The 144179-nt window shown below is 37.7% G+C and overlaps 9 protein-coding genes across 17 annotated transcripts in view; 4 read left to right on the forward strand and 5 right to left on the reverse strand.

Annotated features, from left to right (window-relative positions):
- dkk2 (dickkopf WNT signaling pathway inhibitor 2) overlaps window positions 1-1164 on the reverse strand; it is a 15857-nt gene extending 14693 nt beyond the window's left edge. For both annotated transcript variants that reach the window (XM_042485601.2, XM_042485600.2), the window contains exon 1: window positions 561-1164. In XM_042485601.2, coding sequence (XP_042341535.1) covers window positions 561-764 — 204 coding nt within the window. In that variant the 5' untranslated portion in view covers window positions 765-1164. The remainder of the gene's footprint in view (window positions 1-560) is intronic.
- Window positions 1165-38964: 37800 nt separating this feature from the next.
- papss1 (3'-phosphoadenosine 5'-phosphosulfate synthase 1) lies at window positions 38965-60883 on the reverse strand. The gene is made up of 12 exons (XM_042484706.2): window positions 60612-60883; window positions 58507-58621; window positions 58179-58414; window positions 57404-57542; window positions 55367-55485; window positions 54918-55031; window positions 54613-54724; window positions 50507-50712; window positions 46891-47026; window positions 46206-46474; window positions 44663-44892; window positions 38965-40220 (listed from the first exon to the last, which is right to left on the reverse strand). The coding sequence occupies exons 1-12, from the start codon at window positions 60669-60671 to the stop codon at window positions 40082-40084; spliced, it is 1875 nt and encodes a 624-aa protein (XP_042340640.1). The 5' UTR covers window positions 60672-60883; the 3' UTR covers window positions 38965-40081.
- Window positions 59674-73717, forward strand: sgms2a (sphingomyelin synthase 2a). 3 transcript variants are annotated; one of them, XM_042484709.2, is made up of 7 exons: window positions 59674-59990; window positions 61409-61650; window positions 67623-68119; window positions 69533-69650; window positions 70431-70584; window positions 71014-71180; window positions 72945-73717. In XM_042484709.2, exons 3-7 carry the CDS (start codon window positions 67677-67679, stop codon window positions 73128-73130), a joined length of 1068 nt encoding a protein of 355 aa, XP_042340643.1. In that variant the 5' UTR covers window positions 59674-59990; window positions 61409-61650; window positions 67623-67676; the 3' UTR covers window positions 73131-73717. The 3 variants fall into 3 exon arrangements, with proteins under 3 accessions (XP_042340643.1, XP_042340644.1, XP_042340642.1); XM_042484710.2 differs by having other exon boundaries at window positions 61430-61650; XM_042484708.2 differs by lacking the exon at window positions 61409-61650.
- Window positions 73718-75239: 1522 nt separating this feature from the next.
- Window positions 75240-82090, forward strand: LOC121942440 (claudin domain-containing protein 1-like). Its single transcript, XM_042485642.2, has 5 exons — window positions 75240-75367; window positions 76329-76845; window positions 77395-77502; window positions 78008-78145; window positions 79961-82090. The coding sequence occupies exons 2-5, from the start codon at window positions 76560-76562 to the stop codon at window positions 80179-80181; spliced, it is 753 nt and encodes a 250-aa protein (XP_042341576.1). The 5' UTR covers window positions 75240-75367; window positions 76329-76559; the 3' UTR covers window positions 80182-82090.
- Window positions 82091-82427: 337 nt separating this feature from the next.
- Window positions 82428-90619, reverse strand: LOC121942252 (N-acyl-aromatic-L-amino acid amidohydrolase (carboxylate-forming) B-like). The gene is made up of 7 exons (XM_042485398.2): window positions 89599-90619; window positions 86172-86398; window positions 85815-86007; window positions 85025-85118; window positions 84829-84936; window positions 84197-84309; window positions 82428-83007 (listed from the first exon to the last, which is right to left on the reverse strand). Exons 2-7 carry the CDS (start codon window positions 86396-86398, stop codon window positions 82813-82815), a joined length of 930 nt encoding a protein of 309 aa, XP_042341332.1. The 5' UTR covers window positions 89599-90619; the 3' UTR covers window positions 82428-82812.
- Window positions 90620-97669: 7050 nt separating this feature from the next.
- tacr3l (tachykinin receptor 3-like) lies at window positions 97670-105106 on the forward strand. The gene is made up of 5 exons (XM_042485700.2): window positions 97670-98121; window positions 99468-99656; window positions 99862-100012; window positions 103004-103200; window positions 103304-105106. The coding sequence occupies exons 1-5, from the start codon at window positions 97754-97756 to the stop codon at window positions 103524-103526; spliced, it is 1128 nt and encodes a 375-aa protein (XP_042341634.1). The 5' UTR covers window positions 97670-97753; the 3' UTR covers window positions 103527-105106.
- A 162-nt stretch (window positions 105107-105268) lies between these two features.
- On the reverse strand, window positions 105269-107743 carry LOC121942273 (ecto-ADP-ribosyltransferase 5). Of its 3 annotated transcripts, none has more exons than XM_042485431.2 (4): window positions 107600-107743; window positions 107293-107383; window positions 106490-107196; window positions 105269-106156 (listed from the first exon to the last, which is right to left on the reverse strand). In XM_042485431.2, exons 2-4 carry the CDS (start codon window positions 107350-107352, stop codon window positions 106081-106083), a joined length of 843 nt encoding a protein of 280 aa, XP_042341365.2. In that variant the 5' UTR covers window positions 107353-107383; window positions 107600-107743; the 3' UTR covers window positions 105269-106080. The 3 variants fall into 3 exon arrangements, with proteins under 3 accessions (XP_042341365.2, XP_042341366.2, XP_042341364.2); XM_042485432.2 differs by having other exon boundaries at window positions 107293-107386; window positions 107600-107698; XM_042485430.2 differs by lacking the exon at window positions 107600-107743 and having other exon boundaries at window positions 107293-107574.
- Window positions 107744-112415: 4672 nt separating this feature from the next.
- On the forward strand, window positions 112416-126041 carry primpol (primase and polymerase (DNA-directed)). Of its 2 annotated transcripts, XM_042484570.2 has the most exons (15): window positions 112419-112625; window positions 114553-114906; window positions 115012-115106; window positions 115212-115350; window positions 116375-116522; window positions 116603-116699; window positions 116785-116936; window positions 117035-117197; window positions 117282-117373; window positions 117526-117612; window positions 119679-119787; window positions 119873-119949; window positions 120078-120124; window positions 120250-120486; window positions 125903-126041. In XM_042484570.2, exons 2-14 carry the CDS (start codon window positions 114733-114735, stop codon window positions 120481-120483), a joined length of 1614 nt encoding a protein of 537 aa, XP_042340504.1. In that variant the 5' UTR covers window positions 112419-112625; window positions 114553-114732; the 3' UTR covers window positions 120484-120486; window positions 125903-126041. The 2 variants fall into 2 exon arrangements, with proteins under 2 accessions (XP_087932096.1, XP_042340504.1); XM_088075970.1 differs by lacking the exons at window positions 120078-120124; window positions 125903-126041 and having other exon boundaries at window positions 112416-112625; window positions 120250-120388.
- The window catches only part of acsl1a (acyl-CoA synthetase long chain family member 1a), a 55332-nt gene continuing 33194 nt past the window's right edge, over window positions 122042-144179 (reverse strand). For all 3 annotated transcript variants that reach the window (XM_042484569.2, XM_042484567.2, XM_042484568.2), the window contains 9 exons: window positions 127669-127803; window positions 127279-127374; window positions 127114-127186; window positions 126937-127025; window positions 125901-126017; window positions 125637-125780; window positions 125432-125533; window positions 124351-124422; window positions 122042-123378 (listed from right to left, as the gene is read on the reverse strand). In XM_042484569.2, coding sequence (XP_042340503.1) covers window positions 123238-123378; window positions 124351-124422; window positions 125432-125533; window positions 125637-125780; window positions 125901-126017; window positions 126937-127025; window positions 127114-127186; window positions 127279-127374; window positions 127669-127803 — 969 coding nt within the window. In that variant the 3' untranslated portion in view covers window positions 122042-123237. The remainder of the gene's footprint in view (window positions 123379-124350; window positions 124423-125431; window positions 125534-125636; window positions 125781-125900; window positions 126018-126936; window positions 127026-127113; window positions 127187-127278; window positions 127375-127668; window positions 127804-144179) is intronic.

Consider the following 144179-nt stretch of genomic DNA (forward strand, 5'->3'; position numbering starts at 1 on the left):
CCCAGTGGCCCCACAGTAAGAATCTCATAATCCCAGCAAGCGTCTGGACTACTTTAATGACACTAAGACCCAGACAGAAAATTACCCCAAGTGTTAACTTTTTCTCACATTTCTGCTGGCATTAATGATTTACTGTGAAAGTGTGCTGCACCCGACTGTGGCGTCAGGTCTGAAAGGCAATTAGGGTTTATGAGGGGTCCAATCCCTGAAATTTCCAATAACGATTCACACGTGAGAGAGTTCTTTCAAGACGTAGGGGCTATTTTAGTTGTTCACCTCAAGACACTCCACAGGCACAGCTCGGTATGGAGACGCACCGCACAATTACGCACGCTTATCTGTGTCAACCACACACTCATAAAGCAATTTAAATAAAGTAAATGTCTTCTTTCTTGCCAGGTTTATTAGAATAAGTGAGCACTACTTTTAGAATCTTAAAGTTATTATTACCACTAATTTCACTGGCTCTATAATCCCTCTACCCAATTTCAGGCTGTGCCTGATTGCGGGACTGGCACATCAATTTATATGCCCCCTCATTATTAAATAATTAAAATTACCTGTGCAAGGATGTTATATTTCTTGGTGATCCCGGTGTGCACAGTGGTTGAGTGGTTTGTAGCGGGTGTAGGTGTCTCTTCCAACAAAGCTGGTTTGATTGAGTTCGCCTTTGGGCGCGTCTCTGGTATCTGAGATGTCCCCGTCTTCATTGTGGCGACGAGAAACATCAAAACACAGCATCTATTCCAAGTTAAGACGCGCATCCTTGAGGAAAAAAATGTAAATGCCCCCCCCAAAAAAATACAAAAAAAAAAATAATAATAACTGAAATAACCTTAACTTTCAGCAACAAAAATTGAATTTCTTAGTAAGAAGTGTGCGCCCTGTCAGTGTCCATGCGTCACGCTTGCCCGTCTGCAATACAGAGAGTAGTGATGAGGCCAAAATCAGATATTCAGAAGAATGACTGCCATCGACACAGTTATCTGAGGAAGGAGAAAAAGCCACAGAGAGCCCAGTGTAGAAGGAAAACAACGAAGAAATAAATCTGTTAAAACCCTGATGCTCTGCAGGGTCACAGTGAAACTTGACAAGAGGGTTCCTTTCTGTCTCTGTCTGGCTGTGAGTGAACACTTAGTCCTGCTGCCGGGTGTTTTATGATCTCGGATACTTTCTTTTTATAGGATCCTAATGAGTTTGCTTCCTCCGCCCCTATTCACAACTGACAAAGAATGAAACTGATCTGTGTGCGGCACTGCTGCTTGCACATTGTTGTCTCGGCACCGGCACCAGGAGCCCCGTTGGGGAAAAGCTATTAAATTATACACTGTGTGTTTTAACTGGGCGCTTGACCCTTTTTACTGCGAGGCGGTTGGGCGCGTAGGAAACGGAAAAAAAGTCAGAGCTGCTTTAAAGAGCGTATGCAGGGAGCGTTTTCCGTGATCATATGAAAGGTTTTTTAAGGGAATTCTTACCTGTATGCGTAAAAATGAAAAATGTATAGTTTTACACTCAAGCTATCTCAAAAGCAAAAGCCTCTCTATTTAGCTTGACACTGAAATTATGTCCTGGCTAATTTGAAATATAAATAACCAGGAGGCGGTTCAGGGTCCATTTAACCAGCATTCCGGAATAACTTAACTAAAAAAAAAAAAACAACTATCTGATAACCATTGTTTTCCCTCTGTGGGAAAGGCATCCCTCATGATGCAAGGAATGCCAATGGTGATAAAGTTAGTGATATAAGTATTATAGAGACTCCTTTGTTTGATTCTTGGAGTCTTGGATCAGGATAACTCATAACTTATATTCATGTTGGTTAGATAATAACATGTGGAGGTACAATGAACTCTTTCAGTTTCAGGCAGGTAAAGTATGATTTTGGAGGAATTATGCCTGGAGATAATTCATTTTCACTCCACATTTTTGTAAAACTTCATCTTCTTTTGATGTTGTGAAAGGTGTTAAATCAAATTTTGCATAAACATCCATCAAATCATCTTCTCATTGCATTAGTGTCATGAATCCGATCACCCTGAAAGTGGAAAATATGATGCACAAATAGAAACCACAGTGCATGCAAGTCAAGTACAAAGCCATCTTATCAATTTGAAAAAAATAAACAGCCAGTCACCAAAACCATCTTTCCCACAATGGCTCTATGACTCTACGCCTAATAATGCTTTAGTCTTCACACGAGTTGGAAGTATCTATTCAAGCCGGGAAGCTCGGCTGGGCTGGGATGAAACCAGTATACCGGTAAAGGCTTCTGACCTCAAAAGCGATCCATCACAGGCTCCAATTCAAAGTGTCAAGTTCTTTTGTTGGAGACAATGAACAACCAACTGAACTGGGGAGTGGGAGGAAGTATTGGACTTGTTTGATGTAACTGTAGATGCTTAGGGGTGATACTTTTTTAGCCACCTTTGTCACCCGAGTACACAGTGATTTAGCTTGAAAGACTGCCATCAGACAGTTGCTTTACGTTGAAATACATTTTTTTTTAAATAAATCATCCATTTTCACAGGAAAAGTAACCTGCAGGACATAAAGTTTTGACATGTCAGAAAACAGCATATCCACATACAACCATTTCATGATATCCCATGAGAATGCACACAATGCGGTTCATGTGATATTTAATTAACTAGCACCCCACAAATGACATTATGTAACATAAAGTTACATACATTACATAGGTTAGGTTTAGGAGAAGAGCACACTGTTCTCAAGTACTGTTCATATACCTTTGAAAAGTAATGCATCACAATTCCTTCATAACTCACATAATCATGAGCCAGCAATTTGTGTATAAAACATGTAATCAGGAAGGCTATGGTCAAGTGACCAATGCATAGACATGAGTTAAGAGGGAAGTAGTATAAAGCGTTAAAGTCTGCATCATTATGCATGTTGGGGTGGTGGATTGGTCAAACAAACACAGAACTTTACCACAAGAGATCTGTGTCTGTGTCTTGTGGAAGACCATGTGAACTTAAAGTTATTTTAAGGTTCATCGTCATCTTTTCTTTCCAAAATATCCCCATGCGACAGTTCATATGATGGTATGATGAGTTCACGTAGCTTAATTTGGTTAGGTTAAGTAAAGTAAAGTTACATAGCTAAGGCTTAAGTAAATAACAGGCTGTTCTCATGTACTGTTCATACATATACCTATGAAAAGTAATGCACCACGTTTCTTATATCCATGTGTAACCCAGTTAAAAAAATATGTAAATATTTAAGATTTGACTAAATAAGAAGAGTTCCTAATTATTACAGGAAATTAATTTAATTTTTTCATGTTCATTTCATCGTGGTTCATACTGGTTAAAAGTTGATGCATTAAGAAAAGAGAAAAAAAATGAAGCCGGTTTCTTTAATTTGCTTTGACATGATTATATGATGATATGATGATGATACTCTGATGATCACGCAGTGACTGTGTGATTGAGGGACAATGCTGGCATCTGTCTGGTTAGGTCGATCAGTCCAGAAGGGCTGGAGAAGAGAGTGATAAAGAGAGCAGAGCAGAAAGGTCATGCAGAGACCAGACAGAGAAAAAAGTCATTTTAGCTTAAGTATAAAGTAAGTTAATTAAGTTGTCAGAAGGAGAGCTGCAAAGGATTTAACTATGTACAGGAAACGCAAACCCCGGGACTGTTAACAAAAGGTGTGGAAAGTGTCGCGCATTGTATGTTAGCTCGCCATTTGTTAGCATGGCACATGGACGTAAGCTTGGGCTTTTGGATTCGCTGAAACAGTGAGACTGAGTAGAGCCAAAGCTAACGGAGCGGGAGTAATGTTTGGACGGACTGGACTTGAGATAGCGCTCTGAGTCTCCAGTGCATGGCTCAGGGTTCCTCCGACACTGAGGGAGAGACCCTTCACGACTGACTCACCTGAAGTCTTCCATATAGGAGGTGGTTGGTGCGGTGACCTTGTTGGACCCTTTTATCACAGACAATTAAAGCTCAAGGTAACTTTTGATGTTTATTTTTGCTCTTTCATTTAGTTTTGGGCCTCAACACCCCAGCATCGAATCAAGCCTGCATTTTTTTATATATATATTTTGTTGGTTAATATTGCTGGCTCAGGGTTAGAGAGTGTGTGCCCACATCTAGTAACTGGTTACACCGAGTTATGTGTGTTTATGGTATACTTACCTACCTGCTATGTTGGGCTGTTTATCTGATAAGTACGTTTTCACCATGTTTTACCGTATTCTCATACAAGGGTTTGTATATCTAATGAAAATGCACATGCAGCACTTTGTATATCTAACGAGTTAGTGCCTCACAAATGACATTGCATGCTCAATGTAAAGTTAGCATGAAGTTACACAAGTTAGATTTAGTCAAAAAAGTATGGTTTACACCAGTCTCCTGGGGTTAAGTCCGGCTTTGTTAGCTTCGTCCACCACCACAACCTGCCTAATTCTTCAGACTTTTACTGTTTAAGTTTATGTATTTACTCCTGATTACATGGGTTATGCACGAATTACAGGCTTTTGATCAAATGAGATATATACGAATTGTTGTGCATTAATTTCATAGGTATACGTACAAACAGTGCATGAGAAAAGTCTGCAGAAAAGAGTGCGACTGCTCAACTGATTACTGCCAGTGTGAATGTTTTATTAATGTGTTCTTTGGGGATAAATGAAAGGTTATGTTCAAATAACCAAGCAAAACAAAAACAATGCCTCACAGGGAAAACTTTGATTTATTCCATAGACGCCGTGTGATGCCCAGCTGGGTTTTGTCTGGCTTCAATGCTGCTGATTAGACAGTTAAAAAAGGCCTCGACAAGAAGGGGAAAGTGAACCAGAGGACCAAAGCAAAGAGGGATGGGGCTGGTTTGGAGCATCTATGGCATTTCAAACACATTCATCAGTTTAATACATGCAAACAGAAAAGAGGAGACACTTAAAATGACATACTGCTGAAACCCTGGAGGACAAAAAGCAGCATGTTGATGCTCTGGTGCTGACAGGTGCGGAGATGTCCAGAGGAACCATAGCAGATGAAATGTGACAGGCCTGAGTAACAGATGATAAAGTATCCTGATGGAGGGAAGGTGATGTGAATGTTTTGGACAGCAAAGCTTCTGGTGCTGTAGATAAAGGTTCTGCATCTGGTGACTCAATGCGGACGGTGTGAGGCTACGCCCTTGGTGCTTTGTCACTTTTTTCAGCAGTACAGATTAACAAAGAGCTTTTAGGATGTCACCAATTAGTGTCAAAAAGAGGATCACTGGGAAAAAAAGAGTGGAAGCAGGCTCAGTTTCTTCACAGCTTGGCTTCACAGACATACAGACAAGAGCACCCGGGCCAAGATCTGTGATTGTTTTCTTGGCTCACTCAGTTGGAAAGAGTTTACCATGGGATTATCGTGTGTTCTGACATGCTATCATCACCCCGGCCTCCACACGGTAATCACATTTTGACCACTACTCTGCAGCGTTAATGCTCTGACGATACAACCATTGCTGTCTCAGATGTTGAAAAATCTAAACCATGTGTAACACAATATTTGAGGACGTATCAATATCAGTTCACCTGACAACAAGGAAAGCAAAGCACTGCTGATTTGCAATCTGTTTTGTGGTAAAATAAAAGTCATATCATGGCAGATAGACTCCTTTGACACCAACTGGATAACTCTGGCATGACTTGCAGGTGAATCATAACTGGTAAATGTCTCAGTTGAATAATATTAAGGTTAATGCTCACAGAGGCAGTCTTGTGATGAGATGGTCATCTGCCAGGCGCCACAGTCTCAATCTTTGGCTGAATGTTTTGGGCTATTGCATCAGTATAGTTTAAGACTGGTCACAGCCTTGGACGGGTCTTAAATTGATAGACTAGAGAGAGTTTATTTCATAAAAATATTAAAACGGATTTACTTCAACTTTTTTACTACCCTCCTCAATTTGTCTTTGTTAAAGTTGCTGTAATGAATATGTTTTATATTAACAATGGTTGAAATGACTAAGTGAAATGTGAGAGGGGTTTCTTGTAGTGACAAACCCGCATGAATATCACTTCACAGTTACCCTCAGGTTCACAAAGCCCTTTGGCAGCTTTTAGCTCATTGTTTTGATTTTACGAACTATAACTTCTGACTTATTTTTGCCTCTATCACCATTGACTCCCCATTCAGCAGGCTGTTATTTTGAGCAAAACATTTCTAACAAACCTACTGTATGTTACCTGCCTAGCACCAGACAACAGATGGACAAAGTTAGCCACTCACTGCTGAAAATAGTGGAGTATTTATCAACTAAGGAGCAAAAGAAGATGAGAAAAGATTGGACTAAAATTCATCAAGTGGTCATAAAACTGTTGTCAACACATTTATACTATGAACTTAATAAAGTGATAATGTATCACCATTGTGTTTACCACCTCTTGCAGTGCCCCCATGTGGCCAAAAAGAAGAAAAATAAATTAAAAACAATTGATGCAGTCACATTATTAAATATTTTTACAGTTTCGACTATACTTCATAATATGAAAATTATACATATGTAAAGAAAGAAGAGTACTTTCATGGACAATTTTTAAAACATAAAGTTTTTTCAAAACTAGCAAGCAGAGTGCACTCCGACTCCATTGTTTACACTACTCTTAGCACTCTGAAGCACATGTAGCAGAGAGCATTGCAGCGGAGCAGACGGTGGTGCAGGTTGTTTTCACGGTAAGCCACATTGAAATACATACTGAGTTAATAAATAATGGCCCCATCATTCTGCAAACAAACAAGATGATCTAAGGTCCCCGGGTGGGAGAGGAGAGGACTACTAATGTGCCGCTATTTAGCAGCTTTTTGGACCCTCTCGGTGGCGTTATATTTAAAAAGCAACAAGAGACACATTTAGTGACTTATTTAGATCATCTGGGAACAAGGATGTAATATTCTGTCATTTATTTCCATGCTTGCTGCTCTTAGTAACTGCGGAACATTGCTGACAGCGGCAGTCAGGCTAGCCTCTCCCCGCTCTCTCCTCCTGCGCAAGGTGTGTGTGTGACGTGATAGGCGAGAGGACACGCTGCTCGCAGTGTGTTCTACTACTACCGCTGCTACTACCAGCAAACTGGTAGTAGTAGTAGTAGTTCTGCTATTATGACTTCTACTACCACTACTATTACTACTAGTACAACTACTTATACTACTAATGCTGGCACTACTATTGTATTACTACTACACCTTCTACTACTACCATTTCTACTACAACTACTGCCACTACGATTACTACTAATACTAGTACTAGGACAACTAATTATACTCCTGGTGCTGCTATAACTACTACTACTACTTCTAACACTACTATTGTTACTACTATTTCTTCTTCTACCATTACTAGAACAAAAAAACTACTACTGCTACTTCTAATACTTCTATTTCTATTACAACTACTGCTACTACTGTTAGTACTAGATTAGTTCTCCAACAACTAATTCTATTCCTGCTACTGTGATTACTCATACTACCACTGTTACTACTACCATTACTGCTAATACTAGTAGTTGTATACTGGAACTATTGCTACTATTAATACACCTACTTCTGCTACCACTTCTGCAATCGTTATTGTGGCTACTACTGCTACTACTGCTTCTTATACTATTACTATTCCTTGTAGTGATAGATGTACTGCTATTTCTTATACTGCCATGACTGCAACTACAACTATTGCTATTATTAATACTAGTAGTACTTCTCCTGGCCTTTTTTTCTGTCAACTGCATATTTTTGCTACAGAAACCATTAAAACGTTGACATGTTATGCTCTTGAAGGACATTTATGGCCCTCAATTCTTTTCTACATTTTATGCCTCATATTAAACATTTATTATTTTAAACTTTTCAGTAAACATCAACTTCTTCCTTTGGCACTCTTCCAGTTCACCTCGCAGTTTCCTCAGTTTAAAGCAGTTCAGCTTTAATTTCTGCCATTTTTTTTCCAGATATTTACAGCAATTCTTAATATATTTCTGCATTTTCAGCTATATATTTCTGCATTTTCGGCTATATATTTCTGCACCTTTTTTTTTTGCTGACTCGAGCCCATCAGTCAATCAAATCACTCTAATGGGCAGTTCAGCTCAGCAATGAGAAGAGAAACAGAGGTGAGGAAAGCAAATAAATGGCTAAAGGCGAGAGGGTGTGAGATGGAAACAAACTTGTTATATTAGGTTACAATGGGGTTTTTTTAGCCATTGAGTAAATATTGTGCTATTGTTAGCTAGCACACAGTAAATATTATTTGTTCTTTTAACTTCAGGTTGCGCTGTTAATGAGCCATCAGGCTAACTAGCATCTTGAATCTGTCCCGACAGCCTTCAAGTTTGCCTTTTTGAATAAATACAGACTACCGCCACCTGCTGGCATGGACAGTTATCTCTACTCACACAGGTCTTTGTGGAGTTTTCAAGTGCAACATTTAGACCCAAGACGCGTGCGACATGCGGCGTCACAACAGCTGGCCCTCGTCGCCAGTAGTTCTTTGATGTTGGTTTATTGTGTCTGAGCCTTTAAAGTGTCTTATCAAATGCATTGCGCGCTTGCCTGTTTAAGCCAAGTCATTCTAGCCACCAGGCAATGAAAGAAAGGTTTATTTGTATAGCACATTTCAGACACAGAGGGAATTCAAAGACAAAGAAATGCATCACAACATTTAGAAATATATTGGCTACATGAGGTTTATGCTACAGGCTAATTTCAGTGTCCCTAACGTAGAGTTCAAGTCTGAGGTTTTTCCTCATGAACTCAGTTTTCTTTTCGTTGATATCCGCTTATTGAGTTGGCATTGTTTAATACACAATAAAGCATGTGTTAAATAGTTATGCCACCATGTAAAAACCAATAATGTGACATTCATGAAAGCAGTAGTCGATAGGCACAACATCTTACATGTTGTTTGATGTCCAAACTTCAGATTAAAATTCTTGGCCTGGGGTTAAAGTGATTGTGGGTTGATTCTTTCATGTTACTGAAAACAGTGTAAACTAGTCTCACTGTGGGACACTGAGACTGGTTCTTATTAATGGATCACACGGTCCAGGACTGGTTTCACCCTCCTGGTTGACCACCCGCAGCCACGCATCAGTACAACACATCAGTCAGCCCACCCTGAGTCTGCCTTTGATTCAGGGGTTGTTCAGAAATGTGTGTGTTTATGCTCTGTGCAGAATATGGGGTTCCCCACAGTTGTGACCCAGCAACATGTCTGTAAATCATGCTTTGTTAGTGCGGCGGAGCTCAGTGAAAGGCTGTCTTGCTGACTTTGATGTGACTCACACAGAACATGCATATGGACTACACCCACACTAGATGATAAACAAATGATCCAAGAGACGGTCTCTTTCTCCTTTAGCAGATCACCACCTCTGTGGCCTGCAGATGTAACTGGCGGCCTGATGACGCGGGCCGTGCAGCAGGTGGCTAAACATTAGTGTGACGCGCCAAGAGGAAGCAGGTCTGGTTCCAGAAATCGAAGCCTGTGTACGTCACAAGAAAAAACACATTTGTTGGGAGTTGTTTTGATTTTGAATGCAGATGACTGTTCTTACTTTTATTACTGGAAGTCTTCAGGATGACATTGATGATGGATTATCCGGAAATCTCTTCTCATTAAGAGCTGTTTCCGTACAGGATTTCAGATGGCTTATTCCACTAGTCAACAGTTTTTTGGGTTTTTTTTCCTCCTAACAAAATCCTAGATAAGAACTATCAATTGTAAAGATGAGTACATATCTGGACAGTTTTCTTTCAACACTTGCTCAAGTCCTCTCAACTCTTTCCAAATAAAACTAAAAACACATATGTCTATGATAAAGGGTGAGCTTTGTGACAGATGCAAGAACTAGCCAGGAATTAAGAAATTTGGGATCAAAGGGTTTGTTCGAACTTGACTGTACTGGGGGACAAACACTTGTGCTTTGCAGAGATAAAGAATGCTTTTCATTGGATACAGTGTTTCACCTTTTAAAAGCATGAAAGTCTGCTCACGTGGGTGGAAGTGGAGTTGGATCGGTCCAACAAACACTGGACTTTGACATAGAAGAGCAGTGTTCAAGTCAATAAAAATCGGTTGTGGCGTTTGGCACTTGAAGCGGGTTGTTTTTTTGGCAAGATGCTATTGCCTCTCTGTCTTCACTCAAAGCTAACCCTACGCCATGAGCCCCTAACCCCAGCCCCTCAGCCACAACCCTGACCCTAACTCTAACTGTTTTTGGGTGACATTCAAGGTCTTTTCCTAACCACAATTACGTAGTTTTTATTGCCTCAACCTAACCGCTGACCTTTTCTTTGTCAAGATACAAGATAAAAGGCTCCCCTAGTGTCATTTTAGTAATGCCTAGGCCTTCTGCCCAAGTGGCAGAGATGAGATCACGCTGGAAATTTCTTCTTCCTTTTTTACAAGTTGGAAATTGCATTTTATGCATTGCATTGGCCCTTAAAAGTTATTTACATGGGTATGACTGGAGTGGTTACAATTAGTCAAATACAACCCCCAGTAATTAAATCTGGCCATTTTAAGGCTGAAACAACCTTTCTATAACAAGATAGCAGCTGCAATCACTTTTTGGCAGGTAGAAAATTGCATTTTATGCATTGCATTGGCCCATGTGAAGGTATTAACTCAGGTAAAAAGGGGCTGAGTGGGCTATGATCTGTCAAATATATTCACTCTGAATGAAATCAAGTGGTTATGAAGCAAAAACAACTTTTCAGTGACAAGATAGGTGCTGCAATCACTTTATTGTCTAGAACTGCATAAATGGCATGCCTGATCAAAGTGTAAATCGCAAACACGTGAAAACTGGGTTTCAAGAAACATTAAAGTTTCTCATGACATGCTCTTACCACGGACATAAAGTTATATGTATTTACATGCTACAACTGTTTGATCCATGTGAGAGCAGCTGAAGACGTGAATAAAGAGCAATACAGCTTTAACAGGCTGCACACGCTCCCATGGACAGCAACCAGTTTCTGGCCAACGATCACTTTTTGTCATGATATGGGCAAAATGTTTGAATCTATGTAGGTCTATCCATATCGAGTAAAAATGACCATAGCTTATCATTGTTATCGACGCACTTTTTATTGTGATCCCATTACGAGATAGTTTTATGGCCCAGCCCTAGTTCATGTTCATTTTCCTTAGTTTTGCTTGCAGGTAGATTTCTTTTGCAGTAGACAGATGAGACATTTGCAGATATTACAAAACAAAACAACACAGACAATAGACTGATGTGATAAAAGTTAATAATTCAAAATATCAAAGGTTTCAGTGCTTTCAGACACGTCACTTTTATTTGTATACCACATTTGATTAAGTAAACATTACAACAAATACAGTAACAAATGTTTTTCAGGTAAGGAGCATAAGAACACCATATTTAAGTGCAGAAAACCTCCAGCTGAAAACCTGAGAGATCTGACTGTTTTGTAGTCAGTGGTAATAAATGTACTGAAAAGCCAAGCCATTAGATGCTTTAAAGATTATTAGCAGAATAAATACATGCATACAATACATCAAACATATTGTATGAATGTTTACTTTCGAGTTGTAATCTCAATGACACAAAAACCATTCAAAGTGCTTAATTACATCAATGGTACTTGGACAAAGGTAATTATTTTGTCATTAGTGTCGTATCAGACCTGATTAGGTAATCTCTGCCATATGTGTATGTTCATTAGTCAATGAATGAAAGTCACTTGTAAGACTTACAAGCATACAGGAGTGTAGAAAAGCTCTAGATGTTCACTCTGAGCCAGAGGAACTAAAACCACTGAATAACTTCCTCCAAATCAAGTGATTCATTGTCCAGCAGGGCCCAGCCTACAGACAGTACACGTCCTGCAGCTCTGATCTGGATCGTTAACAACATCACTTTAATCAAAAGTCCAACAGTGCTTTCATAACTTTTTTCAACCGCACATTCCAAGAAGATGAACTGGAGGCGGCAGTGAGCGGTGGGCAAGACTCTGTTAAAAAAAGAGGACATGTTGCTTGGCAGATAATTGTTCCTATCCTCTCATTTCCCAGAGAAGATGGATTAGGCCATTTCCGAAGAGTCGGGCCTTCAGTTGGGAACATGAATGCTCCCTGTTTCTGCCTTTAACTGACTCAGATTATTTAATCGATAACAGTGACCCTTCTCTGGCAGAATGCTGACCACATGAAAGCATGCAGGGTTCTGGTAATCAAGGGCCCAGAAGGCCATTCCTGCTGACTCTAAATCAAACGATGCCCTCTTTGCCTCTGGCTGTGGGAAGTGGCAACACACAGAGGCGCACTGTCACTGCTGCCGCTGTTATTTGAAGTCTTCTTTAAAGATGCGGCTGCCTGTCCTCCTGAAGTTTCACTACAGACAACTGATATGAGAGAAAAGGCAGCTTTGGCATTCCACCATAGTGTCTCATGGCAAATGCAAAGTATTACAGAGACACTATACCAAAAAACAGGTATCACGCAGAACAATAGTGTGCATACATACTAGGCTTTTGTTCATTCTTTAATGCCGAGGCAGCTGTGATTTTACGTGGGAGGAGGGACGATTAAATATAGTTGTCTTTGCTGAGGTTGACATATTTGAAAAGAAAATTTCAGCCTGTGGTTCGGACCAGCATGAACCATGAATAACAGGCACCAGGTACGTATTCAGCAGAGCAGTGTGCACTGGGGCCAGAGTCTGGCAGCTTGTGGCCGACTCTCCAAATGAGATTTATGATGTGCCTGACCAATATGGGCTATAAATACCATGTTCTCATGATAAACTGTGATTTTCCAAATATTCCACTGAATCAATATGGTAAACCAGAAAATTAGATAATACCATCTGTGGGATTTTAATAGCACACTTAGAGCCCAGCAGTGCAAGGACAGCACAGATAAATGTAAGCTTAATTATTCCTGCTGAGATCCCCATGAGGAGTGTTGATTAGTTTTGACAGTAATTGTGTTTTAATTGAAGCCAGCCCCAGCCAAATCCATGTGAGCCCTGTGGTATACATGCTATGTCTGGCTCACGCATGTACTCGGCAGTTTACCCTAAAGTGCTGCTTTAAAATGTCTGCAGTAATTACTATAGCATACAATTTTTGGTCTATAACACGCAGACCTGTGTGTGTTCAGTGTTTTCAGGTTCTATAGGTAGTGTAGCCAATAGCTGTATCAGCAACTTCAATTTTATTAAAGGAGTTGTACAATGTGCACTGTAGGTGGAAGAGCTGTACACTGACATGTTGTACAGAGTAATTACATGTGTTAAGAATCTGAGAATTAGTTCTTGCGCTTATTGTGACTTTACTGTCATACATTTCAAAACTAATATGCTGTCTTTTTCCCTCTGCTACAGTGGTGTACTACAGATGAAAAAATATGCAAAGATTTTAGATGGGACACAGGGGACATGTCCTCCTCAATACTGAGAACACATGCAACTGGCAGCCTCAAAAGCAATGGTGGCATTTTGCCATAAAACATAAAGAAGATGAAGCAACTTTGCACCGTTAAAGCATGAAGTAACATGACATTTCCGCCATAAACTGGTGAAAAAAAATTCACCAGAATGCAGGTGCAGAATGATGCTTAAAATTTCAGCCTTCTTTTCACTCATTGAATCAGTTGATGGAGCCTGCGACTTTACAGTTTTGCTGCTTGTTAAACTGAAAATAATACCAGTAAAAGAAAAGACTCAAGCAAAACTCTGATAGACCAACTGAATGCTACCTAGCCAACATTAAACTCGCAGACAGACAAAGGCATATTCGTACCAGAGGAACTTTTCACAGTTCTACGAATCACATTCTTAGAACCTCCCTTTTTGTTTGAAGAACTTCCATCAAAGTACTTACAACGCCATTTTGAGGGAATCTTTTAGGTCCTACTTCAGAGAAGGTACTCTCCCAGCACAGGAGAAATCATATGTGACTGACTGTACGATATTTGGTCCAGACAGAAGTTTACTTGAATGGTCAAACACAGTCAATGCATCACCAGCAAGCACCATTTTAAAAACCTGTTAGCCGTCTAAACAACAGACAACACTAAACACAAACAACAGCTTGTGATGAAAAAATGTAAGGAAATATAAACAAATGGACTGACTGTAAAGTCTGAGCTTTACTGAGCATATATGCAATGGTGGAATTGCAACACAATTTTGACTTGTCAAAGCAAATGTGATCTTGCTGTGCCAGCCATCGTCCAGCTTTAAGTACCTCACTTTATTACTCCTATTGCAGTGCAAATGCTAACAGAAGAAAAAAACCCGTTTGGTCCAAAAACAACTTAAGTTAGCAACTATCTGGTTAACACTTTAAGGCTTTTAGAAGCTTAAGAGACAAATACTTTCTTTTGCAACAAAACAAGCTGTTTTATATCACTGTTCCTTTAACTGTCAGTCTTTTCCTTTTTCCTTTATTCTTTAAATTATTGGAAGCTGCATCTGAATTTTTAGATAAACAGCTTAATGAGAAATTAACAGGAATTCAAATTTGTAAAGTAGCTTCTATGCTCAAAATGCTTTAAACCCCAGACCCAGGTTACAGTTCACATCTTCTGAGAAATTCACCCAACAGTGACATGTAATCAATGTCTGTTTGTGTGTTATTTGGGGACTCTGAGTTCCCTTCTGGCTTTAATCTGACTTCAGATCTGCCCGTCCAAAAAGGTACTTCTTTGTTGTTCCTGCAAGCAGCTGTGGTGACATCATTTTTCTGTGATCACTCGCTATCACTGTTACTGCGTAGTAGTGGATTAAATGACTGCCACACAATGCTTCATTGTCCCCAAACTTGTGATGTCGGTGCACAGGAAAGTCACGGAGGTGGACCTCTTTGTACATTCCAAGCGTAGGCTTCTATCAGAGGGATTCCCTCTTAGATCTTTCCATCCCTTAACATTTGTGACCACTCAGTCTGTTCAGCACTATATACTATAAAAAATTCAGTGCATTGCCTCCCTGGCTTTTTTTTAAAGGGTGGGCTATAGATTCACTGCATGCAATGCATACCATTCTTGTGGAGGTGCTATATAGGTTCTATATAGGTTCTAAATAGCTTCCAAGCCAAATCTTTCTCTGCACTTACTGTGTTGTGGAGATAATAGTGTAACAGTACAGAGGTGTTGGACGTCAAAGGACCACCAGTGTGTTTGCAATTAGCTCCTTAACCACAAACCATATGTATTTTACATTTTTGCTGAATATTTAAAAATGCATGCATATTTTAGATTTTTGGATATGATTTTACCGGCGTTCTAGACCACCATTGTTTTTCATTCATTTCACAGTAACAAAAGCATCAGCAGACTCTGCTTGAGTTGTGTAATCCATCACAGTGAACGTTTGAACTTTTGTTTATTCAGTGGAGCTCTCTGTCTCAGAAAACCCCAGTTCACTCATACTCATACATTTTCATCTGCAGGTTGAAGGTCTCTATCAAAGACCCAACTTGCTCCAAGCAGCTGTGATCACCTGATAGTTCATAGTAATTGCAGGGAAAGAATGGTTTGTCTTTTAATTTTGACATGGAGAGTGTGAACTGTGGAGTGCTGGAAAACTGTCATGCATTGCTTCTGTTTTTCTGATGGAAGCTGCTTGATAATAGATATTTCATCTGGTGAAAAAATAAACAGATTTTAATCCCTCTTTCAAGCTATCAAGTTATCAAGATTTTATTCTTTAAACAACTCTTTCTGTGTGTTTGTTTGTTCAGCACTATGAATGCCTTCCAGGAAAGCTCGTCCAATACTGAGCGCCATCATGCCATGTTCATGTCGTATTGGACTTTTGTAAATTCAACTTGTAAATCAAAAGAAATCAACTTTCACGTCATATTAACAACTGGAAAACCAAACTGTTCTGATTGCCAGGTCATCAATTACAGGTGCTTTGTCACGCCCCTTAGCATCTCATAGCTACACATAGGGCAACCTTTAGTGTATATGTGATGCACCACTAAAACACATTGTAACACACAGTTAATGTTGTGAAAGAGTAAGGGTTAGGTGTAGGCAACAAAACCACCTGGTTATGTTTAGAAAAAACCACAATGTCTTGGGTTAAAATAAATATTTGTTGTGTAATGTAATCTAGCAACGTGACGTCAGTTTGTGGGGACCTTATATAAATTGTGTATCACGTTAAAACTTTAACTTTTGGTTTCACACAGGATATAGGTAAGCAAGTGACATAACACTACGTTAAAACAACACATTTGGTTTCACATGGGGGACACACTGGATAAGAGTCCAGTTTTGTTTGACCCATTTACTTCCCCTCCCAGTCTTACCCTAGGTAGAGTTTCTCACTCTTTATACTACATTAGTGGTTCTCAACTGCCAAAAAAGGGCTGTGAATGGGTTTACATTGGAGTTACTTGAACGCCTGGTGCATTTCATAAAATAAAAGGGTGAAAGGGTGCCTTTGGTATTGATATCATATGCCAAGGGATGTGTGACACAGCAACAGTATATAACGCCCTGCGATTAAAAGTGGGTTAGGCAAACTAAGATTTTTCTGAAAGTTAGGATGTATCTAACTTGGCCACATACTATTACAGAAGTGCCTGAAACCTAAGCAAAAATGGACATCTCTCATCAGCTAAAGCCCATTGTTCAATACATTTCAGTCATTCACACCATCAACTGTGTAATCATACAACAATCCCAGTGACTTGAACAATGGCAAGATGTTAACATGGGAATCTTTACTATCCATCCCCTATGTAGCGGACATGTCGTAACCCCATAGCCTTTGTTGTACAAACTATTTCCCATGTCTATTAAACCAAGTCCAAAAAAATTAATAAATACATTTTTAAACTCTGATCCATTTCCAGTCGATTGAAGATCCATAGACATTTACCCGAAAGCTGACTAGTACAAACACAATCCTACCTGGTAACCACTGAGGAGTTCCTGTGAATCACATAGAGGTTTTAGGCCTTGCTCAATGGCTCGACATCAATGTTAATAAGGGAGAGACAAGTGCTCTTTCGGGAGAGAAAAAAACAGTATTTTAAATCAATATTCCCAATACCACCACTCACCACATGACCAGAAACATCTCCTTTTAATTTCAGATGTTTTCCAGTTCAGTCACAGGATACACAGATGTGTTGGTCAGCATCGGAATATTTCTGGTTTGGACAAGTGTGAAGATATTGTTAAGTCTCAGCCCAAACTCCCTGACCCTCCCATCATAAGAGCTCACTCATCTCTGGATGTCCAGGCTTCTTCAGAGATGGAGAGACGGACAAACTTCTCTGCCAGCATTCAGTGAACACCAACAACCACTCATCCACAGAGGAAAACAGTTTTACACACACTTATTCTGGCCACAGCATCCTGCTTTCAAACACGTTTTAGAAACAGAAGTCCTAAATTACTGAAGTCCTGACATGCAGTGGACCTTGAAAACCTTGTCACTCCCACTCACGGCAGCTGGAAGATGTAATTGTTTAATTGACTTGTTACCAAACATTGTTAAGGGATAATTCCAGTTTATGACAATTTTGGATTTTCCCTCAAGGTAGTTTTGGCCATCTTCTCTTTTAGTTACAATGAAAGTAATTGCTGAGATACAGGAACACAGCAATGTCACTACAAAGTAATCTGATAAATTTAAGTGGTTAGATGATCATAAAGCTGGTGAAACAGTTTGTCCAAAGATCCAGAAACAATAATTTGATTTTCGACCATGGACAAAAATCCCAATCATAATAGAAACATAGTGAAATCGTTGATCATAATAAACGCACAGAGACACATCCACCAGCAACTGATTTTAGTTATTTGGGGACCAAGGAAAGCTGCATCGGATTTCTGAAAATGTCGGAAACTGAGAACCAAATTCCCACAATGTGACTTTCCCAATGATTAGTGTCTATAGAGCAATTGGAATAGAGCACAAAATGACACAGAATAACTAAGTATATGTATACACAGGAGTGTCATAGTTGGGGGAAATGTGGGACTGCCCCAAGGCAAAGGGGGCCTTCAAAAAGCCTGGAATGAAAAGTGTGGTTTTGCGTGCTCTTTCTTCACTTGAGGAGTTAACTAAATTCAAATTGGCTGAATAAATTGGTTGAAAGACCAAACTTTGCATTTAAAAAAAACAGAGCCAACTTTCTGAGGCGCTAGAATCATATGTTTAAATAAGTGTGACTAACCTGGGTATTTGTTTACAATCTGTATAACTATCTGACTGCTCCTGTTATTTTAGCATCACTGCCAAAAATCTCACCAGTTAACTTGTTAAGTAAAAAAAGTATGGCTGAAACTATGAAAATAAGAAGTTTAATAAAGCACAAGGTAACAGTGAATTGTTGGAGGAAGAATGACATTGCAATCCTCAAATTTAAACTTTTAGTTTTAAAATAAGGAAGGTGAAGTCTCCTCATTCCCTCTGTGTTCCTTCTTTTATATGAGAAAAGGTGAGAGAGGAGGACACAAATCTGTGTTTTCTTGGTCTCCGAGCCTGGTTCAGTGCATCTGTGTAGCCATGAATTATAGGCCCCCTGAAGGACTATTATCTCACTGGACACCTACTTCTCTTAATAAAATAATCCCACTGGAATTTCCTCCAGCAGTGGGCCTCTCGAATTGTCACAACCTTTCACCCTTCTAGCGACAGCAATATCTCAGAGGCGCAGGACTTAACCCCCTGGACAAAGTCCGGACGTCTTCTTAACTGCCGCAACGTGTCAACATCCATACATCACAGAACAACTGAGAACAAAATGTCTGGACATTTTTTATTACTGTCATCCGTCCTGGTCCTTAGTGTTTTCATTGGTTTGATGTGATGGGACCATATGTCTGTAGGTGTTAACTTTGACCTGGTAAATCTTGTTTTGTCTTTTTCCCACAAGGAAAAAAAAAAAAACTTAAAAAGTGGAGCAAAGATGAAACATATTCCTGTGGTATGTTTTCAATTTCTCTACAGCACAGTTTAACTGAAGCAATTTGTATGCACTAACAGTGATAAGTCAAACCTGGCAACTTTTGAAAGAGCATCTTTGATGGAAAGGCTTCCTTTCATGTGTCCTCAACCAATTATTGTACACTAAGCACTCCAAGACATTTCCGGGACAACAAGAGAATAAGGACAGCAGTCTTGTTTCGAAGCCACTTATTCAATTAGCCGAGTGCTTATCTTGGCAGCGCATGATCTCATCACTGAAAAATGACACTTTATGACCATGTGGCGAGGTGCACCTTCTCTTGACTTGCAACTTTTAATCGCTGGATCCTTTGTGCTGCTGTACATCTTAACGACGCTTCTCTGCTCATCTCTCTGTTATCTAAGGCTGGGCATACACCTTAAGGCTACGATTTTAGCCTGTTTCTTCCTGGATTTTTTTTAGCCCCATAACTCATTTTAGTGTGGGACTGAATTTCAGCTTCTTTGGATGTTGACTGCTATGCAAACAACAGGGGAGAGCAAAGATCGATGAGACCATGGGGTGTTTGGATGTATGTCTGACATCAGAATTCATGGACAGTACCTTTTTTTCTCATTGTGCATTTACAAAGTGACTAACAGTGCATCTGAATCAGGCCTAAGGAAGTGCAGCTAATTTGACATAGTGGCCAAACTACGTAGCTGCAGATGCCACGTTCATGACATCACACTTGTACGCGAAATGCACTGACAGAGCAGCACCATATGACGAGTTCAGAGTGAGAATTGGCTGGGTAATATTTGGGTGATATTATAACCGGGGAGTTGAACTTTTTTGCTTTCATGGGCCAATGAACAATTTCCATAAAAATGAACAGGGTCCCACCTTTGATGCCATATCCAGTTTTCTTGATACATCCAGGCTCTGACAATGTCATGGTGACATGACATGTCATAGGCAAAATGTGGGCTTTGGGTTTACATCGCAGACTGTTTACTTGTATAGTATAGTAACATTTATGGATCGCACAGTGTATAGCCTATCCAGCTTACTAAGCCTGGCAACAGTAAAATAATATGAGCAGTGACTACAGAAGCACTTTCCTCTTCTATTCTATTTTTTTCAAATTTGTGTTTAAACAATTTCTTCTAGAAATTCTATAAAATACTTCTGATTTGCAACAGTGAATGCACTGTGGTAGGGACTTAATGCCACATTTGGATTACTGAATGTTAAGTGACAACATGTTTTATTTCTTTTCCACTAAAGTATACAGTCTTGCAAAATAATATTTGACCATAGCAACTACAGCAATGTTAAGCATTTTTTAATGGTTACGTTTAGGCAACAGGGGTTAAGGTCAGGGAAGTTTGGATTAATACAGAAAGTCCGCAATGACTTGAATCAGAAGACAATTAATATTTACTGTGCTAACAATTTGCCACAATCATTGTCCTGATGATTTTTGGGAAGATTGGAGAAGTATTGCAAGAAGTATTGGTTAAAGACTCATTTAAGTTCTCTATATTAGGTAATCTGTCTGTGTTTTCACTTGGTATGTTTATTATTAGGAAGACTGTGTTATTTTTGTTTTTTATTTTTGACTGTGTTGTTTTTTTGGGGTTTCTGTTCATTGTGTTGGCCTCGCCTGTGTTCCTATGCTGCCTTTCATTCATTTGCCCATCTATACAGCTGCCCTGCATCAGCCTAATAAGTCCTCCTTGCTGCACAGATTTCCTCAGCTAATCAGCACCCTACCTGTTTTCCTGCCTAATCGCCTTCATTCCCCTCACCTGAGCTTCTCTGCTCTTTTCTCCGCCTGCACTTCATCCCCTCGTCAAACTAGTTTGTATTTAAGTCCTGGTTTTCAGTTTGCTTTCTGTTTGCCTTTTGACTTAGCTGTGTGGTTCTCAGTTGGCTGATTTCCTGATCCAACCTGAAATAAGAGTGAACTTTTTTGCATTTAGGTCCACCTGCTTCACCCCACATTACACATTTAACCAGCAACACAATATTTAATCAGTGTTAACCAAAGTACTTTGGGGCATTCATGGTACATAAATTAATCACTTAATTTGTTCAGAAACAAAATGTTGCCCGTGATAATCCAACATGTTTGTGATCACAATTTCATTTAGAAAGTAGTATCAAATGCAGTTTTATAGTGGACAGGGTTGGACTAAAATGGTATTATGAAAAGGGAATTTAGTCAAAATCATACTTATTTTACAGCTATTGGACTTCAGTGAATTTCATAATCAGAATAAGTTTTAATGGACAAGTAACTGAGAACACGTACATGGACTTTGACTCCCTTTTCTGTGCTCTCTTTGATCAGCTGTGAACGTATCAACAGATCAATTATCCACTTCACCAGTGACATTCAGCTGCAAAGAAGATTTAAAAAAAAAAATCTGCCTGCGGTGCTGCATTCACAGACCCGCAAAAACATCGGATATTAGAGTGAGACCACAGATTAGCGGTGTAAGACCCCCCACCAATCTGTGGGAAACACTGCTTATTCAGCTACAATAGTTAATCCCCATTACTCCAGGCCAATTTCCGTGTCTACTTGAGGTCAGATTTAGAGACACGTGTTTTGAATTATTTATGTAAAATGTAACTTTATTTTGAACACTTTAGGAGACTTGTTCTGCTTGCTTTGTTGATATACATTGTTTTTACAGATTCAGAAATGTCATGTTTTTTTTCAATTCTTAACAACATAGGGAGTGTAAAGTTTGCAAGACCTATAGTCAGAGTGGCTAAAGTTATGAGCACAAGATTAAAAAACATGCGAATATTCCTTTAAGTTGGTGAGTCTCTGAGTATAAATTGAGTGCATTGATTTTTCTGTTTTCACTTGTGAAAGTCAGAGCCAAAGCACTTGTTGCTTCCAGCAGCGCCACTGGTTTCAAACAATGTGTCACTGACACTAAAAGGCCTAACTAAAAAAATCAAAGCTAAGATAAAAGATGAAAAGGGCTGTTGACTCTGGCTTTACAAATAAGATCCATGTGCAAGCAGGGACGCTATGACAACTATGATAACACAAAATCTGTGATTCAGTGTGTTTACCTCTGTGTCTTCGTACATGTGCGAATCCAATGTGTGCTGTAATAGATGCCAGGTGCTCAGCCATTCTCACGTAGAGTAACAATAAAGTGTAAAAGACCTGATAGTTGTCCTCGACAAATGTGAAAATGCGCTGCCGGTGGACTAGTGATGCCGCAGTGATGCAAAGTTGGTTAAAACTACATGAGACAGCTTCTGCATGAAATGACACCACAACATGATAAGTGATGTGACGCGGGGCTGTTGGGCAAGCGTATTTACATAGCAGATGTTAGACTTCGTGGAGGTCTGCCACTTGAAAAGACCATTGATTTACACTGACTGTCTCAAAAACATTAGAAAAAGCTCAGAGTCAAACCAAATTAAATGATAATGGTTGGGTGAGCAGTGGAAGAAACAAAGCCCAGTCAAAGAAAGTTAATTTAAATTCTCATTTTTAGAAAGCATGTCATAAATGCAATTTAGTCTTCTTGCAATATTTGGTAAAATTTCAGTTGGCCCTCATTGTGGTTCAGAACCGCATTTCTCATGGTGGTTTTGACAGCACTCAAATGCTAAAGGGGTCTTGGGAATCTCATGTTGACCCATCGCCCCCCTGGGAGTTGTTGGGAGCAGATGTGATGCATGTTGGGCATGTTTTGCTCCTCAGTCACCATGCAGATGCCGTGGACGTTGGTTGGATCTCTGCCTTGGGAAAGTGGACAAAGTGATTGTGGTCAGTGGGGGAAACCACAGCATAAAGAGAAGATCCATTCCTCAGGCAGCAGTAAGGAACAAAATGTCCCTCTTCTTGCATGTAGATGACACTCAAAACATTTCCCAGAATTTTTTTTTTTTCATAACCTCATAGCTCCAGGCCGTGTGAAATTGGAACCCTTTACCTCATACATTAAACCCTTAAGCAAAAAGCATCTTGGACAGTGAGAAGTAGTGGATAACTTAGGTTTAAAATAAGAAATAACTAATAAACGTAGTATTATTTCACACAGCTAAACTGAATTAAAGTGTGTATTTATATCATAAAATACCATTAAGTGTCAAAAAGTCCTGTGTAATTGTGATAGATTTTCATGTTCAAAGTTTGCCAGTAGAAGCAGATTGCAGGTCTAATTTATTAATATCCTTTTATAAAAAATAAAAAAAAACTGAGATTCAAATAATAAATGCAATGCCATCAAAATATTAATATGGTTCAGTCTAGGATTTCCAAAAAACTGTGGTGCAAGTAGGTTTCCTCTTCTAGTTGAGTATATTTACTTGAATGAGCTGCTGTTATTTAATCATGAATTTTGAATTTGTTGTAATATATGGTCCATTTAGGTTTTAAGCACAGTCATAGGGTTCGTTTCAACACAAAAAACACTTAATTTCCTGAACTCTGGTGAATTTATATGCACCTTGGTGCCTTTTCTTCGTCAATTTAAAGTGGGAATGTATTTAATTACATTAAGAAAAGTAATTTGCCACTTTAATATATTTTTTGGGGGGACAAATGCACATGATAAATTTGTAAATCTTGAGGGGATGTATCACCTGCGCTCTCCCTGAAATCTACGACTATGGTTTCAAGTAACCACAACCAATGAAGCAAGATTAATCTGCCTGTTTAACTCTGACAGGATCAGAAAGCTGTAAATCATTTTGCCTGGATTGCTTTTCCTCATGTGAGTAAATGTTAAGCCATAATCTAATCAGTCTTCATGAGTACATTTCCTCCACAGCAGTGTAATTCAGTCGGGTGCTGATTAAATACAGGCAAAGCACAAGAATCAAATATGACAAAAACAGCTTGCCACACACTAAAAACTTGTTTCTGGACCAACATAAAAGAGTTCCTTCTTCCTGTGTGTTATTGCATGTTGCTGTTGTCATGCTATAACCTCATAAATCACCATGTTTTTACATCAAATTGGAGTTTTAAATGTTTGGGTAGGAGAAATGTTCTTAACCCTTGTCCTTAAAAGTCCTTTTAAAACCCACGGCTTAAGCTTGAAGATGTACAACTATTAAGTTAAAAACAAAGCTATTATTATTAGTTTATGGAAAGCTGACATTTTGGAAAACCAGTCTTTCATCATCATTCATCAGCAGTGTATGGTTACTCTGCTCACTGAATGTCTTCACATAGAGCCCATAATTTATTACACATTTATACAATAGATCCCCTTTGGTTTGTGTCACTTTGTGTTTTGACGCAAAATACAAATAAATCAACTTTTGGTATGTATTTTTATTAAGTAACCTCAAAGTCTTACTTTTTGTTCACCAGACACTGGCTGTATTTGGACCTGGTGGTGAGATTTGATAGTTTATTTGTAGTGAAAGTAGAAAAATTAGTTGAGCTACAGTCTCTATAATACAAATTGTTATTTTACAAAAGAAAAAAAATTAACTAAAGGTCTGAGTACTAGCTGTTAACAATAACAACAATAATAATGATTAACTTTATTTGTAGAGCACTTACCAAACCAAAGTGCTTCCAGAGAGAACAATGAAATAAAAGACCAAAATAAATGATAAAATAGGGAAAAAGGAAAGAAAATATTAAAAAAGAAATCACAGGAAATCAAAGGAAAGAGTTCAGGTGAAATTATTACATGTTTTTCAGTAACTTTTCTAGAAGATTCTTAAAATAAGACACTGACTCAGATAGCATTATTTCCTCAGAGCCTTGTGGCCCTTACTGCAAAGGCTTGGTCCCCTTTAGTTTTCAGCTTCGCCTCTGGAACAGACAAAACACCTCTGCCTCATGATCTTAAAATATACAAAAGTTTACAAGGGATTAACATTTCTAAAATATAATCTGGAGCCAGTAGAGCCTGAAAAGTAATCAATGAGATCTTTAAATAAATTTTAAAACAAACAGGGAGCCAATGTTTCCAGAGCTTTCCACCACAACTCAACAAACGGACCTCACTCAGTTGGCATAGCATAATATTTACCACAAACATAAATAACATATTTATCAGAAACAAACAGGCTCACCCTGAAAGAGATACTTTTACACGTACAGGATACATGTTCATTTGCTTGCTCACTGAGAGCTAGGGGGAAAATTGGTAACAACTTACCTCTGGTCATTGAATTTAAAGCTGCAGCCAGCAGTAGATTATTATAAAGACTGAAAACTGTATCATTAGACACTCAGAACAACTGACCTATAGTGTGAAAGACCACTAAGGGTGGACGGAGGGGAGCAGGATGGATCCAACAAACACCAGACTTTGGCCCAGGAGAACTATGTTTGGGACCCACAAACCACAACATCAGTTGTGGCGTTCATGCCACTCAACACTAGGTGTTTTTTATCCCCACACCACATTTTTTTCTTAACCATGACCAAATAGTTGTGTTGCCTAAAACAAACCAGTAGCCCCTTCTGCGTTAAGATAGACTACAATGCAAAAGGTTTTAATGATGCCAGGGCCCTCTGCCCAGAGAATATCCATTGGTTTCAATGGCTCAGATGATTTAGGAGAAGAATAGAGGGTGAAGAATGTACATTCATGCTAACCTTTGTGTCCTATTTCAATGTTTTATATAAACCTTTTTTGTTTTTGATAAGGTAAAACATAATACTTGAATGGGCTGTATGACGTCTGCTGTTCATTCTTTTGTTCTCATGCATGACTCATGCAGTGACTTTATGAACATTATCTATTACCGTTAAACCCTCTTGATTACCCAGATACAATATCACGAGGCTTAGGATTAAATCTGAGACAAGACTGAACACTGCTTTGGTCAGAATTGTGCCAGAAAACAGGCCAAATTTAAGTTCAGATAAGATGGTGAAGGCAAAACAAGAAGCATTTTGAATGGGTCCTAACAGTAGGTTAGTTAACAAACTGGGTTCACAAACTCTAAACATCTGTTGACACTCTGTATGATATTACCACTTATATGAACTTAAGGTATGGAAACCAGCACAGAGGGTGTTCACATACTGGAGGTCCTTATCCTCAGGCTACTGCAGGCTAATATTATATTTTGAGGTTCAGGCTGTGACACAAATGATGACTGGAGCGATCTGAGCTTCAGGCAAAAAAAACTTCAACCACACAGAGCTGGATAAATGCTCCCCTTTATGGGGAATAATAAACAAAATAATATAACTTCACCTTGATGTTCAGCTAAATTACTTTGGAGGAATTTCATTACAACAGAGTTTGTTTGATTTTTAGAAGCCACAGATAAAATTGGAAAAACGCAACTGTTTGGAGTTAGGATTCATTTCATCCAGGGAGTTTAATGTGTTTGCATATAGTGAAACGTTTAAGTATTTTGTGTTTTAATGTGTTCATTTGTCCTCATTTAGGGTCCTTGTGACCTGAGAGTATAAGCTTTTCCTGAGCCTCTTAGTGCTGGCCTGGTGTAACCAGTACCTTCTTTCTGGCCGCCAACAGGGAGAAAGCCAGTTATCCAGGCAGTTGGGATCTTTAATGATTCTTCTGGTCCTATATTTGCAACACCTGTTTTAAACATCCTGGCCCTGTTCAGAGCTGTTTCCTTACTGGGCTGTAATGTTCCCTGAAGTAGAAATTCCTCACTATGTAAGGGAAGGGAATACCTGGGATTTTCTCAGGTTTCTAAGATGAAATAATGCCTTCCTTGCCTTTCTCACCACCAAAATAATTATTCATTTATTTAATAAATCATCTACCATGGTTTCACATCAGCTCAGTGGAAGTGCCCATGCCATCAAGGTCTTGACATCAGAAGGAATGACATCAGCAACAAGGTCATTTCCAGATCATTTGCAAGTCAGGTCCGCAGAGATATCGACACTAAGATTCACCCTACCCACTGTGGACCCTATATAAAGGGGGTCGTTGTTCTTTTACTGCTTCTTCCAACTATCATCTCATTAGTTTTGCTGACATTCAGAAGTAGGTTGTTGCCCCAAAATCAGCAGCTCAGGTTCCCGCTTCCCTCAGGTAGGCCTTTTCATTGTTATCTGTGATCAGGAACCACAACAGCTGGGTTGTCAGCAAACTTGATGATGGTGTTAGACTTTAAAGTGGTTGCACAGTCATGTGTGTACAGGGAGTACAGTAGGGAACCCAAAACACAGCCCTGGGGTGCCCCAGTGTTAAAGTTAAGGGTGAAAAGGAGGTGTCCGCTTACCCTCACCACCAGGGGTCAAGGATACACATTCACAGTGAGAATGTGACTCACAGTGACTTAAAGTCATATGTTGTCATTGTTGTCTAATATTTTATCACAAAAAGTGCAGCTGATATTGGTGAAAAAGAAGCAAAGAGCATAAATTAGCATACATTTTACAGAGCTGATCGAGAGGTGTCTGGCAGGTGATTTCAGTGATATCATCATTTTTGTGAGTGAAAAAAAATTCAGGTTGCGATCTGCTGGCATAGATGCAATGATTTTTGTGATAACAATATATTCAGGTAGTATGATCATCAGAGCCAAGTGCATCACCTGGATGTATGCCTGGGTGTAAAGTCCGACATAGAGCTAAGAGTTACGACCAACTTATGATCTGACTTATGATCAGTTCACCAGTTAGATTTGATGTTTGTATGTGTTGCACCTGGGTGTAACTTTTATACCTAGTATGGTCAAGAAATCATGTCCTCACTAAAATGAGAACATGATTTTTTCCTCTTTGGTACTCATGTGGTAACAGACCAAGGGAGAATTGATCTGTATGAATAATATTAAATCTTGGCTCTGGAAATGTCAAGAGTATTTATGTAAAACAGCAGTATTGACTTGCAAAAGACAGTGAACAAACCGTCTTGAGGTGGATTATTACATGTTGGCATCTGAACATACCACATCATAGAGTAATGACCTCCCCCGGGATACACATATGATACTGTTGGTGGGTGCATATTTCCCTCACTGCTTACCGAGGAGGTTTTCCTGTTAGAAATGTTGTGGAAATACGCAAAGCCCAAGTGTTGCACAATTCACTGCAAAGCTGGAGCTGATTCTGAAATCACATTTTTGGTCAAGATAAGTTCCTTTAAAGGCACTGGCAAAGATTTGCTCTATTAACAGTTGTTTTATTTCGAAAGGCTGCTTTTCATCAGGGTTTAGAGTTCCAGTAAACTTTATTAGATACTCTAATAGCCCCAAAAAGCAGTGTTCTGTCCTGAATACACATTGAACATTTTATCTCAAACTAATGCACTTGGAATTTGGTTTTTAAATTCCTGTAAGTATGACATTCCCTCGATCACTATCATAGAATTTTGGCCTGAATCCCAAGAAAGATGGTTAAATTCCAGTCATATTTTTGACATTAGATCAGTGTATGTCTCAGCTTGCGGCTTTCGAGTAACTGAATGAAAATGTGTGTGAATATAAAAGGGCAGATAATATTGCTTGGCACCAGAAAACTTTAAAAAGGATGCTGAAGAAGCAGGTTGATAGGCAGGAATAAAATAAATGACACAAAGTCAAGCTTTAGTATAGAAGAACAAACAAACTACTGAAAGCTGTGGCCTTACAGCAAGCTGCTGCTTCCTCCCTTCCCCCATTAGTCCAGTGAATGCCATTTTATCTTCTCAGCTTCACCTAACTGGAACCTCTCACCTGCCCAGATGAGCTCAACAGACAGCAAGCATCAAAATCAAACAAAGTAATTACCAAAACATTAATGTAAGACTTCTGAGTTGTTGCTGACATCACAGTTTATCTGTGGAAAGCAATTCACACTGATAAATATACCAAATGTAATAGAATGTCATATACTGCAAAGCTCTTTTTCCTTTCTTCTCACATTTTAACAGTGTCCTCCCTACTCTCTGCTTTGAGGACATAATGACGCAAACCTGTTTTTACTATCCCTGACTGAGCAGCTGATCTACCCTCAGGCTGAACAACAACCAGAAAAAATACACAAAGACAATAGATCCCTTTCAACAGTTCACAAATCTTATGAAAAAACAATGAAACAGATTGTACAAGCTTGTGTTGTTTATATAACCAGACTGGTAATTTATCAAATTAACTGAAACATTGGACTTAAATTAATAATCAAAGGTTCTGTAGGTAACTTTTCATCAGTATGAATTGTTTTTAAAGGCCAATGGGTGAACAGGTTGTAACATAGCTTAAAAACAGAGACTTTCCTAGACTTTTTCGATTGCCTCTATGACCCTGTGGGTTGACTTCTACATGAAGGACTTGTTGTCATCAATAATATTTGATTAAGGTTCGGGGACGACTGTGGTTTGACCCATTCAATCATTTCTACCTACTACCAACACAGACTTTTTTACTCTTTAATAACGCTGTTTTGAAGCACTTGCTGAAATCTTATTTTAAACATTACAGTCAATAATATACCATTTATACCCTGATGTAGTTCAGCTCCAGTAAGTCTCTTTTTCAAATGTAAAACAGGAACCATTTAAGATCATCAGCTCTGTCACAACCTCTTTGGCTCAAAAAAAAGTGTCCTAATACCACAGGAAGTTAGATCTCACATCATTAAAGGTTTTATGGTTATAAATAGAGGATTTTTGGAATTTCTGTCACCATATTTTTGGATAACCACACTGAGGTTCCACCGCGGCCTGGTGTTTAATTCCCAGAGACAGAGGTTCATGATATTCCAGGAAGTTACAGTGCAGTATGACAGGAATTCTAATTACAAAATGTTATCATGGTATGCACGCAGCACTTGGTATTCAAACATGTTTGTTTCCTGTTGAGGGGAGGCTACAAAAGACACAATTTTTGTGTGAAGCAGATGAAAGGCAATGTGGCAAGTGGGGGGTTAATTGTGTGGCCCCTGTACTATTCAAGGACCAAAATGAGTCACAGAGGTTGTTGTTAGTCCTGATTGCTGCTGTTTTCCAGAGTCCATAATGAACAATTCCCTGTAGTCTCGTCTCAGGTTCTGCTCATTTATTTATTTGTGCTCAGAGACGTACGGATAAAAGGAGAGGGAAGGCAGGGGAGGAGGCAGAAAGAGATCTGGTTCAATTACAGAACACCCTGTTTCGTTAGCACATCCGGACTTACGTGATCTGCTGCTAAGTGGCTGCACACTGGTAGCTGAGCTGTGAAGTGCATTGTGGATGAAAAACATAAAGGCTGCATTTAATCAGGCTATTTATCCTCTCAGCGGTGCTCCCACACACTGTACGCCTCTGTGTCAGTTCTTAGGTACGCACTGGCTTCTCCTGTTCCATGCATTGTTTCCAGAGGGAAGGATAAGGCCCCGAGTAATTACTGCAATTCATGATCAAAGCTAGAACAATGTCCAAGACAAATACAATCGTGGCATCGGGTAGCAGTACATCTGATGATATGGGGGAACTTGAGACTGCCTGAGTGAGCTGTGCCAGGAAGACGCTGAAAACACATCACAGTTTTCTTTTTTTTGAGCAGGCAAAAGCAGCTGTAAGTCAATCACAGGTACTCATTATGTCTTCATGTATAAGTCGACCTTGTGAACTCAGAGTGAACTGGAGCATGTGATTTATCATTCACAGAATATGATAGGAGTTAACAGAATATGGATGCTGGGTTATATCAAACCAGCTGCCATTTAGTGTTTATAGTATAGAAAATATGAGGTACTGTGGTACTGATCTGTGCTATGACAAATTCTTTTCAGTTCTGTGTTTGTTGTATTACTTTTAAAATTGCAAATCACATACTTCCTAATCTAGGCAAAACACTTTTAGAAGTATTTTATTATTTTATAAATACTGAGCAACTTGTTGACCTATATTCATATAGAATAACCCAGCATTTTAATCTTGTATTATAGAGTCAAAAGTAGAGAGTTGACAAGAACGGAACATCACATATATAAACTAACACATACAGGAGACGTATGAGTGAGTGAGATTAAGATTGGGGTCGAATCATTGATGTATAAAGGGAACTGGATACAGTGTTGGAGGTAGGACCCTGTTTATTAAAAAATCTGCGTCTTCTGCATCATTGGGCCCCTAAAGCAAGTGCACCCAAGAGGACAGCCTAGCAGCTAACCTCTGGGTTAGCACTCTGCTAACTTGAATGTGGATAAAATAATTTCATTTGCAGTTCCTCTGGATTTCAAAATGTTATCAGACTGAAAAGATCATATCTTTCAAAAGTCATTTTGCTTGCTTCGTGCTCTCTTTCACAATGTAAGTCTATGACAGGTGTCAGCAACTTTGAGTTGTTACACTAAAGCTTAACCAATGGCAGACAGCAATAAATATGATAAAAAGTAAAAATATTAGAGTGCAGCAGACAGTTGACTTTAAAGAAGCCACAGTATTTAATAATGTACTTGATGAGCTGGTGATGGAGAAATATTTTTTACCAGGTTGTCTATGTTTATGTCATGAAAAAACATGATACGAATGTAAAGGGCAAAGTATTTCTGTAGCCAAGAAGAAAAAATGGGACAAAAAAAAAAAAAAATTACAAATTGGTGGGAAGTGACGAATATATTTCCAAAATAGAGATGGCAGTATGTTTTGATTTGGCCGTATGCTCCCTTTCGTGACATAAAAACATGGAATACATAACAACAACATCAACAACAAACAGGGAGCATGTAAATCTAGACATAAACACAGTCTAAGGTTTATGCAACCGAGAAAAACAAAAGCAGGTGGAGGCTGTGGTGAGGGAGGCTCCTGCCAACAGCAACAAGCAAACATCAATCGAGTGAGTGACAGTGTGTGGGCCTTTAACTGGATGGGTGTGGCAGGACAGCTGTCAGCTGACTCAGCACAGGGTGATGCTTCAATTTATGTTCTGCCAGATCAAATTTATTAAGTGCTGATTCATGTAATGTAGGTTAATAAAATTTAGCAAAAATAAATGGCTTATTACAGGGTATACAAGTTAAAATGTTATACTAAAGCTGGGGTATGCAGAAATCTAAAAAACGAGAACTAACCTGTAGAATCTGAAAATACACCCTCCTCCTGCAGCCCCTCCCTTTCTGCAGTTTGGCACTTTAATCCTATTGTAATGCTAATACTTGTGTACTTTTATTTTGGTACAGTTTTTAATTGTAAAACATTGTTTTATTTCACTGTAATATTGTTGCTTTAAGTTAAAAAATTCTGCATATCTCTTCCACAACTGATTCAATTTTTATTTCCCCAATGGTCTGACCTCCTCATGCCCCTCTGCCTTGAACTATGTTCAAGCCATTTATTATTCTTACTCTAATATCTTTTTGGATCAAATTCTTTATTAGTTTCTCCTTTTACTTTACAGGTTCATTTTACTCAGCCACAAACTCAGTTATTTAATTGTTCAGAATCATTTTGATATGAGCTCCTGAAGAAGTTAAGGTAGTCTCCCACAGCCCTGCTGGGTAGGAGGTGCAGACCTCCCTGTAGCTTTTCAGGAAAACATGCGCCGACTTCCAGATGCCGCCATGCAATAGTCCCTTCAGCTATAGTGAAGTACATCTGAATAACATTGTATATTGTAGTTCATCTGCTCAGCAGCTCACTCTCATCTCACTTGTTTTCAACAGGACAAACAACTACACTTTAAATTTTATCTGTTGCCTCCCAAATTCGGGCGGTTATTTTAAGTTTGCTGTCGCCCACATGAATCAGACAAAAGTAATGATCTCAACATTATAATTAAACTTTTTTTATTGTGTGGAAAATATTTGTCCATGTGCTATGTGAAGAGACTGTTTTGATGCACAGGATGAAACTGTAAAACAACAGCTCACCCACACTCTTTTCCTGTCAGGCAAAGCTTCACTGTAAGCTGAAACACAGAGCAGGATAGCCTGAGTCCTACTGTCAGATTGATGCGAAGAGGTTTTGAAGGGACATTAAATTTCCACCAGATTTTTTTTCACATGACTGAGGCTCAACTTGTGAAATGTCCATCACTGCATCATGTTAACTGTGTGTTTGTTGACCACAACATACACATGGGTGCCGTCATATGTAGGGGACAATGAGACCCTGTAGGACACCTCTGTGACTGTTGAGGTTCCTTGTTATCCATATGATAATTACAATGATTATGATAATAAATGGCTCATCTCATAGAAACACATGATATTGACACAAAGTCTTAACATCGCATTTGGTGGTGGTGGGCATGAAATGTGTTAAAATTACATGATGGCAGCATGATAACAATACCGATACAAAGTCAATGAGAATCATTCATCATGGTGAAGACACAAATTAAGTTTATAGAGTGAGAAAAGCCCACTCAGGGCAGGTGGGGTTGTGCTGGGTTGGGTCAAACAAACATAGGCTTTCAACAAGGAGACAGTTGTTTGTGTCCTGTGTGAAACCAAAACTCAGCATTGCCTTAGCGACCTTACATAGCTACGCGAGTTTGTATCACTCATACTTTGTATTCTGTTTTAACTGAAATCAAGGTCTTTCCTCAACTTAACCAATTATTCGTTGTTTGTTTGTTTGTTGTTTTATAAATCGTTTTTTCTTTCTGTTTAGTCTTTGCTTTGAAATTGTTGTCTTGTTGCCAGCACGTGATTTTAACACATTTCATGCCCACTACCATGTAATGTGTTAAGAAGTTATGTTAATTTCACATTTTTCTGTGTGACTGTGTTGGAAACTGTGACTTGCACAGGTTTTCCAGAAATCCCACAAAACTACATTGACTATGATTTTGGGGGATAGAAACAACAGATAAAACACATCTTTTGAGGTAAAATGTCCTATAATTGTACTGTTAAATGTACTTCAGTAATCTGCACAACAACGTGCTAATAATTTTGTTATATTATTTGTTATTCAATAAAGTTAACAAAACATTGACTCTACTATACATTTATACTCAGTAAGGCATTTTTTGTCAATATCAATGCAACTTTTAATGCTGTCACTAAGTAATGATAATGTGATCCTCAGCAGCATTTTTTCCTCCTTTTATTTTAGTGTGTCTGTAGTGGATTCATGCAGTGTTTTTCCCAAATTTCATTTACTTTTAGACATTACAGGCTCACAGCATTTCTCATACAGCGCATCTCCTTCCTCCATGCATTGGATTCACAAATCTGTTATATCTCTGCTCTGCTACCTTGTACTTCTGGCAGTGTCAGGGTTACATACTCCAGCAACATGAGAGGACTTTGCAGTCTTGATTCAGGAAATACTCTGCTGCAATCAAACAGCTGTCTACAATGTGATCTGCTGAGTGCAGTGTTTTATGCCAGCTGTGCTCTCCTTCCAGTAAATTGCACCTGTGAACACACATATTGCAGAACATTCGTTGGAAAAGAAAAAGACTGTAGAAACATGCTGACTGCTATAAACTTTCCAGGTTCAATAAACCACTGAATTCCAAAACGCAATTGGCATGATTAACTAAATAAAAAAGGCCTTTCAGAGATTAGTCAGTTAAACATATATCCAAAAAGCCACCTAAAATGGAAAGTTACTCCAAGTCAGATCCAATGTTTGTTAAAAGTTAAACACGGTCCCAAAGATAGAAACCAGAGTAGCTGAGATGACAGTCTGTGACACAGTCAAGAGACAAAACCTTGAATTGCCTCAGAATTTAGGACACAGATTGAAAAGTCTGAATACACAGATATAAAAATAAGTGCCCATAACAGTGACCCTGATGCAAAGTTAATTGATTGCTGTATCATTACAAAAGCTTTAAAGTGAATCTGCCATTACTGAACCATGAAGCAGGCTGTGACTGTCTGCTAATGTTTGTCCAAGCTGCCCTGTCACATGGATGCTCTGCACATTGTAATAACATGTTTACAGAAAGCTTGTTTTGATTTAGTGATATGAAAATAAAGTTTGACTCTGAGAAAAAAGAGGGTGTTCTTCATTTGCAAAAAAAAATACTTTGACAGAAATTAGGGAAATCTGAAGGAAATGTACAACGTTTTTTATTACTTATATAGATGTGTTCATATAGAGATAAATACATGGGAACAGATGCATTCTACTTGGATTATGTATGTATTCGTTTTGCTGTCCATGCACAGTCATCTATGTGACTATCTGATGATTTCATAAAAAATAACTTCTGCCAGGGCTTCTGGTGGCTCAGTGGCTAGAGCAGGCACCCCATGTACAGAGGCTGTATCCTCGACGCAGTGACTGAGGGTACGATTCCGGCCTCAGGCCTTTGCTGCATGTTGCCCCCTCTCTCTCCCTCTTTCACACTAAACCTTTCCTATCCATTAAAAGGCAAAAAAGCCCCCAAAAATAAATAAATAAACATTATTTCTACCTCTCACACCCTTTCTCCTGATTGGCCAGGTTGCTGTTTGTCTGATAGCTTACTGGTATTTAAGTCTTGGTTAGTTGGGCTGACGATGATCCTGCGACCAAAACATTCACTTTTTTTGTCATATTTGTCACATTTTTTCAACTTTTGCATTTTCTTTTTTGCATCTTTGCACTACATTAAAAATAAATAATGAACCACTGTCAGCTGTCAAAAAACTTACAACAGCTCTTTTAAAATTTTCTTAAAGCTTTAGATTATATAGACCTTTGTCAGTTTGAAAAGTAACGGAGTACATTTGCTCAAGTTTACTTAAGTTCAGTTTTAAGATATTTGTACTATACTGACATTTTTAGCTTCTGTACGACTCTATATTTAAACTCCACTACATTTTTGAGGTAAATATTGTACTCCACTTCATGTATTATAGTTACTTAGCAGATTAAAATAATAAACCCAGTACATGGGTTAATAGGAAACTCTTCTTTTTCAACACAGATTAGCCTACTTGCAGTGTTCCTCAATGTTGATTAGATCCCCTTCTGTTTTCCATTTACATGCCTCCAGCTAGATAAATACTTAAGCCACGTTTAAATGGTGCCTCAGTAATATTTCAGATATACAACTTGTTCACATCAATTCAGTTCTGGCTCCTCTGGCACCAAATTTCCCACTAAGTCCATTGTTCTTTTAGCATTTACTTATTACTTCCTCATGGTAAAACAACAACATTTAAAAAAAAGCATCATTTCATGCCCACTCAAGCCCTCTGCAATTTATATCTGTTGACAGTGTACATATCTATCCACTGTGCTGTTGACAGGTACAGATATACTGTTTCCTCTTTCTCAGATGTTGCCTGTACTGTAGGTGGGACCCTCACTGATGAGGGTCATGCAAGCTGCGGAGGATACTTACAGCCCACCTTTTGTGCCTGACAGTGTGTCTGTTAAATAAGAGCCTGACATTTTTCTCTCCAGACCCCTCCAAGGTTATGAAACAGATGCTTCTCCTTTGATGTGCTCCCGAATCATCATTTGATGCATGATCTCTCTCTGTCTGTAGGATCTCTTTATATCGAGCCTCTGGCTCCTGAAGAAATGTTCCCGAGGCTGTCTAGCCTCAAACTGACATGGTGCGTTGACAAGAGAATCATAAAGCAGAGGGATTTATCAGGCTCTGGTAATCTTTTAGTAATGAGAGTCTCCTGAATCCCATATCAAAGGCATGTGCGATTATAAAGTGCAACATATATGATGGTGGCATGACTGATGATATTCTCTGGCTACCATCATGTACTGTATGTAAACATCAAAGGACAGTGTTTGGTATACATGTATTTGTCTGTTCCACTGTGCTCCGGGCTGTCTGTTGATTTCAACATGAGCCAATGATATTTCCAGGTTAATACATTTTAACCTGTACCTCAATTTAACCTCATACATTGTCATATTATGTAAATCAGTAAATGGTAAAACTTAATAAATGCATATTTCCATGCAGCTAAAACAATATCTTATGTGATGAAGATAAAGATAAATGTCCTTTTGTCTGTGTAGGATTCACTCACCAGATGGGAACCAAATAAACATTAAATTTTTGATGCATTTTTATTACATCTTTATCTGTCCAATCTAACATACCCAGACAGTAGCTGAATTTCTTTTTTGTGGGAGCAGCGTATCAAACTGCCCCTTACAGTACATTAGGTTAACCATATGTCAAAACCTCTTAAAATCCAGATGAGTTTCTAAAAGAACCTCATGAAACAATATTTGGAATAGCTTTCCACACTGTTATCATGAAGTTCCAGATGATCACACAAAATCATTACTGCTGATGCACACCAACTCTGCCCCGCACACACACCTCAGAGCTATCACTGAGGGACAAAGTTTTCCTTGAATTTTAACCATGTCCCCGTATCGCTGTATTGAGTTTTGCAGAGTAAAGCCTGTTTTTATCATGACTGGCTTTGAGTGGAACTCAAACCAGATGGAAGGAAATTGGAGATAAATGCGGCTGGAGTCCATGTCAGAGCAGAACCTTTTGGTGGTATGGGATGAGACAGCGGTGATATCGTCATTGGCGACGTTGCATGCATGTTAAAGAGTGTATGTGTAGAGGAGAACTGCTTCACTGGTGATATTCAGTTTACTCTCTACTTTAATTACTTCTGAAATTTACAGCTGCCCAGTAAGATATATTTTACTTACACTGATTAAGAGACTCTAGCAATTCATTGGAATTATGACTGTCAACATTTATGCAACAGATCTTTAATAATTAAAGTTAAACTGTTTATCAAATTGTAACAAATACAAAGCATTTATGAACTGTTTGTACACATGTACAATCATTTTAAACCTTCCATAAACAGGTGCGTGTTATGGGTATACTAAAAACTACTGAATACAAGATTAAATATTCATTAGCTGTTTATTCATGTTATGAATGTTTTACAGGATGAGTCATTGTATATTGTGGTATGGGCCTAATGTATTACTTTGTTTTTTTTACACATAAACAGAAGCAGTTTCTAAAAACAAAGTCAAGTCACTGGAAGTTCTTCTAATAAGGGACACCAGCAAGAGTCATGTCATATCTGCTAGTAACATCCTAATAACTAAGTAACATTTAACAACACTGTTGCACTTCGGTTGCAAACTGCAGAGTCTGGCATTAAACTCAATATCCTGTTAAAAAATCTATTGCAAAAACATCTCCAGTTCCATCACCTGTGATCAAAGTTGTTTTTTGAGTGAAGGCACAAGTCATGTAAACAGTAGTCAACAATCTCTTCTGGTATGGTCAACTTTTTTCCTCTGGCAGGGTGCCACACCGCAATAACACCCTCAGGCGGGTAAAAACTTTCAGATCGAGATCTGATCATCAGGCGAACAAGCTAGAAAATGGACCCAGAACTAAAAAGACACTGTGCATGCAATAAATGAGATAACATCAAGAAGTTAAGAATACACATAGTAACATACACCTGCATTACCCAGAGAGCATCTGATCTCCTCCAGACAGTTTAAAGAACGACAAAAATCATGAGGAAACCTCTGCAAACTCATTTGATCATTTTCTGTGTTAAAAAATAAAAACAGCTCTTCTTTTGAAGTCCAACTGATGACCAGGCTTGATTACCATTTGAGATTGTACAAGATCTGGTAAAAGGTAGAAAGAATTACTGTTGGCAGGTCTCTTCATTACATCTTGGAGTTGGATAGGATGATGTATCCAGGGTATTTCTGACAGAGCCACTTTACTGGGTCTGAATTTAACCCTGTGTGTTCCACTTTTCGGTGCACTGCTGCATCTGGGAGCCAGCTGCGGCTCTTTGTATACAGTGTGCGAGTGCGTCTGAGTCTGATTGGGGTCACTAGAGGGTCTGTTTCATTCAATATGCAGCTGATTGACCGACTGGAAGGTCACAAAAGTTCAAACAGGCAGGGCCTACGAGATCATAAAAATGAAACTTTAAAGAGGGCGCTGCTCATGTAGATGACAAAGTGCACTTGAAACAAGTTAGTCAGAAAGACATGAAGAGATTTAAAGCTATTTAGCTGTCATAGGCAGCTAAAAGTTGATGACATATCATCATTGTGAGTTAGTTTCTAAAATACATGAAATTCATTGCTGTCATTTAACATTAAGTGGATTTTTTGGGAGAATATGTTATCTATTTAAAACTCTTTTGTGTGCTGCAAAAGAAAACATACCGTGAGTAACAAACCAAAGATCACAGAAAGGAAAAGTAAACAAACTGTTCTCTTTTTTTTTGGTAAAAATGCTTTATTGGACAAGGAAGATTACAAATCTGATCCCTTGATGGTAACCGTCACCCATCTGATTATACAGGCCAGCTCTTAAAAATGAATTACCACATGGAAAATATTAGCAACCCAAGAGAGGAAAAAAAAAATACAAATGATGAAAACGTAACAAAATATCAAGCCTGTTGAGAGTTTAAAGCACTGAAAACTACATACACAACACAGTTAAAAAGAGAAAATGTTAAGTTAGGACAGAATAAATAGACTTAATAAGACAAAAATGTTAAAAATGTTTCCTAGACGTTCAGGAAGGTTAGGGTTGCATATTCCAATAAAAACATCTCTAATGCTGATCTGTTTTGCAAACCATAGTACTGGACTGTTTCAGTGTAACAAAGACAAGAGAGACAAGAAGCAAGTGTGTGTGTGTGTGTGTGTGTGTGTGTGTGTGTGTGTGTGTGTGTGTGTGTTGTGTGTGTGTGTTTGCGCGCGTGTCCTCATTTAAACAAGACATCACGTGAATTCATTTTCTGAAGACCAAGGCACTCAACTTTCACATCAAATACTTGTGTACACCAAATTTTGAGCAATTGCCACTGCCACATACAGTAAAAAGTAACTTGTTTGGGTTTCAGTCGTGAGTAACTCTTGTAGGTGCAGTAACTGTTTAAATTTAGACGTCACGACTACTCAACATTCATCCCCGTTATTTCAAGCACTGGTCAACAGCACTTTCTGTACAGGTCATCACGAGTCATGATCTTTTAATTTTTTACACAATACTTTTGTAACCATCTGAATATACAGTCATAAAGTTAGTGAGAAATACAAACATCTACTTAGGAGTGTTTTTGTTCATTCTCTTGAAATACCAGTTCAACAGTGTACCTATCTCTTCACAATCAGAGTGAGTTGAGTAAAGTACAAACAGTTATAACACTAACGCGATAAGTATGAAATCAACTGACACCAGTTTCATGACTAATAATTGTGCGTGAAAGTGACACAGACAGAAGCCTGAGCGTGGTTTTTAACAGTAAATGAGTGGTCCCCACATTAATCCTCTTAGACATCTCTGTTACCATGATTGTTGGATCTGAGATGCAACCTTTAAGCCTTCTCCAGTGACTTATAGTACTCCTTCAGCACGGCCCAAGCCTTTGGCGCCATGAAGCCGTCAGGAGGATTCTCTCCCTCGCGAGCCATTTTACGCATACGTGTGCCTGAGATGAAATCGTAATCTTGATGGCTGCAGTTTAAAAAAAGAGAGAGGAAAAGGAGTTTTGAGTAACAGACATATTTCAATCAATGAAAAGATGCTTATCAGCAGCACGGGAAACGTGAGCCAACAATAACTGCACCGAGGCGTAGGAGCCGGCCAGTAAGCAAACACAATCCAAAGTCCCAAAACAAAGAAGCTGTTGTAAGATTATACATCCCACTAGGATTGTCCTCATTAAGTTATTTTAACCTAAATGTTTGTTAAACATTTATCTGAAATATTGAAATAACGGCTGTAGACTACTAAATTTGGCAAGCCTTAATTTTCACAAATACTGATACTTGATACTTGCCTGGTCCAAATACTGCAGTAGTACAATATAAATAAAAGTTTAACTGAGGGGAATGCGATTCCTGAAATTGATTTGACATGATCAGGAAGACAGAAGACACATCACTGTTGAAACTGATGAAACTACACTTACAATTGTGCAGGACTGTTACAGAGAGGAGCTTCTTTCCTCATATATGACCATTAGTTGAGTGCAGAGAACACACAAACTTGTCAGACAAGTTTGATTTTTCCCTGTCATCTAGTAAGTCACAGAATAAAATGAATTGGCGATCGTAATGGAAAGTAGCGCTACATCACTGGCAGGCTAAAAAAACAGTAAAATTTATTGCATCACTGATATCAAACACATCACAAACAAACCAAAAAAGCCAGCCTTTCAAACTTTTTGAAATGGCATCCCTCCTTCTTTCGAAATGAAATATGTCAGTCCTTAATAAAGTCCTCTTGCATGTTGTAAGGTTGGTGCATATGCTGCCTGTTTTTGTAGAGTCTCTTTTATTGTTGATTTTTCAGCAGTCTCTTTGGGTGCTGCTGGACACAACGGTCACAATTATCTCCATAATGGAAATTCATCACAATCAACTTATTGTGTTTTCTATCACAATTTGCAATCAAAGCTGTGATGCCCCTGGGACACCTGTCACTTCCTGTTTATCCTGCCTGTGCTCCTTGTTTCAGGATCTCCCTCCCTGCTCGGCTCCTCAAACCTCGTTGTTGAGATTCACCTCATCTGTCACAAGTCTATTTAAGCCTGGCCATTTTCAAGATGGATCCCTCTCTCCCTGGTGCCTCTCAGGTACCCAACATGGTTTTGTTTGGTTTATTTGGTTAGAACACCTCACCACTGACTACTGACCTACATCTTGGTTTGCTTTTGTTGTGTTACCTTTAATACATTTATTGTTAATTTAAATGGTTACCGTGTGATCCTCCCTTTTTTGTTACGCTCTTGAACGCACTGGGCATAACAAAGCGTTTATCAATTCATCCCTTGCACAAGCGTGCTACTGCAATACTAGCTGCAACATTTATTGAGTTTTTTAAGTTTGGCGTGTTGGAGTAGAAGTGTAATTTATATGCCAGTGTTTAAGATACTTCATGGGTCTTTACTACTCACTGTCTGCCACAGAATCATTTTTATTACTGCCACTATGAGCTGCCAAAGTCACAATTTTTTTAATCCCACATGCAGAGACTTGAAGTTAAACACATGTAATTAATGTGTTAAAAACACATACCCTCACTTGAGTTTTGTTTTTAATTTTAACCCAGAATGTTTTCTTGCAATTCTGGTGGACAGTGGGTGATAAAACTAACAACAAATATGTTAGACAGTCAATTTACTATGAAAAAAAAAAAATGACACACAGGGGCGCTTTTAGTGTCCCCTACATTCACTGGTGCTCCTGGAGGAGGAAAGAAGTCATTTAAAAAAGAGCAGTTATTATAACATAAGCCCACATTCATTAGAGGTGTTTTAATTTTAATGATCCATGTGAGTGCCAGGAATTCACACATTTGCGCCACACTCTACCTGCAGAATAAGGCATATTTTTTCCCTCCCTAAAAAAAAAATTTCTTATTCTCTGTCAAAGAAAACATCTAACATTGCTATTTAGTGATTAATGAAACACTGACAGAAAACCTGTATCAACACTTTTGGGTATCACATACTATTGTGACACATCACTAAACTTCTGTCTGCATGAAGGAATGCAGCTGTGATGCACTTCAAACACTGAGCGGAAAACCAAATGCTGTCAGAAAGCTTCTTTCCGATAATCGGATTGTAGGTTTCCCTTATTCAAACATTTTTCAAATATTTTGATGTCTTCTCAATCCTCCTTCTATGACAAACGGCTTCTCGCTGCATGTTTGGTTCAGAAAAGAAATGAACGACTTTGTTTGAAGCGAGCAGCCAAGGACAGTCTTCATCTCAGACTGGTGCTGAGCGGAGCACTGGCACAGGTTCATCACATCTTCACTAGCCTCATCTATAAATTACTGTCAGGGATAATCAAGACAGTTTCAGACATCTTGTAAGCAGACATTTACACTTATCTGCTCTGAACTGACATTCAGAGAGGGTCCTGCTGTTTATGAAGTCACTTTTCTAATTGCTATCACATGACAGAGCACATCGCTTTGCTCTGAAGCTGTGAAGAAGACCTAGCAGTTCACATGGCGTGAGGTAGAAGAGCTTCAGGCGAATTCCTCAGAGAACATTTTTATACAGTGTCCAATTAAAAACAGCTTGCTGTGATCCGAGCCATTACGCTGAGGAGGAAGATTGAGGGGTATTGCTGGTGATTAGGAGAAGCATCCATATTCCTCCTGAAATTTGGCAAGGCGCTGTCAGTGTGCATGAGAGAATGGAATGCCATAAATCTAACTGAGTGACGACAACAGACTTTGGAAATCCAGTAACCATCTTGCATTTCTCATTCCAGCTTTAGCCTTAGGATGATACCGAGACACTGGATCAATAAGATTCCATTAAACATATACAGTGCAGTGTGCTTTATTGGAGGGAGTGATTTACTGATTTCACCTGACATTCAGAAATGGGTTTAGAAGTTCCTTGAAGGGGTGATTGACGAGCTACAAAGCAAATAATACATTATATTTGCATACTTTTGTATTGCACTCAAACATGTACAACATTATTGTATAGTTTGCCTACAATTGTAAAATGTAAACAGTTTGCATATATTGATAGGGCTTTTTGTTTTGTATTCTTTCTATTTTTGAATTTGTATTCTTTCTATTTTTTTTCTGGATTTATATTACCTTCTGCCTATTTATGGCATCACAGGTTTAACGACTGGGTGAAGCTGTTTTAGTGTAGGTGTGAGTTAGTCAGGACTGTGGAATGACTTGGTGTTGGATGGTAGCTGCCGCTGCTGTGTCAGCTCATGCTAAGTGGGCTGACGTTTAACAGAACCCAGAGGAGAGCAGCTGTGGTGACAGCAGCAACAGAAAGTTTGCTTATCCAGCAGGGACTCGGGGCAGTTTAGGATGAGACCCATGGTGCAAAAAAGATCAAATGCAGGTATTGCTTAAATGGAGACATTGCAATACTACCTGGTGCTGGATTGTTTCAGTACCCAGCCCTAATTTTTAATTTCTTATTTTTCACGCTAACCACACTGTATTTCATTACACAGTTGCTTGTGTATGAGACAAATAAAAGCTTGAAATCCCTCAATTTAGGACTGATGATAACAAACTTATTTATTTCAATGTGTCCTCTCTACTTTAGTCATTAACTTAGACTGACTGTTACTGGTATTGATACAGAATATAACCCCATAAACAAGTCTTGATCATCCCTCCCCCCTTTCCGATACATGAGAGGTTTTCTCTCCTAAACTGATGAAAGTGTTTCAAACTCAGAGCAGGAAACAGTTTTTGTTGTTGTTGTTGTTGTTTTGCATCTGCTCATGTCACAATTTCAAAGTGGAGGAAAGCTAAACATATGTTTGGTCATATTTAAAGTAGCACTAAAAGGAATAGATGTTCCCAGTCAACAGTTTGGTTGGACCCAACGTCATGAATATGCATCATGGAAAACAAAGCAAATCTTGTGATTAGTTTGGCCATATTTAGTTTTAACATTCCTGGTTAGCACAGCTGAAGTTGCATCAAATCCGGACAAGAGGCGGTGAAACTGCATGATTTTTGTTAGTCATCATGAGCAGTGTTCGTACACAGACTTTAATTAATGGCAGGTCTCTGTAATTTTTGAGCAACATCAAAGCTCAAACTAATTCGCAAAACCTTTTAACTCAATAAGAAAGAAAAACAATTCCTGTTATTCTTGGCTTTGTGTTCTGCCGTAGATGGAGGAGAAGAAGGAAAGAAAATGGATGAAAGGGCTTTTTTAAAAAACAAGACAGGCCTAATGAGTAATTAATTTAGAGAATGTAATTTCTGTTTAGGCTGCTTGTTCTAAATCAACAAATAGACTATTTAATGTAATGTGAGTGAGCACTGAGGCTCTACACTAAAACTATTTCTGGATTCCAAACCTTAATTCACTTTAAGACTATGGGAACCAGGGTGGTATACAGGCTTTACAAAAAATAAGAGTATAACCATAAACAAGTACTCACTTTTTGGGGTCATAAAAGTCCATTGCCCTTTTGACCTTGTTGTAAGCGGCAACCTTAAATGGTACAATCTCCAGGGTGATAAGGCCAGGAGCCATGGTGAGGACCTTGGCGCCGTGAGTGGGTTCGTACAGGTCCTTTCCTGTATCAGGGTGTGGCATGCCTGCAGGGTCACGGCCCACAATGTAGAAGTTGGCTCCGGCCACCATTCGTGCTCTGCAATGCCACTGAACCTGTGGACAAGAAAAAAGGAAAGAAAACTGTGAATGCTGTTGGAAAAAGTGATTTTTGTAGGGCTAAAAAGAGGAATAGCATTTTTTTTTATTCTACATTATATTTTTAAAAATTGTTACTCTTAATAGACTTGGGCAGGATCTATTTTTTTCATATTTTCAAGCCGTCCTGAAATTTCCCCAGAGTACATCGTGAAAGATGGTATTTGTTTAAAAATTGTAACCGTGTGTATGACATTGTCTTGACTACAATACTGTGTATGTGAGTCTGAGCCTAATTTGACAACTCCCCTCCATTTACAGTCGCCATCTTTTCTTATTTCAGTTGCGTGTTTCACTAGTAGTGTCTAACCTCTAGTGGTGCGTGCTGTGCACTACATCATCTCAATACAACATCTCTGTATCAGTTTAATAGAAAGAGGAGTGTACCATAACACTGTGATACTGCCCAAGCCTAATTCTTAATGGGATGGTTTGTCCAAATTGTGTTTATGTTTAATAGTTTGGCATCAGCTGTCTTAGGCTACCTGGTCATGGGTGCTACTAAATTTCACTTCAACTCAAAATAGTTATCCATATCCAGCCAGTGTCCAGCCTTTAGGAATTTACATTCACTACAGACACTGATGTTTTATATTTCTCCTTACCAGTAACCACTAAATCTCCACTTTACTCCTTGACACTAAAACTGCTGCCATTGGGTTCTTGCCATGCAGTTTGTAAATTTTAGGAGACACAATTTTCAGGTTGGGCTTAAAAAACAAGGGGTATCAGTTTTCAGTGTGTTGCTACAGAATATTCTGGTCGGATGAACACTGGATAGATAGTTTGAGTAGTTTTTGGCAGGCAGACTAAGGGTACATGTTATTTTTAATGGTTAAACAAGGTCAGAGCAATGATACTAAAGCTGGAGCTGAGTCTGGTTTTCCTAACCTCCCATTCAGAAGTAAATTCACTGTCTGACATCCACCAGCCTCCAATCTCCTCTCAATAATTTGCACTGTAGTTTTCCAATTATCCTAAGTGAATGATTAAAAGATTCCCAGCTACACAGCCACGCTCAGTCACACGAAGAGGTTCGTGTATGGCAAGGAAACACTTAACAGGCCGCCTCAAGACAATTGCAAATCCCCTTTCCTGCCATTTTTCACTCCAAAAAAATCTGCAGACACCAAGTAGATGACAGCCACACTCCCTGCGTCTGTTATCATTTCCCAGAGCTGTAGCCACATTGTTGCCTGTCAATTTTTGAAGAAAATGTTCAAAATAAACCGAAGGCATGTAACTGCAAATACAACATTCTTGATATTTACCTCAGTTGGCCCAGCGTACATCATGGGTGAGGGGAAGATAGCCACGATAGTAGAGTCTGGATTCAGGATGCCCTCCTCCAGCACAGCGGCGTGCTGCTTCATCCGCCAAGGCAACGGCACATCGTCGTCCTTGGTCCAACCTCCCAGTGGGTGGAGCAGCAGAACGGGCCGACGGTAACCTCGCTCAATGAGACGCTTGTGGGTGTCCTGCATCAGAAGAGCATGGCCGTTGTGGACTGGGTTGCGGAGCTGGAAGGCAAATACAGCATCTAAACAGAGAGAAAAAAAACAAGGTGAGAAGGGTTTGTTAAACTGCGACCAAACTCATCTGAACACATCTGTACAAAACAAACAAAAGGCCACAGTGTACCCAGAGATAATCAAGCAGCTCAGTGCCCGACCACTGAAACCACAAACAATGAAGTACTGAATCACACCAGAGCATTCTCTGCCACAACTTCCCTACCCTGTGTCCCTTACTCCTTTCACAAAGACTAAACAAAGAATAAAAGCAAAGAAATGAGCAGATTACCCAGTGTGTCTTCTCCTTTATAAGAAAATAAAAGCAGTTTATAAATATTGTGACACTTCTGTCTCAGTAAAAGACCTTGATTCAAGATTTTGTCACTGTTTTAATTTACTTCTGGCAGAAAATGAACAAGAACTAACGGAACTTGGCCCATACCTGCATTCATTTCTTTAAACTTCTGTTTGAGCTCAGTGGGTGTCAGTCGGTACTGATCCAGTTCGTCGTTCCAGTAGATCTTATCCAGAACCTGCAGGTCTCCGCCGACAAGCCAGTCCCCACTTTCCATCACCATCTGAAATAGGAGTCACAGTGATTATGACAGGGAACACAACTCAAACACAATCCAGACTACAAGACACTGTGGTCCATTTAAAAAAAAAAATCCAGTGTGCTGGAAACAGGCCAGCGTGACTCCTAATAAAACTCCCAAGTTATTACCCAGTTGCAATGGGGACACGCCAGCATAAATCAAAGTCTCCGTGTGTCGTTAAATAGTCAACAAAAATCTGCGCTCTCCTGCACTTGGCCACGTCTGCTACCTTAATTTCAAGAGCAGAGTGGAGGCAAAATCAGATTGTTTTCCACAATAAAACCTGGTGATGAGCTTCATGACCACGCTGGAAAGAAATTTTCCTCTCAAGAGATTAATCTAACAATATCACCGAAGTGCTCAGGATCCAGGAAAAAGCTGCTATTGTTTCAGGCAGTAACATTCGCCTGCCTCTTGCAGCATTTATGAGACTGTAGATAGAGTTACTGAAAAGACTGGCCTGTGGGATGTTAATGTGATACAAAGTGACAATTCTCTATAGGCAATAAAATAAATACAGAAAGAACAAAAAAAAAGGCCACAAGTGAAACATGAAGTGTGTAAACCTTGCAAAAAATACATTTTGGAAGGGGCTAAAAAAAGACATCGCTTATTTTATTAACATGTAATTTATCATGTAAAATAATACGAAAATACTGATATCCATACTTTGCAAACGAACTGATTTCAGTTTGATCTGGCAAGCTACACATAAAAATCAGAAAGTTGTCAGCAGCAGGGGTGTCTATGTGATATGATCAATAACCGCTTGGCTCCATTGCAAGAAGTTTTCAGGATCGTATTGTGATTTGTTTTCCACACTCAATTAATCCAACCTGTCTGCCGCTGGCCTGGGAAGAGTCATGAATGATGCTTAACAGTCTTTTTCTTTGGGGAGATCAACAGCAAAGACAAATCACAATTTATTCCCTAACATAAGTGAATGGAAAATATAATGTCTGTGTGTGAATACATCAAAGGAGCTGGTCTACACGTACACATGTGCTCTGTTTAACTGTTGTAAGAGCCCCAGGACTTTTCATGTGAAAAGGACCCTGGCCAAATAAACACACTACACCGTGGTTTCCGATGAGAGGGGCTCCTGTCTGACTGACGGACAGGTAAACAGGAAAAAGTGGATTAAGTACATGTAATATGGAGCAGGTCGTGTCTAGTTGAAAAGAGACGGGATAAAAAAAAGTTGTAGCGACCCGCACAGAGGTGTGCTGACAGACTGGCTCCGGCACAGGGAGTTAAACATACACTTGTGTATACATACACACACTCTTTAATGAGTGACACCTTAATCACGGCAAGCTGAACACACATGTTCAGCTGTGGCAAGTTAAGGGTGGATAAAGAATGGCAGTTGTGGAAATACAGAGTTTAAAGCCAGCTCTGAAGCATCAGGTGTTGACACTGGAGAGTTGTGGTACCAATTTATGAATCTGGCAGCCTCTTGTATCCTAAAACACATTAGCGAGCCAGATTTAATCATGAACAAGGTGAGATAAAAAAGATATCTGCTGAGAGGAAAAATGATTACAAAGTAGGCTGAAATATTAAGACAGCTGCAGTCTAGATCTCAAGTTAATCCCCATCTAGAATTTGTAGCCGCATGAAATCACTAAATACCAGGTGGATTACTATTAGTTCTTCTGGCTCTTTTGCAAATATACAAGTAGCCGTAAAACAGCAATAATCCCAGTATTTTTGCTGGTATTCATAGGGGGCCACCATGGTAAAATCTCTGCCATGATAACACAATAACGATAATAATTACTTGATGTAACTCTGGTTTATGAGTGCAAGATCGCAAGATCTACAAAACAAGGAAGAGGGAGGGAGATGGCTCCTAGAGATGCAAAATAGATGTGATCCATGACCAGATTATCATAGTTTATAAAAACACGATATGTACAGCCTATACCACAGACCTGCCAATGTGAGTCAGCTGTATTGCGTCCCTGTAGCTGTTAATAGAGAATCCAGTCTGCAATGTAGCTAATACATCACTTCTGATCAACCAGATAATTGTACAAATAATATATACTATACTGTATTATCAAATAAAGTTTTTGAATTATGTCTACCCTTCTGTCCATATTTGAGGCTCCCTCTCACACACACAATATGTCTTTCTCTCTCCCCCAATATATTTCCATTATATTTAGGGATAATTAAATTAAAAGGCCTTCAAATTTTGACATTTTAGAGCAAGTTCTAAGTGCCAAATCTAATCTAAAATCAAGACCTAAAACCAACTCACATATCCTATTTTACAAATTGCTTAGAGGTCTCACTGTACACCAGCAGCAATAGTTGATAAGTTATGTACTCTGTAGCTGACTGGACTGAACTCTCTCCAGAGGTCTGTCTGTATTCAGTGGGACATTTGACAAACTTCCTCTAAGACACCTCAGTGTGTTTGTCACGATAGAGTCTCAAGGAATTCAGACTAATACATATGATAATAAACAAACTGAAAACAAAGAAAATCCTCTTTCCCATTACTTTATCTGAGTAAGAAAAGGGAATCCACAACAGTTATAAGACAGTTTTTTTGTATTATCAATTGAGGGTTTTGTAATAATACCTGATTTTAGAAGGTGCCTACTTCGTGATCCATGCTATGGGCATAAATAGTGATGAATAAATACATATATCTAAAATAATACCTGCAGTTTAGAAAACTAAATTTCTATAAAAGGTAATGGAAAATGACTCCCCCCACTGTTGTGTCCGAACATTACCCCCACAGTAATCTTTCTGTTCCACAGGAAACACTGAATCCTGAGAGCAATGGTACTTAAAATTAGCTAGACAGATTAGCAACTTTTAAATGAGACAAACTATCTTTGTAACACCAGACCGCTGCGTTCTTTTCCTGCTACAAGCCAGTGCCACTTTCCACGGGGTGTGTAGGATCATTTCAGGACGTTATCTCGCCACTGAGTCTACCTGAGCCCGCAGCAGTCGATAGGACACAGATGGAAACAATTCCCGGGTATATTTGGAAAAGGGTTGGGTGAGCGGAAAGGTGGAAGCTGGCAGCCTGTTGAGCTGAGCAGCACAATCTCAAAACGTATTTGGTGGAGGCTGAGCAAGAGGCTCAGCATCCAAATATAACACCTGCAAAATGAGGGTGGACCAAAAAAGATCAAGTGATTATACTGGGCGTCCTGACAGATTGCGAGAAAAGCTCTACTCCTCCACCTATTCAGTCTTTCCATAAGCAATGTGAAGAGGCCAGCTCGGATCTGTGTTCTATCAGTGCCGAAGCCAGGGAGGCAGTTTGCTTTTGCATGCAGAGTGTTTATCACATAGCGCACTGAAACAGACCGCCTGCAGCTCTGCGATGCTGCTTAGTGCTTTCACCACAGTTGAACTTTGGGGTTTTTCATAGCATTTCCAACACATTAGCTCACATAATAAATTCAGTTTTAAGAGAATGAAATCAACCTTGATGTAAGGGTGGTCCTTGCATGTGGTGCCCCACTGGCGTGCACATCGCTCTTCTTTGCGGTGTTCATAAAACTCGGGGTTACGAAGGATGGCCACTCGTCTGCCCTCGTAGACCAAGGCCATAGCTGTCACGCCATCTAAACGGTCTTTGTCTGCAGTGGACACTGGCAGCACCACAGGCACCGACAGGTTGATGACGCCGCCTAGGATAAAGAAAAAACAAGAACATATTTATGAGGGAAAAAAGGCATATTTATGCAGAGAAAAATAAAAATAAAATAAAATAAAATAAAATTATTATTGACATAATAATAATAATTTATTATCATTAATTATTATTACAAAAGGTGACATATAAATGGCTTGTTTTGTCTGACCAACAAATCAACAAAGATACTCAGTTTACTATCAAGTACAGTTTAGGCATTTAAGACTGAATTAAAAATTCATTTGCTGTAAGTATGAAAAATACATGCATAAAATCATCACTTTTTGAAGGTAATACAATTTTGACATTTTTGCTTGAAAATTACTGACACTGAGTTATTGTTGTTGACCAACCAATCTAAAATTTGTTTCTGCTCTAAAATACATAAGAGTGTACTGCTCATCCTTTTGTTATCCAATGAGTTAAAATCCTATTTGGCCACGTTTATGACCACTAGTAGAACACTTTTCAAGTATTAGTGATCCAGCCACTGACCTCCTTATAAGTGGATGACCACTCTACTACCGAAGCAACTGCTGTGAAGTGACATTTTTTGAGTAGTCCTGTCTTTCACTTAAATTGTGCTTGACTGGGGCAACATGATACACAGTTTTGTCGCTATTTCCATGCTATTCCACTAACTGCAGTTGTTGGCAGTAACACACCAAGACGTAAAGAACAAGACAAGAATGTCACGAAAATGAAAAGAAATGTATTCAACACAGTTTTTAGCCTCAAGGATGGACACAATGTGCTTTGATGGGAAACATGAAATGTGACCATAACTTTTCTTGTTTACAAGAAAACTCCACAGGGTGCCTTTAATATTGGATAAACGATCCAAGAAAAATAATGTAAAGGACCCCAATGCAAAGCACCAGGGCACTCAAAGCAGACAGCCTACAAAAGGCAGGTTAAAACGTTCAAAGGTTACTCAACAAAACCGCTCAACCTTTCTGATCAAGTTTCCATTCTGTACCCCTTCAGGCTAAATGTGGGATATACAGCTAAACCACAGGCTACAGTGAGTCTTCAAGGCTGCAATTTAAGAAACTAGAGGAGAAAAATCCCCTCTTAAGCTAAGCTAGGGCTTGACCCTCCGTGCAGTGACAGCGTTCTGCTGGCGGGTTCATTTTTGCCGTCCAGGTTGATGAAAACATTTGGACCGGCATGGTTTTCACATCAGATCAATTGCAGAGTAAACCAGAAGGGACGCTGACTAGTTCTGCCCCCACCTACCCCTAGACCCTCTTCTCGTCCCTCTGTCACAGTGTAGAGCTTCCAGATGGTTCCAATAAAACACACACACACACACACACACACACACACACACACACACACACACACACACACACACACACACACACACACACACACACCCACACACACCCACACACACACACACACACACACACACACACACACACACAAGACTGCCAAATGTCCAGGCGAGAGATACACAAGCTAGGGTTTGGGTCTCTGTTTATTTCTGCAGACTATCTGATTAGCCAAACATGCACTTTTCTGCTTCCCAACCAGTTTTAGAGTTATAGTGTGATCCATCTTTTCACAGTGATATCATTCTTTCACTGTCAAATCCCTGGAAGGAAGCGAAAATGGACAAATGGTGGTGTGTGGTGTCAATCAATACAGAAGCCTCTTCCTCTGCATCCCTTTCCCTCCGGACGGACAGGAAAAGAGGAATCAAGATTTTTCACATCAATATATATATTTTTGCCTCCAGACAGCTCAGTTTCTAGCTATCTTTCTCAGGAAAGAACTTAAATTGTTAAGTTGTAAGAACTTGATGGTTTTATCCTTCAGCAAGGACAGAAGTTGTAATATACACTTGTCAAAATCTGAAAATGAAATACAGTCTTTTTAACTGTAACTTTCAATTTATTTTATGTATTTTTCCTTTTACTGCGAGTGAAGCAAAATATTTGGCATCACAACACACAACTGGGGTCTGAGTGGTCATATGGGCAATAAAAGAAAATTGACTTGCTCTTGGAATTTCAAACAATACATGAAAAATTGCTGTAATTAAACCAAGAGTCTCTACACCCAATGTGATAGTCGCTTTCTGAAAAGTGCCGAAAAAGCCAAGGCATGCCTGAGACTTGATTTTCAACTGGACCTATTACTTCACCAACATGATTTACAACATCATCATTCTTAAAACTCTGCATTAAATCATTCCTGAGTATATCAATGTGTCATTCTGCCACCTGGCTTAGCTGTACATCATTGCTGTGTAATGGAGCACTACTTCAGCATGTCAGTCTGCAGGAAAAAAAACAACTAATTTAAGCCTCTAAGCACATCCAACAGTATGAAATATGTACTGCTGTTTGTAGGGACACATGCAGAGTATTTGTTAATCTAATTTAACACCCCATTTAATCAGTGCTCAACTTTTATTGGAATATTAAGTTTTAAAAAAAATGTAAGAGGGGAACACAGAGAACTTCAGCCAGGGTTCCCACAACTTTTTAGCTATGATTTTTCAAAACTTTGCCATAATATTTTCCCACATTTCTATGACTTGATTTAAGTGGTTTAAAATAGGCAGGGCTATATCGCAATACGGACATATTTTATTAAAAATGCACTTTCCAGCAACTTACAGATAAGCAAACTAAGCAACTTTTCTCACCTGTTTAATATATTACATATTTATGTTATATATATTATTATATTCCCACCACCAACTACATGCATATGCCAATAGACCAGATCGGCACATATGGGTTCTTTGCAAAATGTCACGGCTGCACCCCTTTCTGGGGGATAGAAAGCCAAAGATCAGATAGATGTCAATGAAATTTGAGGTGTGTTTAGTTAATAAATAGACATGTTTTATAATTGTTTTGTGACCTCACCTGAACCTGAGCACCTGTGTTACCTTATTAACGTTGGTTCAATGCTGTCATGTCCTGTCAGTCTTCCCCCTTAAAAGTGGATCAGTGACCCAAACAGATATTGCTTATTTGGACACCTATACGTGTATAGCTGTCCTGATCACTATACTTTTGTTTTAATAAACGACTACTGTTAAGCTAAGTGTTGTCTGTGAATAAGCCACCTGCTAATAAACCAATAGATAACTGTTTCATCTTTAGACTGAGATGTAAACTCATCTTTGTGCCTCAAGTCTGAGTGTGAAAGCCTTGGTTTACCCACGACACACTTGCTTTTTGGCATTTTCCTGTTTCTGTCTGTATGTGACAGGACCTTTCTTTCCCCAAAAGGGGCGCAGCACTAGATTTTAATTTTGTAATAAAAAAGAACATATTTACGGTAATGTTAGACATATTGGAATTGTTATGAATTGTTATTTTAATTCAGCTAAAACACAAGAAACTTGTGCTCCAGAATATATGAACATATTTTAAACTATAGTCAAAACTATGTATTTTCGAAACTTTTCCAAAACATTCTGTCTATTCAAAACCATTTCTAAGTATGGAAACAGATTTTGGAATGTCATGATTTTTAAGGAATTTTATAACTGTGGAAACCCTTTACAGCTGACAGACATCTCAGGTTCAACTGGCAAAAATAATAATAAAATTATTCAGAGTCAAATGATAGACACAAATCAATTAACCCTTTGTCTATCAGCTAAGAGAAAAACTAAAAGGACAAATAGACCAAGAGCACATGTTGGGGCACACAGTGCTCAGTTTCTAGTGTATAAGGAGGTACAATATGGTATGGGTGTAAAAGACATGTACTGATATCCCGACAATGCTATCCGCTATTTCTCAGCAATCCATTTTATAAGCACTCATCTCCATCTAGTGCCTTTTCTCAAGTACAGCAACAGCAAACCACATTTTACGATGAAATATCAAAATTTTCTTCACCTTAAAAACACATGACATCTTACCATCCAAGAGACAGTCAAAATGGAGACATTGCAAATACTCTCTCTCTCTCATGAAGCCATTCAGAGGAGTGGCCCAGCCTTCAGCCAGCACCTGCACCCACTGCATGTCCACCTGAGGATCACATACAGTCATATACAGTGAGTTACTTATTGTCCATCAACTATTTATACGCAGTTTATATGAAATAATATGGGCACATGTATTGGTGGGGAGATAAATGACAAATTACTACTATTGATACAGTATATACAAAGGGTGTCAATAGTAATTTAGTTGCATTTATTTATTAGAGTATCAGAAGCACCTTCCCAATCTGTACAGCAGGTAGAGTCTCTGCATCAGCCTTGGCCAGGTCCAGTTTATTCTCCTGAACGTACAGCTCTTTCACTTCATAAGATGCATCAACAGGGACTATATCCTGAAAAAAAGTGAAATCATCACAAAAACATCTTACATAAGCAGGACTCTGGTAAAGGTTTACTATTTACTAAAGAAATATTGATATTAATAATACACTGCAGATGCAGTCACACCAACATTCATACAAATATGAGGTTTCACTGCCCCCTTGTGGCCAATAGAGAAATGAGGGCACAGTTTAAAGTTAGAGTTAAAACTCCCAGCCTTTATGTGTCTCCATAATGACGGTCACATAAATATCAATTAAATGGGAATAGAAACCAATAGTAGTTGTTTCTAAACACGATAAACATATTTTAAACATGTCAAAGTGGGATTTTTCTTCCCCCTTACCCTCTCCTGAAGCAGGTCAACAAGCTGTTGTATGCATTCGTTCACGCTGCAGGAGTCAGTCTTCAGCACCAGCTCTGGGGCCTCTGGCTTCTCGTACTCTGAGTCAATCCCAGTGAAACCTGATCAAATAGAGGGAAATAAAAATGCAGTCTGAACTTTCTCTTAAATAAACATCACCTAACCAACATGAAAAGCTTGTTTTTGTTCTACTTCCATAATTGTATGGGTTTAATATGCACACTATTTATAAAAAGGTATCCTATTGCAATACTTTAATAATAGCCCTTGTGAATCCTTTTTTCTTGAAATGCCATTTTATCAATAATCATAATTAATAACTATTCTATCCAGACTCTAGAATCAAGAATTATTACATAAGAGGGTCTTGTAGAGTTGCAGCCGGAAAACAGTGATTTAAGTTCAAATTATTCATGTTTCTGGGGGACTAAAGCAGAGCTTTAGAGAACAAGTCACGACTGAATTCCATCTCAATCACAAACAAATGTCTCAACATCCGAAGACCAAAAAGGGGCCTCTAAGGCCAATCCACTCTACAAATATGACACGAAATCCAGGAGACTGGGTTGATAGTACAGCGCATAAGCTCTCATATTATCACAATTATGTATTTTATGAGAAAAGCATTGACTGTCTAACATGATTGGTATATACCATACAATTTATTTTCAGATATGGGGGAAAGTCAGATTTTACCTCTGAGGACCATGAGTGGTCAAATCCGAGATGACCTCCAGCCATCCGGACTTAATGTTCAATGGTCTAATTTTGGAACTAAACAGTGTAGGAAAATAATCATTTCCAGCTGAATTGGGGATAACCATTCATTGGTGAGACTGCCAGAATTTAAGGAAAACCATTTAGGGTAAGGTAAAAAAAAATTACTAAAAAATGAGAAATCAATTGAAATTTGCACGTGGCCACCGAGTGGTGTCACTGTGGTGAATTTAGTTGCATATTTTTACTATATCTCCAGGAACCATACTTACATTACCAAACAGGAAAAAATCACCAATTTGTTTGTTTTGCCTTCATCTAAAATGAATATATGCCATCAGTTTATGATCAACCATGGATATGTCATTACCTATTAAAATGAGCAGATTACTGTATTTGGCACACAAAGTATTTATCTTTTCCCGACCCAAAGGTGTGTACATTCATTTCATGTATGTGGCATTGCTTAATGTATTATGAAAAGCTGAAGCATGTAAATTGTGTGTAAAAAAAAAACAAACAGTCACAGCAGTTAACAATACACAAATGACTAATGACACAATGTCAATAGTAACCTCTTGTCTCATACTGTAGCGCTCTAAATAAATTGCTCCTGTTCTTTGTGCAACCTGTTATAAAAACCGAAAACAGGTCAGATTTTCAGCACAAATCTTGTCTCATTTGATTTTATTGAGCTCAGAGGCATCTGAAAATGAATGGTCATCCCAAAATTAGATGGAAATGACAGGTTCGATGTTTTTCTACACTTTGTTTCCAGAGTAAAATGCATCTGAAAATTAGATGCAGTTGACTGACATCTTGGATTTGACCTCTCATTGTCTTCAGATGTCAGAACCCCCCACACACACACACACACACACACACACACATCTGGAAATACACATTATGGTATGCACTATCTATGTCAGAAATTTCCATGCTTTTCACATAACTGAACTATATTAGAGCGCACCCCTGCAAAAAGACAACATGCTGCACCACAATGTGAAAAGAAAAACTTCTAACAGTGATGCATCGGTTTTATTGTCATCGTGTCACTTCTGTGAAATTTGACATGATAAGCAAAGTCTATGGAATTATGATATTACATATAACAGCATGAGTCTCTCTGATGAAAATGTAAATGTACTGTAGATTTGTCAGTTAAGCTACATAATACTTGTGTGCATTCACTTTCACAACAAAGTATCAATTAAGTAAAGTTTGACCGGATCTCTGGAATGTCACAGGCCTTGTTTGTACTAAATGGATACATATTAGCAGTATTTAACTATACTCCACCTCTTATCTCCCCTGCTCTGGCTCTCTTGTACAGCCCCTTCACGTCCCTCTGCTCACAGACATCCAGTGGAGCATCCACAAACACCTCAAAAAAAGGCAGCCCTGCAGCCTCATGGATCTTCCTGGCATTGAGGCGATCCTAATAGACAATAATCAAATACACAGTGAGGTACATGCATCATTCAGTCAAAGAGTTACTGAAAGATAGCATGTTATTAAGGCTCATCTAGTTTGGTTACCTAACAATGATATTTGTTTTCTGCTGCAAGAGGACACCATTCACAGCAGTGTGCACAAAATTAGGTCCTACTACAGCAGGCAAAGCTCAGAATTGGTTTCCAATTACGGAAAGTAAAGGGGAAAACAAATATGCTGCTAATCATGCATCACAGTACTACTTTGTATTACTTACGTTACAAGGTTATTTTTTTCATTTAAAATTTACTTTGATAAAGTCACTTTTTTAAATAATAACTCAAAATAATTAGTTCAGTGTGTTAAAAAAAATCAGGGCAAGAACATTTAATTTGCCCTCTAAGGCTCTACTTTAAATCTAACTGCCATCAATTTCAGCAGGATAATGATGATGAACACTGACATCTATAAGTAAGCCAAAAATAGATGTTAAACTTACGATGCTGTAAAAATTAAAGAGTATTTAAATATGGTTAAAGATAGACTGAATAACAGAATGAGAGACAATTTTATTAGCGTATTAGTGAAGTCCAGCCACATTTATCCCTGCGGTCATTGTGCTTTCTTTGGAGTCACTCACCCTGCTGTAGGGAGAGATGAAGCTGGCAATGCAGACCAGACCAGCATCAGCAAAAAGCCGGGCCACCTCAGCAATGCGTCTAATGTTCTCTTCACGGTCCTCTGGGCTGAAGCCTAGGTTTTTGTTAAGCCCCTGACGGATGTTATCCCCATCCAGGGTGTAGCAAGGGATACCGTGACACACCAGGTACTCCTCCAGAGCCATGCTCACTGTGGTCTTCCCTGCACCAGACAGACCTTTGGCACAAAGGAAATTAAATACATTTACAAAACACCTATGAGATGTTATACAGGTGCAGAAAGGACACCTTGAAGATAACACAACCTACCACTCAGCCAAACGGTGCATCCCCTGAACCCGCCTCTTGTACCCACAACCTGCCCACGCTTGTTTCGGCTGACGTGATGAGCTTGATAGGTGACATTAGTTGCACGTTGCATTCCCTGAAACAATCCAGATTGGTCAATTCAGCCCACTTGCAGTCTGATTATACAAAATCACATAGCAGACTCTACAGAAAGGGACCTGCTCTGTATGTAGATATAAACAGCTCATTCTAAGATAATGAAAACACAACAATTCTTATTTCAGGAGATCATAAACGTATTTAAATGCAGTTGTTAATATTACTGCTAATAGATGGCCCTAAATCCTACACACTGGATCTCTGCAATAGGTGATAACTAAATAACTGCCATAGTTACTTTCATTAAACCATTACTATACTGATTATGATTACAGAAAATAGTGGGAAAATGCCCTTTATATTTTACCAAAGCCAAATAATCTGACACATGAAATTTATTATTACATACTGTGATAAGGCTTCAGATCCTAACATTTCAAAATGCTAACTAGTTATCAACTAACTGTTTCAGCTCTATAGGTCTGAGATTATTGTTTGATGTATGTTGGCAGCTGTGTAATGTAATTATGACTATGTTCCAGTACTTAAGTATTTTCAGGGAGTATCCTACTAAAGTTTTTTTTATGTCAACTTTTACATTTACTCCACTATATTTCCTAAATGAAATGTATACTTTTACTCCTATTAATTTTTTTATTTCCCTGAAATATCTTTGTTACTTTCTACATAATAGGTAAGAAAGGGAGGATGGGACGGATGAAGGAATGAAGAAATGGGAGGAAAAGTTTTAATACTTTAAGTTGTAAACACCTTGTTGTTCTCAAAGTGTAATGTAGGCTCCATTTTTAAGGTCAAATACATGTTACAAAAACATACTCTTCATAATCCTCACAATTCTGACCGCTTACTTTTATTACCAGCATTTACTTGTACTTTTATTTTCAATAGGCTTTATTTTCAATAGGCTACTTAAGTGCATTTATTATACAGTAAATATCAGATATAGTAAGACTTTTGTTCAAGTAAATTCTTGTTAGAGGCACTTTTAGCAAGGCCTTATAATTTCCCATTTTTGGAGGGCAACTTGAACGCATCGCCTGGCATCTCGGGATCCTCTCATTCAAGGCAGGTGTGTGAAATTAGTCAGTAGAAAAGACGCCGAAGTGGATATAGTCTTCAACCGCCGTGATTTTTGCAAAAATATATATATATATATATACTTTAACTGTTTGGTAAATTGTTTTTTGTTTAGGTTTTTATGTTTGTTGTTGTTTTCGCCTCATTGATTTGAACTTTGTTTTTGAAAAGGACTGTTTTATTTGGGGATATTTTGATTTTGTTTGGACGCAGCACTCCGAAAAGTCCGTTCAGCATCACACAGCAACTCTCCAAACATCCTGCAATCAACCGACACCCGAAGAAACCAGGAACATCCAGCAAAACCGGTGAGTAACCACATACAGGGACTTATATCCCATATGTTGCTATTGCAAGCTTATTTAGAAGCCGCAGTAATTCTAATGGGTGACTTTAACTTTCACCAAAGTCATTTTCTCGTAAGAAACCTGTATTTTTACTCAAGTGTGGCTTTCAGGTAATACATCCATCACTGGTTGGAGGACCACGATGTATGAATGTTACACTTTTATCTTTGACGGGTGTAAATACTGCAGTTCAGAATTAGCATTACAGTGTACTTTTTAATCATTAAACAGGAGTTTGTGCGTGCAGCACTCTATTATTTGGCAAAAGCAAACAGTATTTTGCTGACACTGTCACAGGGACCGACAAAGACAACATTATCACAGCTTTAAACAAACAGTTCATGCCTTAGCCTGAACTGTGTTTAGCACTGATTAGCTTCTTTTCAGTATCGGCGCTGCTAGCAACCAGGGCTTTAAATGTAGAGCTAGCATTACAGGAACTATAATAGCGGTGTAATGCTAAGCAAGCTAATTAGCTAGTTGCCCGACCATTTATCCCGTTAGCTGCTGGTATTTTGGAGGCAGACAGACGTGATGAATCGATGTGTTGAATCAACACAACCTGGCAAAAGAAAAACTCACCCAGTTTTCAGTAGCGTTGCCTAGCTTCTGTTTCTTGTGCGAGTTGCCAGACGTCTCCATGGCTGGCAGCAGTTAGCGGCTGCTGATTCAACCGTCTACCTCTTTAAAAACAATGACACAAAACAAAACGGCAAACCGTTAGGCTCTTTGTCTAATATCAATCGATCTATTGATTATCAAAGGCACAGGTATTTCCAGTGAATGGAGGAGACCGGAGGAGCTTGGCACAGCAACCGGGAAGCGTTTCCCAGCAGCCACGTCACCGGCGACAGAGTGACGCATATCCTCAGTCAGTGACGGGCAGGGGGGCACAAAACTGATCTGATGTCAGTTTTGCTCCGTTATCGTGTCTCAGCACTGTAACTAACTGAATGACTCAGCTGATCTGACACCAGTACATAGAAAGCGAATGTTTCGTAGTTACAAGAGGGGGAAACAGTTATAAATGAGATTTAAGAATTTAAAATATTTATATTTTGAAAGTGATAACTATATTATTACTGACGGGGCTGGAAATATGTTAAATTATTTTGAAAAATTGAAAAAAAATTCATTCCGTTTTTTTAAAGATCTAAATGGCATTTTATCTTACGTTTACATTTTATAAAACGGTAAAATTGAATTAAAGATATTACTATTAAAATTAAAATAAATATCGTTTGCCTCTGTAATAAAAGTACACAAACTTCTATTTATAAACACCGTGAAATTCAGCCTAACTGCTTTAAGATGTGAATCTTGCAGTGCACCTATCTTACAAGGACAGAGTTACAGGGCGATGCTTGTGCTGATTATAGGACCGTCACTCTGAATTAAAGGGGCTGCGAGCAAGGCAGGAGGTCGGGTACACAGAGGCTGGATGGATGTGAGAACATGCGGAGCTGCGGGGAGGAGCGCTCCCTCAAAAGCAAGCGGCACAGTCGGGTTATGTAGCAGTCCAGCCTGAGCAGAGCAGCGACCGGAGCAGGCAGGGCGCAGCATCAGAGATTCAGGCAGCTGCAACTACAGGAAGAGGCGCTAGGAGGCCCGAGCAAGGCAGGTAGGATGCTAAAAACTGTGCAACATGTGAATGTAAACACAGATTTTCATTAATCAGTCGGGATATGTTGGGTTTCATACACTGATGTGTTTTCAATAGGATGGTAGCCTATTAGACTGGATTTTTATATTCCTGGCTTTTAACTTTTTAATATTAATCTTGAGACATCCAATGTGGATATGAATTCTAAGACATAATCAATGTCTGAATTTTCATTTGTGGTATAAACATCATGTTTTTGCAAAAAATCATGCAAAAAGTTTCATACAGTGGCTCAGCAGACGTATGCTGACGTGTTTATGGTGATGATGTCAGATCTACAGAGCATTTTATCAGGATATAGCATCACGTGAGGCACAGAGATACGCAAGTTCTCACATAAGCTTAAAAACATTATTTCTGCATGACAGACCCAGCACACACACAGTGCATGCTTGTAATACATCTGCTTTAATCTAATCAGATTAATTCAGTTGTCAGTTCCCAACTGCTTCTGCTTTGACTGAAAACGAGAGGGCGTAATTATAGGATGTGCAATGACCTGTTGCCCCACCCAGTAGCCTCATGGAACATGGTGTTTAAGATCACAGTGTGTGGGGCCACTGTGCTACACCCCAAAAGTAAACTTCAAAACCGGCCATGCTGCACGCATCACATGTGACAGATTGCTGCCCTGTAATATATGGGAGGAGGCGCCCAGTCCTGAACCTAACATTACTGTCAGGATCCACCCCGCATGTGGTTATGGCACCCAGAAAATAAGGGGTGAATCTATGCTCAGTGTGACCATTTTGGCTTGTATGCCATAAAAGTGGATGTCTTTTGAGAAATACAGCAAAATTTATTTATTCTGTCAACAAATAGTGTGTTTCATCAACAGCTTTGCACAGTGAACTAATGTTAAACAGTAGGCCTGTTCAAGAAGTGAACGTCATTGTGGTAAAACCAAGGACTTTAAATATTTGCTTTCTGTCATTCATTTTATTACTATAACAAATTGTACTACTATTTTAACAGCAATTACCATGAATATGCAAGATGAAAAAAACTGTGTTAATGTCACTGCTACTGTGATGTCAACATCTACCTTTAGCCTACTAGTATTCTGCTTCTACTAATACTATCACCATCTACCACTGCTTCTACTACAACTTTTAATCAGTGAAAGAAAGTAACTAAGTACATTTACTCATCTACCCGCTTAGACATATCCATACTAGACACATCATTTTGGAGGGTAACATTGTCAGTGCAGTACATTTAGTTGATAGCTATAAATACTTACGAGTAGCTTTTACAATATAAGTAGTTAGAATTGGCTCAATCTCAGACATTGGTAATATAATACATAATATAAAACTCAGCAGATTCTTATGCATTAAATTTACTTTTACTTTTTTGCTTTAAAGGAATACTGCAACCACAAGTGATCATTTGTAAATCAATTTGTCATGCCATCTTATTTAGAAGACCTGGAATAAACTGTGTGAAGCATCTGTTTGCAACTCATGCATTAGTCCTATTACAGACCTGATGCAGGTCTCATGTAGTCAGTTGTATGTTCAGTACTTTCCAAACACGTGTTTTCTTGAAAAAAAAAACCAAAACCCTGAAGTATTTGAGTTTGCCTTTGATAGATGAATTTCACTTTCGGTTCTGTTTTAAATAATCGTTTTAAATGGCATGTAATTGATATACAAATGGTCATTTTGTGGTTGATGTATTCCTTTAAGTACACTTTTGTCATAAATACATATACTGCTTACTTAACATTTTCAAAGCTGAGCTTTTACTTTAAATTGAATATTTTTATTTTTTTATTGTACAGTTTTTACTGAAGTAAATCTTCTTACACCACTGCTACTGCTGCTAATTATTTTTTTTAAAAAGCATGTTCGCTCTGTGATTTCTCAAAGCACAGACATCTTTTTTTTTAAAATCACAAAGCCACTGAAGAGATTTTTTGTCTTTGTGTTCCAGATCCTCAACCAAAAAACATGTGAAATACTTTAATAACATCCCCTCTAGAGAGACTTTTAAGCTATACTTTTAAAATATGAGTTTCTAAAATAGAATTAATATGTGGGAAGATGACGCTTTAATCTGAATATGCTGAACATACAGTTTCCAGGCCTGATTTACAGCGAGTTCATTTTAGAACATATATGTTGTCCTCTCTGTAATGTTACTAGGTCCTACAGGGCTGGGCCACCTCTGACTTATTTTTAACCCTCCCTTTGATGAAAACAATCTACAAGATGTGAAGGAGAAAATGAGTGGACGGCAATAGTAGTGTGTTATTACGAAGGTCCCAAAATGGAGACGCAGCCTTGGTTCCTCTGGAGTAAAATACAGCCTTCAAGGCAACTGGGTGGCTTCTCTTGAAATAGCTTGAGCAAGTGGAGGCGGCCAAGTTATCCATTACGGCCTGTGACCATGTGGAATAGGTTTTTCTGCCAGTTTTCCATCACCACCCATCCCTTCAGAGTGCTGGGTGCTCCGGCTGGTGGGAAAACACTGTGTAGTGTACACTGGGGAGGAGGGGACCAGTGGAAAACTAGCCTAATGGAGACACTCTGCTGACCTCCTATGTACATTACACATGTGCACTCTCACAGTGAACACATAAATATCTCCCATCCCCATTGTACTAAATGTCAAACTAATACGTCACAGAGTATGCACAAATAGGCTGCAAGAAAATATAGGACATAAACTTTTGGGGGTTTATAAAAGGCATGTCACCCCCAACACAGAAAGTACAGAGGAGTTTTGTGCCTATTCAACAATTTTGGGCAGTAAAGTCAATATTTAAAACAGCTACTCCCTACACAAGCTGAAAATCAGAGCATCAAGACCTAAAGAGACTGTCCTCACCAAAGACAGGACGGCATTGCCTGTTTATATAAAAACTTGTTTAGGGACAACCTAAAATATGTTTGTTCTCCTAACATGTGGCCTCATGTACCCCAGCTGTGTGAATAATCACTGAATTAGTACAAAGTGACTGAGTGGCACCAGGGACTGCTTTATCTCCCATTTCAGTCACCGGGAAAAATGTTGGCATTGTACATTTCTGCAAACCACAAATGCGATACATTTGCACATGTAGTGGGTACATTGAAATTTTCTGTTTTTATAATGCTGTGGTTTAAGTTTAGTTTGGTTAAGGCACAAAAATGACTAAATTACCTGGTTTTGGAGGCACAATCTCTGTGCCTCCGAAACCATGCAGTGATGTCTTGGTAGGGAATAAAACACTTTTTTGTGGCACTATTCAAGCGGGAAATGCAGCAATTACTCAGTAAAACGACCACTTTTTTTGCACTATCCCCACTGGAAAAACTGCGACTGAACTGAACTGTTTTGTTCTTTGTTGGTGTCAAAAATGGTTTGCAGTGGTCTGCAGCTTGGCAGGCATCACACCAAGTTGTCACGGCCTCCACCATCTCTTCCACCTCCCTGTGACAAAATCAGCTCATAACGTTGATGTACCGTACATATAAAACATTGTAACATTTGTGGCTTGCAGAAATGTGCATTTTCTTCTGGCAAATGAGCTGTGTCTCCTACCAACAATCAAAGTTGACTCCAAACTGGACTTGAACGCAGTATGCCTTCATGAGAATGTTCAAATTCAGCATCATAGTTGTGCTCGTGAGTCACATTCATCATAGCCCACACCAAGCATGATTGGTAGGAAAGAGGCCATGTGACGAGAGATACATAAACACATATGTAGGATCCATATTTTGCTATCCTTATCATTTAGAGAAATTAATTCAAATGAGTCAACGCCGACTATAAGTAACTAGCCTAAAATTGTAAGTCACAGTTGTCAAATTATTGTATATTACATCATACACAGGGTAAAATTATCCTACAAATCAGATAATTACGGTACATCTGGCAATGCTGGACACAGATGTCCTGCCCTGTCATAGTGTTTCAAATAATTACAGTCTATGAAGTAGCACCAGGATCTGTCTCTAGATTACATTGTCCCCACAGTCTCACTCTCTGATGTTTATCGGAAGGACAGACATCCTCATATTCACAAGTTGAAACAGAGCTGGTCAGTGTTAGAAAAGTAAATGATGTGAATTGTTTTATTCCACAAGCTAAAAGGACACATTCACAATTTCTCAAATTTTTGATGTAAACACTCTGCTACACCAGCAACTGCATTTATGTCCTTGGCATAAAGTATTACAATTTGCAATATAACTGACCACAGAGTTGCAACATAATCTCCCTAATAACGTAAGGGACATGGCTTTGTAATTGGCTTATATTGTTTGTCTGCTCTTGTTGATCTTATTTGCTGTCTTGGTCAGTATTGATATACCTTATGAGCCCCTCAAAGTCTGTCAGACTTTGTGTTCTGTAGCCATCCATCAGTTGCATAACACAGGCTGAATCTCCTATGGGTTAGTCAGAGGGCATTCTACAATAAGCCACTCACCACTGTAATAATATTTTCCCAAAAATTGATTCTGAGGAAACTGATACTTTCAGCAGCTCTCTTGTATCCAGCAATATTCCTTTTCTATCCCCTCTTTTATCCCAGTCCCAGGTTTGTCTCAATGTAAACATACAATTCTGTGTATGTCCCAGGTGACATTTATTGTGATGTATTTCAAAGCTGATTGCAGAATCCTCAAATCCATTAATGGGGCTGTTAAACTGACTAAGAAGCCTTTTAGACATGAAAGAATGAAAATGTTCATTGCTGTAGAGCTTTTGCTCAAGTCATTATCTGAAAATGGATCCACAACAAACACTACACAAGCTTGTCTCCTTTTTCGTTTGTCTTCTGGGTGTCATTACTAATTTTTCGCCTCCCAAAAATCCATTATTTTATTTTATTCTACTTTATCTTATTTTACCTTAGCTTTGCTTAGTTCAACTAAACAATGTCACCACAAAGTAATTTAAAGGAATACTTTGCAGATTTTGAACCAGCTCTATATCATAACAGTGTGGGTAGTATGTGTAAATGAATTGTGGTAATTTCCACTTCCTTACGAGCACCCAGATCTCCCTGCTCATCTATCTGCCTAATAGTTTTGTGTGGAAAAATGGCTAAGTTTGCATTACGTCACCCACCAGCCAACCAATCTTTCAGGCAATGAAATACTACTATAAGTATCTAGAGCTTTCATGTATTTCTCATGATCTTCATCAGGTGGAGTTTGCTCAGTTGTCATTGAGTTTTAAGCCACCGAGAACATAAAGTCCTTAAATATTCCCTGACAACTCAGCAAACTACATCTGCAGATACATGTGGTTCGATATGATCCAAAGCTCCAGAACAGCTACTCAATGAACCATGGGGGAGGTGAGGTGATTTTGTCAACTACTTTTTCGAAGGTTAATAATGAACTTTAAATCTTAACATATGTAGTTTAATTTAGGTTAATTGCATTTTCATTCATACAGCTTGAAACTTTTATAATGAGCAAGCAAATTCCTCTTTTGTAATTAATGATGTCTGACCATGAAAACCGCTGACGTGACCATAGCAGCTGCTTGTTGAGGACAAGATCAGAAAGCCAAAATAGTGTGGCGGAAAGACTTTGTAAGGCCCAAAACTTGAGTCTGACTGATCATCCAAACAGAATACTGTCACGGTGGTTCTGGTAAATGTCCAGGGAAAGGAAAATGTAACACACAGCATTAACTCATCTGGAATATTTGGCTGTTATAAACTTGAAAACAGTTATTCAGTCTAAAATAGACTTTTTAGCTGGTGGAATCAAGAACTGTTAAAGCCCCATCTCTTGTTTCGCTAATCCCAAGGATAAGAAAGAGTGGAAATAAAAGTAAACGAGAGTCCATCTCCTCCCTGTTTCTCATCATGGGGATTTGACATCCCTAACCGAGGAGTATCTTTTACCTTTGTGCTGTTCTCTCATGTGTAAATAACTGTGCTTTCTCAGTCTCTACCCATTTCTTTTCTCTCATGGCAGCTACAAGCCTCATCCTAGAGGAGCGGTGCCTGTGGATGGACAGTGCAGGCACCCATGGCGTCGCAGGAGCTTGTGGATGCGAGAGACTCTGCCAATGATAAACCAGGAATGGAGGGTGGGGCTGCGCCCAGCAATGGTAAAATCTGTCCTGTCCACAAACCTGGTGGAGAGGATACAAAGAGAGGCTTTCGGAAAGGTATAGGAAGGCACAATGACTATGTCAAGATTTCTGTGCCAGAGTCCAAGGTCAATCGTCTGCCCATGGAGTGGTGGAAGACCATAATGGCCTTCTTTTATGCTGGTTTTAACTTGGTCCTGACAACAGTAGTCATCACTATCGTGCACGAGAGGGTCCCACCCAAAGAAAGCAGCCCACCTCTTCCTGATAAGTTTTTTGACTATATTGACAGGGTCAAATGGGCTTTTACAGTGACAGAGATCAACGGCATGGTGCTGCTGGCCATTTGGATAATCCAGTTATTCTTTTTCAGATACAGGTAAGACATTTCAGTACCACCTGCTGTACAAGTTGTTTTCTTTCAAATTTAGTCTGGGAATATTCTATATTTTTTTGCCTCTGCACTAGCAATTGCCATCTCCTGAAGTTTCCACTATACATATTGTATTAGTCTGGACAAAGATGTGTGTGAAGCATCCATGTTTTGGTATTTTTAGCTTCCTTGCAGCAACATCTATATTTGAAGCACTGTGTGCTGTCATGGCTACATATGAGTCTGGACATAAAAAGATGTAAAGTACTGGAAATATTTGGTAGCATTGCTTGTATTTTGTGCCTCTGATTTTAGAATTTATTGTTCATTATTTTTCATAATTTATATTTGTGTCCTTATTTAAATGCATGTTAAGTTTTTATTTTCTTTTAGCTAGTATGCAACACTGAGGATGACAAAGTTGCAATTCCATTATGCTTGTATAATGGAAATAAAGTCCTTGAATACTTGCATACTTAAATAAAATGCAACTTGACTGTTTGGTGGTGGAATAAACCCATGATTATTGTCAATACATCCCATAATCCAAAAGACTAAGTCAAACGGTTACCAGATCATAATAATAAGTACTGTTTGTGTGGCAAAAGTCTTGAGATAGATTTGTTTAGATGTGTCTCTCTTATTGTCAACAAATGTTGTTAAAAACTTTTTTTTCAAAACACGATTAGTTTTTGTCTTTTCACAAGACTTGTTGGCAATAAGAAAACTTCAGAATAAAACCAGGCAAGTGCAAATTCAAAGAGGAAAATGTCACTTTACTGCTGGAGAGATTATGTACAATAGACTAGAGTGTCTGTTTGCTCAATGAAATAGTTAACTGTTTTGTGGTTAGGTATCATAACATATCAATGCTCTGTATGCCTCTTACTGTTACTCAGGAAATGCACATTATGGTCTATTGACACTGCCATTAGTGATGAATTGTATTTCTGCTTTTCTATAGTGTAAATTTCCCTGTAAGTTTAACATGAATAGAAAGTGGCCTTTACTTTTTACAGCAGACACCGAAAGCAGACCTGCACCACCAAATTTTACAGATAGCTGAAAATGTTTGATTAGTTTAACTTTATAAATCAAGTCATTTACGTTTAGTCATTTTTTTCCCATTAATTTTCGGATAATTTTCTTGTACTTTTTACAAATTTCTTGTTTAATTTTGGGCTATTTTTTTCTTTCATTGGTCATTGCAGTCTTCACATGTTTTTCAAAAAGAAATCTAGCCATTTGCTCAGGTTTCAAAGAGTGAAGGGCCTGAGTCTTTGCATTTGACACCTTGACTCATCACACTGTGCAAGATTTTATTTTATTTTTTACATCTAAGATGTTTGCAAAAATAAAGAAAAATCCACAGTATTTCTGCACTTACTTTACTTTGGCTATCATGTTGTCTGTTTGCAGGTCAATAGCCTGCAGGCGGTATTTCTTCCTCATTGGCACCCTGTACTTGTACCGCTGTGTCACTATGTACATCACCACCCTGCCTGTGCCCGGCATGCACATGACTTGTGCTCCTAAGGTGAGTAGCGTGCAAACATCAGAGCGGGCATCAGCTGTCGTTGCTCAACTGTGTACTCACATGCACCCTCTGGGACTCATTTTGCACAGCCACACAAGAGAGGCAGCTATAAAAAAAGCCATTTTGAGTTTTTACCGCCTCAGGGCACTGACAATATTGAGGTGCATCAGTGTTTGATCAGAAACATGTGCTCCAGGCTGTTGTTTGATGGGTTGCGTTGAGCGAAAAGATCAGAGGTTGGACAGTGTAGGAGTTGTTTTGTTCCCAGATATTTGAAATGTTTTGGACAGTGTATAAAAGCCTTTCGCTTCTTGAAAGAAGTGACTTATTATCAGTAATTTGAGCAGCAGGAGCACAAGATCTGATTAAGTGGAGCTGATACTGTTTAACTATCTCAGTTTTTATTTACTCTATTCCTCTTCATTATGACCTAACATTTCTCTGCCCTGCCAATTACCAGTTCCAATTATGCTGCTTAGAGTTGAAAAGATCAACAGACATTTTTGGAAATACACTTTTTCCTGCCCAGAGTTAAATGAGAAGATACCACTGTGGTGTCTGTATGATAAATATGGAGTGAAGCTTAACATGATATAAATACTGGAAACAGAGGAAAGCAGCTAACCTGCTTCTGTCCCAGTGCAGTTTAAAGTTTTTGTTTGTTTTTTTTTCTGACTATTTCTTTTCCATGTGCAGTAAAGTTAAGTAGCTGAATTGCTTAACAGTGATAATAATCATTAATTGCAGACAGTCCAAATGTTACTTTCTGTTCTCCATCAGCTCCACGGAGACTCCCAGGCAAAAATCCAGCGAATTCTGCGGCTGATTTCGGGCGGAGGTCTGTCCATTACAAACTCCCACCTCTTATGTGGAGACTTCCTCTACAGCGGACACACTGTGATGCTCACTCTCACTTACCTATTCATCAAGGAGTGTGAGTACTCCAAGCATCACTTGTTTGCTTTGTTTTGAATAATTTATGGGATTATCCAATGAATAATATATGAATATATTGTCTGGTTCCATTCTCATCCCCTATAGCTCCATTGTATTTTATTATACAACTACACCTGGACCTTCTAGGAACTAAGATACTGGCTTGTGTTGAAACTGTTACTGTTTTTTTTAACATTCAATTCCTCAAAGTTGGATAGTAGAGATTTACTGATATGATGTATATCTTAAAAAGCTGTATATTGTTGGAGTTATTAAAATGTTGAATTAAAAAAGGACCAAAGTGCACATGCCTTATATATAACATGCCCACACTGCCTTTTTTGAAAGTGAAAACATGAAAGAACAGACCATAAATGGATGTTGTCATACATTTTACCAACAATCTTTCATTCTCCTTTCTGTGTAGACTCGCCTCGGTCGTTTTGGTGGTACCACCTCATGTGCTGGCTGCTGAGTGCCGTGGGTGTGGTGTGCATCTTGGTGGCACATGAGCATTACAGTGTGGATGTGGTTGTGGCCTATTTCATCACCTCCCGCCTGTTCTGGTGGTACCACACCATGGCCAATTTACAGGTCTGTATATAAAACTGAACACTGGGTGGCTGTCTGTGTGTGTGTCACAGTCTAAGAGTGCACAAAAGCTTTCAGAGTGGATGCTTCTCCTCTGATTTCACCCTGTTACACATGAATCTTTATACATGGAGGAGAGTTTACCTCAAACATAACAGCATTAAGAGTTCCGTGCTAACATAAGAATTTATTACAGTTTATGTTTAAAGAAGCTGATCTATGTATCACATGTAATTATATAGTTAGAGTAAGCAAAGTAGCCTATATTTTAAGTCTGAGTGTCAGAACTGGACTTCTTTCCCATCAGTTAGCATATGGCTTCTGAGCATGATGAATTACACCCTCTACTGGCCAAAAAATAAACAGACATGGGGTGTTTCAAAGCAAAATTATTTTTCAAATTACATTTAAATCTTAATCACATGTTCAACATGTTAAACACATTGACCATCAAGGCTGAGTCCTTGGCAGTGGCCTGGTTTAAAATCCAACCCATAGCTTTTTGCTGCACGTCATTCTCCATCTCTCTGCCTATCCTATTACTCTTTAGTTGCTCTATCATAAAGGCACTAAAGGCCCGAAAACTGTTCAAAACAACAACACATTTTTACCATAATTTTGCCATAAAATAATACCATAAAATACCATAAAATAATAGAGTTGACCAATATAGTCAAAAATAAAAAATCACAACCTTGGCTGCTGATTTCATTTTAAATACAGTGTTGTTTTCTAATTCCTCTTTTCAGATTATTTTAGTTAAAAAGAGGGGTATTTTAAAGATTTATATGCTGTCCCATCTATTAAAGGGAGTTGTTTTTTACTGACACAACTTTTTTACTCTTAGGCCACTAAGACAATTACAGGAACACAGGGTTCACATGTTTTTTCCTTGTGATATGGCTATAAAAAATATCTCACTTGCACCTGTACCAAAAGCAACTTTTAAAAGTCCAGTGTGAAAGATTTAAGGGGATGTATTGGCATAACTGGGAGATAATGACCTTTAATAGATATATTTTCTTAGTGTATAATCACTTAAAAGAATCATCATATTTTTTTAACCCTAGAATGAGCCATTTATATCTACAGTAGCCCAGAAAGGACAAACCAAACACTGGCTTTAGATAAGGTTATTCATGTTTTCATGTTTTCACATTTTCACATCAGCCAGAGTAATTAGCAGCCTCTCTGCAACAAACAGCGTCAGAAAAACACTTTTAAAAAAAAAAAACATTTATCTATTTTCTTCAGTGTTTTACTGGTTTAAATCGCTGGTTTTATTTGTTTTGGAGAGAAAGAGTCATCTGTAGATAAGTCGACCCCTGCTTAAAACCTTCTGAATGTTTAGCTTTCAAGTTATCACAGAAAAAAGGCAAACACACATTAGCAGGTGCTGGGCTAGCAGACCATCTGCAATGACCTGAACAACATTGGAGAAACACTGATTATGTTACAAATCAGAAACTGCTTTATTCAGTGTTTGTACCAGTTTTAATAATCCAGTTTGTTTGCTTTGGAGAAGCAGAGACCTCTGTGGATAATTCAGCTCTGCTAAAAACCTCATGAACAATTAACACTGAAGGAATCCTGACTGAGAGTTTCATGTGGTCGCAGTCTGCAATCCTAACTGCTAGATGCCACTAAATCCGACACAGTTCCTTTAAATTACATACACAAGTCACACTATGATAAAAGATGGCAGCAGCCTTTTGAGCTTCTTTCTTATTATTGATATTATTCTAACAGTTTTTATTTTCATGACAGACTCTGAAATGCTCGCCCAACAACTACCTCACCAACACCTGGTGGAACCCACTCTTCAACTTCATGGAGAGAAACGTCCAGACCTCCATCCCGTGCTCCTACAGCTGGCCCTTCAGCTGGCCTCCTGCCTGCCTTAAGAATCCCTGCAAGAAATACTCCATGGTGCAGAGCTCACGAGAGGAGTGACACGACCTTCATGCCCCTGTCTCCTGCACAGGAACATAATGATACCAAATGCATCGCTGTTAAAGAAATGCTTCTCCAAATATGACGAATAATCATCTTGTCTCTGAGTGTTCTTTGTAGGTGTAATTTATTTATGAGATTAAGTCCAGCAAAATCATCAATGTTTTTGTAACTCAGCTCCTCATGATATTCATAAATGAACAGAGCATTTGTTGCAACAGAGGTTTGTTGCACTATTTACAAAACTTGATTATAGATATGCTACTGTAACTCTTTCATACTGTTTGTGTTGATGGGGTTTATTTACCTCAGTATGATATTAATGTGCTCAAGTCACAAGGTGCCTTAGTGTGTTTAATGTCAGTAGGTGTACCAAAACTGCCATTACAAGTCCTTGCATATCTGTTGTGTTTTTTATGATCCTTTTATTATTATTATTATTATTATTATTATTATTATTATTATTATTATTATTATTATTATTATTATTATTATTATTGATTTTGTATTCATTTTAGTAGCCTTGAGTGTATATCCAGCTGTAGTCTCAACATTGTACTATTGTATTAAAGTTTAACCACACTTAGGCTGCAGTGTTTTGTCTTTTTCTCATAAAAGACAGGAAAACTAACTCCTATACTACACGAATGTAAAGGCTTAGCCACATGCCTATCTTTATTTTAAACTGGCATTACCCACTTTTAAAAGCAGTAATGTAGGCATCTGTATAATACTGCATTATACAGTATGGATTCAACTTTTTATTATGCATTTATACATTTTAATTAAAATAATAAAATCAGAGGAAAAGCCTTAAACTTACATCTTACTTCATACAAACTTACTTCATACATACATACAATTAAACCAGAAACCATCAACATAGGAAAAACGGACTCAATTAACTTTCAAATGTTCACATTTCAGTGTAATTGCAACATAACGATTACTTTGTAAATCACTCTTAGTCTGATCTTCGCAAAAAGGGGAAAAAGGGAAAACTATTTTAAGCGTATCATTCATATAAATAAATATACCATATATAAATGATTACATTGTGCAAAGGCCTGAGTATTTAAATGACCATGTTAAAACATTATGTTAAAATAATACGAATTCAAATAAAAGTATAAAGTGTTTAAAATAAGATTACTAAATTGAATCAAAAATGTTTCTGTTCATTTATAAATACATTTTAACTGAAATCATAAAGTCAGAAGAAAAAAACCGTTAACGTTTGTTTAATCTGTAATCCCGCCGATGTCCGCAGGAGGACGCACACCAGAAACCATCGTCTGACACGAAAATTTCACTCGATTAACTTTTAAATATGTATATTTTAGGTTAATTGCAAGATATAGATCATTTAAATTATTATTCAAAATATATTAAATTATTATTAGCATAAGCAAAACAACAGCAAAAATAACACCGAGAAAAAAAGGGGCATACAGTACAAAGGCTTTATTATTTATAATGAACATATACAAATAATGTAATAAAATAAATATAAATTCAAATAAATTATTAACAGTAAAAAAATAAATTAAAAATGGTAAGTTGATTTGTTATTTTATGAATATATTTCAACTGAAATAACAAAACTGGAGGAAAGCCCCGTAAACTGTTTAATCAGTATATTTGTGCCTGCAGCTTTGCTTGTAATTCACACTGGTTTCCACAGGGGGCGCACTTTTACCAGAAACCATCAGCTGTCCATCAACAGGAAAACATTGACTCTAATGTGGTAAAATTATAATATTCCCCTCTGAGATATGGTGAAGGACCCTATTCTTTAATTTTTAATTAGTTGTTTGTTTGTTTGTTTTTTAAAATAAGAACTTGCTTAAACCCCCCTTACTGCTGCTTGCTTATTTGATTTTTGCAGTTAAGTTGCATCCTTCTGTCAGACTAAGGAAGGGCTTGAGTCCGTAATTACCGCTTTACAGCTGTATTTATTTATTTTTTCTTTAATGCACATTAATAAACAGGATTAATGAGCAGAGTTTGCAATGTATTTTACACTCCGAAGCGCAAGGCGGCAGTAGTTTTGCTAACTAGCTGGTTATCAACATGCCGTTTCCAGGATCCAGCGGTATCCAGCCGCCTATCAAAGTCAAAAAGGGAAGAAGAAGAAGAGGAACTTAGAAACGTAGAAGAAGAGGGCGGAGGCCAGCTGGATATGCAACGAGCAGAAGAAATAACACGAATATTTGGAAATATTATCCAACCATGAGGTAAAACATTAATAAATAATCAAAAAGAAAAACATTGATTGAAGCATGTAACGTTTAGTTGTCCGTTAAAAGTCTCGAAACTCACGTTTCCAGCTGTAACTAACGATAACTAGTGTTAGCTAGCTTGTTAGATGCTAACTTGTTTGCACAGTTGGGGAAGCTAACGTGACATTTGTTTATTTGTTTGAAACAGCTGTAAAAAGCCAAAAACACCTTACTGGTGTCATTTATAGCTTTCCAGCTAACCGACCACGCAAACAGGATGCAATACAGCATTTGACACTTTACACAGGGCTCCTGTGGATCCTTAAAAAGTCTTGAAAGGCATAAAATTCATTAATCTACAAATAAGGCCTTAATAGGTGATAAAATGTCACAAAGCAGGCTTTCAAAACTCTTAAAATGCCCAGACAGTGGTGCAGGGCTCCGTGAAACTTGAACTAAATTATTATTACGATCTTATCTGTCGCTAAAGTGCATCTGTTGCATCTTAAAATCTCAAAAACACACAAAAAAAGATAATATCTACTTTTTAAAAATACTTTACCCAATTTAACATCAAGCATATAAGTATAGAAGAACCAACAACACAGATACATTTTAACATCTAATCAAGTGGCCGAGCTTTTTTCAAGGATTTGATACCTTTATGATAACAAAATTGAATTGCTTTTCATGTTTTCAGTCTAGAAAGTTTTAAATCACCTAACGTTTTAACTTGAACAACAAAAGAAAAAATAATCATGTTTTATATTGAAATAAATATTTGGATCAATTGTCCCCAACTCAAAGTAATAGCTGTTTTTTCGCATTTATTTTTCTTTAGTTTTGATTATTGTAAAATTGTTCTAAAAGAGCGGTATGCATTTTTTAAGTCTTAAAGCTAACTTGCCCTAAGTTGTAGGACCCTGTTCAAAATTACCTCAACATTAACCTGTGTGTTTCTTTTCTTTCTCTGCAGATTGTGAATCCACCTGTGTTTGGGACTACATGCAGCAATAATAAAGTATCATGTTGAGATAGACTCTGATACTACCTGATAACAGTTTACAGACATGCCGTGGTGCCTAAACACTAAGCGGAAATATCATTTTTAACCAGCACACAGTGAAAGCAATACTGTTTTTTCTAAATTCAGAGAACAGTTTCTCCGGTAAACACAAGCTCAAATTGAGCTATCTTCACCCAGACCATGGTAGATAATCGCTATGCCACAGCTCTGGTCATAGGCTCGGTGCTGAGCCTGCTGGCCACAGTGTATCTCTCTGTGGCTGTGGGGACTCAGCACTGGTACCAGTACAGCTGCCCACCCTTTACACATGAGGGGAGCAACTCCTCTGAGCTCAGAGAGGTGTTCATCAATGGAGAGTTTGACGAGAAAACCTACAGCCAGACCATGTTCCGCCTGAACGGCACACTGGGACTGTGGTGGAGGTGCATAATGGTGCCCAGCCAGTCCTACTGGTTCAAAGAGCCAGGTATGACCTCAAAATATTACATCTCTACACAGCTTTCACATTGCTTCTTAGTTCAGTTTCAAATCTTTAATCCAACACTTTTAGGTAGATCTTCCATTATAAGTTCATGTTATGTAGATGAATTATTTTGAGACACCAAATATGTAATTTAAATGAAGAAATCTAGAATTTTTCATTCCATAAAATACGGAAGCTGTAACAGCTGGTGTCTTGAGCTTCAGTGAAACATCAAATAAAGCAGATATAAAATATGATTATACATAACAGAGAAGCAAAATTGTTGCATGAAAATTAAAAGGAAAAGTTCAATGGGTGCATCTCTACTCTGAATTCAGTAATGTATTATATACATTGATTTGCAGCACCACCTGCTGTGCAACCACTGTAAATCAAAGGGATATCTACCTCAGTATAAATTAGGAGAAATTACACATTTCTATTGTTTATGGGTGTACTGTATATCTTCATGCTGCCCATCCCTACATTACACCGTGTGTCTGTAAAGGATAACAGCTCAGTTGAATTTGTGGTCTCTGATTCTGACTTCAGATCCGAAGATGGAGACACAGTGTGTGAGCTTCACACTTCCTCAGCAGTTCAGTCCAAAGTACAAAAATTCAGGAAACAACAACGGCGAAGAAGATCTGCTGAGAACATGTGAGTCTTGTTTTTATGGTTTCTTGTTATCCTGCCTCCATTTTAACCAAGTTTGACCATCTTGAAGGCCACTACCTCTGTTTGTGAACTTTTTTTCAAAGTATCATTTACTGATGTTAGATATGGAACAACTTAATTTGAAATCTTAATTTATCAGCAGTAAAAACTGCATGACACTTAGATATCCAATATCAAAGTCATACCTCAGGCAATGAGAAAACACTTACTTGAGAAGCAATTTTTGGCTAAACTACTTTTTTCATCTGCTATCAATATTAGCTTATTGGCTCAGGCTTATGTGCATCAGGCAAATTTGTTAAAGAAGTTCTTAAATTTAGTCTCCAAAAATGCCTCTTCACCTCCAATAGTCAGAAAAATTATGATCATCTTACTCTGTTTTGGTCCCTTTGTTGTTTAAACACGCACCTGTCATCCTCATCATCAGATAACATTTTTGTATGCAGGTTTTAAGATTGTTTTAGTAAATATTGTTCTCTTTGTGCAGACTTGTGGAGGTGCCAGTTTCTCCTGCCCTTGGTGTCTCTGGCTCTGGTGTTTCTTGGTGGCCTTGTTGGGGTCTGCGCCTGCCTGTGCCGCAGCTTCACCCCCACCTTGGGGGTGGGAGTGCTCCATCTACTCGCAGGTAAGTGAAGTACATGCATATTTCCCTTTCTGGCCATAAACCATAGAAAACAATGGACATTAAATGGCATCCGTGAATTTACCCACAGGCCTCAGAAAGTACGCCTAGATTTAAGTTTAATGCTCAACACCATCTTGGCAATTTTGTACACAGGCAAATACAAATAAAGACGCAGGGTGGCATGTACTGTAGCAGCCACCATGACTGATCGTAAGAGGCAGAGACTCCCATCAGACAAACAAACAACTTCATTAACGAACAATATATGTAGGAGTGGACAGAGGCAGAGCTGCTGCCATGCTGTTCTTTAAAATAACACTAATTGAAAAAGATCTACTAAAATTTAAATACATTGTAAACATTTAACTTAATTTTAACCTTAACTCACGCAGAGTTTTAGCTCTTAGAGCTGCATCATTTATTGTGTTGAAGCCAGTTAGTCAGCCTGGTGGTGCTGCTCGTGGCTCGGGCTGCTCACTTATGGCAAAAAGTTGAGTTGAGTTCAGCAGTGGCTCATTGGCCTTACTGCCTTCTGTAACAGTTAAGCACTCAAATACTGGCATATTGTCAGTAAGAAAAAATAAATAACACAAATGTCAACAGTTTCTGTAATTCACTTTTATAAGACTCTCATCTGTTGATAACTTTTGAACTGCAGCTTGCGCTTGTCTATACAGGGCAGGCACAACAGACTGACCAAAATGCACATCAAGGCACATTCAAGTGGGACTCAAGCACTTTGAACGCATGCCATAATCGAGTATTCTCTACACTGTACAGTATTTAGGACTGTGGTCGAATATCCGCAGTGATACACCCTCTATAGCATTAGGTATTACTTTGACATGGCCCGAATCTGCAGTGGAAGGCTGGCTTAAAGCTGCTGGGAGAAGGACTCCACTTTGCTTTGTTTTTTTTTTCATTTCTCTAATCGACACATTTGGGAGATTCTGTCTGAAAGAAAATGTTGGCAGCCATCTAGAGAGCTCCACCTCATAATGTAGAGAGAGCTCAGTAGGCTGAACATGCAGTAGTTGCTGTGGCAAGGGGCCATTTTTAGAAATAAAGCCACTAGAAGGAATGAAAAATTGCTAAATATAGCAAGAAAGTCTCCAAGTTGGTAACATTGTGTGCACAGCTGTAAAGGAGTACTGTAAAGGAGTGCGCTGGATTTACAACAGAAGACAATCCAAGAGCATCTTTGCGAAATGGTCTGCAGCACGATATTGGTTTCATCTTGATCATTGGAGGCCGTAATCGTATTTAAATTTGATTTAACGCCCAGCCCAACTTGTGGCCGTCTTCTTGTAAGGTGAGCTCTTCCTCATTCATCTCCACCTGACTTTTTTTACTTTTCCAGTAGAAATATCCAAAAGTTTTCTTCAGCTTTGATTTATTGCTGTGAATAAAACATATAATATGATCAGTCATTATTACTCATCTCATGTTGTTAATAATGTTTTTATTAGATGGTGGTGTAAAAAGTCACTCTTTAAATATTTGGGCATTGCTACAGTATGATATATGCAGTTTGCCTTAGAAATTAATATTAGATTTCACAAAAGTTTAGTGAGTTCTTCAGATGTTAGCAGGGTAGGTCTTTATGTCTTTATTTATGCCTCTGCTGTAATGCACTGAACAAAATCCTGATTGTGGTAAATAAGAAAATAACTTTGTATGTTATTAACTCTGTGGTTGCTGTTTAGTTCCATCTGGCACAACATGCAAATTCCCTGTGTTTCTCTCATCTTACTGCCTTTATACCTCCACAAATACAACATAGAGCTTCAAATTTGCTGTTTTTCTACTCATCAGGTCTGTGCACTCTGGGCACCGTCTGCTGTTTCCTGGCGGGGGTAGATTTGCTCAAATATTACTCCCCACCACCAGATGGGGTGGAGGGCTCGCTGGGCTGGTCCCTCTACCTCGCCCTCATCTCCTTCCCTCTGCAGATGATGGCAGCTGCTTTGTTCTTGTGGGCGGCCAGGAGTCATCGCAAAAACTACACTCGTATGACCGCTTACAGGGTAGCCTAAAGAGAGACTTCAGCAACAGCTTACCTTAAAACAGCCTACTTGTCTCAGCACTTTCTAAACAAAAAGCTGTGCACAGCTGTACTAAAACAATAACATGATATCACAAACCTAAGCAGGAATACACTTTGCAGCTAATCATCATAAGTGCTCATAAATAGGGTGTTATACCTTTGTGTTGTTATTTCACCTTTGTTTTCTTGCGTCTCTAACTTGTATCTTATCTAAAGCATGTTCTTTAATGTTTTTTTTAACACCCAGAAATAGTGGATTTTTTTCTGGTGTTAACTGTGTTGATGTGCTGTACTTAAATGCCTTTTTTTTAGTTGCCATTGTTTCTGAAGCTGCTCACCACATTGCCCTTAAAGGGATAGTTCACCCAAAAATGAAAATTCAGTTATTGTATACTTACCCTCATGGTGATGAAAAGTCAGGTGAAGTTGTATAGTCAACAAAACAATGCTGGAGTTTCACAGAAAAAAAGAGGCGCACTCATCTCCCAAACAAATGAAGCAAATTGTTACCAGATTAAAACATTAAAAAAATACACAATAAAACAGCAAAATGTCTCCATAGTGCTCATCTATAGTAATCCAAGTGACCTGAAGCCCCAATGTGCCAGGTCATTTTGAAAAACATCACTGGCTTCATTTTTTTCGGTCTTGTTGCAGGTTGTAACCTGCAGCTCCTGATGTTGGAGATGATTTTAAGTGTGCGGGCTCATCCAAAAGCAACACGAGCAGTATGTGCATGCAAGTGTTAACATGCTACCCCACACACAGAGACAGACTTCTTGAGTTAGCAGCAAGCAACAAGTCCGTTTGTGGAATTTAAAATCACTGTGTGTGGGGAATGTTTCTGTGTAGCATGTAAAGAACAGCATTCAGAGACCACAAGCTCTTGTTGGTCTTGCGACAGTGCGCACATGTGAAAGACTTTCCATCAACATAAATGTGAGTAAATAATGACTGAATTTTCATTTTTGGGTGAACTATGCCTTTGAATCATTTTGTTTATAGGTTACAAACTTGCACAGAAATTTCCGACTTGCAGTTATCCAAGACAGGGTAGCATTCTCTATTAGTGCATGAAAAATATTGATAAATATATTTGGATTTTTTTTAGAATGTTTTTTGTGTGATTTTTTTTTTTTTTTTTGCATAATCTTAAATATTAAGCCTTTGCTGTGCATGCCTTTTAAGATGACACTTCTGTCATCTGTGGTTACTGTTGATTTTAGTCTGTGGTATGTGTCGACTAAATGTCAGTCACTAAAAATGTAACCACTCATCTCACAATGTCACCTGTGTTTATAGAGCTTTTATTTTTTAATGTGGTTTATTTGAATGTTAAAAAACTGAACTGATTCAATGCCACTCGAGCACACCTGTGACCTCTTTGTAACATTTATATTATATTGTTTCATCCCCAAATTATGCTACTGCCATTTTGCATTTGCTATACTGAAATTCTGCTGCTTGAGTTACTTGAAATTTCAGTTCTGTGTTTATTTAGAGCTCAGTTTCATCAGTTACTTAACTGACTGGTTTGACAGCCAAATATCAGTTCTTTCATCAGCCTTTTAAATGTTTGTTGGTGATACTCCAGGGTGAAGGGGGTATTTTGAATAACAATTGAAAATGCAAAATTTTAATTTGCAAGTGAAAATCTAAATGAATCTACATCTTCACGCTACATTTGTGTGCAAAGTGACAGAATTTGTTACCTTTTTGCGTGTTGAATTCCAAAATAACAAATTTCTTAGCAGCAGAACACAAATTGTGATGTTTTTGTGTCACAATGTTTTGTTACTTGTCTGATGTGTCAATACACTCTGGCTTTTGTAAATGTTTCTATGTATTCTGAAGCACACTGTCCTCATTTCCGTATTGATAAATTTGACATTTGCTGACCTCTGACTCCTTGTTTTGTTTGTTTGTTTGTATGTTTGTTTGTGATGGGTGGGTGATCCAGTGTAAAAGAATTATTAAAAACACCATCACCATCTTACCAGTATGATAATGTAAAGGAGGTGCTTTGCTAGTGGTATTTTTATCCATAGCAGCATGGTTCTGATGGCAGTGCAATACATTAGTTTATGATTAGACATCCTCATTGACTTCAGCTGTACTTTGTATGCAAGGGTTGGCAGAGTACTGATCATCTAGATATGTAAAGGTACAATTACCAACATAAAAACCAAGTAAAAGTACTTGGTTAGTAAATGAAAAAGTCAAAACACACCATCACGTTGTTCAAACTGTTCGATGTTTCTATTTATTAAAAAATGTTGATTTTCATCATTTCCACAGTGCAAACAAAAGTGCTCATTGCACTTGTACAATATCATTCAATTTGGTGCAAAAACAACTCTGGTATCACACACAACCTTTTTCTTTAAGCCTCATAGATGTAGTTGGGTTGCAGAGCTGCTATATTAGATTGCCAAACAGGATGAGGAGGTAATCATCTAATAGCCTGTAGAATGTCTAATCATTATTGCATAAGTTTGCACATTTTGTCTTTTAAAATGATTAAAACATGATTATACATGTCATTTACGCATTAATGTTTTATTCCTTTATTTAGAATTGAAAGTCTCAGCCACATTGTGTACTCATTCTGTCTGTACTCTCAGTCCTTCTTCACACTTATAGACGGGAGGGTTAAAGTTCCCTTCTTAGCTAAATGGAAAGCAATCTTTTTCTCATAGTAGGCACTTTCATTTACAAAGACAGGGTAGAGTTCCTCTCCTTCGTGCTTCACCGTCTCGCCAGAAAATGACAAGAATGTGGGGTCGCCTGGTTTTAGAAGCTTGAAGTCATTATCCTGGGCAAACAGAGAAGGCTCGTGGGTTAGTCATTATGCATCAAGGGACCTTTTGAATTAAAATATGGCATTTACCATTTTTAGTCCAACAATTTGGGGAAATTGGCTTATTCACTTAATTGCTGAGAGCTGAACCTGCAATAACCAACCAAATCCCCAAAAAAACATTTATATTGTACCACACATAAGTTCCTTTTGCACATTACTTTGCAGTGAATGCTGAAACTTTAAGTTTCTCAACAACACTGTTGGGTTAAGGCATAAAAATCACTTGTGGTTAGGAAAAGATCATGTTTAGGCTTAAAAGACTGGAAATGCAGGGACCAGTCATGAAAAAACCCAGGTTTGGTGACTGAAAGCCCTTAGGAAACGTAAGGATGTTCCCTTAAGCCCACTGTGAAGGGTTGCCAAAAAGCAACTTTTGTTTTTGGTTTTGAGCAGTGGCCTGCACCATAGACTGTATAAGATCTGCACTCTGGCCCCATGGTGTGGTTTTGGTCTGGGGCCTTAGGCTTGGCAAGTGGTGGTGTTGGTTGACAGTCGTCTCTGGTGATGTGCACTGCAGCTTAGCAGGCCAGTCACCTAAGTCATATGCCATCTGCCGTACAGTCCACCTCTCAATGACAAAAGTCAGCTTATATGTTACCCCACCATAGAAACATTTACATGATACGTAAGAAACATGTAAATGTGAACTATGCATGGTTTGATGCAAGCATTTTCTTCTGGTAAATGGGCTGTAATAATTAATTTTGTGGCCTCTAAGGGGCAACAGAACATATCAGCTTTTTAGGTTGATATGGAGAACAAACTTATCAGCAGGTACTTGATAGTTTACACATCCAGTATGTAGAAACATTAGCATTATTTGGCGGCTTCAGTTGCTAATTGATCTACTGTGTTCACCAGCTTTTTGTGTCTATAGGTAGCATAATGTGGTTTTTCAGAGGTTGCTGCAAATAGCCTCCTGCTTGTGCCCGACAGCGAAACACTGATCTGAAGCTCAGTTTAAAGCTCCATAAAGCCAAGGGGAGCTACAGACTCTGTAGGTAACTTTCTGTAGATTAATCACCATGCATGAGGCCATCAACATTTTTAATTTGATGCATTTTTATTCTAAAAATATAGATTATAGTCACTTTAAGTTTAGGCTTAAGTTCTCATGCATGCAGGTGTCCTTGTCCTGTACCTGCAGATCAGGGTGAATGGCAGCTGTAATCTCATTAGTTGTAGGATCCCTCGGGTAGTCTACACTCTTCTCAAAAATGTAAACTTCCACTTCACCTCCTTCAAAAGTGCTTCCTGTTGGCAAAGGACAGTAATTAGTAGCGGTGGTGTACTCAAGAAGGCTCACAGTTACAGAGGTGCTGAGGTTATTCAAAAGCTTCAGTCGAATTGTAAAAAACCTTGTATCACGTAGTTGTGGTTTTGATAATATATATGCTTTCTAGATTTCTAGACCCTTCATCTTGGAGGCAAGTAAAACCAAAATTATCACCCTGTCTAGCAACCACTCAGGATAAGTGATTAAATGAGTAAAACTATATACATATAAAATTTCTCAAATGTGCAAAAAGATGATAACAATCATTCAAATCATCAGTCATCAAAAATGTTAAAATATAAGAACAATCAAGACAAGGAAGGATCAATAAAATGCCTTTGAGAATAAAAAGATTTAAAAGAATCAACCCAGATTGCTGATCTGACCCTCAGGTGGAGGCTGTTCCATAAAAAGCACGGCCATCAGGAGTTTTGAACATTAAGTTCAAAACATGTTTAGGTAATCTGAGCCTTTAAATACCAGAGGTTGTTTCTTACCAGTGTTGAATTTCTGAAGCCACTCTATCGTGAGATCCACTCCCTCTTTCACCAAGTGATAGACATCAGCTCTGAGCACGCCGTGGGGTTGAGGACCGACCTCTATCGCTGCAGAGAACAGGAAAAACAATTTCAGCATCATACGCTTATATCTGTTCAGTTATTCAGATGCAGACAGACAAATCAACGCACTTACTGAAGCCATGTTTGCCCACTGACTCCAGGGAATAAGCATCAGCATTGGATAAATACAGCTGGATTGCTCTCACAGGTGCAGAGGTCATCTTGCTCTGGAAAACAGATGGGTCGACTGTTTACAGCATGCCTTAATTCAGCACTTGGACCTTAAACTTACAACACATGTACAAATTTATCCTGACCATAGCCCTTGATTTGTATTTACTTGAGACCATAATTACTATGAAGTACAAACAACATATACAGTGCTATAATACTTGTACAAGTCAGGCATTTTGAAAACATAAACCAAAGAGTACTTGAGCAGAGGCAAAAACATAAACAGTTGGTCCAGAATAAAATGTCTCAACAAAAACTGGACGGACTGTCATGATATAAGTACAAACATGGCCCACAGAGCATAAATCCCAATGACTTGTGATCTCCTGACTTCTCCTTGTCCATGGAGTCCGCCATGTGGCACCACCATGTTTTTTTTTTTGTTTTTTTTTTACATGAAATTTGATCATTCAGGGTTTTACAAGTTTAAATCACTGGACTTGTTTGTTTTGAAGAGGAGATGACCTCTATGGATATTCAGCTCTTATTAAAAACTTCCCAAACAATAAAAAATAAAGGAATCCTAACCTGGAGAAGTTTCAGCTGGATGCAATCTGCAATGCTCACTGCTAGATGCCATAAACCCCCCTAAATCTCACACACTGTTTCTTTAACATTAGCGTGGTGGCGCAAAACATTGCTTTGCATTCCCTGAAAATATTGTCTGGATGTTTACATGCAGCTCTTACCTTCATGTATTTGTAAATGTGCAAGGGGATCCAGTCAAAGGAGTAAAGGATTAAGCTCATTCCCATGTTGGCAGTGGTGTTGTGGAGGTCAAGGAGCAGATCCACAGCTTCTTGGCTTCCTTTAGGCCCCAGCTGAGCATTCAACTCTTGAGCTCGCCTCAGCTCATACGGTGTAGAGTCTGTTATTGGAGAACTAGAAGCCAGAATATGGCTAATGAGTTTTTTTTTACACACATACTCTCGTCTAGCTGTTTTTAGTGTTATTTTTCAATTACAAGGCTGTTTGCAGATGTACAGATTCTTACTTAAACTATCTATGTTAAGGTGGTGGTCCAAAACTTCTCTGTTTAATCTTACCTTAGCAAGGCAGATGTAAAACAACGGTTGAGATCTGTTTCTGTGTATCTTCGGCAAGCATCCACAGCCCGTGGATTTGATAGGACAGTGGTTATAGAAACAGATCCAGCTTGATTTATCTTCTGTTTCTGCAATTCCCTCACCACATACACCCCTGTCAACTCATTTCCATGGGTGCCTCCGCAAATGGCAACATTGGACAGTGGAGGGGAAGAGATGTGCTCCATCTGTTTGCAGTAAAAACAAATAGGTTGTTAGAGGACCTTCATCCTGTTTTAATGTATTCTTACTCTATCTGACCGCTCAGCAAGACAACCAAACAACCAGGGAAGGTAAACATTTATTGAGTTTGCCAAAACCGAATGTATACATGTTAAACCAGGTAAACAAGAGTAACCTGAGACTGGATGGTAAAATCAGGTTAAGCCTCTGGTCAGAAACTGGAGTGAAAAGTGCAACAAGTATTGTTGGCTCAGTTAGTGGGTCATTTAATTTATAAGTGACTGACCCAGTCTTAGACACATTGAAGGACCTCTAGATAATAATGGTATGCACATGTAAATGCAACATTAGAATTTAGGCCCTCTTGAAATAGTGTTTCAGTCTGTTATATTCGTTTTCCACCCAAATTAGTACATGAACACAGGTTTCTTAAACACGAGTGAACCTGATAAGTCCTCCCCATTGCCAGTAGGCCAGAGTTGTGTACATGGCTCATCAGCAGGTGACTATGCCTTACTTCTTTAGTCTCTGTTTTAACACTGCTTCGAAACAAAGGTAATTTTTTTGTAGTGGTGCGCCATTGCATCTTGCCGGTGAGGGGGCAAAAATTAGCACATTCACTCGAATGTTATGTGTCCTTGAATGCTGAACATAGCCGGAACTGATAAATACCTGTTACTACTGCATAGTCATTTGAGTGTGAAGGCCAATTGTAACTTTTCCCATCACATTAAAAAGACAGATGATAGCGGGTGTCAGTAGGTTTGTGTAGTGGAAAACACTGCTTTAGGGTTAGGGTCCTTGTGAATGATTGCAGATGACTTCTTGAACACACAACAAACTGTGGTTGTCCATTTACTTTTGACAAGAGGGACTGTTCAGTGAATGAGGTACCAGCTGTTAACTTTGTATATTTGTTTAAGGTTTTGGTGGTGCAGCTCATATCCTGACCTTTGTTGTTTGTTTGCCAGTAAAGTTATAAACCTAATGTGTGAACGTTTGGTTGTTTAATTCACAAGATAATCACTGACAGGGAGTAAGGTCTTTAATTACTTGCAGCCTAATTTGTGAATGAGCAAGCATTAAAGGAAATCCCTCCAACACTCATCAAAAGCTGCTAAATAATGATAGGACTAAAATATTCTACTCTTTAAAAAGTGGCTTTTTAAAGTGGTATTTGCATTTTATTATTTGCAAATAATGTGTTAGCATTCACTTTAGAATTCATTTGGGAATTTCTCATTACTTTGAGATTACTTCCTAAGTTTTATTGTCTTTTGAACCGAAGCAGTAAATGGAAGGCACAGGTGAAGTTTCTAATCCAAACCAAGGGAATTGCAGTTTAAATCTAAAAATGTATCCAGTATCAGTTGCAATTGTATTGAACATTCTACTTTGCATGCCATATGTACCTAAATTATATCTCAGTCATTTGATTTGGGCGAAATGAAGGGAAAACATCAGAAAATGTTTTAATATTCATAACATTTTAGATTGCTCTTAACCGGACAAAAATACATTGTCTCCTATCTGCTAGGTTCCACAGAGTTCTTCTTGGAATTATTTTAATATTGATTTGCTTGAGTGTTTTTAGACCCGTAACTGCAGTTTGAAAAGAATAATACCTGCAAAAAGATCATTGATTCCCCAGCAGTGTTTAAGAAGAACAAGTTAAACAGGTTCACATAAAGCTGTTACAGCAGCCTTAAGGTGGAGTACACCGTTTATACATTTAATGGAAACACTGCAGTAAGTAAACACATGGGTTTACTTACTATTGCATATGGGTACTTAAAAACAATCATATGTAATTAAGAGATGATAACTGTATACATTTGTGTTATCTTTCTTTTGATTTGGCCAATGATTTTAGATGGCTTCTGACCATGGAGAAGTACTTTAAGTGTTTTAATAAATTGATGCATCCTGAGAGTTGGAAACCATCAAGGTTCTTCGACTCATTACAACTTGTCTGTGGTTCTCAACAAGACCATTTAAAAATTTAAATAACCAGATAAATAGGCTTTTGTTTCCAGCTTGGGGCATTTAAAGAGTGGCCAGTGCCTTTGTTTCTTTTCTTCCCGAGACTTTTGCAGTGTAATGTCTTAAACGTTCATTTTGGAATAGTTAAAAGATCCACTGCTCAGCAGTGTCAACATCAAAAAAACGCAGGGGGTCACACATCTGCTGTTAGAGGCTCTGACCAGTGGGAGAAACTCATTCACTGTCCCAGTTTAACTGTTTATTAACACTCCCTCTATTAAACCTAGATTTAAGTATTTTATCCTCAAGGTTTCTTATTTTCTCCTCAGTAATAAATGATAAACATGATTATTTGACTTTTAGCAATTGTCCAACAATAGGCTGCCAGTACAATTGTTTGACTCATTTGTCCCTGTTTAGCTCTGATCTTTGACTGATGTGATATGACAACGATCTGCATTTTACAGAATCAACAGGTGAAAGTAATAAACTCCTGCACATTATCGACACCATTTTAATTAAAACAGTAGCAACACTTCATTTTTACCCTCCCATTTAACATTTAAAAACATTTGCTACATACATACACATACAGTACATTAATGTAATTGTCAGCAGATAGAAATGTTTATTCATGTAGTTGTCAACAACTGTAACACCTTCAGTGGGCATCCATTAGCAGGCAGGTAATGATTCAAAATATAGTGAAACAGTTGTAATGATATAAAATAAGTCAATAGGGGAAGTCATAACTGATGCCCGATACACAAGAATGAAATTGCGCTGACAATAAATTTCTTTCTGTTACATGACACATCTCTCTTCTGGATGTTTATTACACAACAATCATGACTTTATCTGCAGTAAAACTTGGTAAAATTGAAAATGGTGAGCGCTTCAGTGTATCCTCACCTAAGACTCATTCAAAAGAGGCACATTTGTGATGAAGAAACATAATAGTGGGACACAGTTTCAAAGTGTGACTGTCTCAGATATAGCAGTCGGCCTCAACAAAAGTTTCAACGCACATTAAACACACAAGCGCAGATGAACACAGTATTTTTAATGACCAGCTGACCGTCTGTATATATTTTGCACTAGAGCAAAGTGCTGCTCTGCACAGTTCAAGCTACATGATCACCCTGAAGAGAAAAACAACATGTAAATCAATCCTACCAAGAAAATCTGCATGAAATATATGAAAGAAGGCAGCAGGTCTTACCTTTCTTTCAAAATCCAGCCCTGCCCTGCACTCACTGGACTTCAGCAACCTTTGAACTCAGACAGAAGGTAATGCAGTATTTCATAACCTGCCAGCAAAGCAATACAGGCACTCGGCAAACCACTTTCCAGTCAGAGCCATTAACCATTCACACGCACAGATGAAAATGAATAACACAAACCAGACCGCATTTTTTTATACAGCCTTTCAGAGCAGGCCCTCCTTTCTCTGGTGTGTTCTTGTTCCTGCGGCCCTCCTCTTTATGTTCTTGAGCTCAAATTTCAAGCAGTTAGACATTTTGCGTCACAACAAGAAGTTGCTTTCTCTCACCAAACCAGCAGGAGCCGCTCTGAGTGCCCTGTGGACTAGGTGTAAATTTAAGGTGCCACAACAACAGCAACAAGACATTAAGCTGCTTCGCTAATACTAAGCTGAGGCCACAGAGGTTCACAGCAGCTGAGGGGTGTTTCATGAAGGAAGCTTGATTTATTGTGAAGAGTCTGTCTTTCATTTCCCTCATAAACTGAAAGTGGAAGACGAAGTACTCAGATCCTTTACTTAAATTCAGAGCTGATTAGTTAAAAATACAATAACAAAAAAAGTAAGTAAGTAGGTTAGGTTAATGAAATCTCCTTTCCAGAACACATTGTTCTAAGGTTCATTGTCTTTTCAGTGTATAACATTGATATTTTTATGTTTTGTTTAGGTGTATTAGTGTAAAAATCTGATATTAATAGCAAATGCATATCATTCAATATTTCTGCCTGCCTCGTAGCCAACACTGTAGGCAATAAATCATGTAGTTTTATTGTGGTATCCTGACAAATTGTAATACTATTTGTGCATTTGTATACTGTATTTTAATCTATTATAATCAATCAGTCAGTCAATCAAATAGAAGTACTAATGACACACATTAAAATACTCTGTTAAAAGTCCTGCATTTAGAATGTTTGTTAAATAAAAGTATTTAAATATAAATTAAGAACATTTGTATAAAGTATTCAAAGTAAAATGCAGGAAACGTCCCCTGTAGCTGTCAGACTATTATATATTAGATTATATGTATTGACTCATAAAGCAGGATTTTACTGTTGTAGTTAGTTGGGGTGGAGCTAATTTGTAAACGTTTTTTTTTCTTTTTATTATGAATTAATTGCCGATTATTGTCTCAATTAATCAACTAATTGTTTGGTTTTTGAAACTTCTTAAAATATTGGTTAATGCCAATCACATGTCTGTATGTCTATCTAAAAAGTAATTAGTAACTTAAGCTTTCAAATTATTGTAGTGGAGTGAAAAGGATGCTAAACTGTATTGTAGTTTAAGTATAAGGTGGCATGAGAAGAAAATACTGAAGTAAAGCACCTCAAATTTGTACCTACATACAATGTACTTAACATTCCATCACCGCAAACTGAACTAGGATTGAACTGTTTTAATAAAGCTGATTGGGAGCTAATGTGAGCAGTCTACTGTAAGTCAAGTTCCTGAGACTTGAGACACTGATCACATCGATTGAAAGTGATATTTATGGTGAAACCTTGCAAATATTATATATTTTTTTTAAATGTTGCAATAAACACATCAAAAGAGCTCTTTTGGCAGTATTTAAAGGGCAGGAGGAAGCTGAGAACATTGAAAGTCGAAAGTCGAGTATTTCTCTCTAAGCTTATTTGTTGCTGTGATCTGCTTGTAATTATGGCACTATGAGTTCAAGTTCTGTATGAGTGACTTTATTTGTAAAATTCATGCTGGAAATGAACGTATGGATAGATGTATAGGATGCACTTACCATTTTATTAAACAACTTGAATTTATCAAGAAGACCTCATCCAGGTAAGTTATTTTATAGCAAGACAAATATAGGCTTATGTACTTTTTAAATAGTAGTTGTATATATATTTTTTCTGTTCTATATTAATGTTTCTTGACTATGCACCAAACACAAAAGCCAACTCTTTGTATGTGAAAACCTACTTGGAAATAAACCTGTTTTTCCTTTTCATAATAGGATCATAAGCATTTTCAAAAATGTCAACTAAGATTATGTTACTTTGTGCAAATAACATGACAGTTGTCATGCGTTTTGAAATTTGCAGTATTCATTAAATTCTAGTTTCATTTATGGTGCTCAGTCTTTATTGCTCAGACTTGAGCTATTTGCACAAGCTACTTTAAAATCATCAACATCTTTTTGCCTAATCGGATTAAATTAAAATGCTTTATCTTTAATCTGTCTACATTTTTGCTTGCAGTCCTTTAAAATAAAGCAGTATATCTGCCTGTGACTCCCTTGTCACAGGAATCATCAGAGAGTATGAGTTACAAGTTTTCACCTCTGAACATGTCATGCTACTATTTTAATAGATGCTTAAACATAAAAGATTAAAAACCAATAGATGCATCTTGTGAGCCACTGGACAGGTGTTGAACTCTAGGTTGGGAATCCACTAATCTAGTAAATGTCAAAATGTTGATTACCTCCAATATCTCATGTCTTTCCTCTCCTTATAACCCTTCCAGTCTCTTCCATTCCTCTCACTCTCTCTCTCTCTGAAGGGAAGTCCTAAGCTCCATTTAGACATGTAATCCTGTCGGATCAGTCACTTGATCATAAGCTGCTTCCTCTCACTCATTCACTCTCTCTCACTTGTTCTTTCTGTCAGTTCAGATAAATCCAATGCATTTAATATCAATTCAATTCAATTCATTTCTGTGAGACCCAACAAGCTTTAACTACATCAAAGTCATGAAAACTATATCTAAACTTAACAATTAATTCCTGCGGGCAAAGCAGACTTTCTTTCTATGTTTAGCTCTTTTGAACTTTAACCTTGACATCTGACCTTTGACTGAATGTTATAATTTAAAGCAAACCTGTACTGTTACAGTTTAATTCAAAATAGATGTTTTAGTCAGCATTTTAAGTTAAATTAGGTAAGTAAAATGTATTTATATATTGCTTTTCACAGACATACATCACAAAGACATTTTTTTGGAAGACCATTCCACAGTTCCTTTTGAGCTGCTGGTCTAAAAGTTATATGATGCATGTTTTTAAGTTTTGATTTGTTGGTTCACAGGATGTGTTCATGTACATGTGTCTGTGATAGTCACAATACTCATTAAGCATGCATACACATTTTACCCTCATGTTTGAACCTTGCAAAAATGCTCTAATGCCCAACAATAAGTGCATGAGTTTTCCACAGTGGAGGAATTACAATTACTGCCCTCTAGTGGTGCAAAAGTACACCTACTCAGGTCCTTATCCTTTACTTAGAATATATTTCCATTTTCTGCTATTTTATACTTCTACTTCACTACATTTCACAGGAAGTGCTTTTTACTTCACTCCATTTAACTTACATGGTGGAACAGGCACCCTGTTTGCAAAGTCGATGTCCTTGCTGCAGCGGCCTCAGGTTTGACTCCAACCTGTGTCCCTTTGTTGCATGTTACCCCTCCCCGCCTGTCATGCTTAAGCTGTCCTTTCTAATAAAGTCACAAGCCAAAAATATTCTAAAAAAGATAGAGATTAGATTATGTTTTGTCTATCTGGTTTTGGGGACCACAAACCTGGTGAGAAAAGTAGTATTACTGGTGTCTCCGTAATTAAACAACAACTTTTTGTGCCTAAAAAGCCACTAGAAAACAGCAACAGTTTGTTTAAAAAAGCCACTAGTGACTTCAAAAAACATGATTGGTGTCTGAAAATTCTATGTATATTCTCATTTCTATGTGTTCTTCAATATTAGCCCCTGACCTAAATGTATTGCTGTTGTAAAGGATCTGAGTACTTTTCCACCCCTGCTGCCAGCTGTCCACACGTTTGACATTTCAGTACTTGCTATGCCAGCTGGCCATAAATAGTTGCATGCCAGTTTGTGTGGTATCTCACAGGGAAAAAAGGTTTGACATCCAACAAAAATTTGCATGTCTGTAATGTTTGCAGTTAAACAACATGGGAGCCCTGGAGAGATGTTTTTTTCTGGCTCAGTCACAAATACATTTCCCCTGAACAAATGTAATGTGGATGGGCCACAGGACAAGATCAAAACAGGCATGTCTTGCGTGTCATCTCATGAACAGTCTTGAAGGTGTAGCCTCTCTTCTGATGTGAGACATTTTAGAGAAATCTCACATGTCCAGTCAGTAGCCAACTTCCACAAATACTTGAGGTGTATGTGTTGTTAAAGAAGCATCAGAAGACAGATTGATTGTCTTCCACATTTATACACAGTTGGTGGTGTTATTAATGACATGAAATAATGCAAAATGTCTTTAATATCTAAGTTTACTTTTCTCCACAGGATTGCACTGACTGTATCAAACTCCTCATGTCAGTCATTTCACTGTAATTTACTTTACACAGATTAAACGTCACCCTGTTACACACAGATCAGACAGCAGACACAGAGACACTCTCATCCCCCCTGTTGTTGCCTCCCCTGTGATTAAATGATGCCTGAATTATTCATATGAAATAGAGGAAAAGAATTTTTGATGCAGTTAATGATATGATCAGCTGTTACCTAACAGCTTGCGACCTTTTTAGTATGCGGGAGCAGGGCGTGTTTGGAAGAGGTTTGAACGGTGACATTTGAGACAGGGCGTGGTCCAAAAGAGGTGGCCCCTGGGTAATGAGGTCTTGCTGAGAGGAAACAGACTTTTTGACCTTCTTGTGTTCTTTTTTCCAGCATGCACATCTTTGTATGTGTTTGCGTTTACTGAAGACCCATGAACTCAGAAGCTAACAGTTTACCTCTGCATGCTCAGAAAAATTTATCTAGGGGGTGCCAAACTATAAAGACCTGACTCAACAACATTATAAACCAAACAAGCACAGCAGGTACACTTTAAGCTAATTGACAGTTGTAGGAAGCAGGAGAAACAGATGATAAGTGGATGTTTTCCCTGTGAGGAGATCAGTTTGGATTGACACAGTGTGTGTTTAATGGCCTGCTGGTAGAGATGGGAAAGATTCCTGTATTACTGATTTACGAGTATTAATTCAGTCAAGATTGTATTAGTTGTATGAGGGTTAAAATACTGTGCATTAACATTATAACTCCATTTCTATCACATTTGGGTTTAATTACATTGACTGACTGGGGGATGTGAGGCGTCCATTTTTGTTTGGTTTTCAGGCCCTTCAGTTTTAGTGAGTGCTAAGTCAGAAATACTTGAGCTTTCAGATACATTTCCCAGTTGTAGTTTAATATTTATGATAACTATGACATATGACATTAAAGGGTAAATTTTATATTTTTTCAACCTGGCCATTAGTAATGTCAATTTACATCCTCTAAGCCACTGATAGACTCCGATTGTTATACTAAGTCATTATAGAAATGATCCCTACAGAGATAGACCTTTTCTTAAAAAGTAAGATAATTTTTGATAACCAGAAACAGCGCTGAAGTTACTTTTGTCAGAACCACCAGACTTCAATAAATAATATTATTTGATATTTTATCATTGTAAAACACACCTTATTCACAATCGAATGACGCAAAATCAAACTCACAAAACTTCATCTTTCCACAGTTCTAACAATCACCAACTCTGGTTTGACTGACATATGCCCCTGCTTCACCCAGGTAGATGTGCAATAATATTAATATACTTACTCTATAAATTAAATTTTATTTTAATAGAGCCTGGTGTGTTTGGCTGGATAAACAAAAAGAATTGTATTCTTTAATTTATTTAACTTACTCTGTTTCTGAATGGATTCTTCCCATAAGTTTTCAGACACTTAGATCAACAATCTGAGCCTGTCAGTGGCAAAAACAAGCACTTTTAGTGGAAGTATATTGACGGTGTTCAGTGGTTACACTGCAGTCATTTTCACCATATCTGGCTATAATGGTCTCACTCAATACTGCACCGGTTTGAAAACTGGTTGTCTCCATTACATATTTAAACATAAAATAAGAAACGTATGGCTTTAAGTTGAAAAATTCCAAAGTTACCCTTTGACTTGCCACTTAAAACTGTTTGTCTTTTGAGGGCATGACATTCAAACATAATTTCAAAGTTACAAACATTTTCTTTAGATTTAAATTTCATTTCAAATTAATTGAGTTTTTTGAGTCTTTTGGTATGATGAGCATCAGAAGTTAAAGAAGTTTATTCTTAATGATATGTATTTTGACAAATCTTAATGCTGGTCCTCTTTCTGCTTACAACTTGCAGTAATACATAATGTGATCGAAATTAATATAGAAAACAGAGTCTTGATATTCTGGAGAAAATATGTGAATGGTTTTGGAGAGGAAACATATGTTTTTGAATTAAGTGGTCTTTATGTCAACCAAGAAACCTTCACAGTCATATCATCAAAAGCCTTTTTCTCATGGCCGTCACTTAATGGCATTTATATTTGATCTGTTTAGAGCTTATGGTTACATAACATTGACCAACCCACATAAAAATCTGAAGCGTTGTTTTGATGGCATGGCTACAAAGGATTAACTGTATCACACTCAGAGTCATCCAAGGCTTCAGATAGCTCCAATGCACAATATGACCCTTTGGAATTAAATGGTTTGGACATTTACCAGAGCTTTGAAGTCCAAGTCACGACCTGAAGAGTGACTGTAGCTAATAGTGTCATGGGCAGAAAGAAATGACCAGACACCTGTTGATCGATTTGTATCAGCATCAGGTTGAAGGACGAGGATGAATACACTTATTGTAAGTTGTTTTGACAAAGTTGGCAATTTAATTTCGAATTTACAGTGGCAGATTGTAAGTATTACATTTATTCAAGAATTTTCTTTAAGGAAATGTGAGGTCCATAACCAGAAAAAATCTCAGCATTGTACATTTTTGCAACCCTTGGACACGTCACATTTCCATGTGTTTTAGGTGGATACGCTGTAGTTAACATGTGTTAAGGTTAAGGCACAAAAATCTATCAATTAAGGTGCTTATGGTGGTTAGGAAAAGACCGTTTATGGGGGCACGATCCCTGCAAGAAACAGAACCATGTCTTTGTTCAGAATAACATTTTTTCATGGCGCGATCTCAAAACAGTGACAGGTCACTACAAACCACTCATGTTTGGTGCCTAAAAGCTGCTGTCAGCTCAGCAATGACCCACTAATTCCCAACCATTTTTGTTGTTTGTTGGTCTCAAACAGTGGCCTGCAGTTAAGCAGGCATCTTCGCCATCCACTATCCCCTCCACCTCCCAATGACAAAGTCTGCTCATCAGTTCAGAAACATTGATTTGTATGAAACATGATATATTGTCGGTTGACGGAAACGTACAACGCCAACATTTTCTGCTGGCAACTGTGTTGTACAAAACCTATAAAAAGCTTCACAAGCTGAGACAATTAGACAATTCATCAGTCAGCTGATGGAAAATTAATGGCAACTACTATAACTAATAATTTAGTCATTTTTCATGTTAAAACATTTCCTGATTCCTGCCTCTTAAATGTGAAAATTTGCAGCTTTTCCTTTTAATATTTATTTTTTAATTATTTATTTATAATTTTGAGATTTGAACGGTTGGTTCAACAAAACAAAAATGAAATGTGCAGAAATAGTCAACAGATTAATCCTTAATAAAAAAGAATGCAGTTCAAAATTAGCTTCACCACAGTAAAATTATATTTTCATGTTAATGCACAAATAATAAGAATCTAATGATTTAATTGTAAAACAGTTACAGGGGACATTTTTATGCACTGAGCGCTTTAAATACCTTGAGTACATTTTCCTGATTATCCTTTTATCGTTATAATTTCATACTTTTACCATTAACAGCTTATTTTTAAAATTTTAGTAATGGTTCTTTTACTTTAATAAATCGTCTGAATATTTCCCTCACCAGTGCAAATTTGTGAACTGCTGAAACAGCCTATTTTTCATATCTCATACAGTAGTAATAACAGTGTCAAGTATTAATGTAAAATAAAAAAAATAAAATAAAAAATAAACGAAACATGATTACTGAATCCATCCTTCTCTGTATCTGTGTGGGTGATGGCAGAGTGGTTGCATCAGGACCACGCTTTCTGTATCTCTGGTCACATGTTAACCATGCGCGTATGCTGCGCATCAGAGTTTCCAAAGTGATTTATGCCGCCTGTCAACAGCAGACTAAAGCAGATTGACTGGGGACTCTTGAGGAATGGCCTCTGAACGGGACGACTCCAACACAACAAGGAATTTGACCAACCAGTTCGTGCAGCCGCCGTGGCGCATCGCGCTGTGGTCGGTGGCGTACAGCACGGTGCTGGCAGTGGCAGTTTTCGGGAACTTGATTGTGATTTGGATTATTCTGGCGCACAAGCGGATGAGAACCGTCACCAACTATTTCCTGCTGAACTTGGCTTTCTCCGATGTTTCGATGGCTGCATTTAACACCCTCATCAACTTCATCTACGCGGCTCATGGGGAGTGGTATTTTGGAGAGGTGTACTGCAGGTTCCACAACTTTTTCCCGGTCACCGCTGTGTTTGCCAGCATCTACTCCATGACAGCGATAGCCATCGACAGGTATGAGGACGATACTATCACACAGTAGCCCTTAAGCCTTATTAGTGAGTTTATTTCACAAATTATACAAGTCTAATCATTTCTAATGTAATGGGTCTGCATGGCTCTAGATTATTTTACAAGACATATTTTACAGTTTGTATTTCACCGTAATTTGTATCAGTTAACTTATTTAAAGAAAACTTATTTAGGATATTTTTCAATTGAAAATTGCTGCAATGCTTTGATAAATTCTACGCGATTAAACACAAAAGCTCAAAAGCACATATACTAGAGTGTGATGGCCTTACTGTAATTCATCAGGGGAAAAAGGTTTCTATGTTTTCTTTATTGTAAGATTCAGTTGTAATCACTGGTAGATCTTCCTGTTACTTTTATGGAAGTTTTAGTTTAATTCAGATCTGTGGCTGTATTTCAAAAGTATGCATTTGTTTCAAGTTTTCAATTTAAGCAACCAGTGCCAGACCTAGCAAATTTGCAGGACGAAATTCTCAAATTGTACATATTGTATGCATTTTTTGTTTATTTATTATTATTGTTTGTACACTGATTTGTTTACTTGTCTTTATTTTTCATTAGGTCTTGCTCTTTTGTAATAAATGCAGTATTTTTTCTCTTTTTTTGTGTGGTGGGGTTGGGGTTACGTGCCTATAGGGTCTATATCTGCTATGTCCAGCACTGGTTGTAAAAAATGAGAACTTGAAACAAAGGCATCCTTTTAAAATGCAGTCACATTATTTCAGAGCATACATGCCTAAGATGCCTGAGAACTTATGACTAAAAAAGTATATTAGTGGAAAATATATTTAATTGATTTGATGCGACCACTCTATATTTACACCTTTTCTCTCCAATTAGCTTTTTTGTGATAGATGGGTGTATTTGCAAGCAAATATTTTACTCATGTGCATTAGGTATTGCCTGAATTGTAAAAGTTACAATTGTTCAAACACAATATGTATGGGCTTAATGTTACAAAGGCTCACTAAATAAAATGTATAGAAGGTGGTTCCCTTTCTGCAGAAAATAAAGACAAGAAAGAACATTAAAATCAACAAAATTTTTACCCTAACCCCCAAAAACAGTTATGACATAGAAGCATCATCAATGCCAATTGATTTCAAAAGAAGATGTGACATTTTCTTGAGTCATTGACCCATTTTATTGAACAACTTTGAACTTTTCTCTAGACAGATGAGTGAGTCATAGTGACGTACTCTGCAAAATGCTAGCAGTGGTCAGGTTTGCATGAAGTGCAACATACTGACACTGTTATGTTTTGTGTGATGTTTGAATTTAAGAACAAAGTTAAAGCTCACGCCAATATTGTGACCTCTGACCTGTAGGTACATGGCCATCATCCATCCTCTGAAGCCTCGTCTGTCAGCAAAAGCCACCATGGGAGTTATTGTCTGTATCTGGAGTCTGGCCGTGGTTCTGGCCTTCCCTCTCTGCTACTTCTCCACCACCCGAACTCTGCCTCGCAGGACCCTCTGCTACGTGGCCTGGCCCCGCATGGCCGATGACCCCTTCATGTAAGAACACTGACAAACATCTTTCATTTAGCTCATGTCAAGCCGTATCATCATGGCAAAGCTGGACTGTAATTTAGTTCCTTGTGTACATTTCCCTATTATTAACTCCAGGTTACAGATCACAATCTCTTCATCCTTCTCGTCATTGTCACACCAATTAAAAAATGTACCGGTGATGCTTTTTTTCTCTCTCTCTCTTTCGCAGGTATCATATCATAGTTACAGTTCTGGTTTATGTGCTGCCATTAGGGGTGATGGGCGTCACTTACACCATCGTGGGGGTGACTCTGTGGGGAGGGGAGATCCCAGGAGACTCATCTGACACCTATCATGGACAGCTTAGAGCCAAACGGAAGGTAAACACACCTTTATTTCATGCATTTATACTTTTTATTTGCACTTTTTCATTTGATTTGGTTTTTGTGTCTTTTGTACATCAGGTTTTGCCTCAAGTGTAAAAGTTATTTAATAGTTTTCATGAATGGACAACAAAGTGGCGTATAACTGAATGCTATGATATATGATTTCTGCTCACATGGTAGTCTACTTGGGCAGTTTTTACCTGTCTAAGGGAAGCTGAAGCTGATACACTGCTGTGATCAAGATTAAGTGTGATAAAACATACAGGGAGATGGATTGGAATCTGCATGTTGATAGCTTTTAATTTTAGAAGTAAAAGTAAGCAAAAATCTTAGAGAAAAGGAAAACCTCAGTTGGCTATATGTTTCATTCTTAATAAGAAAAAAAATTGAAGATGGCTCTTTTTCTGCAGAAAATAAAGACAAGAATGAAACGGCAACATTAAAATCAACAAAACCTTAACCCTAAATTAAGAAAAAAAAGAACTTGATACTTGTAACTATCAAGTACAAGTACAAGTATCTTCCATGAACACAAGTCCCAAACAGACAAAAAAGACCTCTGCTGGATGGGGAGGAAGCGAAACAGGCTACTAAAACAAATAAGGTCTGCAGTTTGGCAAAATACTGTGAAGCAGTTTTGACTTGACTTGATAAGTAAAGTGGACCATGCAGAGCTGCTTTAAACGCAATTCAGGTATTAGTAAAGTAATACTTCAATGATTATTTGTATATCGGTTACTCACTCCCTGTTACATTGAATTTATGAGGAAAACTTAGTTTTTCCGCTGTGCCTTCACAGTGAATGAACAATCCCAAAACTGAGAAAATGTTTGATGAACTGAAGTCATAGAGGGCCACATTTAACAGCAGCAAAAGTATATCAAAACATCCACTCGCAAACTCTCACACATCTTGCAGTATAATCCAACTCTCATTTATCCACTTCTATGCTACTTCCCAAATACATGCATTCTTGCTAAAATATTATAATTTAAAACACTTTTGCATAAGAGTGGCATGCCTGGTCAATGTGTGCATTTGAACTCTTGTCGTGCGTTCCAGTGAGCACAGTGCAATTGTACTCACTTGCCTAGCTGTATGACTCGTCTGTGCATGAGATTTTTTATGCCGAAGTGTTTGAAATAGTGATGTTTTAGTGTAAAATGCGCATGGTTGGGAAATACTGAGCATACGACTGGATAAATGAGAACATCAAGAATTTTCTCAGTTACCGGATTCTTCGTTCACTATAAAGGCATTCGAGAAAAACAAAGTTTTCCTCACAAATTCAATGTAACACAGGGTGAATTATTGATCTTTTTGTGGAAGAAGCATTCCTTTAATTTAGATTTTGGTAAACTTAGCTTAGCATCCTAGAAGTACAGAAAAAACATCCAGAGGCACGTTTTCCTTTGTAGTTAGACATCATCAGCCAGACTGTGCAGTGTGCTTTGCAGTTGTGCTGTGAGGGTTGGGTTAAACAGGGATTAAGGCCATCACAGCTGTCATGACGACTATCTATCAAGACAACCCCCGGGATTAACACTAAAGAGTAACATTTATCAATAAAAGTCACAAATACTGCAGGTTAACATGCTTATTCAAAGAGAAAGTGCAAAGGTTAAGCTGAGGAAATATTTGGTGATGAAGGATGTTTTGGATGAAATTTTAAAAAATAAAACAAATATTCAACTTTTTTGACAATGGCCAAAGTACACTCATTAATTTTATTGATTTTAAACTCAAATTTATTCTGTAAAATGACTGTAATGAACTGAGAGCCTACAAAAGAAATTACACAACAATCACACACACACACACATTTAGCATCCAGAAATAAATACAGCGACAGGTGCAGGTTTGCCATTTACAGCCTTTCCGAGGGCTTATTTGAAAAAAAAAAAAATCATCAGAAGCTCTGATTGCAGGAAAAAATGAGCAATGAGAGATAAAAGAGATTTCTAAATGCCAGGACAATGTCACACTTGATTAGAAGGCCCACACTGACAAGATGCCATTTAGGCCGGAGATGAGACGGTGTCGCTCTCATCTCCGTCCAGCAGATGAGCCTCTGCTGTTGGTATAATAGCCTCCTGCTCCTTTTAACGCCCTACAGCTCTGCAGGGCATGTGTATTGTAATGCAACACACTGATGAGCTCTGTGCTGCTCTCTCAACCATCTTACCTGGAACCTGCTGGGTCTGGTGCGTCATTACTGACCTTTCCCTCTCTTCATTCATCAGCCATTCTTGATTTTTTGAATAGAAAAGGCAGTTTGATCAGAATGAAGGAAAACAGACAACAAACTTCCTACTTCAGAGACAATGTGCATATAAAGAACTACCATGGCTTCAAGCATTGCCTTACAAACTCTAGCAACACGCGTTTTGGCTTGTGGCCTTTGTCAGGGTGGCAAGGCCACAAGCCAAAACATGGTGGTCTTTTAATAAAGTTGTTCTATATAATACAAGTATTGCTTGAGTTTCTATGCCTTAGATTAATCTCCCTTCTCCATGCACCTTGGAAGATGGTGAAATTGCTCCAGAAACCCTCACCCTGATTCTACATGGCTTCAAACCTTCAAAATTGCAGTGAAAAAGTTTCAAATGGATGACATGGTGTGAGGAAACATTTATCAAAGGTTTGCAGTCACTGTGAAAAAATCTGAATTATTTAAAGCTGCTTTAACCCTATTTTCCCTATTTGAAAAAAGTCGGGTAAAACCTAAAGCCTCCAGAAATCCTGATCCCCAGCAAATACATTTTAATTTTATACATGGAGTGCATGATATCCAGGAAGCTTTGTTTAATGAAGATAATTTCTGGATTATATTGTTGTTGTTAAGAGTATGACACTCCCTATTGGCTATAATGTTGCACATCATTATGTTGAAAAACATACGTGCCATGTGTATGCTGAGTGAAGGTGTCTCACTGGAGTGCTGTTCTGCTAATAATGTGAGTATTTCTTTTCTTCCTCTTGCAGGTGGTGAAGATGATGATCATTGTAGTGGTGACCTTTGCCCTCTGTTGGCTCCCCTATCATGTCTACTTCATTGTGACAGGTCTCAACAAGAGTCTGAGCAGGTGGAAGTACATCCAGCAGGTTTACCTGTCAGTGCTGTGGCTGGCAATGAGCTCCACCATGTACAACCCCATCATCTACTGCTGCCTCAACAGCAGGTAAGTACAAATAAGTCTCTCCCACAACCCTAAAAACACACATTCAGCTACTGTATTTGTACACAGCAGCATGATTACATGTTAGGCGTTGATTTGGGTGCAGGTTCCGTGCTGGCTTCAAGCGAGCTTTCCGCTGGTGTCCCTTTGTGCGGTTCTCAAGTTATGATGAGCTTGAGCTCCAAAATACAAGACATCGACCGGGTCATCAGAGCAGCATGTGCACCCTCTCTCGGGTTGACACCAGCATCCTCAGTAAGGACAAAAGCCTTTGTTCTCGTGGACAAAGGTCAAGACTCAACTCTGAGCTCAATAATAAAGACAGTTAGTCGTCCCTACTGGACACAATCCAACTGTAAGGTTATTTGACAAATTGTGTTGAGCTGTCAAATGCTGATTGGACTGTTTGTGTTAAATAACTCTGATGGGTGTGGTGTGTGACATATACTTTACAAGGACGTTGTTATCTTGGATGTTCACTGCGAATAAATGTTCATAAATCCGTAGAGAAATCATAGAAATAAAACACTCTTTATAGCTAGAGAACCTGGCTGCAAATTATTGTGTTTTTAGGGTTTTATTCAATATCAAAGTGCTCCAGTGATAGTTGTCTGTATACCCATTGGTACATTACAAACAGGAACTTCTAATAATTACTTCAGCATAATTTTAATGTTTCCAATTTGCCAAAAAATGTTTGTTTTTTTTTTTAAAAATGTACTTTCATAAAATATATTACTTAGCCTTTATTTGATTTGTTTAGATACTTCATCATCATCATGAAATATATACTTTCAGCTGCTTTGGACATTTTATCACGTGTTCAATATCACACTAAGAGAGATGTAATATAACATAGTAGTATATGCATTTGATTAAATGCTCTGCTCACAGTAGACATAAGCTACATTTAATGCCATCAGACCATTACTCAGTGGATTTCAGCAACAATAACTGCCACATCAGTATTAATGCTGCGCTTCCAGCAGTAACGCCCTTAAATCTATTACAGTGACTGAGTGATTCACAAGTGCTTGTTGCTGTCATTTTTGTTTGTTGGAGATGCGCCATTTTAAAATGGATTTGTTAGAATTACTGTTAGCGATTTTGTGTGTGTGTGTGTGTACAACATGTGTAATATATGTTATAATATGATGATTTGGTGCAGACACATAAAAATCAAACTGTATATAGCTTTTACAGTAAATCTGTGTTTTGTTTTTTGATTCTGATTTATATTCACTGTAAAAATGTAAACCAATTTGAGTTAAGTTCACTGAACTTGACAAATAAACTTAAGATATTTTGTTAAATCAATGTCTGTATAGTTACACTTACACACATAATTTACAGATTCTTCACTCAACACTAGGATTTTAGATATCTACCTCATGCTACTCCTATCAAAACCACTTTACGCCAGATTATTAGCATAACACCTACTGCTACTTTCCAATTCTTTGTCTCATGAGGCGTTTAAGGGTAAGGACTGAAATCAATACCAACCTTGACCATGATTTTCATTGTTATTATTAGAATAAACAACCATGACTTCATTTAGCATGATTTAAAGACATTTCGATCATGTCTGTTTTATTCAAACTATTAAAAAGAGGCATCTCCTGAGTATGTTAACTCTAAAAAAATGTATGCTGGGAAGTCTGCTGAATACATATATATTTAGATTAAGTTTATGAAAAACGAGGTGAATGAACCGAATTCCACTATGATGTTTTAGTGGTGACTACAGTAAAGTGGTATTAACCTCATGACAATTAACTCAACAACCGTTGTGTCATTCTGATGATGTACTGAAAAGCATCTCTTAAATGATCGCCTTGTAATAGAAAACATGTCAGCAGGGTTTCATAAACATCTATTTCTTTGGACTTGTGTCTCCTACATTTAGTTCTCTAGTGTGTAGTCAGGTTATGAAAAAATAAGAAAAAAAAACACATCAAGTCTGTGTTTCATAACTTCAGTGTTTGTAAGTTGCTGTAACTGTCAAGCAAAAAGTTGGTCACTGGTCAGTTCTGGGTGGCAAAATGTGAAAAAATGAGGTAAGACAGGACCAGTTCAGCCAGTTTATTTGTTTATGAAAAGCTCAACTGCTCAATCTAAAAGCTGCATTAAAACATGAAATTGCTTTATTTGGGGGCAATCGAATCTTGTTGCACTTTGTTCACCCCCCCTTCCTTTCTCTCTGCTCATTTGTATAAAAAAATAATAACCTTATCTTAGAGCTATTGATAACATACAGTATTTTGCTAATATGTGAAGGAGTTTTTCTCTTGGTTGCTGCAAGTAGAAAAACTCTCACCCTCCCAGGGTGAGCACAATGTTCAGAATTCTTAAAAGCAACTCAATAAACAGTAAATAACTGAATGTCCACACATATACAAAAATATTTCCTCATTTTTGTCACTGTTTACGGATGACCTTAACATGACACTCCTAAATGACCAATAGCATTTCAATTCCTCTAACGGTAGTTTCAACATTCTCACTTCATAATTTTTGCAATTGCATAACAATTTTAACCTTTCTTGGACAGATCCTTAAGGGCTCATGTCACATGAAACTTGTTCCCTATCCTAGCATTATAATCACACCTTAGCTGAAATCATTGTTCGGTTACAGAGATTTAGGTTACATACTTACATACTCCAACATATGTGTAAAGAAAATGTGATTGAAAAAAACAGTGATACAACGCTACATACAACTTTTCTGCAGATTAGCACAAAAGTTTGCTACACCTCATTGCAGACATCACAGCAAAACAGATTTCATTCTTTGACTGTGCAAACAAAGCAGCGTTTTTTGGTGTGATGACTCTCAGTGCAGTATGAGCTTCTGATTGTTTTTTTTTTTCATTTGTTCTCAATAGTGAAAGGTAATAAGAGATGAAGCCACAAGCACAAACACAAGCCACTGGGGGGAGACATCAGCTGGGGACCTACAGTAAAGAGAAAAAAGACAAAGCAAGAGATATTAATATCTTACACCCATTATTCTTGAAGTGAGCACAAAATGTTACGACTCAAGGGGCTTTAAAATATATAATTCCTCATTTGTTTTAACCTTTAAGGAACTATTTTGATTGAAGAGCAGTAAACAATGTGGTCTTTGTATAGTTGAAATACAGTATATGACTCCACACAATTCTTTACTAATTATTAATAATTCTATAATATTCAAAGACCAGTTTTGTGCAGTTTTGTTGCAATATCAAATTTGACATTCATGGAACTTAACCAAATGTTTCATTTTTATTAAGAAAATGTCTTACCTTGAAAAAAAGTAACAGTGTTGCATCCTGTCCTGTTCTGAGTGTTTCAAAATGAACTCCGTGTATCTAGAATCATTTATATCATCATATATATTTTTTACTTCCTCTACAGTGAAGACTTCAGTCGGAGATATGAGTGTCATATCCTGTTCTTTGCGGCAAATGTCCACTCCCAGGTTGACAAAGATGCATGAAGTGATATTAAGAAGGACTTGTCCGTCAAAATCTTCCATTTTCTTGAGCGAATTATAATCTGAATGAACTTCGGTGAACTTTCCAAATGTCACCTTTAAGCCTTTTTTTGCTGTGTAGTGTTCCTGAAGAATATACACTGTCTGGCACTTATTTGGATTCTGCAGAAACATTGAATCCATGAGCAGGAAGTGAAGGGACTTGAAATGGAAATGGTTTTCGTAGGTACTAGCATTTCCACCGAATGTCTTCACTGCATCGTTAAAGGTCTTTTTAAAATCTTCATCTCCATTGGCATATGTCAAAAGTGCAGCAGTATGTTCTTTTGTTCCTCCAGGGATCAGTTTTGGGCACTGGGCATTTGCACTCCATGCTTTCTGGAAGCCCTCACTTGCATTCAGCTCTTGTCTTAACAGGCCAGAGTGGATAATCTTCTCCATGGCCTCTTTACGGCATCCAACGTACGGGCCATCCACACCATCTGGGGCCATGTCCAGCGGTTTTACACTCGTCACCTTTATTGAATTGAAGTTTTTAAGAGAAGATTTTTTTTTTTTACATAACAACACAAAACGTTTTGAATGGATAATTGTAAGAGAAATAACACTTACTTTGCAGGAGACAGCTGTGAAAATGAATGCAGCAATAAGCAGTTTTCTTCCTTCCCACATTTTAAAAGGCACTTCTTGTCTTCTCTCTGCACTGCTGACACACAAATCCAAGAAAAGCATGCAGGACCAAACTTGAATAAGAAGTTGTACACAGACCAGCAGTGTGATGAGGTAGCTCAAATACTTTGTCTAAACAAGCCCTCAATCTACCGTTTTTCTCTCACTGGAATACAGCACCCACCTTCCCACCCAATACACATATATGATTAAATAATAAACTGAAAATCTAATGTTAAAAGACACATACCAGCTAAAGAAAATGTTTTTCTAGGAGCAAAAATCAAGTTTGTGTACATCAAACTGGAAGGCAGTGATAGTTCTGTGCAGGACACTGTCTGTGGGGAGGCAAGAACTTATCACACAAAGCAACGCCTTCGCCTTTCCTGTGGAAGGAAACAGCATGCCAATGGGGACATGATGTCGAGTCATTTGTTCTGCTAGAGCTACTGAGTTACAGTAGTAAGCTCGTGCTGATTTGCCGCACAGATGTTCTTAACTTTATTTAACCTAAGTGGTCCACCCCATCAGTAATATTCCAGCATCTTCTTTTTATTTCTGTCTTTCATTCTTGATAGCCGAGTGTTAAAAGACCGGCTTACTTTTTTTTGGTTTGTATTAAACAACACACATATGCCCATAGGGAATCAGTTGGCACAGTGCCCTTCTCACAAAGCAAACATCTCCATGCCATTAAACCTTTCTCGTACTCAGCCACACCCTGTTTACTTTCAACCTCTAAGTGGAGATCTTTTTGGCATTCCTGACAGTTTATTCACACTTTTGAAATCTACAGTGTGAAAGTACATTTTTGGCTCTTTAAGTTATGCCAAATACAAAATGCATATAGTTAGAAAGCTGATTTCCCGGCTGATCAGTTGATGCTAGTATTAGTTGTTTAAATTTCTGTTGGTAGCCAACACAGGAGTTTAAAGTGTGCCTGCTCTCCCAGGGACAGATGGAAGAGTATTGTATATAATTTTTACCTTGATACAAATCAGCAAAAGGTATGCAAAAAAAGGAAAAGGCTTTTCTTATTGAATAAGAACTTTTGTGAAGTAATGAGTACTTTAAGGTATGTTTAGCCTAAAAAGAGATTTAGACCAAGTTAAACTAATAGGCTATATTAAACAATGCATGAACTTCATAAAGATCTACATTTTAACCCCTGAGCATATTGTGACGGCCTCACTAATCTGTGCCTCTCTCCTCAGCTCCTTTCCTTCTAGAATAAATCTAGAAAGGGCTCAGGAGAGGATGAAGACTTTGTATGATCGCCGAGCTGAGGTCCATGTCTTTAGCCCAGGGGATCAGGTCCTGGCTAACCTCCCAGTAGTCGGTTCTCCTTTTCAGGCGAGGTTTTCGGGCCCTTACTCAGTGGTGCGTCAGGTTGAGGAGGAGGTTGAGGAGGAAATGGATCCAGATGACTGTGTGATGCAAGGGCGGCTCAAGAACTCAGAGTCATTGTGCAACTTGGATAAGTTGCTTGAACATCTGTCTGAGGTGCAACAGCAAGAGTTGTCTAGCCTTATTTTGTCTTTCCCCTCACTGTTCTCAGACACACCCACACGAACTCATCTTATTGAGCATGACATTGAAGTGGGTGACGCTGAGCTAATTCGCCAGCGGTTCTACCGGGTTTCACAAGAGAAACGCATGCAGTTGGAGTCAGAGGTGAAGTACATGCTAGCGCATGACATTGCACAGCCCTCCAGTTCTAGCTGGGCCTCTCCCTGTGTGTTAGTTGGTAAGCCAGATCAAACCTTCAGACCCTGTACAGATTTTCGCAAAATTAATAATATCACTAAGCCAGACTCCTTTCCACTGCCTCGTATGGAGGATTGTGTGGACCAGGTGGGCGCAGTGAGGTTTGTGAGTAAATTTGATCTTTTAAAGGGTTATTGGCAAGTCCCATTGTCTAAGAGAGCACAAGAAATTGCTGCATTTATCACTCCCTCAGGTCTTTATTCCTACATGGTTATGCCATTTGGGCTGTGTAATGCACCAGCAACGTTTCAACGCTTGATGAATAAAGTCGTAGCGGGGTTGGAAGGATGTGCAGTATATTTGTAGTAATTTACAGTGACACATGGAAGGAGCATTTAGACCGCACCCGTGCCTTGTTTGACCGGCTGTCCTGGGCAAATTTGACCGTAAATCTGGCCAAGTGCGAATTTGCCAGAGGTACAGTGATGTATTTGGGGAAAGTGGTTGGACAAGGTCAGGTCCGTCCTGTGAGAGCCAAGGCTCTGGCCATTGATGGGTTTCCGACGCCGTCTACCAAGAAGGAGCTAATGCGTTTTTAGGCATGGTAGGGTACTACAGGGGATTCTGTAAGAACTTCTCCACAGTAGTGGCTCCTTTAACCAACCTGTTAAGTTCCAAGGTGAAGTTTGAGTGGACTCCTCAATGTCAACGTGCATTTGAAAATGTAAAAGGTCTAATTACTTCTGCTCCTGTCTTGGCAGCTCCCCGGCTCAACGAACCCTTCCAGCTGCGAGTAGACGCCAGCAATGTGGGTGCTGGGGCCACACTTCTGCAGTCTGGTCCAGATGGTGTGGACCACCGAGTTAGCTTCTTTTCTAGGAAGTTTAATTCTCATCAACTAAATTATTCTGTGGTGGAGAAGGAGGCTCTGGCCCTCATTTGGGCTTTGCAACATTTTGAGGTTTACGTGGGTGGTGGAGGTAGACCTTTGACTGTGTATACTGACCACAATCCACTGACCTTCCTCCATTCCTTGCAGAACCCAAACCAGCGGTTGATGAGATGGTGCCTGTTCCTCCAGCCTTTCAACCTAGACATTCGTCATTTGAAGGGGTCGGCAAATGTCGTCGCTGATGCTTTGTCCCACGCGGTATCTCCATAGTGCGCTTTCCTTGATAGTCCATTTATGTTTATGCTGTGCCTTGTACTTTCAGGCACCACAGTTCAGTGACGAGTGTAGCTGGCGGGGTGTTGGGTAATGTGGTGATAGTATGTCAATATTCTATATGTATTTTGTATCACATCTGGATGTGAGGAACCCCTTGGGCCCTCATTCTTATGGGAAGGGGTGTGACGGCCTCACTAATCTGTGCCTCTCTCCTCAGCTCCTTCCTTCCTTTGCTGCAGCCCCAGAGTAGTTGGGCCGTCTAAATGGCTAGCCACACCTATAGGTGGGGCCTACCTCTGTAAAAGGGCTGCTGGAGTCACTCTGCTCTCTCTCTGGTGGTTGAGCAGCTGACGCCACATGGCCGACATGGTTTAGTTAGTTTGGTTTGTTCTTTGTTTGTTGCGCACACACACACACCTCATTCCACCTCACACACTGATCTACGGATATGCACCTTATTTTCCTTTTAATTATGTTCAGTTAAATAAACATCTCCTTATTCCCTGGCAAACTTTGTGTGGACTCTCTCTTTGTTGCAAACCAGTGAGCCAGGTTTGTAACAATATTTTGAATGTTCAGCATTCAATTAACTTTTTTTTAAAAAACTCTCAAGTTGTTCTTAATGACAGTTTTTATATATAAAACAAACTTATAGGTCTAACATAGGCTACATCTAGCCTATAGTAACCACATTGAGGTGCCCTGAAATGAACAACTCAGACAACAATATACTGTATCTCTGTTATTTATTAAAGTATTATAATTTCAAATGTGGGAGCAAGTGACATTTTAAATGTAAGATACACATAGTCTAGATTGGGTTGAGCAGAGACTATTATGAGACACATGAAGGTGATTGTGAATATTTTGCTTTGTTAGAAACATCATTATCTGCCAATATCAAAACTTTTAATTTGATTTTGCTCAATAGTAACTGTTTCTTCTTTCAGCTATAATACTTTCATTTAGGCCTATTGCATTAAGTTTTGAAAGAATGCATCGATATTTTGTTTAATGTAAAAGTAGCGCAGAACCTTTTGATACAGTCTTTAAAAAGTGGTAAAACAGGGAAAAAAATCATCTGATGCCCATTCCATTTTCATCTGTTGAAAAATAACATTGTCTTCAGCACACATTCTTACCTGATGACTGCTGTATACGGTATTGTTTTCATTGGCGCTCCCTAGAGATTCGACTTGTGAACAGTTGCTTCCTCTTCTGCAATGTTCCACCTCCTGACCTTCTCTCACTTTCTTCCTTCCTCTCTAGTGGAGGGGGAGTGTTTATTCACAACAGCATGTTTTCTAGATCCAAACACTGCCAAACTATAGGCTGAGAGGGTCAGTGTATGTAGTCTGCAATAATTATAGGATACATATAGTTAAATATGATAAAGAATGGGTTAGATTTCAAAAAGCAAAAAACAAAAAACCCTGTAGTGTAAAATGAATAGGATTAAATATATTACCAATCATGTCAGAGCTCTTGTGGGAAGGGTGTGGGGCCCTAAGTTCCTTCCAAAGGGCATGCCAAGACAAATCACAGACAGTTCAAGGTAAATTGTGCAATGCAGTTAAACTTTCATTTCATTTTATTTTTTTGTGTCAAATAATTTCCTTATATAGCCTAGAGATAAAACTTTACAAGAGGAAGAAAGAAGAGTGCAAGTGCGATTTTTATTTTTATTTATGTTTTTTTTTTTACATGGTGCTCACTGTACAGCACTGCAGCAGCATAGCTAAGGCAGCAGCATGCATACTTGTAAACAACACTTAACACATCCCACAGCATGAGGCACAACCTGAACCGCACTTCATTCAAATGATGGGACTATGCACAAGTTTTCAAAAGAAAAAAAAAATCAATTTTTACATTACCCTAATCATAAATTTCACATAAAGAAAAGCGAAACAAAACAAAACCCATAAACTAAATTTTTTTTTCTTTCTGCAATTGGCATATTTAAAATGGCAGCACCATGAGATATGTCACATATATATTTCGGTGTATTTGTTATCAGTGAATGTTTCCGGAAGTCGTTATGCTATATTTTTGATACTGACGCAGTATCTATGTGTACAATGCGTGTGAATTAAGTATCCATTTTATTTCATCATTAAACTACAAAGTTAATTAAAACAGACAATAATCGATAAAGATTTTTTTTTAATGAAAAAAAAGTATTTCATACATCGGTTACGTACGACTCGGGTTGGCCACCGGAAATGACGCTATTTCCGGTTCCAGGCGCGCCAAAAAGAAAACAACACACCGAGAGAAGCTTGCGTGTTTTTAACAATTCTGCTTAAAATTGCTGTTACTAAAGTAATAATAATGCAGTGATAAAGTTACGGATACAACTGGGGAAGACACTGCGCGGACTTTGGACAAAAACACAACGGTAACGTAATGCTTATGGCTACTTGACCACTGAAAACGCTGCATGCTAGCTGTAGTCAACGTTACGGTTACTGCCTAAATTAGCTTTAGCTGTGTTTACGTAGCGGTGTTAACGTGAATCTAACGTTACTGTCTGCAGTGGTATTCATGTCATTACTGTTCAAAACGCAATATGGTTTAAGTGAGTAATCTGATTAAGTTACTCAAGTGCTTGTACGTTAGTGCTTGTAAATACTTGTAAGTCAACAGTTGCACTTTAGACTTCAACCTCCACTTCACCACATTTCGGGAAATATTGTACTTTTACTCTGCTTTTGTTTTTGCATTTATATGCCCAGCGTTAGCGTTATTTGCTTTGCAAATTAAAATTTTGAAATCTCGAAATGAAAATATCCATCCATCCATTTTCATCCGCTTATCCGGAGTATAAAACACTTAAATGCATTATGACTGCAAGACTTACATAATGTTTCATAATAACTGACGGGGGCTATTCTAATTTCTGCTTTTAAATCTGATTCAAAGTGCTTCTGTAATTTTACCTGCAGGTTTTTACTTGTAATTTATATTTTTACATTCTGATATGTGATACTTTTACTTTGGTAACGACTCTTAATAGTTCTTCCAGCACTGAGTAAAAATAGCATTACAAATATACACGTAAAAGTCCTGCATTCAAAATGTTTAAGTACATCAGTGTTAACAGCAACATACTTTAGTGAAGTATCAAATGTTCAACTATTATTCACTCGGGCTCCCTTCAGAGTATTTTGTTACATTATTGTGTTATCACTACTGATGTTGTAGCCGGTTGAGATAGAAATACCATTTTTATATTATTGTGATCTTTAAGCAAATAAAAGCAGTCAATATAATCACATTTTACATTATCCTTTATATACTGAGCATGCATGTAGTTGCTAGTTTATTAGGGACGTCTAGCTTAAATGAATGCAATCTTATACAACAGTCCTGAATCTAGGTGAAGTGTTAATTTCTTGTTGAAACTATTTTAAACAGATTTTTCTTTACATGTATGGTAATTTTCGAGCCTATATTTGTGGTTCTGTTGAATTGTGCCAGGTAAAAGTATGGGGATTGATTTTAGTAATATTGCTGTCTGTACAAGTATGGGGAAAAATGCATGGAAATATAAATTTGTTTCTAGACTATTGCCCCTATTGTTTTCTTAAATATAAATATATGAATTAAAAAAAAAATAATTTATTGTAGGCCTGAAAGCAGAGTAATTGGAGTGGGCATCCTCGCAGTAAAATGTTTATACTGTGTTAGAGACTGATGGAGTGGGATGTTGTTGAAAGTAAGGCAAGAAATATGACATGTAACTGAATGCACACTCCTACACAGAGCTGCTTGTACGCTTGTATGTCTCAGCCTGCAAAACAGATCTGCCTAAAGAGCCTTATAACAGAACTAAATCCAGACATCCGCAACCAGTTTGGTTTAAATTATAATGTAGCAATATCTTGCTTGTTAACATGTCATCAAAAATAACCAAATGCCATGCTTTCCGAACATTTAAGAGTTATGCAGCAAAGTAGTTATCAAGAAAATAAACAAACGATCTGTTTCTATGTAAGAAAACCATACCATTATGGCTGCTTTCGTCTCCTTTTTAATGGACACAGTAAATGGACAGGGCTGCAAAGGCACCATGAAAATTAAACTTTTTCACTTTTTAAAAAGCCATTGATTAAAGTTGTTTGTACTCAGATGTCAAATATGATTTGTAATTTCGACTAAAAAATCTGGACATTTTAGTCTGGAAAAGTATTTTGAAAAAGACAGCGTGTAGGAACCCTGTCGGTCATTATACTGACAGATGCTCCTTTCTGGTGTCCCTTATGTACATTGAGGAGTAGGCTAAATAACAGAAACACCTCTTTGTTTAATGCCGTTTTTCTCAGGTTGAAGGATGACAGGAGGATAGAGGTTGCTGAAGTTTCCCTGGGAAAGACGCTGAACTTCTACCAGCTTCGTGGGGCGCTGCACTGTAGCTGACCTTGCTTTGGAGGGACAAACAATGAACAAGTTGCCCTGTTGGTGCAATAAAGGGTCTTGTATAAGTGATTGATGAGCATTTGACGATGAGGAAGTGGGAAGACAGACTAAAGAAGGTGGAGCAGCTTGCTCAGTCGTTCCAGCTTAATCCTCTGGCGGCACCCTACAAACCTCGACTGTGGCCGTGCCAGCCTTCCTCTGTGTGGAAGCTCTTTCCACGTCAAAGTATGGCTATCAGCTTCGCTCGGAGCTGCAAAGAGGTAACGCAAGTCATTACAGATGACTATTTCATTAATTTGCACCTTAGATTTTACATCTTGTGTGTAAAGAGAAAAAGTCTGATATTGGCACTTTGCATTTCCTAGGCTGTGCATGTTTTTGCACTTGAAAAAGAAAAGGCATCCCTGGGTCAAAGAATCTTCCTGGTTACCAGTTACAGTGAGCTGTGGCATTACTACAGGTAAATATCACTTCTACTTTGCAAAATGAGATGTACTTTCTTTTGTGTGTTTGGAAAAAAATGATGTGCATTGTAAATGATATATAATTCGTGGTGATTTTTCAGGACCTATACACAGTCCTTGATGCACTGCTATGAGGTGATACCAGAGGGCGCTGTTTGTAAGCTTTACTTTGACTTGGAGTTCCACAAGCCCTCAAACAAAGGAGCTGATGGGAGAACCATGGTCTCTTTACTTACCCAGGTGTTTATTGACAATACATCTTGCTACCTCCTGTTCAAAATCTTTTTTTCTTTTTAATCGAGCAGCCTGCTTCACATACAGAAAACAGTGATTCAGATGTTGGTCAGTATAGCAAAACGCCAAAGAATGAGTTATAAAAAGGCATTCGGAGGTTGTGGAAAACCCTCAAAAGTCACATTTTTAGGCCTGAAAAAACTTATAGAATTTGAAAAATCATTGGAAGTTTTATGTTATTGTTGAAGTTTGTTGTGTATAATGAAATTAAAACTGTAACAATGGCATTGTAACAGTAAACTGCCATGGATAGCTGAAATTAAGTTTGTATTGAGTTTAAATCTGATATGTTTGAAAAATGCCAGGCAATTGGGGTAAGAATTTTTTGATTATTATTTTTGGTCCCTGAAAAGTAATTGAAATTTTTTGGAATTTCATCTATGAGAATATGTGGGAACCCTGTGTGGAATATCCACGTGACGTATAATCAGCAAGTAAAAATATAGGAGCAGTGATAACAAAAACCTAAATAGATTAAAAAAGTCCACCCATTTCCTGTTTATCTTTCACTTATACTCTTATTCTGTTGCATATGGGAGAAACCTTTGGATTGATTTTGTGTAGTTTATCTTTTTACCTCCTTATCTTAAAGGATTAAGAACTAGAGTGACGACAGCGACAGCATAACAAAAAAGATCATACTTTGTCCTTACTGTGTTTAATTAATTTACATCTTTAATATTAAATTAACATGTGGATGACAATATACTTAATGAATAATATTTTCACATTGTTTTAATTTAAACTGATGCTTTTTAATGCCCAAACTAATTTAGTGTTAAGTGTTGGTTTTTCATTAATATCTCTGGATTGGTTTAGAATTTTCAAGTGCCCCTTAAGCAGTAAAAAAGGGCTTATCAAGAGTTCCCATTCAATAAGTATAAAACTCTTTTTAATTTTTTTTTTTAATGTCACTCTCACCCTGCTGTTTCAGCTCTCATTCACCAATCTGTGTTTTGTGTTTTGACAGTATGTCTGCGACAAACTAATGGAAGTTTATGGGATTGCGTGCTCAGCAAAAAATGTCCTCAATCTTGACTCCAGCACAGACGAGAAGTTCAGTCGACACCTCATCTTCAATCTCCAAAATGCAGCTTTCAAAGACAACATACATGTGGGTATGTTTAGCGTTTCATGGAGGCAACAAATTCTTTTGATCATATGTTACTTCAGCTAACATATTCTGTCTGTTTTTAAGGAAGGTTCATTCTTAAAATTCTTCAGCCAGTCCTGAGCACGCCCCAAAGTTGCTTGAATGACGGAAATAATTCAGCGGCAGAAAACAGCGAAACACGGTTTGTTTTCTGACCTGTAAAAAAACATTCGAATTTGTTTGCTAAAATCTTTTAATCATTTTTTTTCTCATTGATATACTTACAGCAAAACACATGCTATATCTGAGGAGACGTCAGCAAAAGCAGATGAGACGTCTGAGAGTCCGCAAGCTAAGAGACGCAAGCAGAAAGACAGAGACCTCAGGTTCCTTCAGGTGAAAAACAAGGATGGCCAAGACTGCCTCTTTGTTGATCTTGGTAAGAGAAACCACAAGCTTTTGGTAGTCCTTTTTAAACCTTGTATCACCCTTGCACTTTGAGTTACATGTACTTATAGATATAATTTACAAATACAGGCGTGTACACCAAGAACAGAAATTTCCGCCTTTACAAGTCATCAAAAGTGGGAAAGAACGCTGCATTCACCGTGGCTGACGACAACAAGTTCAATGAGAAACCTGAGAAGGGCATTACTCCAGAGGAAAGCGTGTTCCTGGCTTCGTTAGTCTGCAATGTGAGGTACAACACCTTTAACTCAATAATCTGTCTGCTGAAATTAATACTTTCATCAAGTCACAGCATTAAAGCTTATTTTATTTCTAGTTTTACAGGTCAAACAATTCTGACGTCTGACGGCCCTGAAACAAAGGAATCTTCGAGGCCTCGTTGTCATCAGGGATCAGACACAAATCAAGGTGACACTGAACTGACAACAGAGGCTTCTCTGCGCACACACACACACACATAGTGTGCTATATTATCAGTCAGCCTATCAGGGTTTTACCATTATATGTTTCTAGAATAAAAAAATAGTTTATGTAACATCTTTCTCATCCATCACTGGCAGGTTCACTTTCTGGCTGCCTGTGGTCCCCTCATCAAGAAGTGGACAACTATGTGTTAACTCTGGTTCAAAGAGATGGTGTACATGGAAGTAAGTGTTACTGTTAATAAACGATATGCTTTTATAAACAATTTTTCACTTTCAGACATTTGCATGTCTTGTCTGAGAACAAGGACTGTAATCAATGATCATTTTAATAATAGATTAATCAGCTGATTGTTTTCTTGATTAATTGATGCATTGTTTGGTCTTTAAAACATACTTGCCAACCTACCCGATTTTCTGGGGAGCTCTTTTTTTCATTGCCCCTCCCGATTTCATCCTGATGTCACAATTCTCCTGTATTTCTTCTGATTTATGACAAATGTTCACAGCTTTTTTCCTTTTCATATCACAACCTGTTTCTGGCACCGTACAGTATGTATAAGGGCTACGACTAAAAGTCTACCGTTTGCTCCTGTTACTGCTTCCCCCATTTTTCTTTCAAAATACTCCCTATTTTTGAGGTCTCAGGGTTGGCAGGTATGCTATAAAATGGCATAAAGACGCTTGTTTATGACTCTATATGTCATGTTTTGTTCGATGAAAAGTTCACAATTTCACAATGAAATCTAACAGAACAGAAGAAAATTCTTATTTGATAAACTTGAACAAATTGGTGTTTGGCATTTTGGCTGAACAAAAATAGCTTAAATAATGTATTATCAGATGTTTCACATTGCTCATTTGCTGGTTTGTGGCAATATTGCAAGTGCTAAAACTACTGTATGCAGTCTTTTTTTTTAGAGCTAGTAAATATATGTAATACGATATCAGGATGGGATTTAAGATATCTCAGGTTTTGCTTATCTGTGACGCCATCTAATCAGCGTCTAGATATGAAATTTCAGAGCTTATGTTATTGCTATAGATGTGGAAAATGAAAAACTGATGGTCCTACGTGTGTGACAGTCCCATACACGTCACTGATTTTCCTCCTTAAATTTCTTATTTCTTCTTAAATGTCTTATGTGCAAATCAGCACGTCAGTTTATGAGGTACACCTAGCAAAACTATGGCAGTCTAATGTAATACAACAGTCATGTAATAAATCTTAACCTTCATGGCCGTTATGTTCACTTTTTGCTTTTTTAAAGAGATGTTGGTTTAACTCAGTGGTCATTTTGTGAGGCTGCAGTTTGTGGTGCTGTTGAATTCTATTCCACCACAAACTACACCTTTTAAAAAAAGTTGAATGAACGCTAAAAAAGTTTCAACACAAACTCAGCAATAGCTTGTAACTAATGGTGGGTATTTTTGGACATCAATATTTGTTAAATATATAGAGTAACCAGATTCGTTACTTTATAATTTTGCTTTGTAAAAGTAAATGTTCAGTATTTTCAGTCAGAAATCACTCGATCCAACATTACAGGCAGAATGGCGACTAGGCGCAAGAGTGATGTTTGGAGGTTTTTTTCAACAGAATAAATTTAACAAATTATCAGTGCAAGCTATGTAATGTTAAACTTGTGTATCAAAGTTTATCTCTACAGTCTGTGCAGCACAGAAAAGAAGGCTAACTCTAACCTCCACCTGCATTTTTTGCTTGGATGTACATTTTGGACCCTTCTCTCTTATGTTAGTTTTTTTTTTCCAGGCACAAGATAATAATTTAATGTGATTACTTAAAGAGTTACTTAAAATACTAATTCCTAGATAAAACCTTTATAAAATAAGATAAGATAAGATAATCCTTTATTGATCCCCAGAGGGGAAATTCAAGTTTTGCAGCAGTACAAGGGCAAAAGTTGCATGCATGAAAGGTCAAATAGAATAACATATAATAGATAAAAGATCAATATACTGTACAAAAAATACAAATCAAATACAAAAAAGAGGTACATACAATTTTAAAAAGTTGAGGAGTAAAGTGTAAATATATATTATAAAGGATTAGCTAGGTTTTTAGCTCAGTGTACCTAATAAACTGGCAACAAAAACTGGTCACAAAAATTGAGGTTTAATATTTCTGCTCTCTATCACCCTGAAACCTTGTGGTAGCATTCAGTAGGCTGCTATAAATATGTGTATTTAGATTGTCGGAGTGCACTATGCAAAGACTGATTGCTTGTCAGGGCTAATGTCAGGACTGTTCGTTATGTTTACTTCAACAGGCATCAGACGATGGAACTACTTTGTTGCCGAACAACTGCTCGTCTACGACATCGCAAAATACCGCTGGTGTCAAAATGTGGAAAGGTTCCATAAAAGCAACAACATCATGTATGTATGTTTCATATTTTTTGTTAGCAGTTTATTACCTTGCTTCACTTCCCTTCTGATTTGGCCTCGTGATCCTCCTCTGCAGGATTGTTGTGGACCTCAAAGAGGAAGTGTGGTACCAGAAGTGTCATGATCCCGAATGCAAGAACTTCCGGTCCTCCAGTAAGTTATGTCCATACAAACTTTTTGTATTTTGAAAAACTCTAGGGCACGTGATCTGTCTTTGAGGTGATTAAGTGTACAATGGTGGTAAAGCAACTACTGTGAGATAAACATATCTAATGTTACAGGTTACCCACTGCCACAGGAGATCTGTGTCAGCTACATCATGACATTAGTGAGTTTGCTCTAATTTAACCCACAGCCTGACTGACTGAACTAAAATATTGCAGAAAATCTTATTGTCTTGTTTTAAACTTGGATTAATTTATGGTGTATGATGATGTTTCTGTTCACTTACAGGATGAAGAAGACCAGGCTTACTTAATGGACGATGCTGGTAACATCGAACCAAGTCAGGCACCAACCCAGGCCCCCGAGAGCACAGTGTGTCTAAAGGAGGAATCGGCTGACGTGTGGGGAGACGGACAGGATGACAAGGACTTTTTAGAGAGCCTGGACGACTTTGAGCAAAGCAGCGGAGAAATCTCTGATCAACTTCTGCTTGAATGTATGGCAGATTTTGACTCCAAGTAGAGGGTGAGTTCCTTTTTTTCCCACAAGAACTGCAAGTAATGATTGTTTTTTATCATTGTTTAATCTGCCAATTATTCTGTCCATAATATGAAAGCTAAATAGTGAAAGATGCCCTGTGTAATTTTCCAAAACCCAAGCCACCATCTTCAATGGTGTGTTTTATCAACGACTGTTTGCCTTATGAAGGTCAACTACCGAAACGTTGCAAATAAATGTTTTCTTGCAAGTTGCACCGTGCACAGTGTGCAGGAGTTTACCTGTTAATTTTTTGATGGACATATTGCTCTCCTATGCACCTGTCCCACGATATAGATGTGCAAAGCATATCTTTTGATGTTTTATCAAACCAGCAGTCTAAAAATCCAAAACTATTCTGTTCTTTATAAAATCTGACAAAGAACTACATCAAATGCTCTCATTTAAAATGAAAGAAACCGGCAAATGTTTTATTTTTTTTCTTTAAAAAATGACAAAACTATTAGTCAATATCCAAAAGAGGTGCCAGTTAATTGACTAATAATTACTTCTATTTTTTCTGGTTAGACAGCATCAAATATACTGTCAGCACTTCACTGTATGACCTCTTTTTTAAGAAGTATAACATGTAATAAATGGTCTATAAAACATTTTATTATAGATTTAAGCCGACAATGAATGAATAATATATAATCTTCATAAAAGAAGTCATGATTGTTGTAAATTAATAGACAAAGTATCCTTATGGTTACTTGGATATACATTATTGTTATAAAATATTTATTATAAATGCTTAAATAGTGTTTGCATGATCATTTTACCTTGAATTTGGTAAGAAAACTGTTTCTCTTGTATGCCTCCACATTGAACAAAGTTACAACTGATACACTGTAGCTTATCATATAAAAACAAATCATTTGAAAATGTCAGTATTCAGGGAATACAACTAATGATCTTTTGATCTTTACAAATCTGCACTCATTAGTCTAACAATCGCATAGCAGTCAGTACTGAAAAGAAAATGTTGAAATTAAATTGAACTGTGACATTAAAGTCAAAGATCTATCAAATTGCATTTGGAGATCCCCTAGTCTGATAACGTTAAAAGGTTTTCATAGTTGTTTAATCAGTACTTCCAAAATGCATGCGCCTGTTTGTACTGACGTGTTTTTTAGTAGTATTATTTTCGTGAAGGCGCAGTGAAGTACAGAGCATACAGCTGGATAAATGAGACCTGAAATATACTGCAGGAGTTGTGCGAGAGTCTGTAAACTGATGTTTTGATACAGTTTTGCTGTTACACGAGGACCCCGTTTACTTGAATTCATGAATGTTTGGCTTTTTTGGATTCTTTGTTGGCATGTAAGAAAACCAAAGTTTTCTTCACAAATTCATAACGTGCAGTGAGTAATTGATATACAAATGGTCATTTGTAGGTGAGGTATTCCTTTAAACTGTTGCCAAGATACATGGATTAATTCTCTATGATTCATGACACAAAAAATAGGTTTCTAGCTATAAAAACATTTGGAAAACATAGACCCATCCAAACAATTTAATTAAAAGGCATACTACATACCTGTTTGGGAAAAAAAGCATTTATTTTGTACAGTTGACAAATCAAGATACTACACTCATTACTATGGCACAAAACTGCACCATTGCCCTTCTCACATCATAAGAGTCTTTAAAAACAAACAAAAAATATGGCTTGAACAGTCAAGGAGACCTCTACGTGATTTAAATGTATAAAGATCATAATTCAGTTAAACCATCTGAATTCACAACAAAACCCCCTAATCAAAAAACGAAGAAGTGCTGCTCCGTTTAACACCCGAAAAGTGAAAAATGAATGTGAAATGCTGACAAGGAGGTGGAATTAATTTCAAAAAAGGTTGTGTCTTTAAATTAACCCTGACACCAGTGTTCCAAATATTTACACTGAAAACTTAAGTGAACTATACAAACGACAGTGTGCAGCTTAATCCTGTAACCTGTGGCACTGAAATGTGAAAATCTAAAAGAAGGGACTACATGTACAGTACAGTAACATTCACGACTCCCCATGCAGTTAAAAGAAAAAATAAAACAACAAATAAAGCAAAAACAAAGTCTGAGAAGCAACGTAATTCCTTAAAAGCTAAATTGTGCACGCAAGAAGGTTTATCAGGCCCTCAGCACGGAGAAACATGGGAATGCAGGGAATTATAACCACAAAGTATCAGGCACAATGCTCTGCATACAGATAGATTTTTCTGCAGATACACTATTTACAGGCTAATGGTTACATTAAATACCAACTTAAATAGATGTACCAAAACATTAAATAGTCTGATATATAAATATACAATATAAGTCACTTTAAAAGCAGGTTTATTGTATTTTTTTTGCGACTCCCAAGATTAAAAAACTTGCAGAAATGTTTTTTAGGTACTGGGCCTTTCTGACCGTGAATGCGTCAGACTTAATGGCAGTATAAGGCATGAACAAGTTACCTTTCCCCTTTGTCGTTTTCAACTCTTTCTCCTATGGTATACCAGCTACATGACGGCATATCCTGAACTTATTAGCCAGTGATCACAGGGACATTATAGTGGTACAATTACTAGATGAAGCAGGAATAATAACTGAGATTTATTATCTCAGATCGTCACTGGCAGACAAAGCTGGCAAAAAAAACAAAAACAAAATACAAACCAAACCCTCAATTAACTATTTGGTTCCGATTGTGTGCTCTAAAGGGATATCACCTCTCCTCCAGTGCTCCTCGATACATGTTTACATCTTTATTTTGGAGTAGAGTTCATCAATTTGTGCTCTGAAATGGCTCCGAAGCTCAGCTCTCTTGGCCTTCAGCGTTGGCGTCAGCAGGCCGTTCTGGACAGAAAACAGCTCAGGGTGTAACGCAATATCCCTCACCTGCAGAGAGAAACAAACAGCAAACAAAGATTAAAAGACACAAAGTAAAAATATTTTAAACAGGACCACACCTTACAAAATATAGAATTTATATATAATAAAAATCAAATGGCAGATAATTTTCTTGATTAACCCTTTAACACCTGAATTGATTTCTTGTGCTGCATTCAGACATTTTTCCACTAGCATTTGAAAATTCTGAAACTTGAGAACACTAGCTTGATTTCTTTCAAAAGCATCAACTTCAGAAAACTGCAAAAAAAAAAAAAAGGTAAAGGTGATGATCTAAAAATAAGCTGGGATGCATTATGGGATATTATCAAAATCGATGGTAAAATGTCCAGACAACTATATTTATAATTTTATAGATAAAAGTATGTCTCAGAAAATAATTCATAAATAAAAAATAAAAATATACCTGAAAGTGTATATATATTTAAATTTCTTTTAGTACTTTGGAGTAATTTTCTTTTTTACTTATTTTTGAGTAATTTTCTTACAAGTTTTTACTAATTTCTTGTTAATGTTTTTGGGCCAAATCATGTTAACCGGCTTACTGCCCTCCCATGTTTTTGAAAGAAATCAAGCCAATTTGCTCAGGTTTTAAAGGGTTAATCGTTTATTTTTTAAAATAGCAAAAAATAGTGAAAAATAACTAGTATAATTTTCTAAAGCCCAAGATGATGTCTTCAAATTGCTTGTTTGACCAACCAACAGTTCAATCCCAATAATATGCAGTTGACTCCAAAATCTACAAAAAAGGCAGCACATCCCTACATTTTACAAGATATAAATATAGCATTTTTGCTTGAACAATGCCTTAAACAATCGGTGAACAAAATAGTTGCGGTTAGTCAAATTCATTGGCTAATTATTACAGCTCTCTTTTAAAGATGAGAAATAAATATGTGTGATTGAACCAAATGCAGCAAAGTGTAAAACTTCAAGGTATATTGAGAGTCAAGCAATCACCTGCTCGAACGACTTGAGTCCTGCCCCCTTGCCTAACCTCAGGACGTCCTCCAGAATGGCATTTTTCACGTCCTAAAAACAGTCCGAAAAAAATGTTAGCATCATAGACAGTTAGAAGAAGTGGATGTAGCCTAGGGTGTCTGAAAATATGACCTTACTTCTTACTTGATTACCTCAGTAAACATTTTCCTGAGTTTATAGTCTCAGTCATTAGTTTAAAGTCTTCTTCATTACTGTATATTGTTCATATTGTAAATCCTGGTCCCATAGAGATCCTTTCATCATATTTTCTGTTGGCTTAACCGACAGACAGCTGGCTAGCTGCTTTAACATGCAGAAACATAAGTGCCCACTGCCACTCTGCACTGTGCACCACCCAGACAGGGTGAGAGCTTGCAGAAACATGGTGGCCATCCTCCTTTCTCCTCCCAAGTTGCTTCAGTGGGTAAGTGGCTCCATTTTGAGCTCCGAAACTCCTTTAAGCATTGTTACTATTTAAAATGCACCACTAGCCACACTGACACTGCTAATAGTGCCAACAGAGCTAAAAAAAAGTTAACAATGCTGAAGTGGTTTTATTGCTCAAAATGGGTGCCAACTTGCATTTTCCGAGGATGGGATGGCCATTCTTCCCTTTACCACTCCCACTCCTCTTGCCTAAACTTAACCAATCCAACCAAGAAAGGCAATGAATACTAGCCAATCAGAGGGAGAGTATGATGGGCCATGCCTTTACTATCATAGGAAACGCAAATTCATTTACAGTGCAGAAAACTGACGGTTAGCAAAATGAACTTTAATTAATTAATTGTGGATGTCAACTGTTGACTGCCGACAATATTTTTCAATGGTTACACGTGTTGATCTATAAGTTAATTATGCTACTCTTCAGTTTTTCTGAACTGCACACCGTAACTGGTGAAGAGATTCTCAGAGCTTTAACATTATGCAGCTAAGAGGAAGTGGAGGGTGGACAGTGGCGTTCAGTGGCGTGCAGTGTTTCTGTAAGTCATTGATACGTTACTCAGAATGATGCAGTACAGCAGTGTTTTTTTAGACTGCTGATGGTTATAACGCTCACCTTGTTCTTGCACAGTTCAGAGTAGGAGCCTTCAATCCCTTTTTTCTTGATCCAAATGGGTAAATAGTCTGGATCAGGTACCACGATCCCCACCAGGCATGCCTGAAAAATACAAGACGGATAACATGAAAATTGTAACAAATTAGAAACTGTGCACCGTGATGAAAAATATCTTATTTACACCAGTTTCACATTAATTAATTACCTGTAGGCTGTCGCCGTGAACAAATATCTGGGCCACTGGATCACTGAGCGTATACACACACTCTATTTTCTCAGGGGCGATGTATTCTCCTTGAGCCAGCTTGAAAATGTGCTTCTTTCTATCAGTGATCTTCAGAGTGCCATTCTGCAACAAACCAACAAACTTGAAATTAAGATTGTAACTGATGCTATGCCACTCTACTTGATACATGCAGTATGACCGCAAATCAAAGACGAATTGCGCCCTTTTGTCTGTTCTGCTTACAGGAAGCCATTTCCCGATGTCTCCTGTGTGCAGCCATCCATCCTCGTCGATTGCTTCTGCTGTTTTCTCAGGATCTTTGAGGTATCCCTGAAATACATTTGGTCCTTTGACACACACCTAGAGGGAGAGACGATAGCTTATCATTTTAAATTTTTGGCACACATGCAATATGTTTTTCCATGCTAGCAGCACAACTTTGGGAATAGTCAAGATAACAAGTAGACTGAAATATCTTAACAATTATTAGATGGATAGCTTTTTAACTTGTAACTTACTGTGAAACAGCTCAACAAAGATGGATTGGCACAAAATTTAGTACAGACATTCATGGTCCCGATAAAATGTATCCTGGGGGGTGGGGGTGGGGTAAATGTCTTAACAGCGTTAGGACTGATTGCAATACATCCTGAGGGGGATGAATTTAATGTCAGTCACTTTAGTGACCCCCTCATTTTTCATTCGGCACCACCATCAATGTAAAAATGTTAATATCTGCAAAGCTATTGACAATCCCAATTACCTTAAGTTAGCATGCAAGCACTCTAAAACTAAGATGAAAATAATTTTAAAAAAAGCAAATATGAAGTGACAAAACACCAAATAAGAGTGAATCTGGGGTTGGCTTTCACCTTCACTGATGAGTGGGTTTACAAATCGTAAGCGACAATCCTGCATAGTATAACTTTAACATTAGCACTTTATCTCTGTCATTGTGAGCATGTTTCTGTTGATGTTAGCATTCAGCTTAAAGCACCACTGTGCCTCAGTACAACTGCTTGCATGGAAGTAGAGTCTATTTTTCTTGGCCTCACTAGAAAGTTAACTCTTTTGTGTGTAACTGTGGTTTACAGACAGCACTGGTTAGAAGGAGAAATTAATTTCTGGTTTTGTACTATGTCTGTAATAATAATGTGTTAAAATAATACTTTATCGTTTATTTGTTAAGTATTTAGCAAAACTTCTTTTTTTTTTTTAATATAAATAAATAAATAATTTTACCACCCACTACTTAAAGTATTTTATTGTCACTCCTCACCTCTCCCTCTCCATTGGCCGCTAGGTAGTTCATTTCTGCCACATCCACCAGTTTGATAGCATTGCAGGGCAAAGGAGGCCCGACATGACCTACAGATACAAAATTGTCATAGTGGTTCAAATTAAAACTGTAAATTTCGCTCATAGGCCGTATTATATAGAATAAAACAGATTTTACCTGCTGTCCAGTCCCCAGGCATTGACATGGAGCAACCAGCTGTACATTCAGTCTGTCCGTAGCCTTCATAAAACTGTGGAGTGCAGAGTGCGTTTTCAGTAAGTCATAGCCATTGATAAAGAGTGGTCAAACAATTAATGATATAGACAAGTGTGTGTGGCTCACCTGACAGCCCAGTGCAGCACGTAAAAACGTTAGGATGGTTGGAGAAACTGGTGCTGCTCCTGTAATCATGAGTCTTACACGACCGCCCAGGCTCGCCTGCACATTGTTCAAGGGGAAAAACATTGTTTATGGTTGTTATTACTGCCTTTTGCACATCTGATTAGATTCATAACTGCATTTTGTTGTCTTTGTAACTGTGCGCTGTGCAATGACAAAAAAGTTAATCTCATATTATAGGCGCATCTCCAAAAATTAGAATATCGTGATCGCTATAGCTCGATATTTTCCAATCAGTTATTCAAGAAAGTGAAAAATTGATATATTCTAGACTCATTACATGTAAACTTAAATGTTTTAGGCATTAAGCTAAACACAAGACTACATACTTACCTGTACTTTTTTGAAGATGATTTTGTCCCACATGCTGTCTTTTCTGACCACACCACTTTTAAGCTCCGCCTCCTTCCTCCTAAAAGCAAAATCGAGTACCCATCTCTTCAGCGGAGTGTTGGCCTGACTGAAAACCTGTAGAGAATAGAGCTTTATTTTAATTGCCAATTAAAAATAAAACAAGGCAGAAGAAGAGAAGCGTGAAAGTAAGTTAAGTATTAAGAATTAGTCAGTCAATGAGACAGTCACATTATAGTTCATAATTTTGCTCACTTCCTTGTGGGTCATGACAGCTTTCTTTCTTGTCTCTTTGTAGCGCAGACTTTGTTCATGTCTGTATTTATCACTTGTTTTACTGCTGACTGTATTTTCAATGCATCAATTCTTATTGTTATTACTTTTGCCATTCCATTAAACTGTCACTCTTTCACTTCACTCTCTGACGTACAACAAACAAGACATTTTTCTGTAATTTTGGATGAAAGTCTATTGTACATTTTTAATGCTATTTTGAACGATTATAAATGGCAAAACTTTTTTATGTTACTTTGAGAGACTTTTATTCTGTTTATGACCTCATAGTATACTATGACTTTATTCTTGCTGTTTTAGAAAACACCACACTAGACTTTTTTTACGCTATATTGAACAACATACCATAGTATGACTTTTTTATGCTATTTGGGATGACAAAGTTTACGATGACTTTTCTATGCACTGTTGGATAACATACTACAGTATGACTTTTTTATGATACTTTTGACAACAAACTATTGAATAAATTTTGTATTCAATTTTGATGATAAACTATAGTATAGTAACATTTTTATGCCATTCCATAGTATGACTTTTTAATTCTATTTTGGATGACACAGTTTACAACTATATTTTCATGCCATTTTGGAAAACATACTTTATTGTGACTTTTATTATGACTTTATTTTATACCATTTTGGGCCAAATATTATTCTATGAATTTTTATATAGTGTAATATGTTGAAAAATCTAAAATTTTATCAAGTCAAAAAAAACCCAAAAAACGCATATTATAGCTCGTAGAGACACGTCATATTATAGTATGTCGAAAAAACAGCCAAAAACACCGTAATATTGCATGTTGAAAAGTCAACCAAATACGACATAGTATAGTATGTCCAACACTGTCAAAACATGATGTGTCCAAAAATTCGCAAACAGCTTAAAATAGCACGACCGAAAATGCCATACTATTGTACGTCAAAAAATATCCCAAAACCTGCTTAAAACAAAATGCCACCATGTGCCATCGCATAGAATGTTGCAAACAGTCCAAAACACCCTAAATGGCATGTCGAAAAAAAAGATTCAAAAAAGGCATTTCCAAAAAAAATTTGAAAACTGCTAAACATTACATAAAATAGCTAGTTTGTTAAGACATGATATAGCATAGTATGTTGGAAAACCAACCAAAAACACCCTAATATGGCAAGTTGAAAAAATGACCAAAAAAGCAAGACTAAAGGATGACAAGAATGTAAAGAAATGACATTTCCTAAAATCAGCTGAACAGTACAAAAAATAGCGTACCAAGACACACCATGGCACAGAATGTTGCAAAAACAGAAAAAAAGACCTTTATTTGGCATGTTGAAAAAGTGATGAAAAAAGCAAGGCTATAGTATGGCAAAATTGTCAAAAAAGTACATTTCCCAAAAAACAGCTGGAACATGCTTAAAACGACATAAACATGCTTAAAACAACATGAACTAGTGTCTAGTGTCTAATATTACTAGTGTCAAAAAATGGCATTTCCCAAAAACAGCTGAAAACTGCTAAAAACAGCAGAAAATAGCGTGCTGAGACACACCATAGCATTGAATGTTGCAAAAACGTTAAAACACCTAAATATGACATGTCAAAAAAAACAGATGAAAAAAGCAAGGCTATAGTAAGGCAAAAATGTCAAAAAATGACATTTCCCAAAAACAGCTGAAAACTGCTAAAAACTGCAGAAAATAGCGTGCTGAGACACACCATAGCATAGAATGTTGCAAAAACGTCAAAAAAGACCCTAATTTGGCATGTCGAAAAAAAGACAAAAAAAGCAAGGCTATAGTAAGGCAAAAATGTCAAAAAATGACATTTCCCAAAAATAGCTGGAACGTGATTAAAACAACATGAACTAGTGTGCTGAGACACACCATAGCATAGAATATTGCAAAAACAGCCAAAAACACCTAAATATGACATGTCGAAAAAAAATGTGAAAAAAGCAAGGCTATAGTAAGGCAAAAATGTCAAAAAATGACATTTCCCAAAAACAGCTGAAAACTGCTAAAAACTGCAGAAAATAGCGTGCTGAGACACACCATAGCATAGAATGTTGCAAAAACGTCAAAAAAGACCCTAATTTGGCATGTCGAAAAAAAGACAAAAAAAAGCAAGGCTTTAGTAAGGCAAAAATGTCAAAAAATGGCATTTCCCAAAAACAGCTGGAACATGCTTGAAACGACATAAAATAGCGTGCTGAGACACACCATAGCATTGAATGTTGCAAAAACGTTAAAACAGACCCTAATTTGGCATGTCGAAAAAAAAATGTGAAAAAAAGCAAGGCTATAGTAAGGCAAAAATGTCAAAAAATGGCATTTCCCAAAAATAGCTGGAACATGCTTGAAACGACATAAACTAGTGTCATAAACTAGTCCAAAAACACCTAAATATGGCATGTCGAAAAAAAGATGAAAAAAGCAAGGCTATAGTAAGGCAAAAATGTAAAAAAAATTACATTTCCCAAATACAGCTGGAATGTGCTTAAAACAACACGAACTAGTGTGCTGAGACACACCATAGCATAGAATATCGCAAAAACAGCCAAAAACACCTAAATATGGCATGTCGAAAAAAAAGATGAAAAAAGCAAGGCTATAGTAAGGCAAAAATGTCAAAAAATGGCATTTCCCAAAAACAGCTGAAAACTGCTAAAAACTGCAGAAAATAGCGTGCTGAGACACACCATAGCATTGAATGTTGCAAAAACAGCTAAAAACAACTAAATATGGCATGTCGAAAAAAAAAGATGAAAAAAGCAAGGCTATAGTAAGGCAAAAATGTCAAAAAATGACATTTCCCCAAAACAGCTGAAAACTGCTAAAACTGCAGAAAATAGCGTGCTGAGACACACCATAGCATTGAATGTTGCAAAACGTTAAAACAGACCCTAATTTGGCATGTCGAAAAAAATGTGAAAAAAGCAAGGCTATAGTAAGGCAAAATGTCAAAAATGGCATCTCCCAAAACAGCTGAAAACTGCTAAAAAGTGCAGAAAATAGCGTGCTGAGACACACCATAGCATAGAATGTTGCAAAAACGTTAAAACAGACCCTAATTTGGCATGTCGAAAAAAAAATGTGAAAAAAAGCAAGGCTATAGTAAGGCAAAAATGTCAAAAAATGGCATTTCCCAAAAACAGCTGGAACGTGATTAAAACAACATGAACTAGTGTGCTGAGACACACCATAGCATAGAATGTTGCAAAAACAGCCAAAACACCTAAATATGGCATGTCGAAAAAAAGATGAAAAAAGCAAGGCTATAGTAAGGCAAAAATGTCAAAAAATGACATTTCCCAAAAACAGCTGAAAACTGCTAAAAACTGCAGAAAATAGCGTGCTGAGACACACCATAGCATTGAATGTTGCAAAAACGTTAAAACAGACCCTAATTTGGCATGTCGAAACAAAAAGTGAAAAAAAGCAAGGCTATAGTAAGGCAAAAATGTCAAAAAATGGCATTTCCCAAAAACAGCTGGAACGTGATTAAAACAACATGAACTAATGTGCTGAGACACACCATAGCAAAGAATGTTGCAAAAACAGCCACAAACACCTAAATATGGCATGTCGAAAAAAAGACAAAAAAAGCAAGGCTATAGTAAGGCAAAAATGTCAAAAATGGCATTTCCAAAAACAGCTGAAAACTGCTAAAAACAGCAGAAAATAACGTGCTGAGACACACCATAGCATAGAATGTTGCAAAAACGTCAAAAAAGACCCTAATTTGGCATGTCGAAAAAAATGTGAAAAAAGCAAGGCTATAGTAAGGCAAAAATGTCAAAAAATGGCATGTCCCAAAAACAGCTGAAAACTGCTAAAAACTGCAGAAAATAGCGTGCTGAGACACACCATAGCATTGAATGTTGCAAAAACAGCAAAAAAGACCCAAATTTGGCATGTCGAAAAAAAAAGTGAAAAAAAGCAAGGCTATAGTAAGGCAAAAATGTCAAAAAATGACATTTCCCAAAAACAGCTGAAAACTGCTAAAAACTGCAGAAAATAGCGTGCTGAGACACACCATAGCATTGAATGTTGCAAAAACGTTAAAACAGACCCTAATTTGGCATGTCGAAAAAAAAGGTGAAAAAAGCAAGGCTATAGTAAGGCAAAAATGTCAAAAAATGACATTTCCCAAAAACAGCTGGAACATGCTTAAAACAACATGAACTAGTGTGCTGAGACACACCATAGCATAGAATGTTGCAAAAACAGCCAAAAACACCTAAATATGGCATGTCGAAAAAGATGAAAAAAGCAAGGCTATAGTAAGGCAAAAATGTAAAAAAATTACATTTCCCAAATACAGCTGGAATGTGCTTAAAACAACACGAACTAGTGTGCTGAGACACACCATAGCATAGAATATCGCAAAAACAGCCAAAAACACCTAAATATGGCATGTCGAAAAAAAAGATGAAAAAAGCAAGGCTATAGTAAGGCAAAAATGTCAAAAAATGGCATTTCCCAAAAACAGCTGAAAACTGCTAAAAACTGCAGAAAATAGCGTGCTGAGACACACCATAGCATTGAATGTTGCAAAAACAGCTAAAAACAACTAAATATGGCATGTCGAAAAAAAAAGATGAAAAAAGCAAGGCTATAGTAAGGCAAAAATGTCAAAAAATGACATTTCCCCAAAACAGCTGAAAACTGCTAAAAACTGCAGAAAATAGCGTGCTGAGACACACCATAGCATTGAATGTTGCAAAAACGTTAAAACAGACCCTAATTTGGCATGTCGAAAAAAATGTGAAAAAAGCAAGGCTATAGTAAGGCAAAAATGTCAAAAATGGCATCTCCCAAAAACAGCTGAAAACTGCTAAAAAGTGCAGAAAATAGCGTGCTGAGACACACCATAGCATAGAATGTTGCAAAACGTTAAAACAGACCCTAATTTGGCATGTCGAAAAAAAAATGTGAAAAAAGCAAGGCTATAGTAAGGCAAAAATGTCAAAAAATGGCATTTCCCAAAAACAGCTGGAACGTGATTAAAACAACATGAACTAGTGTGCTGAGACACACCATAGCATAGAATATCGCAAAAACAGCCAAAAACACCTAAATATGGCATGTCGAAAAAAAAGATGAAAAAAGCAAGGCTATAGTAAGGCAAAAATGTCAAAAAATGGCATTTCCCAAAAACAGCTGAAAACTGCTAAAAACTGCAGAAAATAGCGTGCTGAGACACACCATAGCATTGAATGTTGCAAAAACAGCTAAAAACAACTAAATATGGCATGTCGAAAAAAAAAGATGAAAAAAGCAAGGCTATAGTAAGGCAAAAATGTCAAAAAATGACATTTCCCCAAAACAGCTGAAAACTGCTAAAAACTGCAGAAAATAGCGTGCTGAGACACACCATAGCATTGAATGTTGCAAAAACGTTAAAACAGACCCTAATTTGGCATGTCGAAAAAAAATGTGAAAAAAGCAAGGCTATAGTAAGGCAAAAATGTCAAAAATGGCATCTCCCAAAAACAGCTGAAAACTGCTAAAAAGTGCAGAAAATAGCGTGCTGAGACACACCATAGCATAGAATGTTGCAAAAACGTTAAAACAGACCCTAATTTGGCATGTCGAAAAAAAAATGTGAAAAAAGCAAGGCTATAGTAAGGCAAAAATGTCAAAAAATGGCATTTCCCAAAAACAGCTGGAACGTGATTAAAACAACATGAACTAGTGTGCTGAGACACACCATAGCATAGAATGTTGCAAAAACAGCCAAAAACACCTAAATATGGCATGTCGAAAAAAAGATGAAAAAAGCAAGGCTATAGTAAGGCAAAAATGTCAAAAAATGACATTTCCCAAAAACAGCTGAAAACTGCTAAAAACTGCAGAAAATAGCGTGCTGAGACACACCATAGCATTGAATGTTGCAAAAACGTTAAAACAGACCCTAATTTGGCATGTCGAAACAAAAAGTGAAAAAAAGCAAGGCTATAGTAAGGCAAAAATGTCAAAAAATGGCATTTCCCAAAAACAGCTGGAACGTGATTAAAACAACATGAACTAATGTGCTGAGACACACCATAGCATAGAATGTTGCAAAAACAGCCACAAACACCTAAATATGGCATGTCGAAAAAAAGACAAAAAAAGCAAGGCTATAGTAAGGCAAAAATGTCAAAAAATGGCATTTCCCAAAAACAGCTGAAAACTGCTAAAAACAGCAGAAAATAGCGTGCTGAGACACACCATAGCATAGAATGTTGCAAAAACGTCAAAAAAGACCCTAATTTGGCATGTCGAAAAAAAATGTGAAAAAAGCAAGGCTATAGTAAGGCAAAAATGTCAAAAAATGGCATTTCCCAAAAACAGCTGAAAACTGCTAAAAAGTGCAGAAAATAACGTGCTGAGACACACCATAGCATAGAATGTTGCAAAAACGTCAAAAAAGACCCTAATTTGGCATGTCGAAAAAAAGATGAAAAAAGCAAGGCTATAGTAAGGCAAAAATGTCAAAAAATGGCATTTCCCAAAAACAGCTGAAAACTGCTAAAAACTGCAGAAAATAGCGTGCTGAGACACACCATAGCATTGAATGTTGCAAAAACGTCAAAAAAGGCCCTAATTTGGCATGTCGAAAAAAAAAGTGAAAAAAAGCAAGGCTATAGTAAGGCAAAAATGTCAAAAAATGACATTTCCCAAAAACAGCTGAAAACTGCTAAAAACTGCAGAAAATAGCGTGCTGAGACACACCATAGCATTGAATGTTGCAAAAACGTTAAAACAGACCCTAATTTGGCATGTCGAAAAAAAAGGTGAAAAAAGCAAGGCTATAGTAAGGCAAAAATGTCAAAAAATGACATTTCCCAAAAACAGCTGGAACATGCTTAAAACAACATGAACTAGTGTGCTGAGACACACCATAGCATAGAATGTTGCAAAAACAGCCAAAAACACCTAAATATGGCATGTCGAAAAAAAGATGAAAAAAGCAAGGCTATAGTAAGGCAAAAATGTAAAAAAATTACATTTCCCAAATACAGCTGGAATGTGCTTAAAACAACACGAACTAGTGTGCTGAGACACACCATAGCATAGAATGTTGCAAAAACAGCCAAAAACACCTAAATATGGCATGTCGAAAAAAAGATGAAAAAAGCAAGGCTATAGTAAGGCAAAAATGTCAAAAAATGGCATTTCCCAAAAACAGCTGAAAACTGCTAAAAACTGCAGAAAATAGCGTGCTGAGACACACCATAGCATTGAATGTTGCAAAAACAGCTAAAAACAACTAAATATGGCATGTCGAAAAAAAGAAAAAAAAGCAAGGCTATAGTAAGGCAAAAATGTCAAAAAATGACATTTCCCCAAAACAGCTGAAAACTGCTAAAAACTGCAGAAAATAGCGTGCTGAGACACACCATAGCATTGAATGTTGCAAAAACGTTAAAACAGACCCTAATTTGGCATGTCGAAAAAAAAATGTGAAAAAAAGCAAGGCTATAGTAAGGCAAAAATGTCAAAAAATGGCATCTCCCAAAAACAGCTGAAAACTGCTAAAAAGTGCAGAAAATAGCGTGCTGAGACACACCATAGCATAGAATGTTGCAAAAACGTTAAAACAGACCCTAATTTGGCATGTCGAAAAAAAAATGTGAAAAAAGCAAGGCTATAGTAAGGCAAAAATGTCAAAAAATGGCATTTCCCAAAAACAGCTGGAACGTGATTAAAACAACATGAACTAGTGTGCTGAGACACACCATAGCATAGAATGTTGCAAAAACAGCCAAAAACACCTAAATATGGCATGTCGAAAAAAAAAGATGAAAAAAGCAAAGGCTATAGTAAAGGCAAAAATGTCAAAAATGACATTTCCCAAAAACAGCTGAAAACTGCTAAAAACTGCAGAAAATAGCGTGCTGAGACACACCATAGCATTGAATGTTGCAAAAACGTTAAAACAGACCCTAATTTGGCATGTCGAAAAAAAACAGATGAAAAAAGCAAGGCTATAGTAAGGCAAAAATGTCAAAAAATGGCATTTCCCAAAAACAGCTGGAACGTGATTAAAACAACATGAACTAATGTGCTGAGACACACCATAGCATAGAATGTTGCAAAAACAGCCACAAACACCTAAATATGGCATGTCGAAAAAAAGACAAAAAAAGCAAGGCTATAGTAAGGCAAAAATGTCAAAAAATGGCATTTCCCAAAAACAGCTGAAAACTGCTAAAAACTGCAGAAAATAGCGTGCTGAGACACACCATAGCATAGAATGTTGCAAAAACGTCAAAAAAGACCCTAATTTGGCATGTCGAAAAAAATGTGAAAAAAGCAAGGCTATAGTAAGGCAAAAATGTCAAAAATGGCATTTCCAAAACAGCTGAAAACTGCTAAAAAGTGCAGAAAATAACGTGCTGAGACACACCATAGCACTGAATGTTGCAAAAACGTCAAAAAAGACCCTAATTTGGCATGTCGAAAAAAATGTGAAAAAAAGCAAGGCTATAGTAAGGCAAAAATGTCAAAAAATGGCATTTCCCAAAAATAGCTGGAACATGCTTGAAACGACATAAACTAGTGTGCTGAGACACACCATAGCATAGAATGTTGCAAAAACAGCCAAAAACACCTAAATATGGCATGTCGAAAAAAAAAGATGAAAAAAGCAAGGCTATAGTAAGGCAAAAATGTCAAAAAATGGCATTTCCCAAAAACAGCTGAAAACTGCTAAAAACTTCAGAAAATAGCGTGCTGAGACACACCATAGCATTGAATGTTGCAAAAACAGCTAAAAACAACTAAATATGGCATGTCGAAAAAAAAAGATGAAAAAAGCAAGGCAATAGTAAGGCAAAATGTCAAAAATGACATTTCCCAAAACAGCTGAAAACTGCTAAAACAGCAGAAAATAGCGTGCTGAGACACACCATAGCATTGAATGTTGCAAAAACGTTAAAACAGACCCTAATTTGGCATGTCGAAAAAAAAATGTGAAAAAAAGCAAGGCAATAGTAAGGCAAAATGTCAAAATGGCATCTCCCAAAAACAGCTGAAAACTGCTAAAAAGTGCAGAAAATAGCGTGCTGAGACACACCATAGCATAGAATGTTGCAAAAACGTTAAAACAGACCCTAATTTGGCATGTCGAAAAAAAAATGTGAAAAAAGCAAGGCTATAGTAAGGCAAAAATGTCAAAAAATGGCATTTCCCAAAAACAGCTGGAACGTGATTAAAACAACATGAACTAGTGTGCTGAGACACACCATAGCATAGAATGTTGCAAAAACAGCCAAAAACACCTAAATATGGCATGTCGAAAAAAAAGATGAAAAAAGCAAGGCTATAGTAAGGCAAAAATGTCAAAAAATGACATTTCCCAAAAACAGCTGAAAACTGCTAAAAACTGCAGAAAATAGCGTGCTGAGACACACCATAGCATTGAATGTTGCAAAAACGTTAAAACAGACCCTAATTTGGCATGTCGAAACAAAAAGTGAAAAAAAGCAAGGCTATAGTAAGGCAAAAATGTCAAAAAATGGCATTTCCCAAAAACAGCTGGAACGTGATTAAAACAACATGAACTAATGTGCTGAGACACACCATAGCATAGAATGTTGCAAAAACAGCCACAAACACCTAAATATGGCATGTCGAAAAAAAGACAAAAAAAAACAAAGGCTATAGTAAGGCAAAATGTCAAAAATGGCATTTCCCAAAAACAGCTGAAAACTGCTAAAAACAGCAGAAAATAGCGTGCTGAGACACACCATAGCATAGAATGTTGCAAAAACGTCAAAAAAGACCCTAATTTGGCATGTCGAAAAAAAATGTGAAAAAAGCAAGGCTATAGTAAGGCAAAAATGTCAAAAAATGGCATTTCCCAAAAACAGCTGAAAACTGCTAAAAAGTGCAGAAAATAACGTGCTGAGACACACCATAGCATAGAATGTTGCAAAAACGTCAAAAAAGACCCTAATTTGGCATGTCGAAAAAAATGTGAAAAAAGCAAGGCTATAGTAAGGCAAAAATGTCAAAAAATGGCATTTCCCAAAAATAGCTGGAACATGCTTGAAACGACATAAACTAGTGTGCTGAGACACACCATAGCATAGAATGTTGCAAAAACAGCCAAAAACACCTAAATATGGCATGTCGAAAAAAAAAGATGAAAAAAGCAAGGCTATAGTAAGGCAAAAATGTCAAAAAATGGCATTTCCCAAAAACAGCTGAAAACTGCTAAAAACTGCAGAAAATAGCGTGCTGAGACACACCATAGCATTGAATGTTGCAAAAACGTTAAAACAGACCCTAATTTGGCATGTCGAAAAAAAAATGTGAAAAAAAGCAAGGCTATAGTAAGGCAAAAATGTCAAAAAATGGCATCTCCCAAAAACAGCTGAAAACTGCTAAAAACTGCAGAAAATAGCGTGCTGAGACACACCATAGCATAGAATGTTGCAAAAACGTTAAAACAGACCCTAATTTGGCATGTCGAAAAAAAAATGTGAAAAAAGCAAGGCTATAGTAAGGCAAAAATGTCAAAAAATGGCATTTCCCAAAAACAGCTGGAACGTGATTAAAACAACATGAACTAGTGTGCTGAGACACACCATAGCATAGAATGTTGCAAAAACAGCCAAAAACACCTAAATATGGCATGTCGAAAAAAAAAGATGAAAAAAGCAAGGCTATAGTAAGGCAAAAATGTCAAAAAATGACATTTCCCAAAAACAGCTGAAAACTGCTAAAAACTGCAGAAAATAGCGTGCTGAGACACACCATAGCATAGAATGTTGCAAAAACGTCAAAAAAACCCCCTAATTTGGCATGTCGAAAAAAAATGTGAAAAAAGCAAGGCTATAGTAAGGCAAAAATGTCAAAAAATGGCATTTCCCAAAAACAGCTGGAACGTGATTAAAACAACATGAACTAGTGTGCTGAGACACACCATAGCATAGAATGTTGCAAAAACGTCAAAAAAGGCCCTAATTTGGCATGTCGAAAAAAAAGTGAAAAAAAGCAAGGCTATAGTAAGGCAAAAATGTCAAAAAATGACATTTCCCAAAAACAGCTGAAAACTGCTAAAAACTGCAGAAAATAGCGTGCTGAGACACACCATAGCATAGAATGTTGCAAAAACGTCAAAAAAGACCCTAATTTGGCATGTCGAAAAAAAGATGAAAAAAGCAAGGCTATAGTAAGGCAAAAATGTCAAAAAATGACATTTCCCAAAAACAGCTGAAAACTGCTAAAAACTGCAGAAAATAGCGTGCTGAGACACACCATAGCATTGAATGTTGCAAAAACGTTAAAACAGACCCTAATTTGGCATGTCGAAAAAAAAGGTGAAAAAAGCAAGGCTATAGTAAGGCAAAAATGTCAAAAAATGACATTTCCCAAAAACAGCTGGAACATGCTTAAAACAACATGAACTAGTGTGCTGAGACACACCATAGCATAGAATGTTGCAAAAACAGCCAAAAACACCTAAATATGACATGTCGAAAAAAACAGATGAAAAAAGCAAGGCTATAGTAAGGCAAAAATGTCAAAAAATGACATTTCCCAAAAACAGCTGAAAACTGCTAAAAACTGCAGAAAATAACGTGCTGAGACACACCATAGCACTGAATGTTGCAAAAACGTTAAAACAGACCCTAATTTGGCATGTCGAAAAAAAAAGTGAAAAAAAGCAAGGCTATAGTAAGGCAAAAATGTCAAAAAATGGCATTTCCCAAAAACAGCTGGAACGTGATTAAAACAACATGAACTAGTGTGCTGAGACACACCATAGCATAGAATGTTGCAAAAACAGCCAAAAACACCTAAATATGGCATGTCGAAAAAAAAAGATGAAAAAAGCAAGGCTATAGTAAGGCAAAAATGTCAAAAAATGACATTTCCCAAAAACAGCTGAAAACTGCTAAAAACTGCAGAAAATAGCGTGCTGAGACACACCATAGCATTGAATGTTGCAAAAACGTTAAAACAGACCCTAATTTGGCATGTCGAAAAAACAATGTGAAAAAAAGCAAGGCTATAGTAAGGCAAAAATGTCAAAAAATGGCATTTCCCAAAAACATCTGAAAACTGCTAAAAACTGCAGAAAATAGCGTGCTGAGACACACCATAGCATTGAATGTTGCAAAAACGTTAAAACAGACCCTAATTTGGCATGTCGAAAAAAAAATGTGAAAAAAAGCAAGGCTATAGTAAGGCAAAAATGTCAAAAAATGACATTTCCCAAATACAGCTGGAACGTGCTTAAAACAACACGAACTAGTGTGCTGAGACACACCATAGCATAGAATGTTGCAAAAACAGCCAAAAACACCTAAATATGGCATGTCGAAAAAAAAAGATGAAAAAAGCAAGGCTATAGTAAGGCAAAAATGTCAAAAAATGACATTTCCCAAAAACAGCTGAAAACTGCTAAAAAGTGCAGAAAATAGCGTGCTGAGACACACCATAGCATAGAATGTTGCAAAAACGTCAAAAAAACCCCCTAATTTGGCATGTCGAAAAAAAGATGAAAAAAGCAAGGCTATAGTAAGGCAAAAATGTCAAAAAATGACATTTCCCAAAAACAGCTGAAAACTGCTAAAAACTGCAGAAAATAGCGTGCTGAGACACACCATAGCATTGAATGTTGCAAAAACGTTAAAACAGACCCTAATTTGGCATGTCGAAAAAAAAGGTGAAAAAAGCAAGGCTATAGTAAGGCAAAAATGTCAAAAAATGACATTTCCCAAAAACAGCTGGAACATGCTTAAAACAACATGAACTAGTGTGCTGAGACACACCATAGCATAGAATGTTGCAAAAACAGCCAAAAACACCTAAATATGGCATGTCGAAAAAAAACAGATGAAAAAAGCAAGGCTACAGTAAGGCAAAAATGTCAAAAAATGACATTTCCCAAAAACAGCTGAAAACTGCTAAAAACAGCAGAAAATAGCGTGCTGAGACACACCATAGCATAGAATGTTGCAAAAACAGCCAAAAACACCTAAATATGGCATGTTGGAAAAAAAAGTGAAAAAAAGCAAGGCTATAGTAAGGCAAAAATGTCAAAAAATGACATTTCCCAAAAACAGCTGAAAACTGCTAAAAACTGCAGAAAATAGCGTGCTGAGACACACCATAGCATTGAATGTTGCAAAAACGTTAAAACAGACCCTAATTTGGCATGTCGAAAAAACAATGTGAAAAAAAGCAAGGCTATAGTAAGGCAAAAATGTCAAAAAATGGCATTTCCCAAAAACATCTGAAAACTGCTAAAAACTGCAGAAAATAGCGTGCTGAGACACACCATAGTATTGAATGTTGCAAAAATGTTAAAACAGACCCTAATTTGGCATGTCGAAAAAAAAATGTGAAAAAAAGCAAGGCTATAGTAAGGCAAAAATGTCAAAAAATGACATTTCCCAAAAACAGCTGGAACGTGCTTAAAACAACACGAACTAGTGTGCTGAGACACACCATAGCATAGAATGTTGCAAAAACAGCCAAAAACACCTAAATATGGCATGTCGAAAAAAAACAGATGAAAAAAGCAAGGCTATAGTAAGGCAAAAATGTCAAAAAATGACATTTCCCAAATACAGCTGAAAACGGCTAAAAACTGCAGAAAATAGCGTGCTGAGACACACCATAGCATAGAATGTTGCAAAAACGTCAAAAAAGACCCTAATTTGGCATGTCGAAAAAAAGACAAAAAAAAGCAAGGCTATAGTAAGGCAAAAATGTCAAAAAATGGCATTTCCCAAAAACAGCTGGAACATGCTTGAAACGACATAAAATAGCGTGCTGAGATACACCATAGCATAGAATGTTGCAAAAACAGCCAAAAACACCTAAATATGACATGTCGAAAAAAAACAGATGAAAAAAGCAAGGCTATAGTAAGGCAAAAATGTCAAAAAATGACATTTCCCAAAAACAGCTGAAAACTGCTAAAAACAGCAGAAAATAGCGTGCTGAGACACACCATAGCATTGAATGTTGCAAAAACGTTAAAACAGACCCTAATTTGGCATGTCGAAAAAACAGATGAAAAAAGAAAGGCTATAGTAAGGCAAAAATGTCAAAAAATGACATTTCCCAAAAACAGCTGAAAACTGCTAAAAACAGCAGAAAATAGCGTGCTGAGACACACCATAGCATTGAATGTTGCAAAAACGTTAAAACAGACCCTAATTTGGCATGTCGAAAAAACAGATGAAAAAAGAAAGGCTATAGTAAGGCAAAAATGTCAAAAAATGACATTTCCCAAAAACAGCTGAAAACTGCTAAAAACGGCAGAAAATAGCGTGCTGAGACACACCATAGCATTGAATGTTGCAAAAACAGCCAAAAACAACTAAATATGGCATGTCGAAAAAAAGATGAAAAAAGCAAGGCTATAGTAAGGCAAAAATGTCAAAAAATGGCATCTCCCAAAAACAGCTGAAAACTGCTAAAAACTGCAGAAAATAGCGTGCTGAGACACACCATAGCATAGAATGTTGCAAAAACGTTAAAACAGACCCTAATTTGGCATGTCAAAAAAAATTTGAAAAAAAGCAAGGCTATAGTAAGGCAAAAATGTCAAAAAATGGCATTTCCCAAAAATAGCTGGAACGTGATTAAAACAACATGAACTAGTGTGCTGAGACACACCATAGCATAGAATGTTGCAAAAACAGCCAAAAACACCTAAATATGGCATGTCGAAAAAAAAAGATGAAAAAAGCAAGGCTATAGTAAGGCAAAAATGTCAAAAAATGGCATTTCCCAAAAACAGCTGAAAACTGCTAAAAAGTGCAGAAAATAGCGTGCTGAGACACACCATAGCATTGAATGTTGCAAAAATGTTAAAACAGACCCTAATTTGGCATGTCGAAAAAACAATGTGAAAAAAAGCAAGGCTATAGTAAGGCAAAAATGTCAAAAAATGGCATTTCCCAAAAACAGCTGGAACGTGATTAAAACAACATGAACTAGTGTGCTGAGGCACACCATAGCATAGTATGTTGCAAAAACAGCCAAAAACACCTAAATATGGCATGTCGAAAAAAAAAGATGAAAAAAGCAAGGCTATAGTAAGGCAAAAATGTCAAAACATGACATTTAACAGAAACAGCTGAAAACTACATGATATAAAATGTCGAGACACGTCATAGTATAGAATGCCGAAAAAGACAATCGATTTGTTTAACATGTTCATCAATCAGGAGCAGCAGCTGTTTGAACAACCATTGACTGGAAAATCCCCAGAAGCAGGAGGAGGAAACTTCTACCCAAACATGACACCCGAAGCAGGAGGAGGAAGTTTTCTATTCAAACACATCACCTCAAGACTAGTGAATGAGGAGAGATGGAGAGTGGAGAGAGTGGTGATGCAGCAGACCTCCAGAGAAAAGAACAGATCACTGTGTGTGCTTTTTGTGCTTTTGCCTTATCTTGCTTAGACTCTGTGTTTGATGGTATAAATAACTCCTGGTAAAGTGAGGCAACTGTTGTTTGTGATTTACGCTTTTGACATTATTATCTTTGAATAAAGCCTGCCTTGAGTAGTTTTAACCATTTTTTTGCCATCCATGTGTGTTTGTCTTTTCATCCTTCTGAATCTGGTGAGTGTCTAAAAGACAAAATGATGCTAGGACAAAAGCAAACTTTCAGTTAACTCCGTGACTTTCACCGACTACAAATGTCTAAAAACTCTCAAACAAAGAAGGGAGGGTGATACCAGAGGTACACCCAGAGTATGTTGAAAAATTGACCAAAAACATGAAACTATAATTGGTCTAAAAATATCAAAACATGACATTTCCCCAAAACTGCTAAAACTGCTAAAAATTAAAAACATTAGCGTCCAGACACATGCCATAGCATATGATGTTGAAGAACAGGACCAAAAAACCAAAATATGGCATGTCCAAAAAATGACCAAAACAGCAAGGCTATAGTAAGGCAAAAATGTCAAAAAATGACATTTCCCAAAAACAGCTGGAACATGCTTAAAACGACATAAACTAGTGTGCTGAGACACACCATAGCATAGAATGTTGCAAAAACAGCCAAAAACACCTAAATATGGCATGTCGAAAAAAAAAGATGAAAAAAGCAAGGCTATAGTAAGGCAAAAATGTCAAAAAATGGCATGTCCCAAAAACAGCTGAAAACTGCTAAAAACTGCAGAAAATAGCGTGCTGAGACACACCATAGCATTGAATGTTGCAAAAACGTCAAAAAAGACCC

This window comes from Plectropomus leopardus, chromosome 3 (genome assembly GCF_026936395.1).
Source record: "Plectropomus leopardus strain MGB_pleo_1.0 chromosome 3, ASM2693639v1, whole genome shotgun sequence".
Classification (NCBI taxonomy): Eukaryota; Metazoa; Chordata; class Actinopteri; order Perciformes; family Serranidae; genus Plectropomus; species Plectropomus leopardus.

Bases quoted from the DNA above. Each gene is read 5' to 3' on its own strand.
- papss1 (XM_042484706.2), bottom strand. From the start codon at position 60,671: ATGGAGACGTCTGGCAACTCGCACAAGAAACAGAAGCTAGGCAACGCT. The intron at 55,032-55,366 runs GTAAGGGGGAAG...ACTTTTTTTCAG, and splicing joins TTGACCTGCTTCAGGAGAGG to GATATAGTCCCTGTTGATGC. The intron at 44,893-46,205 runs GTAAATATCAAG...TCTTGTCCACAG, and splicing joins TGTACGCTGGGCCAACTGAG to GTTCAGTGGCATTGCAGAGC.
- sgms2a (XM_042484709.2), top strand. From the start codon at position 67,677: ATGGCGTCGCAGGAGCTTGTGGATGCGAGAGACTCTGCCAATGATAAA. The intron at 69,651-70,430 runs GTGAGTAGCGTG...GTTCTCCATCAG, and splicing joins ACATGACTTGTGCTCCTAAG to CTCCACGGAGACTCCCAGGC. The intron at 70,585-71,013 runs GTGAGTACTCCA...CTTTCTGTGTAG, and splicing joins TTACCTATTCATCAAGGAGT to ACTCGCCTCGGTCGTTTTGG.
- LOC121942440 (XM_042485642.2), top strand. From the start codon at position 76,560: ATGGTAGATAATCGCTATGCCACAGCTCTGGTCATAGGCTCGGTGCTG. The intron at 77,503-78,007 runs GTGAGTCTTGTT...CTCTTTGTGCAG, and splicing joins AGAAGATCTGCTGAGAACAT to ACTTGTGGAGGTGCCAGTTT. The intron at 78,146-79,960 runs GTAAGTGAAGTA...TCTACTCATCAG, and splicing joins AGTGCTCCATCTACTCGCAG to GTCTGTGCACTCTGGGCACC.
- LOC121942252 (XM_042485398.2), bottom strand. From the start codon at position 86,398: ATGGAGCACATCTCTTCCCCTCCACTGTCCAATGTTGCCATTTGCGGA. The intron at 85,119-85,814 runs GTAAGAGCTGCA...TCTGTTTTCCAG, and splicing joins ACATTTACAAATACATGAAG to AGCAAGATGACCTCTGCACC. The intron at 83,008-84,196 runs GTACAGGACAAG...CTGTTTGCCCAG, and splicing joins CCATTCACCCTGATCTGCAG to GATAATGACTTCAAGCTTCT.
- tacr3l (XM_042485700.2), top strand. From the start codon at position 97,754: ATGGCCTCTGAACGGGACGACTCCAACACAACAAGGAATTTGACCAAC. The intron at 98,122-99,467 runs GTATGAGGACGA...TCTGACCTGTAG, and splicing joins ACAGCGATAGCCATCGACAG to GTACATGGCCATCATCCATC. The intron at 100,013-103,003 runs GTAAACACACCT...TTCCTCTTGCAG, and splicing joins AGCTTAGAGCCAAACGGAAG to GTGGTGAAGATGATGATCAT.
- LOC121942273 (XM_042485430.2), bottom strand. From the start codon at position 107,412: ATGCTTTTCTTGGATTTGTGTGTCAGCAGTGCAGAGAGAAGACAAGAA. The intron at 107,197-107,292 runs GTAAGTGTTATT...AATTCAATAAAG, and splicing joins TCACAGCTGTCTCCTGCAAA to GTGACGAGTGTAAAACCGCT. The intron at 106,157-106,489 runs GTAAGACATTTT...TCTTTACTGTAG, and splicing joins CACTGTTACTTTTTTTCAAG to GTCCCCAGCTGATGTCTCCC.
- primpol (XM_042484570.2), top strand. From the start codon at position 114,733: ATGAGGAAGTGGGAAGACAGACTAAAGAAGGTGGAGCAGCTTGCTCAG. The intron at 115,351-116,374 runs GTGTTTATTGAC...GTGTTTTGACAG, and splicing joins TGGTCTCTTTACTTACCCAG to TATGTCTGCGACAAACTAAT. The intron at 116,937-117,034 runs GTAAGAGAAACC...TTACAAATACAG, and splicing joins CTGCCTCTTTGTTGATCTTG to GCGTGTACACCAAGAACAGA.